The following is a 140,412-nucleotide window of genomic DNA, read 5'->3' as shown; positions in this document are numbered from 1 at the left end:
GCAGTGGCTCAGGTGGTTGTTGTCCTTGATGATCTTTTTGGCCTTCCAAAAAATGTATTGCTGTGCCAAAGTACTATATCTAGGGGTCTAGATATAGTACTTTGGCACAGCAATACATTTCACGTATAAAATGTATCAGTAAAACACATTTGGTCATAAATGACCATTACACTGTAGTGACCTTGTATCTTACAGTTCGCCATTGCAGATTGTGTCATCATCTGGGTGATAACTTGAGTCATCGCTGGAATAGTCCGCCTTTTCACTGGAATGCGAGTATGCACTGAGGCTTCAGGCATGCATACCAGTTTTGCTGTATCGCAAGACGCACACACATTTTCGCATATACTGGGTGGTTGTAAATGCAGAAAGACAACACAGATTGCGTAGTGTCTCAGTGGTACTACGACCACAGCCTGCGATCCACATGCAACTCTTTGGGATGATAAACAGGCAAATGACAGGTTTGATCATCTGGTGAACTGTAGGCTACAGAAATTAGGCAAGCCCATTCAAACTGTCTGCCCCCAAAGAGCTTCCCTACCCCGAGTGCAGCCCTTTCCCTAGGCTTTCACAGTATCCTGACCCAGCTACAGCTCCACTGAACCCTACCTCAGAAAGAAGAGCACATAATGTGTGTTGATATTGTTCCTCTGTCTTTCAAATGAGCTGCACATTTTCACAGTATAGGCCTGTATTCTATTCGAGATAATCAGAATGTCAAGCATGTCAGTGGCAACAGTAACATGAGGTAAACATTACATTGGAGTAGGTGGGGCAACGCAAAAGGAATAGCCAAGTCAACTAGTTAGTTAGCTAATTATTCTGGTTGTCGATCTGTTGTTATGAGCACCATTGTAGTTTCTGGCTATTTAGGCATCATAAACTCACCCTTGCTCCTCCATTGCATTACACTGGGGATGCTTGTGCTGAGAAATCGCAAACCTGCAGTGGGCCGATCTCTCATGCTAGAAACCTGTAAATAGATGTAACTATGACCTCTCACTTTATTCCGAAGTTCTGATACCATAACATTACACATTTTGTACTGCTAACGTTAGCTAGATAGCTACTTGCATAAGCATGTCAGGAAACACATTCCCTACTATGGCAGCTTAGAATTGACATTTGATCAGTTAACTAGGTAGCTAGCCGAGAGGCTCTTTTTACTTACAGTCTCGCAGTCCGGATAGATGGTCGGAACGGCATCTTCATTGAGCCTCGTCTGAAAGCCCATCTCCATTGGCAAATAGACTCCCGGGTGAAATGCTCATTACAGACTGACGTGCTTACAGTTTCATCAGACTCCTTCAATCCGAGGAAACTCATCCACTGTCGGTAAACCTGAGGACGGAGACATCAGCAGGGCCACTCATGCAATTCCCAGGCTTTGGTGTTGCAACTCTACATGCACCATAGCGGGGCATTGCACAAATGGAGGCAGACAAATGTATAAAGCTACAAGCAGGTAGGCTACAGACAAAGTGTGAGACAGATAAATGGACAAAGCATAAAACAATAACATTAGACAAATGGATGGATAGTGCAAAATACAGTTGAACTCGGAAGTTTACATACAGTGAGGGAAGAAAGTATTTGATCCCCTGCTGATTTTGTACGTTTGCACACTGACAAAGAAATGATCAGTCTATAATTTTAATGGTAGGTTTATTTGAACAGTGAGAGACAGAATAACAACAACAAAATCCAGAAAAACGCATGTCAAAAATGTTATAAATTGATTTACATTTTAATGAGGGAAATAAGTATTTGACCCCTCTGCAAAACATGACTTAGTACTTGGTGGCAAAACCCTTGTTGGCAATCACAGAGGTCAGACGTTTCTTGTAGTTGGCCACCAGGTTTGCACACATCTCAGGAGTGATTTTGTCCCACTCCTCTTTGCAGATCTTCTCCAAGTCAGGTTTCGAGGCTGACGTTTGGCAACTCGAACCTTCAGCTCCCTCCACAGATTTTCTATGGGAAATGTGGCTAGGTCACTCCAGAACCTTAATGTGCTTCTTCTTGAGCCACTCCTTTGTTGCCATGGCCGTGTGTTTTGGGTCATTGTCATGCTGGAATACCCCCAAAGCAGAAAAACACCCCCAAAGCATAATGTTTCCACCTCCATGTTTGATGGTGGGGATGGTGTTCTTGGGGTCATAGGCATTCCTCCTCCTCCAAACACAGCGAGTTGAGTTGATGCCAAAGAGCTCCATTTTGGTCTCATCTGACCACAACACTTTCACCCAGTTGTCCTCTGAATCATTCAGATGTTCATTGGCAAACTTCAGATGGACATGTATATGTGCTTTCTTGAGGAGGGGGACCTTGCGGGCGCTGCAGGATATCAGTCCTTCACGGCGTAGTGTGTTACCAATTGTTTTCTTGGTGACTATGGTCCCAGCTGCCTTGAGATCATTGACAAGATCCTCCTTTGTAGTTCGGGGCTGATTCCTCACCGTTTTCATGATCATTGCAACTCCACGAGGTGAGATCTTGCATGGAGCCCCAGGCCGAGTGAGATTGACAGTTCTTTTGTGTTTCTTCCATTTGCGAATAACCGCACCAACTGTTGTCACCTTCTCACCAAGCTGCTTGGCGATGGTCTTGTAGCCCATTCCAGCCTTGTGTAGGTCTACAATCTTGTCCCTGACATCCTTAGAGAGCTCTTTGGTCTTGGCCATGGTGGAAAGTTTGGAATCTGATTAATTGATTGCTTCTGTGGACAGGTGTCTTTTATATAGGTAACAAACTGAGATTAGGAGCACTCCCTTTAAGAGTGTGCTCCTAATCTCAGCTCGTTACCTGTATAAAAGACACCTGGGAGCCAGAAATCTTTCTGATTGAGAGGGGGTCAAATACTTACTCCCCTTATTAAAACGCAAATCAATTTATAACATTTTGACATGCGTTTTTCTGGATTTTTTTGTTGTTATTCTGTTTCTCACTGTTCAAATAAACCTACCATTAAAATTATAGGCTGATCATTTCTTTGTCAGTGGGCAAACGTACAAAATCAGCAGGGGATCAAATACTTTTTTCCCTCACTGTACACTTAGGTTGGAGTCATTAAAACTCGTTTTTCAACCACTCCAGAAATTTCTTGTTAACAAACTATAGTTTTGGCAAGGACATTTACTTTGTGCATGACACAAGTAATTTTCCAACAATTCTTTACAGACAGATTATTTCACTTATAATGCACTGATTTAGAAGCTTCTGATAGGCTAATTGACAAAATTTGAGTCAATTGGAGGTGTACCTGTGGATGTATTTCAAGGCCTACCTTCCAACTCAGTGCCTCTGCTTGACATCATGGGAAAATAAAAAGAAATCAGCAAAGACCTCAGAAAATAAATTGTAGACCTTCACAAGTCTGGTCCAACATCTGAAGGTACCATGTTCATCTGTACAAACAATAGTACGCAAGTATAAACACCATGGGACCACGCAGCCGTCATACCGCTCAGGAAGGAGATGCGTTCTGATGAACGTACTTTGGTGCGAAAAGTGCAAATCAATCCCAGAACAACAGCAAAGGACCTTGTGAAGATGCTGGAGGAAACAGGTACAAAAGTATCTATATCCACAGTAAAACGAGTCCTATATCGACATAACCTGAAAGGCCGCTCAGCAAGGAAGAAGCCACTGCTCCATAAAAAAGCCAGACTACGGTTTGCAACTGCACATGGGGACAAAGATCGTACTTTTTGGAGAAATGTCCTCTGGTCTGATGAAACAAAAATAGAACTGTTTGGCCATAATGTTATGTTTGGAGGAAAAAGGGGGAGGCTTGCAAGCCGAAGAACACCATCCCAAACGTGAAGCACGGGGGTGGCAGCATCATGTTGTGGGGGTGCTTTGCTGCAGGAGGGACTGGTGCACACAAAATAGATGGCCTCATGAAGAAAGGAAAATGATGTGGATATATTGAAGCAACTTCTCAAGACATCAGTCAGGAAGTTAAAGCTTGGTTGCAAATGGATCTTCCAAATAGACAATGACCCCAAGCCTCCTTCAAAGTTGTGGCAAAATTGCTTAATTAAGGACAACAAAGTCATGGTATTGGAGTGGCCATCACAAAGCCCTGACCTCAAGCCTGTAGAACATTTGTGGGCAGAACTGAAAAAGCGTGTGCAAGCAAGGAGGCCTACAAACCTGACTCAGTTACACCAGCTCTGTCAGGAGGAATGAGCCAAAATTCACCCAACTTATTGTGGGAAGCTTGTGGAAGGCTACCCGAAACGTTTGACCCAAGTTAAACATTTTAAAGGCAGTGCTACCAAATACTAATTGAGTGTATGTAAACGTCTGACCCACTGAATGTGATGAAAGAAATTAAAGCTGAAATAAATCATTCTCTCTGCTATTATTCTGACAATTCACCTTCTTAAAATAAAGTGGTGATCCTAACTGACCTAAGACAGGGAATTTTTATTAGGATTAAATGTCAGGAATTGTGAAAAACTGAGTTTAAATGCATTTGGCTAAGGTGTATGTAAACTTCCGACTTCAACTGTAGCTATATATAGCAATAGGAAGTGGACATCAAAAGACTGTTTGTCTCAGTAGGCTGCTTTGCAGGTGTTGCTGATATACTGTACAGACAGTGCCTTTCAAAAGTATTCATGCCCCTTGGATGATTTCTTCACATTTTATTGTGCTACAAAGTGTCAATCTACACAAAATGATCTAATGTCAAAGTGGAAGAAAGATGATTCTTATTATTTTTTGATTAAGCTAGAGAGATCTGTTTTTTTTGCATGGGCTGCGTCTCATTCTACCGCATCCGCCAATGGCGACCTTACTCATTGACTGTTTTTCCATGTATGAACCTGTTATTCAATGTGTTTCTATGGGAAAATCGCAGTCAGGCCAAATTCAATGTTTCATAAAAATAAATGTTTAATACTTAATGGGGTCCTAAAATTCTAAATGAAATAACTAAATGATCCTTGGTATGACCATCTTAAAACAATTGAATATGTTAGCTTAGTGGAATAGAATAGATTTTAGAGCAGATTTAAGTCAAAACTGTAACTTGGCCATTCAGGAACATTCAATGTCTTCTTGGTAAGCAACACAAGTTTAGATTTGACCCTGTGTTGTAGGTTATTGCCCTACTGAAAGGGGAATTTCTCTCCCAGTGTCTGGTTTAAAGCAGACTGAACCAGGTTTTCCTCTAGGATTTTGCCTGTGCTTAGCTTCATCGCATTTATTTATCCTGAAAAACTCCCCCAGTTATTGCTGATGTCAAGCCTACCCATACCATGATGCAGCCACCACCATGCTTCTCAGTGATGTGTTGTGTTGGCTTCGCCCCAAATATAAGGCTTTGCATTTAGGCCAAAAAGTTCATTTCTTTTCCATGTTTTTTTCTTCAGTATTACTTTAGTGCCTTGTTGCATGTTTTGTAATATTTTTATTCTGTATATTTGTATTCTTCTTTTCCCTCTATCATTTAAGTCATTATTATGGAGTCACTACTATGTTGTTGACCCATCCTGTAACGGCTGTCGTGAGAGAGAGTAGACCAAGGTGCAGCGGAGTTAGTGTTCATCTTGACATGGGGCTAGGTGGGACGCTAGCGTGCCACCTGTGGTGCACTCCATCAACAGCAGGTGCATTTCAAGAGCGGCAAATTTGAATCCAAATAAATGTCAAAATTCAAATTTTTCAAAAATACAACTATGTTACACCATTTGAAAGATAAACATCTCCTTAATCTAACCACGTTTTACGATTTCAAAAAGGTTTTACGGCGAAAGCATAAATTTAGAGTATGTTAGGACAGTACATTTACAAGAGTTGTGTGTAATGTTTTGTCAAGTCAAAGACAGGGTCACCAAAACCATAAAACCAGCTAAAATGATACACTAACCTTTTACAATCTCCATCAGATGACACTCCTAGGACATTATGTTAGACAATGCATGCATTTTTAGTTCTATCAAGTTCATATTTATATACAAAAACAGCGTTTTACTATGGCATTGATGTTGAGGAAATCGTTTCCCTCCAATAACCGGCAGTCAAGTCAGCGTCACAAATTAAATAATTAAAATTAGAAAACATTGGTAAAATATTATATTGTCATTTAAAGAATTATAGATTTACATCTTTTGAACGCAATCAACTTGCCAGATTTAAAAATAACCTTACTGGGAAATCACACTTTGCAATAATCTGAGCACTGTGCCCAGAAAAATACGCGTTGCGATACAGACTAGACGTCATGTTGGGGAGATCTAAAATCGAAAATACTATGTAAATAATCCATTACCTTTGATTCTCTTCATCAGATGTCACTTCCAGGTATCACAGGTCCATAACGAATGTAGTTTTGTTCAAAAAAGCTCATCATTTATGTCCAAAAATCTCCGTCTCGTTAGCACATGATGTAAGCCAGCCGGACTTCTCGTCATGAACGAGGGGAAAAAATATATTTCCGTTCGTTCAAACATGTCAAACGTTGTATAGCATAAATCATTAGGGCCTTTTTAACCAGAACATGAATAATATTCAAGGTGGACGAATGCATAGCCTTTTATAACGTATTGGAACGAGGGTACCCAACATGAAGTAGCGCGCCAGGTGTCTAATGGGACATCACCGTTCCATGGCTCTTGTTCGGTCAGATCTCCCTCCAGAAGACTCAAAACACTTTGTAAAGGCTGGTGACATCTAGTGGAAGCAATAGGAAGTGCCAAAATATTCCTAAACCCCTGTGTTTTTCAATGGGATAGGTTTAAAATCAATACAACACATCAGGTATCCACTTCCTGTCAGAAAATGTCTCAGGGTTTTGCCTGCCAAATGAGTTCTGTTATACTCACAGACACCATTCAAACAGTTTTGGAAACTTTAGAGTGTTTTCTATCCATATATAATAAGTATATGCATATTCTAGTTACTGGGTAGGATTAGTAACCAGATTAAATCGGGTACATTTTTTTTATCCAGACGTGCAAATGCTGCCCCCTAGACCCAACAGGTTAATTCAAACAAAGAGAACACTATACAAAAAAACAGGAAAACCGACAGCCAAACAGTACTGACAGGAAACACACTGAACAGAAACAATTACCCACAAAACCCAAAGGAAAAACATGCTCCTTATGTGTGACTCCCAATCAGCAACAACGAGCTTCAGCTGTGCCTGATTGGGAGCCACACACGGCCCAAAACAAAGAAATACAAAAACATAGAAAAAGGAACATAGAACGCCCACCCAATGTAACACCCTGGCCTAACCAAAATAAAGAACAAAAACCCCTCTCTATGGCCAAGGCGTTACACATCCTCAGTTTCCTCCCATCACAGCCATTTTAAAATCACCCCTGAGCAGTTTTATTCCTGTCCTGCAGCTTAGTTCAGAAGGACGACTATATCTTTAATGTGTCTGGGTGGTTTAATACATAATCCACAGCATAATTATTAACTATTAACAGTGAATGTCTGATTTGTTATTGTTACCCATCTACCAATCACTACCCTTCTTTGTGAGGCTTTTGAAAAGCTCCCTGGTCTTTTTTAGTTGTGTCTGTGCTTGAAATTCAATACTTGTCTGAGGGACCTTACAGATGTTGAATGTAAGTGGGACAGAGGAAGGGTTAGTCATTCAAAAATCCTGTCAACCGCTTCTTTTTCACACAGAGTGAGTCAATGTAACTTATGTGATTTGTTAAGCCATTTTATTTATCCTGAACTAATTTAGGCTTGCCTGAACAAAGGGGCTAAACACTTATGTAATGACTACATTTTGAGTAGATTGTTGAAAAACGTAATAACAATGTAATCCCATTTTGTAACACAATAAAATATGAAGAAATCCAAGGGGTATCTGTAATTGACAAATACAATTAAATTAAAATGAAGATAACACAGTGGAGATGAAAAAGAGATTAAAGATTGTCGTGGGTGGGGGTTGTACAGGGGATGTGGGTAGACAGACCTCGGTGTATAAAGGGGCTTGTCTGAATCATAAGTCACTTTACCAAACCACACCACAACTTTACTCTTCACATCTCTACCACCACAAATCATGAAGACATCTCTGGTCCTCCTTACCCTCAGTCTACTGGCTTGTTCAGGTGAGCTTTCATTTGTTAACTCAAGTAGTAACTGCTGTAAATGTAGCAGATACATTTGATTGGGTCAGGGTGTATGAGAATCTGCAAAGGGGGACCTAAATCCACTCCAAGTTCACCTTTCGTTTCAGTACAATATAATGGAATGTTGTACCATTTTTACTTCACAGTTTGGGAAGTCTGTGGACAATGCCAAGAGGTTAACCTTGATGACCAGGAAGACCCGAAAGTAGTGGAAGCACAGCCAGAAAAGCACATGGTAACAGTATACTATATGGTCAAAATTGTATGAACTAGCAGTAGACATTTCTGCAACTTTCTATTTGAATACTCAACTAACCTGCTACTGTGTAACAGCACTTAACCAAAGACATGAATGCAACCAAAATATTGATGAAACTCTTGTCCAACCTGACTTTCACTCTTACATTACGTATTCAAATGTACTTAAACCATAATACTGAATACATCACACCATGTACATTCTTGTCTGTTTATGCTTTCCAAAGGTGCAACAGTTAAAGGGAACATGCTGGGCGTGTATGTGGGCACTGAAGAAAGTGAAGGAACACATCTCCTCTTCCTCTAGTGTGGTAACTACCCAATTGCATTACAATTCATGAGAGTGTCCCTTCAAGAAATGTCACTATTTACTATTTACTGAAATATTTCTCAGAAAATGTCAACTGGTGTTGATGATTTCTCTTCAATAGGTGGAGATAAAGCAGAAGCTATTGTCTGTTTGCGATAAAATGGGCCTCCTTAAATCTCTGTGTAAAGGCATGGTGAAAAAGCACTTGTGGGTGTTGGTTGAGGAGCTTAGCACCAGCGATGACGTGAGGACCATCTGCATTAACATTAAGGCCTGCAAGTGAGTAGAAGAAACTGCTCTGGATACTCTTTAGTGACTGTTCAGACGACTAAATAGTATAGAGATTATCACCTGAGCTTGTTAATTGAAACACTATTGAATAGAATGTATTCATTAATACATAATATGGAGTTATGTCTTTTGATCTTCCACTCATGTCATCTTTTTGTGTATCTTTTAGACCAAAATACATTTTGGATCTGAGCTACTGATCAAGCAGCCAGTATCCAGATTCCAAAGTGAGAAGATGGATGTTCAGGTGTCAAGACAACGCTATGCTGCCAGCCTCTTGCCTTTTCTCAAATTAGTCACGACACAAGAATGATATGTTATTGGAATGATTATATGTTCTGAAATAATGTTTTTGGAACATTATTATAATAGTGTATAGTCATTCTTAAATTGCAGTACATTTTTTATCATGTCATTTTTGTTCACTTTTTGCTATTTTAGTATAAAATAGTCTATTATTCTCCGAATGTTTTATGTTTGTGTGAATTTTTTGGCCAGCAAAAAATAAACTTAATTTAATATAGAGTACAACTGCAACCCTTCTTTGACACCAACTTCTTTATACACTTATCCAAAAGAAAAACTTTAGCATCTGAACCCATTTTTACTCATCCGAAGTTGAAAATGCAATGATAACGCGATGATAAAGCATTTAATTACAATGTAATTAATGTAATCATGTTGACATTTCTATTTAGAATCTCAACTTTCTGTAAATAATCTTGATTGCTTAGTAGGAAATGACATCCAGCAAGGGCTGTCATCTGAAAAATGTATAGAAATATGAATTATTAAGATTATGTGATTAAAAGCTATTTTCACACCTTTCAACTTTTTCACAAAGATTTGAGGAAGCAATTGAGGGAATTGACCGCCAGCTTCTGTTTGATCCCTTCATGTAGAGTAGAAACACATGACATACAGTGCATTCGGAAAGTATTCAGACCCCTTCACTTTTTCCACATTTTGTTACGTTACATCCTTATTCTAAAATGGATTCAATAGTTTTTTTCCCTCATGAATCTACACACAATACCCGATATTGAAAAAGCAAAAACAGTTTATTTACATTTTTTGCAAATGCATTGAAAATAAAAAATGGAAATATTACATTTCCATAAGTATTCAGACCCTTTACTCAGTACCTTGTTGAAGCACCTTTGGCAGCAATTACAGCCTAGAGTCTTCTGGGATATGATGCTACAAGCTTGGCACACCTGTCTTTGAGGAGTTTCTCCCTTTCTTCTCTGCAGATCCTCTCAAGCTCTGTCAGGTTGGATGGGGAGAGTCGCTGCACAGCAATTTTCGGTCCCTCCAGAGACTTGTCCCGAAGCCGCGTTGTCTTGTCTGTGTGCTTAGGGTCGTTGTCCTGTTGGAAGGTGAACCTTTGCCCCAGTCTGAGGTCCTGAGCGATGTGGAGCAGGTTTTCATCAACGATCTCTCTGTACTTTGCTCAGTTCATCTTTCCCTCAGCCTGACTAGTCTTCCAGTCCCTGCCGCTGAAAGACATCCCCACAGCATGATGCTGCTACCACAATGATTCACCGTAGGGATGGTGCTAGGTTTCCTCCAGACGTGACGCTTATGGCATTCAGGCCAAGGAGTTCAATCTTGGTTTCATCAGACCAGAAAATCTTGTTTCTCATGGTCTGAGAGTCCTTTAGGTGCCTTTTGGCAAACTCCAAGTGGCCTGTCATGTGCCTTTTACTGAGGAGTGGCTTCCGTCTGGCCACTCTACCGTAGAGGCCTGATTGGTGGAGTGATGTAGAGATGGTTGTCCTTCTGGAAGGTTCTCCCATCTCCACAGAGGAACTCTGGAGCTCTGTCAGAGTGACCATCGGGTTCTTGGTTACCTCCCTGACCTTCCCTCCCTTCTTCCCCAATTGCTCAGTTTGGCCGGGCGGCCAGCTCAAGGAAGAGTCTTGGTGGTTCCAAACTTCAATGCTGTAGAAAAAATGTTGTACCCTTCCCCATATCTGTGCCTCGACACAATCCTATTTCGGCGCTCTACGGACAATTCCTTCGACATCATTGCTTGGTTTTTGCTCTGACATGCACTATCAACTGTGGGACCTTATATAGACAGGTGTGTGCCTTTCCAAATCATGTCCAATCAATTGAATTTACCACAGGTGGACTCCAATCAAGTTGTAGAAACATCTCAAGGATGATCAATGGAAACAGGATGCACCTGAGCTCAATTTCGAGTCTCATAGCAAAGGGTCTGAATACTTACGTAAATAAGGTATTTCTGTTTTTTATTTGCAAAAATGTCTAAAACCCTGTTTTCGCTTTGGCATTATGGGGCATTGTGTGTAGATTGATTATGAACATTTAAATCATTTCAGAATAAGGCTGTAACGTAACAAAATGTGGAAAATGTGAAGGGGTCTGAATACTTTCAGAATGCACAGTATTATAAGCCAAATAAGACATTATGAAGGCTCACACATTGTTATAACAAGCGTTAAAGGGAAACTGCACTTCCAGATTTAGCCTTGTTTTTCATCAATGCTCATTAAGAAATGCTAGCCGCCATCGCTGAAGACAAATGAGAGTAATTTTGGGTGTGTGGTTTGATGTAGGTGTTTCTTGGGTGTATCTTTGCCATTCAATCACAAACAAGGCCAGTAGCGAGTACAGTGAGGTAAGCTAAGCTAGCTTTGCTATGGAGAGAACAACGTTTTAAAGTTAAAGTTAAACGTTTTAAAATTAAAGTTAAAGTTAAAGTTCTCCCCTCCTGGGGAGAACTTTAAAGTTCTCCCCAGGTTAAAGTTAAAGTTAAAGTTCTCCCCTCCTGGCTGACTGGCCTTCTCAAAATGGTGAGCTAAATCAAATCAAATTTTATTGGTCACATACACGTGATTAGCAGATGTTATTGCGGGTGTAGCGAAATTCAGTGCAGTAATATCTAACAAGTAATATCTAACAAATTACACAACATATACCCAATACACACAAATCTAAGTAGGAATGAATTAAGACCAGATACATATGGACGAGCGACGTCAGAGAGGAGCGGACTAAGATACAGTAGAATAGTATAGAAAAACACGTTCATCATAATAATGATCGGACCAAGGCGCAGCGTGAGTAGCGTTCCACATAATTTATTACAAAGTGAAACTTTAGAAAAATACAAAACAAATAAAGAATAAACGAACCGTGACTAACAATGCAACTACACATAAACAATATCCCATAACCCCCAAGTGAAAAACAAGCTACTTAAGTATGATCCCCAATTAGAGACAACGATTACCAGCTGCCTCTAATTGGGAATCATACAAATCACCAACATAGAAAATAAAACCTAGAACCCCACATAGAAATAAATAAACTAGATCAACCCCCCAGTCACGCCCTGACCTACTCTATCATAGAAAATAAGCGCTTTCTATGGTCAGGACGTGACAACATGTGAGATGAGTAATGCAAGATATGTAAACATTATTAAGTGACTAAGATTCCGTAGAATTGTAATGAATACAGTATATAAATATGAGATGAGTAATGCCAGATATGTAAACATTATTAAAGTGACTAGTGTTCCATTCCTTAAAGTGGCCAGTGATTCCTAGTCTATGCCTATAGACAGCAGCCTCTAATGGCTGTTTAACAGCAGCTAGTGATGTCTGTTTAACAGTCTGATGGCCTTGAGATAGAAGCTGTTTTTCAGTCTCTTGGTCCCAGCTTTGATGCACCTGTACTGACCTCGCCTTCTGGATGATAGCGGGGTGAACAGGCAGTGGCTCAGGTGGTTGATGTCCTTGATGATATTTTGGGCTTCCTGTGACATCGGGTGCTGTAGGTGTCCTGGAGGGTGGGTAGCCTCTGGAGGGCCTTGCGGTTGCGGGCGGTGCAGTTGCCGTACCAGACGGTGATACAGCCCGACAGGATGCTATCAATTGTGCATCTGTAAAAGTTTGAGAGGGTTTTAGGTGACAAGCCAAATTTCTTTAGCCTCCTGAGGTTGAAGAGGCTCTGTTGCACCTTCTTCACCACACTGTCTTTGTGGGTGGTCCATTTCAGTTTGTCAGTGATGTGTATGACAAGGAACTTGAAGCTTTCCACTGCGGTCCCATCGATGTAGATAGGGGGGTGCACCCTCTGCTGTTTCCTGAAGTCCATGATCATCTCCTTTGTTTTGTTGACGTTGAGTGTTTTCCAGGCACCACACTCCCAGAGCCCTCACCTCCTCCCTGTAGGCTGTCTCGTCATTGTTGGTAATCAAGCCAACTACTGTTGTGTTGTCTGCAAACTTGATGATTGAGTTGGAGGCATACTTGGCCACGCTGTCATGGGTGAACAGGGAGTACAGTAGGGGCTGAGCACGCACCCTTGTGGGGCCCCAGTGTTGAGGATCAGCAGAGTGAAGGTGATGTTTCCTACCTTCACCACCTGGGGGCGGCCCGTCAGGAAGTCCAGGACCCATTTGCACAGGGCAGGGTTCAGACCCAGGGCCTCGAGCTTAATGATGAGCTTGGTGTTGAATGCTGAGCTATAGCCAATAAACAGCATTCTTACATAGGTTTTCCACTTGTCCAGATGGGATAGCGTGCAGAGTCATGGCGATTTCATCGTCTGTGGATCTTTTGCGGCAGTAAGCAAATTGAACTGGGTCTAGGGTGGCAGGTAAGGTAGAGGTGATATGATCCTTGACTAGTCTCTCAAAGCACTTCATGATGACAGAGGTGAGTGTTACGGGGCGATATTCATTAAGTTCAGTTACTTTTGCCTTCTTGGATACAGGAACAATGGTGGCCATCTTGAAGCATGTTGGGACAGCAGACTGGGATAGGGAGAAATTGAATATGCCCGTAAGCACACCAGCCAGTTGGTCTGCGCATGCTCTGAGGACGTGGCTAGGGATGCCATCTGGACCGGCAACCTTGCGAGGGTTAAATGTTTTACACACTTCGGAGAAGGAGAGCCCACAGTCCTTGTTAGCGGGCTGCGTCGATGGCACTGTGTTATCCTCAAAGCGTGCCAAGAATGTGTTTAGCCTGTCTGGAAGCAAGAAGTCGGTCTCGACGTGGCTGGTTTTCCTATTGTAGTCCGTGATGGTCTGTAGCCCCTGCCACATATGTCACGTGGCTGAGCCGTTGAATTGCGACTCCACTTTATCTCTATACTGACGTTTAGGTTATTTGATTGCCTTGTGGACTGAATAACTACACTGTTTATATTCTGCCATATTACCAGTCGCCTTGCCATTGTTAAATGTGGTGGTTCGTGCTTTCAGTTTTACGGGACCATACCATTCTGTAGACTACTGACCAATGCAAAGTTTCCTCCGGGAGGAAGCTTTGCATCGGTCAGTAGCCTACAGATTAATATGAGAAGAGTGCAATTGCTGATTTTGTGTAAATATTCTGAACAAAGTGTTGAAAACCATCGTATTACAATAAAAAAATACCATGTTTCTTTGGTCACTACCAAGGCAGGAAAATACCATGGTACTGGTGCAAATACCATGGTATTTTCTTGCCGTGGTAGTGACCAAAAAAACATGGTGTTTTTTTCATTGTACTACCATGGTACATTTTTGTTAGGGGAACTCCTACATGTCAGGGAATATCCCTGCTACGGGATTACATTTTTTTTAATCCGTTTTAAAATGCTCATTTCTAGTGACTTTTACGCTGGATCCCTTCTTGAAATGCAGGTTTTAACTGTGTACTAATTAAACAACAAATAATATGATCTACATGATCAGTCTCTGTGTGTAAAATAAAAGTGGTTAATGTGAACCTAACTCATAGCTAAACATTTTAAGGAAAACAATCCAATGTTATTTGTTGCCTAGACTTTACTGCAAATGACACTGAAGTCCACAGAATAAACAATGCATTAATATTGCAGTTAGCCATGACAGCATTTATAATAAAACGCTTGTGACCACACACATCTAAATCAAATCAAATCAAATTGTATTTGTCACATGCTCCGAATACAACAATACCGTGAAATGTTTGTTTATAAGCCCTTAACCAACAATGCAGTTTAAGAAATAGAGTTAAGAAAATATTTACTAAATAAACTAAAGAAAAAAAGAAATAAAAATGTTATTATATAACAATAACAAGGCCGTATACAGGGGGTACCGGTACCGAGTCAATGAGCTGAGTCAGGTTATTCGAGGTATTTTGTAAAGTAAGTGGCAGCAGTGTAAACACAAAGGGGGAGGGGGCGTTAATGTATATAAACCGGGTGCCCATTTGATTCATTGTTCAGAATGGCTTGGGGGTAGAAGCTGGAAACTTTTTTTCCTAGACTTGGTGCTCCAGCACCGCTTGCCAGTCTTGGGTGACTGGAGTCTTTGACAATTTTCTGGGCCTTCCTCTGACGTGCCTAGTATATACTGTAGGTCCTGGATGTCAGGAAGCTTGGCCCCAGTGATGTACTAGGCTGTACACACTACCCTCTGTAGCGCCTTGCGGTCAGATGCCGAGCAGTTGCCATACCAGGCAGTGATGCAACCGGTCAGGTGCACCTGGTGCACCTGTATAACTCTTTGAGGATCAGGGGACCCATGCCAAAACGTTTCAGTCTCCTGAGGGGGAAACGGTGTTGTCGTGCCCCCTTCACAACTGTCCACGATCATCTCCTTTGTCTTAATCACATTGAGGGAGAGGTTATTGTCCTGGCATCACACTGCCAGGTCTCTGACCTCCTCCCTATAGGCTGTCTCATCGATGTCGGTGATCCGGACTACCACTGTTGTGTCATCAGCAAATGTAATGATGGTGTTGGAGTCGTGCTTGGCCACGCAGTCGTGGGTGAACAGGGAGTACAGGAGGGGACTAAGCACTCACCCTTGAGGGGCCCCAGTGTTGAGGATCAGCGTGGCAGATGTGTTGTTGCCTACCCTTACCACCTGGGGGCGGCCCGTCAGGAAGTCCAGGATCTAGTTGCAGAGGGAGGTGGTTAGTCCCAGGGTCCTTATCTTAGGGATGAGCTTTGTGCTCACTATGGTGTTGAACGCTGAGCTGTAGTCAATGAACAGAATTCTCACATAGTTGTTCCTTTTGTCCAGGTGGGAAAGGGCAGTGTGGAGTGCGATTAAGATTGTGTTATCTGTGGATCTGTTGGGGCGGTATGCGAATTGGAGTGGGTCTAGGGTTTCCCGGCATGATGTTGTTTATGTGAGCCATGACCAGCCTTTCGAAGCACTTCATGGCTACCGACGTGAGTGCTGTTTGAAACATGTAGGTGTCACGTTCGTCGTAGGAAGGAGACCAAGGCGCAGCGTGGGTATCGTTCCACATCTTTATTTATAATGTGAAACTTTGCAAGACACACAAACAAACTAATAAACAAAGCAACAAACCGTGACGACAGAGGTGCAACATGCACTAACTCAAAATTATCTCCCACAAAGACAGGTGGGAAAAACAACTACTTAAATATGATCCCCAATTAGAGACAACGATGACCAGCTGCCTCTAATTGGGAATAATACCAAAACCCCAACATAGAAAAAAGAAACTAGAACACAACATAGAAAAATAAACTAGATAAACCCTAGTCACGTTCTGACCTACTCAATCATAGAAAATAAGAGCACTCATTGGTCAGGACGTGACAGTAGGTATTACAGACTCGGTCAGGGAGAGATTGAAAATGTCAGACAATCCGCCTGGCCCCGCGGCTTTGTGAATGTTGACCTGTTTAAAGGTCTTGCTCACATCGGCTATGGAAAGTGTGATCACACAGCTGTTCGGAACAGCTGGTGCTCTCATGCATGCTTCAGTGTTACTTGCCTCGAAGCGAGCATAAAAGGAATTTAGCTCATCTGGTAGGCTCGTGTCACTGGGCAGCTCATGGCTGAGTTTCCCTTTGTAGTCCGTAATATTTTTCAAGCCCTGCCATATCGACGAGTGTCAGAGCCGGTGTAGCAGAATTCAATCTTAGTCCTGTATTGACACGTTGCCTGTTTGATGGTTCGTCTGAGGGCATAGCGGGATTTCTTTTAAGCGTCCGGATTAGTGTCCCGCTCCTTGAAAGCGGCAGCTCTATCGTTTAGAGTATAAGGCAAGACTGCCTTCTCTTCTTGTGCACCAGAGGCATGGAATGGTCTACAACCCATACTTTATCTAGATATGTTAGTGCCAGTGAATTAATTAAAAATGTTACAGAGGAGTGTAGATGCTTTTTTTAGGCTGGACCATGTTGTTATTTTTGTATGTTTTAATTCTGTAATGTATTGATTGTTGCTGTCTTCTTGGCCAGGTCTACATTGAAAAAAAGACTCTGGGTCACAATGGGCTTTTCCTGGTTAAATAAAGGTGAAATTTGAAAAAACATTATCCACCTTGCTGAAAAAGTGAGAAAGTGTGGTGTTCCTCATTTTCACCTAATTCTCTGATTCTGAAAATTAACCACATAGAGGGAAAACATTAGTTCATAGATAGTAGTTAGTTCGTTAGCTAACTAATAAGTTAATATTTCACACAGATTGCCAGGGTCCCGTGAACAACTAACATTATAACTTGAAGAACAGCCAGTTAATATACCAGTTCATACCAGTGGTGACCCGTCATTCAGGGCACTGTTTTGAGCCCCACCTGTTAAAATGCCTGTTTTGCATGTTATTTTGGCATAAATACGTGTCACATATCAGTTTGCAAACAATGTAAAATAAATTAATAAAGAATTGAGTTAATAAAGCCGCATACAAACATGGTCTCTTTTCTGCTTTCTTGACAGATCCATAATGCAGGTGTTTCAGTCTAGCTCAGTACTTTCTGGAAAATATTGACCGTAGGGATTGGTAATATTCTCTAGTTGCACTGTGACTGGCTCAGTGTTCTGTCACTCATGGGGACATTACATCACGGCAAAATCTATGGAGAGAGCTCGAAAATCCAAGCCCCTTGGGTGCTGCCATAGAGTTACGTTAGAAATGCCCATCCAATAAGGCTCAAGGCCACAGATAAAATGACGTCAAATGATGTTATATCTACAGTAGCTTTGAGTGGACTGATCATGTCAACATCATAGTTTCAAAATATTAGCTAGAAAGCTAGCAGTCATTATCATGAATCAAGTCAACAATCTACTGGCAAATCCTTTTCAATCCTTGTCATATGAAGAGAAATTATAGATAAAATGTATCGGAGCTCATCGGCCATTGGAAATCGCAAATTCAACAATGAGTGGTTTGAAAGGAATAAGTGGCTAACTGCATGCATTGCAAAGCAATCCCTAGCCTGCTATTCGGTGGAGTGGATGTGTTGTCCAACTCTGTGTGTATCCCTCTTGAGGATACCCTAGAATAGGGGACGCCACAGCGCATTTTGAAAAAAAATCGTTCCCATTTTCAACGGCCTACTAATCAAACTCAGAAGCTAGGGCATGCATATACTTATTATATATGGATAGAAAACACTCTAAAGTTTCTAAAACTGTTTGAATGGTGTCTGTGAGTATAACAGAACTCAAATGGCAGTCAAAACCCCGAGACCGATTGAAACAGGAAGTGGAATTCTGAATTGTGGACTCGACTTCTCATCTTTCCCTATTAATCACACCGTTAACAATGGTTCAGTGAGCACTTCCTATTGCTTCCACTAGATGTCGCCAGTCTTTTCACAGTGGTTTGAGCCTTATACAGTCGAAACTCAGTGAATGACACGCATTGGAAATTGGTCACAGGGGATGGGCCATCACCATTATGACGCCGGCGGCCATGTCTACCCCCACCTTTGGAAACGGTTTTAAAGGCAACGAAATCATCCCCCTCGAATCTTATTGGCTCTCTTGGTGTTACAGGCCCTGAAGATGAATGTTTTACAACGTTTGACATGTTTGAACGAACCTACAGGCGGGAGAATCTCATTTTATCCGGAACTTCAGCCCTGCGCTTGGAGAGAGCCATAGGACGCGCTACCAACAGCAGGCTAATGGAACGTGAAGTATGGACTTTTTGACCGAAAATACATCTGTTGTGGACCTGGGATGCTTTCTGATGAAGACAACTAAAGGTAGGCGATTATTGACAATATTATACAAGATGAGATGTGACATGCGATTGTTTCCAAGATGGCGCCGAGCTCTGTATATTAGCTCATTTTCTGAGTATCGCATCTCCTTTTATCGCAAAGTGTGATTACCCAGTAAAGTTAATTTAAAATCTGGTATGACAGGTGTTCTCAAGAGATATTCATCTATAAATGTTAGATTGACAATATCAATTTAAAAAATCGTTATCGGATAGTAATTTAGGGAAATGTAGCATTGTTTACAGGGACGCATTTGAGGGGAAATTATTTAGTCAACGTTACGCGCCGATGTAAAATGCTGTTTTTATATATAAATATGACCTTTATTGAACAAAAGAATGCATTCATTGTATAACATGATGTCCTAGGGGTGCCATCTGATGAAGTTTGTAAAAGGTTAGTGCTGCATTTAGCTGTTTTTTGATTATATGTGATGCAAGTGGTTGGTCAGAAAATGGCTATGAAGCTGCTTTTTACGATGGACTCATCTAACATAATCTAATGATTTGCTTTTCCTGTAAAACCTTTTTGAAATCGGACGACGTGGGTCGATTCAGGAGAGGTGTATCTATAAAAAAAAATATATATATATATTATTATTTATTTTTTTTAATTATGATTTTTTTTTTATGCTAATTGGCGATATGATTTTTCGCTGGATTTTGATCCCGCTGACGGGATGAGACGCTGAAGAGGTTTTAAGGGTCTCTTTTCCAAGCTTAAAAGGATAAACATTCAACATTGGCCATGCTGTCAATGCAATGCTCCGACTGGGAAAATATGTTTTGAATGGTCATCCAACTCAGAATTCCAAGTCGGGAACTCAGGCATATTTCTAGAGCTCCGACCTGAAGATGTCATGATTCAACCTTGCTTTTTTCAGAGTTCCCAGTTGTCTTGAAAGACAATATTCCAGAGAATGGTAGACTTTGATGACAAAGTTAGAAGATTTGCCCACGAAGGACCGCTGCGCCACCTTCCTGTTCAAGTGAACACAGCACAACAACGTGAGTTAAAAAATGTATTGCATGCTGCTGCATGAATGATGTAATATGCCACAGAAATATGTATACTGTAGCTAAGAAAGTAATACTAAGTGTATGTTGTGTAGTAAGCTGTTAGTAGCCCATGTGCCTCACCCTCCTAATAATTTGGTCCCTTTTCCCCTCATAACTTAGCCTACTGTTGACTTGGTGGTGTACATGTAGCCTATAGCCTGTTTTAGTGAAATGTCATCATCGAATATTGTAAGAGCTTTCATTGTCTGCTGATAAGCCCCCTAAATGTATCCTACGGTTCTGACTCGGTGTACAGGGAGAATAATGTAAGAATGGCCTGAGTTCTGATTTCATTAAATACAAAGAATGAGCACTACCCATGCTGCGCCTTGGTCTCCATTCAACGACCCCTATAACAATATCTGTATTCTCAGTCATGTGAAATCCATAGACTAGGGCCTAATTTATTCATTTCAATTGACGGATTTCCTCATATGAACTGTAACTCAGTAAAATCAATGAAATTGTTGCATGTTGCGTTTATATTTTTGTTCAGTATAGTTAGCTGGAACCAGCAATTTCTGATGCATATACTTTGCCAAAGGAGAAGGAGAGCGATGAGCTGCAGCAGTATCAAACCACCGAGGCCGCCGCCAAGCCCTCAGCGTTGATTCTGCCGAGCTCTAGGTACAGTAGCTTTGTGTGCAGAGCTTACCCGCCAGGATAATGGCTCCATAGCCGCCTCCAACTGTTCCATGAATGAAACTTTGACCTACCAGCACCATCACCCACTGTCACAGTACACCATTACCCACTTACCCCAAGGCGGCTCAACTTACCCCATGTCAAGAGACCACTTTCTTTGGACAATATGTTTTCAAAACTTATGTTTACATGAATTCTGATTATTACCAGGGATACACAACATCCAGAAATATATGTAGATATCTTTGTTAGAAATAATACTATATTTCCCTTGACGTAGTGATGCTGAATGTAAAATAATTGCTGAACATACCCCACTCACCCCTACCCGGTTTGTTCTGGGGATTTCCCCAAGAACGTTTATAGGACGCACTCTGTCATGGTCACCTGGAGGTTTTTGTCTCGTTCCCGGCTTGTTCCGGAGATGTCACTTGAACAAAACAAAAACTCTACCCACGGCACATGAACCCTAGTTTTATTACACATGTGGTTAAATTATCTGCCCAGATACTAGAAGGTTGAGTCATACCATAGACTCTTATAATATTGGACAACTGAGGGAAATGGACCAAGTGGATAGAATGGAAGAGGGCATTGTAAGAGAAACAGGCATCATGTTGAGCTACAGGAGAGTTATGATTGTTTGAGGGCCCAGCTGTTGAAGCTACCAGCCAGGAGGCCAATGCCAGTTTTCACAACGGGCACTGTCACACAGCTCATTGGCATGACAACTGGGAGAGTGTGAGTCATTAACGTCAGCCTCATGTTCATTCAACCACTTAAATGACTCTATGGGGAACCTCAATTAAGCTACAACCTGCAACTCTTAATATAATCCTCAACACACTTTTGAGGCAACTTCTTCTACTTATTTCATAGGTGTAACGGGTCCTATGTGTGGCTGGTGTAGAGAGTCAGGCGCAGGACAGCAGATATGAGTAATCAACGTACTTTTACTCAAAATGTCAAATATACAAAGTAACAAATACACGCACACCATGACAGACCGTAAATACAATAAACAATCACTCACAAAAACCCATGGGGGAACAGGGTTAAATAATGAAACAGTAATTGTGGGATTGAAATCAGGTGTGTAAAACAAAGGGAAAACAAATGGAAAATTAAAAGTGGATCGGCGATGGCTAGAAGGCCGGTGACGTCGACGGCCGAACGCCGCCCGAACAAGGAGAGGGACCGACTTCGACGGAAGTCGTGACAATCGGTCAGTGATTTATTAATAGTTGCTATAAATCCTGGGGAAGAATCAAATGATTGTTTTGACAAATTGTGGCACCTGGCATGCTATATACCTGTGAGGAGTCTTTTGTTTATTCAAGTATTTCTGTAACTTCGGTAGAAGGTTGTGTTGAGGTGGGATACCTCAAGCATACCTGAAGCAGCCTCTTTTCTTCTTACTTTCCTAGGCAATCTCACTGAGTATCTGGAGATAGTCCAGGCATTCCTAGCTGAGGCGAAGCAATGAAGCGGCCAAGTGGGTTTTGCTGTGTCATCAGTCACAGCTCATTTTTGCTAGTTTCCCTTTTGTTTTTCTGTCAATGGCTTCCTTTTTTCGTTTTAATTTTGCCTTCCAAAATGAGCCAAGTGACAAACTACTACCATAGCCTATCTATTATGGCTTAGAGCTAGACAATTCTTTTAGCACCTCTTTCTTTCCCACGACACGCACGCACTTGCGCAAGCACACACACACCCACCGACTCACACACACCCACACCATAGCACAATAAAGTGTACATTGTGTGATATATGTCAAATAAACACCAGTTGGATTCACCAAGCTGGGTAGCACTTTTGTTCATGCTGCAACACTCTAAATGCTAAATGTTGCCAGTACAATACAGGCTAATGTCAGGCCAACACCAATGTAGGATGTCATGACAAAGACAGAGAACAGGGGAGCAAGACAAGGGCACGTCTTTAGAACGGTCTCTGCCTCCTGCCAAAAGAATAATCTAGCAGCCACCACACTTCTGAACACTTGCCTCATGGGGCTACTGAACCTGAGAGTTGCAGTGAAACCATCTCCTAATAATGGACCTCATGGTTTATCCTCTGCTGCAGTCAAGGTCGAGGGGACTGAACATGAACAGAGTGGTTTCCTAACATGTGCACCGGATTGGAAAGTGGACTGATCACGATAAGGTTCAGTCAGAAAAGAGTTAATACCACTTCACCCTGAAGTAACATTCTTCAGATTGACTGTCAGAGTTATTTTTTTGAACTACTGGCACACAGCTCGGACACCTATGCATACCCCACAAGACATGCCATCAGAGGTCTCTTCACAGTCCCCAAGTCCAGAACAGACTATGTGAGGCGCACAGTACTACATAGAGCCATGACTACAGTACATGGAACTCTATTTCACATCAAGTAAATAATACCAGGAGTAAAATTAGATTTAAAAAACAGATATAAATACACCTTATGGAACAGCGGGAACTGTGAAGCAACATAAACGTAAACACATGCATTCAAATACACGGTAACATACGCACTATACACACATGTACACATGGATTTTGTGTTATAGATATGTGGTAGTAGAGTAGAGTCCTGAGGGCACACACTTAATATGTTTTGAAATTTGTTATGAATGTATTGTAATGTTTTTAAAACGTATAACTGCCTTAATTTTGCTGTACCCCAGAAAGTGTCACGGATTCCCCTGCTGCTCATTCTGTTCACCAGCTCCGGAGGTCTACCTCACCGGCCTTCTAGGCGTCACTGAACTGGATTCATTACCACCAACCCCGGACTGTCTTGTCTCATTACGCACATGGTTCCCATTCCCCTGATTATTATGTCTATATATGTGCCCTCTGTTCCCCATTGTCCTTGTTGATTATTGTTCCATGTCCGTTGGTCTTGTGAGGACCTGTGCTGTTGTATCGGCTTGCGTGTTACCATGTTTGTGTGCACTTGTTATTACGGGCCTCGTCCCTTGTATTTATTAGAGGTACACCTTGCTCTTTTTTTGGGTTACAGCCCTGTGTTATATATATATATATATATATATATAGACGTGTTTGGTTTGGGCTTCGTCCCCGTATGACGTACGCTATTTTGGGTAGAGAGAAGAAAAAAAAAAAACTATTTTTGTATTCCTGCGCCTGACTCCTATTCATTATACAACGTGACAGGAAGAGTAGCTGCTGCCTTGGCATCAGCTAATGGGATCCATAATAAATACCAATAGCATTTTTTTGTATTTATTTAACTAGGTTAGTCAGTTAAGAACAAATCCTTATTTACCATGACGGCCAAACCCGGACGATGCTGGGCCAATTGTGTGCCGCCCTATGGGACTCCCAATCACAGCTGGATGTGATACAGCCTGGATTTGAACCAGGGTGTCTGTAGTGATGCCTCAAGCACTGCTCAGACCACTGCACCACTCAGGAGCCCTCCAAATACAGTCCCTGGGATGCTGTGATAGACATTCTGTTGCAAAACATTATGAAAATACTTAGACTCCTGCTGCATTATGTGTGGGAGCCACAATACAGCGGTTTTCATTAGCATACAAATCATAATAACAGCTTGATGGGGCGAACATAATTTAAGTGGTCCAGTTGAGCAAATGATGAGCCAATTAGCATAAGCTAATTCACGTGTGGGTGCAAAAATCGGAGGCACGGCTATCGGTGTGGGACTTTTATGAATAATTTGTGACAGATGTATAAAGAGAAATGAAAACCGTATGAGTCAGTGACTTGGTGACTATATTGCTTATTGATGCTATGTTGCAGTATAATCATGAGAGCACAATGTTCACTATGCTGTCTGTAGATGGTGCTCTTCTGCATAAAATGTGTGATCAATCAAGATTGCCACATTGCATGTCGTTGTTAACAGTTCCATTGTGTGAGCTAATGAAAATGTCAATTATTGCATTACCAGAGATTTCAAAGGGAAATATATTTCAAAGGGAAATAAAGGGATTCCAATTCCCTCATAAGAAACAGGAAGAATATGGGCATCGCGTTGATCTTTTCTGGTAATATTCATGCTCTACCTTTACATACCATTGGATATACTGTCTTGTTTCTCATGTGGAAAATCTGTATGGAGCTCGAGAAGAAAAGGAGATGAGGACGAGGGGGATAGCAGCCTCTTCGTCACAGTGGATTTTCACCTCACTGAGTATACCAAATATTAAGAACACCTTTCTAATATTGCGTTGAGTGCCATGTGTTCGAAGAGAAAGCTATCAAGACCGAGTTAAGGTCAATGTGCTTTATATATTCTGTAAAGACTTTCACAAAATGCGGATAATAGATTGATCAGAATTAGATGTTTGATTCTGTGCATACAATACAGTGGCCTTTGACATCCAATAAAGCCATGTTCCAGTACAGGTTAGATTAGTTTAGCGAGAGACAGATTGACTAAAATACCTTTCCTTTAACAGTTCATTGATAACAATATTTTAAAACAAAACAAATATGCATGTGGATGAACAAGAAATCTTAAAAGAACATCTCAGTGAAGAGAAAGGAATAGCCCCGGACTGTGATAACATTGACATTAAAAGGGATAAATAGATTTAAGTTACATCTCAACAAGCATGTCTTGATCTGACATAAAATGTTCTTCAGCATTTGCTAGAAAGTTTACATTGGAATAAGGCTATAGCCATATCTGAGTGACCATTTAGTGCAATTGGAGTAAGCATATATGAATGTAAATCAAAGCCAAATGTCATGTAGCTCATGCTCTGAAGATACTGTATCATTTCTATACTCTAGATGTCCTATACTCCCATTAACTTGAGTTTCACTGAAAGGATTGTGACCAAATACCCTGAAATAACAGGTATGCAGATTTGATGACATACATTCAAATACAATGTATCTGACCACTTATGAAAGGTTGTCCACTTACTATAGTAAATTCAAATCCTCTCTTATCAAATACATTACCCTTTACAAATAAAAACAAGAAACTATATATCATGACAAGCTACCTGAAGAGAACATTATCACCAGACTTCAACTAGCAAATTAGCTATTTGTTGTTTTCAAATATTCAAAGAATCTCTTTGACAGGTTTTAGAAAGGTGTTTTCATGAGTCCGAATTTTTGATGCAAAGCTCTGTTTGTCTTACGATGGGTAAGCAGCTAGACTAGATACATCACTAGCTAGATTTGTGCAAAAGTCGACAGTATTTCTTTGAAAGAAAAAGGAATTCCTCATATTTGATTCCGACTGACTCCTTTGAATAATACTCCCTCAAAATGGACACATTTCTGCTTCGTCTGATTCTTTTTGTTGTTCCTCTCCAGTGACAAAACCATTGAATTCTTTGTGTCAGAGGGTCTGATAAAATGACTCTGTCTCAGGAGAATGGGCTTTTAATTGTGAGCTAGAGCCTATCAAGGTTCAGTGGAGCCATTGTACGAGCATAGAAGAAAAGGGATTTATGCTGTTTGTAACCTCAACCGCTACCATCAAAGTAATGTGAATTATTATCTAGGCCTATAGGCAACTATTTGATATAGAGAACAGTGTTTGAACATTTGGGCATAGGATAAACAGGTAATTGAAACATACTGCAGCTGACACTAAATAAGCAAGCATGAATTCAGTAAATTCATGCATGATGTGTCACCTGTATTCTCCAATGGTAAGTCACACAAAGAACAAACAATGTACAGCAGTTCTTTAAATCAAACAAAATCAAACCAAAAAACCAAAATCAAACCAAATTCAGTGATACAAGGAGGGAGAGTAGGGTCATTGTGACCAGAAATTTAGGTTATTTGATCCGTCTCAACATTTTCCCATTCAGACTTAAAGGAAATGGGGAAGGTTGGCTTTGACTTCTGACAAAGCCATTCCCTTAATGCCAACAGCAACATTTTGGAGTCCTAGCTCAACAGAGGTCTCCGGTGGCCATTTTGTAACTACAATCGTCCTCCTCGTGCCTGAGAGGTTGGCAGCTGATCAGAACTACTGTCAGAGCCATCCCTGTACACCAATGGAGTGTGCCACTGTGCCTCTCCTCCCTCCACTCTCTCCTTCTCGTCCTCTCTCTCCGGCTCTTTCTATTTCTCTCTCTCTCTCTCTCTCTCTCTATCTCTCTCTCTCAGATGTTCTCCAGGACATCACAGGGCACGTAGCCTCTCTTCTTTCCACTGGCCACTCGGATGAAGCCGCTGTGTTCATCCTCACCGCTTACACAAATCTGGTGAAACAGAGATGGATACTCTCGTGATTTGGTTGCTTTTTTTTACAAGCAAAATACATTTTAATACATTCAATTAACAATGCACATTGGCCCTAAGGGGCAAAGTAGCTTTAGGGCCACTAATAAATATATAATTTCCCCACCATATAACAATGACACCTGACTGTAATTGGCCTGATAGTCTTCAATACAGATGCAGATGGGTAGTGTGAATGGCTGTGTGACTGGAGAGAGCAGATGTTGCAACTCATTGGGGATCGAGGCAGAGCTAGGAGGTCACTGACTCATCTTCAAAGTGTTTGGAATGAATGCATCTCCATTTGGCGTTACTAGCCTGAACTCTCCTCTGAATCCCAAAATGCCCCTGCAAAGCATTGTGGGAAAAGGATTTGAGACAGCAAAGCCATTTGCCATGCCAAAATGGTAATGCCATGGAAACTGCTGAGAGACGGGTGACTCCCAATTGGCCAGCTCAGGTCAATCCTTTGAAGTGAATGTTCTGGGAGTGAATCTGTGGACTGAGTGCTCAGGATTCCCATTTCCCTATGAGAATTGGTGAGAGGAGGAACTATGTCTGATGCCCACTTTTAGCTGGGGCTTGATCATGAACTGCTCCAAATAAAGTAGTACATGGAAACAATTAAGGGACTAACAATAAACATTCTTTAACAATGTTTAATAACAATCATGTTTGCTTGTGTATCATTTCAATTGGGCATAAGTGGGTCCTTTTTTGTTGCAAAGTTGTTTGCCATATTGTATTTTTATATAACAGTGGGATCACGTACCTGTCCCTCCTTTAGGGTGATCTGGCCTTGCTCCTTGCAACCGATGAACGTCCGGTGACACCTGAACACTCTGTCCCCGGCCTTCACCTGGTGAGCAAAGGCTGCTGGGAAGAAACCAATCCTGTCCTCGATCACGCCCTGGAACCATCATCCAGAGGAAATGTTATACACCATGACAGCTACTACTTATACTATCATGGCAGCAGACTTGTGTGGTGTAGTGGTTTAAGTGTAAGTACTAAGTGCCCTGTAAAAATAGGACTCAAAACACCATGATTGTGTAATGAAACCTTGAAAAGTAGTGCACCTAACCTGAGATCTGGTGTTTGGAGGGGGTAAACCCAATGTAAGTGCTTTGATACACAGAAAGTGTTTTAAAACATAAACACTACCATTCAAAAGTTTGGGGTCAGATAGAAATATCTAATATCAAGAAATATCTAATATTTTTGCCCATTAAAATAACATAAAATTGATCAGAAATACTGTGTAGACATTGTTATTGTTGTAAATTACTGTTGTAGCTGGAAACAGCAGATTTTTTATGGAATATGTACATAGGCGTACAGAGGCCCATTATCAGCAATCATCATTCCTGTGTTCCAATGGCACGTTGTGTTAGGAATCCAAGTTTATCATTTTAAAAGGCTAATTGATCATTAGAAAACCCTTTTGCAATTATGCTAGCACAGCTGAAAACTGTTGTACTGATTAAAGAAGCAATAAAATTGGCCTTCTTTAGACTAGTTGAGTATCTGGAGCATCAGCATTTGTGGGTTCGATTACAGGCTCAAAAGGGCCAGAAACAAAGAACTTTCTTCTGAAACTCGTCAGTCTATTCCTGTTCTGAGAAATGAAGGCTATTCCATGTTAGAAATTGCCAAGAAACTGAAGATCTTGTACAACGCTGTGCACTACTCCCTTCACAGAACAGCGCAAACTGGCTCTAACCAGAATAGAAAGAGGAGTGGGAGGCCCTGGTGCACAACTGAGCAAGAGGACATGTACATTAGAGTGTCTAGTTTGAGAAACAGATGCCTCACAAGTCCTCAACTGGCAACTTCATTAAATAGTACCCGCAAAACACCAGTCTCAGTGTCAACAGTGAAGAGGCGACTCCAGGATGCTGGCCTTCTAGGCAGAGTTCCTCTGTCCAGTGTTTGTGTTATTTTGCCCATCTTAAACTTTTATTTTTATTGGCCAGTCTGAGATATGACTTTTTCTTTGCAACTCTGCCTAGAAGGCCAGCACTCCACCTGCCGTCCCAAATAGAAGTACTCAAAGTGGTTCTTCAATCTGAATACTGTTTTTTTAACAAAGTGTAGTGAAAACCCTTTTTGGAGTTTCAGTGCATTTAAAAGGCAGCATCAAAACACACACACACACTTCTTTTGCAGACTGTGTCTATCAAATGGTTAAGAAATTAAATTGGTTTATAGCCTAAATATTGTATTGATGATGAGGGCCTATGGATATCATTTGTTGTGGAATTCCACCTTTTTCAATGCTTTATTTAGACAGATTAGAGTGAAAGTGGGACAGGCAGAAACAGGATGTCACGACAGTGACGGATGGTGGCGCCCCTCCTCGGCCGGGCGGAGCTCGGCGGTCGTCGTCGCCGGCCTACTAGCTGCCATCGATCCCTTTTTGTTTCACTTTCGTTTGGTTAGGTCTAGGTAGGCACACACCTGTTTTGGGTTAGTCATTAGTAAGGGGGGGTTATTTAGGTTAGCGTAGGATGTATGTGGTTGTACGTGATTGTGTTGCTTGTCCGGGTTTTGTGTGTTCGTAAGAACGTGTATTTAGTTTTTCCTTCTGCCAGTGGTTTCTTTTATTTTGTGTACACCACCGCAGAATCGTTCTGGGCTGCGCCCCTATACCTTGTCGACCACGTACAGTGCTTCAAATAAAGAAGGGTGGTCACGAACTCTCTCTGTCTCCTGCGCCTGACTCTACCTCTCCTGTTGTTCCTCGAGCCAGCCCGTGACAGAAATCACGTACCGTAACTAAATGGAGTCAGCAGGAGCTTCAGCGCCAGCCATGTCCATGGAGGAAACCGTCGACCAACACTCCACCCTGCTCCACCGGCTGGGGGACGCCATGGATCAGGTGTTGGCGCGCCTGGAGAGCTGGGACCGACGCGCTCTCGGCCCCCTGAACTCGGCAGGCCAACAGCCTGCGCCCCCACCAGCACCCACAGCACCCAGTACCAGTGGGGTGAAACTCGCTCCCCCCGGGGAGTACGATGGAACGGCCGCTGGGTGTAAGGGCTTCTTGCTCCAGTTGGAGTTATACCTGGCGACCGTTCGTCCCTCTCCCTCGGGGGAGGAGAGCGTCAGCGTCCTCGTCTCCTGCCTCACGGGTAAGGCCCTGGAATGGGCAAACGCCGTGTGGGACAGTCCGGACTCAGCCAGGGACAACTACCCAGAGTTCACCCGCCGCTTTCGGGCAGTATTCGATCATCCCCCGGAGGGGAGAGCGGCGGGTGAGCGGCTGTTTCACCTGAGGCAGGAGACGAGGAGCGCGCAGGACTTCGCTCTCGAGTTCCGGACCCTGGCCGCGGGAGCAGGGGTGGAATGAGAGGGCCCTTATAGATCACTACCGTTGTAGTTTGAGGGAGGACGTCCGCCGGGAATTAGCCTGTCGGGACACGACCCACACACTGGACCAACTGGTGGATCTGTCCATCCGACTGGACAATCTGCTGGCCGCCCGCGGACGTCCGACCCGGGCCCTGCTCATTCCACCCTCCAGTCCTCCTGCTCCCACGCCTATGGAGATAGGGGGGCAGCAGCCAGGAAGACTGGAGGGGGAGGTCGCTCCTGCACCTCATGTGGTCGCAGAGGGCACACTGTGGACCGGTGCTGGGGAGACTCCCCTAGGAGTCCAGAGGGCAGGCAGAGCGCTCCTTTGACACCTCAGGTGAGTCAGCACCAGCCTCACCCAGAGCCCCCTGTCCGTCACATGTATGTGTCAGTGTCCTTTCCTTGTTTCTCCCCTCACTCCCGGTTTAAGGCGCTAGTCGATTCAGGCGCAGCAGGGAGTTTTATGGACCGTGGGGTCGCGGCTAAGTTAGGGATTCCCCTGGTCCAGTTGGACCAACCCTTCCCCGTGCACGCCCTAGACAGTCGACCACTAGGGTCAGGGCTGGTCAGGGAGGTCACTGTGCCTCTGGTCATGGTAATGCGGGGGGGTCATGAGGAATGGATTAGTCTTTTCCTCATCGATTCCCCAGCATTTCCAGTGGTTCTAGGGATTCCCTGGCTAGCCACTCACAACCCTAAGATTTCGTGGGGACAGAGGGCTCTTAAGGGGTGGTCAAATGAGTGCTCGGGCAGGTGCATAGGAGTTTCCATCGGTGCGACTACGGTGGAGAGTCCAGACCAAGTCTCCACCGTGCACATTCCCTCAGAGTATGCCGATTTGGCTATCGCCTTCAGTAAAACGAAGGCGACCCAATTACCACCTCATCGACGAGGAGACTGTGCGATAAACCTCCAGGTGGGCGCTGCCCTTCCTCGTAGTCACGTTTATCCCCTGTCTCAGGAGGAAACAGCGGCTATGGAGACATACGTCACTGAGTCCTTGAGGCAGGGATACATTCGGCCATCTCACTCACCCGTCTCCTCGAGCTTCTTTTTCGTGAAGAAGAAGGAGGGAGGTCTGCGCCCGTGCATTGACTATAGAGGTCTAAATGCCATCACAGTGGGTTTCAGTTACCCACTACCTCTCATCGCCTCGGCGATGGAGTCATTTCACGGGCGCGCTTCTTCACGAAATTGGATCTCAGGAGCGCATATAATCTGGTGCGTATCCGAGGAGGGGACGAGTGGAAAACGGCATTTAGTACCACATCTGGCCATTATGAGTACCTCGTCATGCCGTATGGGTTAAAGAATGCTCCCGCAGTCTTTCAATCCTTTGTGGATGAGATTCTACGGGACCTGCTCGGTCAGGGTGTAGTGGTGTACATCGATGACATTCTGGTCTACTCCACTACACGCGCCGAGCATGTGTCTCTGGTGCGTAAAGTGCTTGGGCGACTGGTGGAGCATGACCTATACGTCAAGGCTGAGAAATGTGAGTTTTCCAAACCAGCCGTCTCTTTCTTGGGGTATCGCATTTCCTCATCAGGGGTAGTGATGGAATGTGACCGCGTTTCAGCCGTGCGTAATTGGCCGACTCCCACCACGGTGAAGGAGGTGCAGCGGTTTTTGGGATTTGCCAATTACTACCGGAGGTTTATCCGGGGCTTTGGTCAGGTGGCGGCTCCCATTACCTCACTGTTGAAGGGGGGCCCGGTGCGGTTGCAGTGGTCCGCGGAGGCGGACAGGGCCTTTAGTCGTCTGAAGGTTTTGTTCACCGACGCTCCGGTGCTGGCGCACCCGGACCCCTCTTTGCCCTTCATAGTGGAGGTGGACGCGTCCGAGGCTGGGGTAGGAGCCGTGCTGTCCCAGCGCTCGGGCGCCCCCCCAAAGCTCCGCCCCTGCGCCTTCTTCTCTAGGAAGTTGAGTCCGGCGGAGCGTAACTATGATGTGGGGGACAGGGAGCTGTTGGCTGTGGTCAGAGCCCTGAAGGTGTGGAGACATTGGCTTGAGGGGGCACGTCACCCTTTTCTCATCTGGACTGACCACCGCAATCTGGAGTACATCCGGGCGGCGAGGAGACTGAACCCGCGTCAAGCCAGGTGGGCGATGTTCTTTACGAGATTTCGGTTTAACATCTCGTATATCCCAGGTTCCCGGAACACTAAGGCCGACGCACTGTCTCGTCTCCATGACGCCGAGGAACGGTCCACCGAACCCACTCCCATACTTCCAGCCTCCTGCCTGGTGGCACCGGTGGTCTGGGAGGTGGACACGGACATCGAGCGGGCGTTACGGACGGAGCCTACTCCTCCGCAGTGTCCAGTGGGTCGTAATGCGTTCCGCTCGATGTTCGCGATCGGCTGATTCGGTGGGCTCACACGCTTCCCTCCTCGGGTCACCCAGGGGTTGAGCGGACAGTGCGTGGTCTTAGTGGGAGATACTGGTGGCCCACCTTGGTGAGGGACGTGAGGCACTATGTCTCCTCCTGTTCGGTGTGCGCTCAGAGTAAGGCTCCCAGGCACCTGCCTAGAGGGAAATTACAACCCCTCCCGGTTCCACAACGACCATGGTCCCACCTGGCGGTGGATTTCTTGACCGATCTCCCGCCGTCTCAGGGCAACACTACGATCCTGGTCGTTGTGGACCGGTTTTCTAAGTCCTGCCGTCTGCTTCCGTTACCCGGTCTTCCCTACGGCCCTGCAGACCGCAGAAGCCTTATTCACCCACGTCTTCCGGCACTACGGGGTGCCCGAGGATATCGTCTCAGATCGAGGCCCCCAGTTCACGTCCAGAGTGTGGCGGGCGTTTATGGAGCGACTGGGGGTTTCGGTCAGTCTGACCTCGGGGTTTCACCCCGAAAGTAATGGGCAGGTGGAAAGGGTAAACCAGGAGGTGGGCAGGTTCCTGCGGTCCTACTGCCAGGACCGGCCAGGGGAGTGGGCAAGGTTCGTGCCATGGGCCGAAATGGCTCAGAACTCTTTGCGCCACTCCTCCACCAACATATCACCATTCCAATGTGTGTTGGGTTATCAGCCGGTCCTGGGGCCATGGCATCAGAGCCAGACGGAGGCCCCTGCGGTGGAGGAATGGGTTCAGCGCTCAAGGGAGACCTGGAACGCTGTGCAGGAATCCCTGGAACGAACCAGGGTACGACAAAAAGCGAGCGCTGACCGGCACCGCAGCGAGGCCCCGGTGTTCACCCCAGGGGAGAGAGTCTGGCTCTCGACCCGGAACCTGCCCCTCCGCCTGCCCTGCCGGAAGCTGGGTCCGCGGTTTGTGGGGCCATTTAAAGTCCTGAGGAGAATAAACGAGGTGTGTTACAGATTACAACTTCCTTCTTATTATCGCATTAACCCCTCGTTTCATGTGTCTCTCCTCAGGCCGGTGGTAGCTGGTCCGCTGCAGGAAAATGAGGTACGGGAGGTCCCTCCACCCCCCTGGACATCGGGGGCCCCCGGCGTACACAGTCCGGTCCATCTTGGACTCCAGACGCCGGGCGAGGGGCCTGCAGTACCTCGTGGACTGGGAGGGGTACGGCCCGGAGGAGAGGTGCTGGGTACCGGTGGAGGACATACTGGACCCAGCGCTCATCCGGGAGTTCCACAGCCTCCATCCGGATCGCCCTGCGCCTCGCCCTCCGGGGCGTCCTCGAGGCCGGCGTCGGCGCGCTGCGGGAGCCGCGCGTCAGGGGGAAGTACTGTCACGACAGTGACGGATGGTGGCGCCCCTCCTCGGCCGGGCGGAGCTCGGCGGTCGTCGTCGCCGGCCTACTAGCTGCCATCGATCCCTTTTTGTTTCACTTTCGTTTGGTTAGGTCTAGGTAGGCACACACCTGTTTTGGGTTAGTCATTAGTAAGGGGGGGTTATTTAGGTTAGCGTAGGATGTATGTGGTTGTACGTGATTGTGTTGCTTGTCCGGGTTTTGTGTGTTCGTAAGAACGTGTATTTAGTTTTTCCTTCTGCCAGTGGTTTCTTTTATTTTGTGTACACCACCGCAGAATCGTTCTGGGCTGCGCCCCTATACCTTGTCGACCACGTACAGTGCTTCAAATAAAGAAGGGTGGTCACGAACTCTCTCTGTCTCCTGCGCCTGACTCTACCTCTCCTGTTGTTCCTCGAGCCAGCCCGTGACACAGGAATTGAACCCAGACTTCTGGGGCCGCAAGATGGTACATTTCATTGGAATTTCAATGGAATTAACACACTCAACCACACAGCAAAAAAATATTCGGTGGTGAATTGCAATTTACCCCAAAAATGTAATAAACAAATCCACTTTAGCCAACATATCCACATAGCGATCCACATAGCGGTTGGTTTGGTGTGTCGGAGGTGGAACTGCGTTAGAACTGTCAAATCCACAAGTGGCTCCCGGCATTATACTTAAAGTGGACATTGCTATAGGCTGCACGGAGTTGCATTAACAGAAGGCCTTGTTTATATGTTTGAACACTGGAATGTGAGATGTAATCTACACTTCGATTAGGATGATAGATATCTATTTTTCAATTTGAGCATAATTACATCTATGTAGCCTACACTTTCTCGTTCGGAACACTTAACACGAGTGGGGGGGGGTGCGTCTTCATGACAATGATCACAAGAGCAGCTGCTCACCGATTTGACGGGTCCAACGCAGCTCCACCTTCGACACCAAAACATCCGCTATGGGGGTGTCTGCCATCGCCGGTTAACGCTTGATCTGATTGATCTGATTGAATCTAAACCTTAATAAAAATGAAAGCAAGTAATTTCTATGATTTGTTAATTTCATTTTACCAAAACATTTCTGAATATATCCCACTTAACATGTTGCTCAAAATGTAAGTATATTTTATGAGGATAACCAAAGATATACAAAATTGCGTGATTGAACTAATTGTAAATCTGGATTTAATCTCCTTGCACTTCCTATCTTGCCACATGGCTCTGTTTTTAGAGGATTGTGAGTAATTACATTTTTTTGGACTTTATGATTCTTATACACAAATGTTGTATGCATGTTTGAAGAAAGAAGAGTATACTTCTATATTAGTATCAATCAGCTTGTTGTGCTATGAGGTGTAATTGGTCATAATGAACAGATATTAAAACAGTCAGGCAAAATTACATTCAAAGATGAGATGACCCATTCCCACATTTCCAACTTTTAATTGTAGAGACAAATACAGCATCCTGCAATGTCTGCTGTAAAACCTGTAGTTATTGCTGGTGGATTGAGTACTGTGCTCAACAATGCCTACCATAATGGGTTAAACTGGCAAATGATCTGCTCTACCAACTCTACCAAATGCTCTACCAACTGTGGCTCAGTTGGTAGAGCATGGTGTTTGCAACGTCAGCATGGTGTGTGCAACGCCAGGGTTGTGAGTTTGGTTCCCACGGGGGGCCAGTACAAAAAAATAAATAAAAAAATGCATGAAATGAAAATGAAATGTATGTATTCACTACTGTAAGTCGCTCTGGATAAGAGCGTCTGCTAAATGACTGAAATGTAAAATGTGATCAGATTCATAAATTAATGTTAAACATAAAAATACTCCAGAGGAAGAGATGTAATTCTGCATTAGGCAGGATTTGAAACACTATTATAGTGTTTAGAAGCTATAGAGAGAGGGAACGACACCAAAGGAGAAGGCATCTAATTCTGCACTAAATACAACTTGAAACAACAAAAAGTGTTTTTAACCTCTCTAGGGGAGGTGGGACGAAATCGTCCCACACTATTCAACAGCCAGTGACAAATCAGAGCGCCAAATTTAAAACCACAAAATGTCATAATTCAAAGTTCTCAAACATAGGACTATTTTACACCATTTTATAGATACACTTCTCCTGAATCGAACCACGTTGTCCGATTTCCAAAAGGCTTTACAGCGAAAGCAAAACATTAGATTATGTTAGGAGAGTACATAGACACAAAAAACCACACAGCCATTTCCAAGCAACTAGCATGCATCACAAATACACAAAACACAGCTAAATGCAGCACTAACCTTTGATGATCTTCATCAGATGACACTCCTAGGACATTATGTTATACAATACATGCATGTTTTGTTCAATCAAGTTCATATTTATATCAAAAACCAGCTTTTTACATTAGCATGTGATGTTCAGAACTAGCATACCCACCGAAAACTTCCGGTGAATTTACTAAATTACTCACGATAAACGTTGACAAAATACATAACAATTATTTTAAGAATTATAGATACAGAACTCCTTTATGCAATCGCAGTGTCCGATTTTAAAATAGCTTTTCGGCGAAAGCACATTTTGCAATATTCTGAGTACATAGCTCGGCCATCACGGCTAGCTAATTTGACACCCACCAAGTTTGGGACAACCTAAACTCAGAATTACTATTAGAAAAATTGGATTACCTTTGCTGTTCTTCGTCAGAATGCACTCCCAGGACTTCTACTTCAACAACAAATGTTGTTTTGGTTCCAAATAATCCAAGGTTATATCCAAATCCCTCTGTTTTGTTCGTGCGTTCAGGTCACTATCCGAAGGGTGACACGCGAGCGCATTTCGTGACAAAAAAATTCAAAATATTCCATTACCCTACTTAGAAGCATGTCAAACGCTGTTTAAAATCAATTTTTATGCGATTTTTCTCGTAAAATAGCGATAATATTCCAACCGGGCAACGTTGTATTCATACAAAGGCTGAAAGAAAAAAATGGAGTAGTCTCGTGAACACGCATCTCAGTCTCACTGTCCCCAGGCTGACCACTAACAAATTCTGCTGCTGTTCTTTGCCCAGAGACAGCAGACACCCCATTCCACTTTCTGGCGGCTTTAGAGAGCCAATGGAAGCCTTAGAAAATGTCACGTTACAGCACAGATGCTGTATTTTCGATAGAGATGCAACAGAAGGACAACAAATTGTCAGACAGGGCACTTCCTGTATGGAATCTTCTCAGGTTTCGGCCTGCCATATGAGTTCTGTTATACTCACAGACACCATTCAAACAGTTTTAGAAACTTTAGAGTGTTTTCTATCCACATCTACTAATTATATGCATATTCTAGTTTCTGGGCAGGAGTAGTAACCAGATTAAATCGGGTACGTTTTTTATCTGGCCGTGAAAATACTGCCCCCTATCCCAAAGAAGTTAACCATTTCCGTCAAGGTGTTGCACAACACTTGTTTAAGGGGTGTTACAACACACCATCTAATGTTTCGAAACATCTCAGGAAGATGTTTCAATACTCCAGCAAAGTTAAGGTTTCGTCTCCTTCATGTTGGTGGCAGCTCAGTTGCCACTAGTGTTCTGGTGTTACAAAGCACTTAATTTAAACAGTGTGTCTTCCAAAAGTGACACACTTTCATACATACCTTCCACCAATCATCATTGGAGTCGTCCGCCAGTATGATTCTGTCTCCGGGTCTAAATTGGAAATAAATTGAGCGAAATAAATGTCACAGGAACAGCCAAATACATACATTGAATGTACAAAACATTAAGGACACCTGATCTTTCCATGACATAGACTGACCAGGTGAAAGCTATGATCCCTTATTTATGTCACTTCTTAAATCCAATTCAATCAGTGTTGATGAAGGGGAGTAGACAGGTTAAAGAAAGATTTTTAAGCCTTGAGACAATTGAGACATGGATTGTGTATGTGTGCCATTCAGAGGGTGTAAGTGCCTTTGAACAGGGTATGGTAGTAGGTGCCAGGAGCACCGGTTTGTGCCAAGAACTGCAACGCTGCTGGGTTTTTCATGCTCAACAGTTTCCCGTGTGTATGAAGAATGGTCCAGCACCCAAAGGATATCCAGCCAACTTGATACAACTGTGGGAAGCATTGGAGTCAACATGGGCCAGCATCCCTGTGGAACACTTTTGACACCTTGTAGAGTCCATGCCCTGATGAACTGAGACAGTTCTGAGGGCAAAATGTGTGTGTGGGGGGAGGGGGTGCAACTCAATATTAGGAAGCTGTTCCTAATGTTTGGTATACTCAGTGTATAATCTAAAACATATTGCTGGTATGTCAGTATAAATATTGGAGGACAAAGGACTGTTGGATATTCTGGAGGACAGAATATGGTGATTCAGACACATGCTACTGCTGTTCCCTACAGGGTAGCTGAAGTCAGTGAAAACAGCCTCTGCTGCCTCACACTGTTCAATGGCACTCCATTATTGTCAGTTGTCAATGGCCATACAAACGATGCCTCAGTTTTCACCTATTGTTTTTCCTTCCTTATGTGTCCTCATTGTTATCCATTCAAAGCCTATGCGAAGCCTTGATAAATATTTTTCAACCAATGAGAAACAACAGTCGTAGTTGTTTCCTGCTTGTCATTCATCTCTTGTGGTCTAATTAGAGGATTGGTACTGAAAATGCTCTCTCAGAGAGAATAGAGCTCTGGTGCTCTAAATGAGATCATCATCATCTGACAATAAGAAAGACAAACCTGAAATAATGTTGTTTCAATTACCACTTGTTGCTTCCTGAAGTCATACGCCTCTTTTAAACATGCTGTCTATTGAATTATGACTAGGGCTGCTTTTCATATACATTTTCCATATATCCTGGTTAAAAGATTCCTGGCATTAAGAGGGAATAAGCAGGTAATCCGTGAATCCTCCTACCAGGATTTTGGGAAAACATCAGAATTTTTTGTGTTGAATAATTTATTTTCTAGCATGGAATGTGAAGGTCATTCTGTTTCTTTTATTTGTTGATAATCAGTGAAGCTAATACCGGTAGAGGGGAGGGAGGGGGGTGTTCCTGTGTTGGGGAGGGAAGGGTTTTGTGTAGGTCGAAGGAATAACGGGGCATTATCTATGTCATATTTTGATGATTGATTGTTAATTAAATTGTAAAAAAATAAGAAAAAATAAATGCCAATAAATATATTGTAAAAAAAAAAAAAAAAAAAAGCTTTTAAAAAGATGGTTGATTTTGAACAATTAAGTATATAGCCAATCCGAATATGTTTAGAAACATGCTTTTAGTATTCATAATCACCATCATATTCAAGTAGCAATAGGCTAATCAAAAAATGCCAAAGAAAGTTATCACAAGCCAGGTGTAAAAAGTTCACAACATGTAATGTAAAAGAGATTGAAATGTTCCAGCTTTTGATGAGGGTGCCTACATTGTGATTTTTTTTGTGTCCGTCTGAAGTATTGATTAAGATCTGTATTGGGATCCTGAGACCTTGAACATGTCTAGCTTGGCTTTCATTGGAAAAAATTTAAAACAACACTTGACGCAGCGGGCAACTGTACAGCAGCTAATTGTGGGCTAGGAGTCATGCTGTGCTGTGGGTGTCAATACATTTCAAATTAAGTGTGGGATGATTGAAATCTGTCTGGGGATCTCATATTGGAGCGTCCGAGAGAAGACTATCAGGATTACTGAGGGAATTATGTAGTAAAATGGATACTTAGGGCCAAGGGCTGTTGAGAGAGAAACCCTTATTTCGTAACGGTGAATCGAAAAGTACATTAAAAAAAGGTTTACGTTATGGTAGTCCAGACAATTGTTAGCTTACAAAAGGTTTTAGAAAATCTCAGAGACACAGAGACATTGTCTCATAACCATCATATTGTCATCGGGTCAAATTATATCTTTATCATCTTTTTTCAGTTAATGTTTGGCTTACACTCCGTGAAAAAAGGGTACAGTTAGGGAACAGTATTGTTCCCTGGGGTACAAAAATGTAAATACACAATGTACCTTCAGAGTGATCTCATATCAAAAGTGCCTTTTCCCAAGAACACTAAGGTAACCTGCCTAAATGACTACCGACCCGTAGCACTCACGTCTGCTTTGAAAGGCTGGTCATGGCTCACATCAACACCATCATCCCGGAAACCCTAGACCCACTCCAATTTGCATACCGCCCCAATAGATCCACCGACGACGCAATCTGAATCACACTCCACACTGCCCTTTCCTGCCTGGACAAAAGGAACACCTATGTGAGAATGCTGTTCATTGACTACAGCTCAGCGTTCAACATCATAGTGCCCACAAAGCTCATCACTAAGCTAGGGGCCCTGGGACTAAACACCTCCCTCTGCAACTGGATCCTGGACTTCCTGACGGGTCACCCCCAGGTGGTAAGGGTAGGCAACAACCCATCTGCCACGCTGATCCTCAACACTGGGGCCCCTCAAGGGTGAGTGCTTAGTCCCCTCCTGTACTCCCGGTTCACCCACGACTGCGTGGCCAAACACGATTCCAACACCATCATTCAAGTTTGCTGACGACACAACAGTGGTAGGTCTGATCACCGACAACAATGAGACAGCCTATAGGGAGGAGGTCAGAGACCTGGCAGTGTGGTGCCAGGACAACAACCTCTCCCTCAATGTCAGAAAGACAAAGGATCTGATCGTGGACTACAGGAAAAGGCGGGCCGTACAGGCCCTTACTAATATCGACGGGGCTTTAGTGGAGCGGGTCGAGAGTTTCATGTTCCTTGGTGTCCACATTACCAACGAACTATCATGGTCCAAACACACCAAGACAGTAGTGAAGAGGGCACAACAACACCTTTTCCCCCTCAAGAGACTGAAAACATTTGGCTGGGGTCCCCAGATCCTCAAAAAGTTATACAGCTGCACCATCGAGAGCATCCTGACCGGTTGCATCACCGCCTGGTATGGCAGCTGCTTGGTATCTGACCATAAGGAGCTACATAGGGTAGTGCGTACAGCCCAGTACATCATTAGGACCAAGCTTCCTGACATCCAGGACCTGCAGTTGAAGTCAGAAGTTTACATACATTTAGGTTGAAGTCATTCAAACTCGTTTTTCAACCACTCCACAAATTTCTTGTTAACAAACTGTAGTTTTGGCAAGTCGGTTTGGACATCTACTTTGTGCATGCACAAGTAATTATTCCAACAATTGTTTACAGACAGATTATTTCACTTATAATTCACTGTATCACAATTCCAGTGGGTCAGAAGTTTACATACACTAAGTTGACTGTGCCTTTAAACAGCTTGGAATATTCAAAAAAATGGTGTCATGGCTTTAGAAGCTTCTGAAAGGCTAATTGACATAATTTGAGTCAATTGGAGGTGTACCTGTGGATGTATTTCAAGGTCTACCTTCAAACTCAGTGCCTCTTTGCTTGACATTATGAGAAAATCAAAAGAAATCAGCCAGGACCTCAGAAATTTTCCTGGTATAAGTCTGGTTCATCCTTGGGAGCAATTTCCAAATGCCTGAAGGTACCACGTTCATCTGTACAAACAATAGGGCGTAAGTATAAACACCAGCCGTCATACCGCTCAGGAAGGAGACGCGTTCTGTCTCCTAGAGATGAACGTACTTTGGTGCGAATAGTGCAAAGCAATCCCAGAACAACAGCAAAGGACCTTGTGAAGATGCTGGAGGAAACAGATACAAAAGTATCTATATCCACAGTAAAACGAGTCCTATATCGACATAACCTGAAAGGCCGCTCAGCAAGGAAGAAGCCACTGCTTCAAAACCGCCATAAAAAAGCCAGACTACGTTTTGCAACTTCTCATGCGGACAATGATCGTACTTTTTGGAGAAATGTCCTCTGGTCTGATGAAACAAAAATATAACTGTTTGGCCATAATGACCATCGTAATGTTTGGAGGAAAACGGGGGAGGCTTGCAAGCCGAAGAACACCATCCCAACCGTGAAGCATGGGAGTGGCAGCATCATGTTGTGGAGGTGCTTTGCTGCAGGAGGGACTGGTGCACTTCACAAAATAGATGGCATCATTAGCAAGGAAAATTATGTGAATATATCGAAGCAACATCTCAAGACATCAGTCAGGAAGTTAAAGTTTGGTCGCAAATGGGTCTTCAAAATGGACAATGACCTCAAGCATACTTCCAAAGTTGTGGCAAAATGGCTTAAGGACAACAAAGTCAAGGTATTGGAGTGGCCATCACAAAGCCCTGACCTCAATCCTATAGAAAATGTGTGGGCAGAACTGAAAAAGCGTGTGCGAGCAAGGAGGCCTACAAACCTGACTCAGTTACACCAGCTCTGTCAGGAGGAATGGGCCAAAATTCACCCAACTTATTGTGGGAAGCTTGTGGAAGGCTACCCGAAACGTTTGACCCAAGTTAAACAATTTAAAGGCAATGCTACCAAATACTAATTGAGTGTATGTAAACTTCTGACCCACTGGGAATGTGATGAAAGAAATTAAAGCTGAAATAAATCATTCTCTGTACTATTATTCTGACATTTCACATTCTTAAAATAAAGTGGTGATCCTAACTGACCTAAGACAGGGAATTTTTACTAGGATTAAATGTCAGGAATTGTGAAAAATTTAGTTAAAATGTACTTGGCTAAGGTGTATGTAAACTTCCAACTTCAACTGTATATACTACGCAGTGTCAGAGGAAGCCCCAAAAGACTGTCAAAGACTCCTTCCACCATAGTCATAGACAGTTCGCTCTGCTACTGCACAGCAAGCGGTACCGGAGCGCCAAGTCTAGGACCAAAAGGCTCCTTAACAGCTTCTACCCCCAAGACATAAGACTTTACATTGTAGCAAAGTGTCATTTCTTCAGTGTTGTCACATGAAAAGATGTACTCAAATATTTACAAAAATGTGAGGGGTGTACTCACTTTTGTGAGATACTGTATATTTTGTTGTTGTTATAAAAAGATGCTACTGCATAACGTTTATTGAACACTAGAAAAAAAATGTGTTATTAGTTTTCTTTTGTTTTAGCATTTAGCCTACAGTAACATAAACTAATGCAATTGCAATTGTGTTATTTTAAATATTTTTTCGTATCTAAGACCTTCATAAACACAACCAAATTATAATTTTTGTGATAGCATATATGCATTAAATACACCTTTAGAATGTTGCATTCAGAGTAACTGTTCATTAGCTCGAAGGGGGGTCCCTCAAGGCCCAGCGTTGTGTTAATGCTGAAACTGCCATGTCTGTTTGGGATATTACAACAACAAAGAAGTTACTGCAAACAACAAACACTGTTTTTTGCACGCGTGATAGAACAGAAGAATATGTACTGCAATTTCTTTACCACACTGCTCACCTCCGTTTGGACGCATCCTCACCTCCATTTAGTCAACAAAAACAATAACAAATGTGCCTGGGGAGACCAGTGGCGCTGTTTCAACTTTCGCAGATCTCAGCTTTACAGTTTTTCTTATTTGCATACAAGCAACTTTTGGGTCTGTGTTAAAACGAATCTATAGCAGAATAGCAATGATCAAATGCTTAAATACATTTACAGAACTTCTGATACTTTTCTTGGCTTTGTACCTGACTTGCATATCTTAGACCACCTTTTGCTAAACTTTAAATTCAAATGTCATCAGTGAATACAAAATGCACTGTTAAAGGGGTAATCTTCACTTGCTACATCCATTTTTTTTACTTATAAATTAATAATATGTACCCACTGATTCTTGCAGAATATAACTTATAAATGCCTCATGAGCTTAGTTCAACTGTCTAAGCCATCAGAACCCCAAATATAAGCTTGTTTTACTCCAATGTTTGTAAACAAAGTAAATGTAAACACACAGTTTTAACCATGTTTTTAGGCATTTAGGCATCATTTTGATATCATAGATGGTCAGCTTTTTACTGAAATAGGGGTGGGGAGATTGCTTTGTTTCAACAGCTGATTGCTGCTTTAAGTGTTTTGTTCACCGCATAATAACATTGTTTTCAACAGAGAGAAGAAATGTGTGCAATTGTGTTTATTGTTTCCAACAATCCGTAAACACTACTGCACAAAATTCTAAATCACCCAATCAGTGTCATACCATACAATATAGGGAAATACTGTATCTAGTCAATGGACTGTCTAATTTGTATACATTTTTACAATATTGCGGACATGCAGAGATGCAGAGAATGAAGTTGGGTTACTTCTAAGTAACTTTGGGTTACTCCTAAGTCATTGTCTTTAACATTGTGACATTTCATTTTTAGAGCTTTGCTTTGGTGTGGATTGAGGACTATACATTCATACCAGTTGTGTTCCTCCATTGTATTCACCCTTCCTTATTTCTATTGTGGATTGTGTTTCTGTGTGACAATGGAAAGTCTACAAAACTATGAGCAAACCAGTCTATCTATTGAATACATGGATTTGGATTGTGATGATACCGAAGAATGAATCCTTTACAAATTGTGCTTTTTGCTTCTTCTTTTTTTTAAATCAGTAATAATTTTTGATGTGTATGAAATTGTTTGGTTAAATATGCATAAAAGGAGTGTAATAATTCTGCCCATAATTCTGCACCTTTGGATAGTTGTACTTCCAATTTTGATCATCATGATTTAGTGACCGCAAAGAAAATGTATCTACTTGTATTTTTAACAAACTTTTTGTTTTGTCTGCTTGGACTCAAGAGATAAGTACGGTTGCGTTAATCTTTTTGGTTGATCTTTTTGCAATCTTGACGGTATAATATTGTTTTGATGGATGTATTTATGTTTTGAGAAGGCAACTACATTTTGAAAACATATGTACTGTTTCGCAAAAGGCCACAGAGTTCTGTGTCAACAACATTGTTCCAGAAAATGCTTGTACGCGATTGAGAAAAAGTATAAGTACAATTCTATACCTTTTTTTCTGAAAGTGTATGATTAGGAGACGGTTTTATGGTCGTTTAACTGAGCAGGTATAAACAGAAGATCACACACAAATCACAGACAATTAAAAGATCATGCGTAATAAAAAATACAATGTTTGTTCATGTTGTATTAGAGAAGAACACTGACAAATATCTATTGAGCAGTGATTAGAGCATGCATTCAGTGACGCCTGCCTGCTTATCTAGGTAAACACAGTATATGTTAGACATTCAAAAGGAGCATAGGTAATTGTTAACACAATGGGATTACAAAGAGAATGCAGGAAAAGTTCAGGCAAAGCCAAGGCCCTTTAGAAACCAATCAAACATCCATCCAGTTCGGACAGTGAGCTGCTAGGAGCTTTTGGCCTCTGCAGATAAAGAGACTTTTAACTAAGCAATCCCACAAATTAGTCTGACCATTGATTAGTCTGTTTTTTGTTAGTGTGTGTGTGTGTATGTGTATGTGTGTGGATCCCACTGACCTCATCTCCAGGTCTTCACTTTCCTGGGGTGTGAATGTGAACAAAGCCACATAGGTGTTGAGCTGCAGTATGTCCTTCTGCAGCAGTCTCCTCTCCTACAAAGCACACACACACACACACACACACACACACACACACACACACACACACACACACACACACACACACACACACACACACACACACACACACACACACACACACACACACACACACACACACACACACACACACACACACAACACAGAAGGTGTCAGCACAATCCACCAAACAGGTTGTCTGAGTATAGACTGTTATTGTTATTCACTAATCGAATCAAAGGGGAAATGCATAATTTATTCACTAGGGGTTCACAGCGACATGGTCAAATAACTCAAGCATACATTGGTAACTTTTTTTCTAATTTGGCACACAGAAACTTTGGACACATGGTGTAAAAAACAAAACAATCACTATCTATCACTGGTATTTTAGATACTAATGCTCTGTCATTCAAGGGTTTTTCTTTATTTTTACTATTTTCTAAATTGTAGAATAATAGTGAAGACATCAACACTATGAAATAACACACATGGAATCATGTAGTAACCAAAAAAGTGTTCAACAAATCTAAATATATTTGAGATTCTTTAAAGTAGCCACCCTTTCCCTTGATGACAGCTTTGCACACTCTTGGCATTCTCTCAACCAGCTTCACCTGGAATGCGTTTCCAACAGTCTTGAATGAGTTCCCATATATGCTGAGCACTTGTTGACTGCTTTTCCTTCCTTCTGCGGTCCAACTCACCCCTTCTGATCTGAGGGCCTGGCTACACCAGACCAGTAGGCCGCACTATAGATGTCATTGGCACCAGTGGCACCATAGGATAGTGGACTTTGTCTCATGCAAATTAATGTTAGATTTCAATTATGCAGATGAACAGTGTGAAATATTGTGATTAGTATATCATGATTAGTATAATCAAATATTGTTGCCATATTATGTGGTCTGAACGTAGTGAAAAGTGGATATTTTATTCTGTAAAATGAGAATGAGTCCTGCCGCTAGCGCAGTCAGTGTATTACTGCTATGAAAGTCCATTGAACTATTTGGGAATGCTAATGTTGCGTGTACCAACTGTGATTTAAATCAACATAGTAATGTTTTCAATGATTGCACATAAAGTAAGATAGTTCCTACATGATAGAGTGCTTGCTTTGTTATCTAACTAATCTTGTGTCCTTTCTGCCATCCTGTGAACCCCAATCATTGCTGTTCGGAGCTATGTTTCCTTTTGATTATTCCAAGATTATAATGAGCTGTTGTTCCAATCGATGGAAGGAGAATTGCTCAAGTCGTTCTGCCACCTGCTACTGTAAAGTTTCCACAACATTATATCATCAACATGAGTGGGAGGAAGCATCCCCTTGTGTAGTTGTTCTGTTTTCATAAGCGCCCAGGAAATTAAAAGACAATAAAAGCGGGGGCGGAGAGGATGTTGTTAGAGAAGAGCTAACCCAATTATCGCAGACACATTTTGTTAATGTAATTGCACACACCCACACCGAAAGGCATTTTTCTACTTTTGTCACAATTAGTCGCGAGTTCACAATTACCTAAAATATTGTTGCAACCAGTCAACAAATGTGTCATGAATTGAGGAAGAATCATAGCAAAGTAGAGACCACAATGTACTGTACATGTTCTAAATGGTCTTCCATTCCAACAGAAATAACAACATCTCAAAGTCCCTCTCCTCCCAGACTGCAGTTATGGTACTGCATAGCTATGATGTGTCGTGTCTTGGGATGACTGTTCCAAAATGGTCAGCATGCATCACCCAGGTGGGCACCTGATATTAGTGATGGATGAGCTGAGTTACTCTCTAGCAATGCTCTGCTGGCTCTGGGTTAAAATGCTGTAAGGCACAGAAACTTTAGGCGATCCATTATGGCAAACCAGCAGCTCTCTGGGGGCCTTTCGACTCTGATGGCTAGCGCTAGTTGATAATATATGTACTGTATGTGTCTGTATGGTGGCCATTACATTGGGAAAGCAGAGATCACTGAAGAAAGACCAATAAGAAATAGTGAAGCATTAGAGGTTATATGAGGAGCAGCAAATAAAGTCTACAAGTTCACATTAGTGTGAGAGTACAAGTCATTTGATTAGTTCTCAATCGTTCAATACATGGGGACATTAAATGTCCAGGGAACAGGTGTGTTCGGAATATGGGAAAATAAATAGGCTGCAAATTTGAACAGGCCAGCCGGTTGTTTGTGGCTCTTATTTCAGATAGGACAGGAGGCACCATGGGGCAATCTGCTCCTGCAGTGTGTGGTTAATTCAAAGTCAGAGCCTGTGTCTCTGTGCCAGGCTTTTATAGACCTGCCTTCAGACAGACAAATGACCTCCACCCGGCTGTGCTAAGCTCAGCCAGATAAGAGTGGAAAATACCACTTTACATGTTTCAGCGAGCTGGCCAGGAGAGATTGCATAATGTATGTGTGTGCAGCGTGTGTGTTTCAAGTTTTATTTCAAGATTCAAGTTTTATTAGTCATTTCTAGAGGATACACATGGTATACACCGTCCAATAAAATGCTTACTTGCAGGTTCCTTCTCAACAATGCAACAACAATAAGAAATAATAAAAGATAAGAATACGAACATAAAGTTATAGGAGTATTGTTAGAGGGTAAAGACAAATATTTTTATTCGCGTTCCAAGCAGGTATTAACCCTGCCTAAAGGAAAAGAGTAGGATAGATAGAGACCCACTACCAGATGCACACATATCAGAAGAGACTGCCTAGAGGGTAGCCTGTTTGCCAGATAGCCAGTGGAGAGAAAAGATAAGACACACCATATGAAGCACATGTCACAGCACGGGGGTAACCCAAACCAATAATACCTCATAAAAGAATAATGCCAACTTCATAGAAACAATTGACAAGAATGAACACAGTCATAACCCTTAGAGAATTTGCAATATTCTGTATTACCTCCCAGTGAAGGAGTAAGGGGGAATTAATGGGTGTGTAGGGGTGTGTTCATAGACAAAAAAGGCCTTAAAATGTCCAAAATCTTCTCCGGCAAATGTCAATAGCACCACACCAAATCAATACATTTCAAAGAACAATAAACAAACTTGCACGCAACCTCCATTTAACTAAAATGTCAACCCAAATGTCAAATAAAATAAAATTGTATTTGTCACATGCACCGAATACAACAGTTGTAGACCTTACCGTGAAATGCATACTTACAAGCCCTTAACCAACAATGCAGTTTTAAGAAAATAAAGTTAAGAAAATATTTACTAAATAAACTAAATTAAAAAAACTAACACAATGAAATAACAATAATGAGGCTATTTACTGCATCCGCCATTGCTCTAATTCTGCGAAGGGAGGTCTTTACCAGATACAGGATTCCAGACCAAATTCTCTCTGACCAAGGTCCGCAGTTCATCTCAGGAATTTACAAAGAGCTCTGTACCTACTTAGGTGTAGTTGCCAAGCTGACCACGGCCTACCTGACCGAGAGGGTAAACCTGAAGGGGATGATTGCTTCATTTGTGGGGGATCAGCATACAAGGTGGGATCAGCATCTTCCTGAATTTCGCTTTGCACTGAACTCTGCGGTTCAGGAGTCTTCTGGGGTCACTCCCGCCGAACTACATCTGGGAAGACCAATAAAAGGTCTGATGGACAGAGTCTTGCAAAGTTCCAACGTTTCACCTGACTGCTCAGCGTTTGATGCAGTCCAACACCACCACACCTTGCTAGCCAGAGCGGAGGCCAGCAGAATCAAAGCCAAACAACGGCAGCTCAGAAACTATGACAAACATGGACGAGACATGTGTTTCCCACACCAGTCTTATGTCTGGATCCGTTCTAATCATCTGTCAAAGGCGTCAAAGCAGTTCACTGCCAAGCTAGATTCGAGATTGAAAAGGTCCCTACTGTGTGGTGCAGCAGTTGGGGTCGGTGAACTACCTGGTCTGTTTGGAAGACACTGAGAAGATGTCAGGACGGTGCATGTTGTTGACCTAAAGCCCTGCTACCCTACGGCAGAAGAGCTGGATCGCAGGCAAAAGCAACATCTGCAGGAACTCTTCTTGGAGGACTCCGATGATGAGGACTTCCCTGATTTTGTGTAGTAGGAACATGAACCTGCCAAAGCCTGAATCCGCTCTGTTTCTGGGGGGAGGAGTGTGGCGAAATCCTGCACCGCGCCTTCACTCTGCGCTGACACTTTAAGAGCACATCAGCAGTCAGGAAGGAGAAAATAAAGATAGCTCTTCCGGCTCTGTGTGGGAGCTCTCGGTTGGCGTGGCAGTTTGATACTGTGTGCAACTCTGCAGAAGTCTATTTTCAGCGTGCTTAGTTTGTAAAGTGTTTAAGTCGATTGGCGGTGTTACCGCTCTAGGTCGTAGTTGTAATCTTTCGGAACCGCTCCTGTTATTGATCGCATGGATTAGTAGCAAAAATGTTGCGAAACTTTAACATACAAACCAACAAACCATCAGACGGATAGACAGTGCAACAGCTAAGTCTAATTTTCTCCCTATCATTCCAGTGCTTTATGCTGCAGCAGACTTTCTTTTTTTCAATGTGCTCCCTTTGATGTTCAGTGTCGCTGGAGTATTATTGCCATTCCAGATGTATTTGGGTTGACATTTTAGTTAAAGGGAGCTTGTGTGCGAGTTGATTGTTTATTGTTGTTTGAACTGTATTGATTTGGTGTGTTACTACTGACATTTTCCTGAGAAGATTTTGGACATTTTAAGGCCTTTGTTATGTCTGTGAACACACCCCCACACACCCATTCATTCCCCCCTCCTCCACTGGGAGGTAATACAGAATATTGCAAATACCGGTACCGAGTCAATGTCAATGTACGGGGGTACAGGTTAGTCAAGGTCATTTGTACATGTAGGTAGGGGTAAAGTGACTATGCATAGATAATAAACAGTAAGTAGGAGCAGTGTAAAAACAAACGGGGGGGTGTCAATGCAAATAGACCAGGTGGCCATTTGATTAATTGTGGCTTGGGGTCAGAAGCTACTAAGGAGCCTTTTCAACCTAGACGTGGCGCTCCGGTCCGCTTGCCTTGTGGTAGCATAGAGAAGAGTCTATGACTTGGGTGACTGGAGTCTTTGACAATTTTTTGGGCCTGCCTCTGACACCGCCTAGTATATGGTTCCTGGATGGCAGGAAGCTTGGTCCCAGTGATGTACTGGGCCGTACGCACTACTCCCTGTAGTGCCTTACGGTCGGATGCCGAGCAGTTGCCATACCAGGCGGTGATGCAACCGGTCAGGATGCTCTTGATGGTGCAGCTGTATAACTTTTTGAGGATCTGGGGACCCATAACAAATCTTTTCAGTCTCCTGAGGGGGGAAAGGTATTGTCGTGCCCTCTTCACGACTTTCTTGGTGTGTTTGGACCATGATAGTTCGTTGGTGATGTGGACGCAAAGGAACCTGCAACTCTCGACGCGCTCCACTACAGCCCCGTCGATGCGAATGGGGGTGTTTTCGGCCCTACTTTTCCTGTAGTCCACGATCATCATCTCCTTTGTCTTGCTCACGTCGAGGGAGAGGTTGTTGTCCTGGTACCACACTGCAAGGTCTCTGACCTCCCTATAGGCTGTCTCATCGTTGCCGGTAATCAGGCCTACTACAATTGAGTCGTCAGCAAACTTAATGATGGTGTTGGAATCGTGCTTGGCCACACAGTCGTGGGGGAACCAGGAGTACAGGAGGGGACTCAGCACACACCCCTGAGGAACCCCCGTGTTGAGTATCAGCGTGGCAGATAAGTTGTTGCCTACCCTTACCACCTTGGGGGGCCCGTCAGGAAGTCCAGGATCCAGTTGCAGGGGAGGTTTTTAGTCCCAGGGTCCTTAACTTAGTGATGAGCATTGTGGACACTATGGTGTTGAACGCTGAACTTTAGTCAATAAACAGCATTCTCACACAGGTGTTCCTTTTGTCCAGGTGGGAAACGGCAGTGTGAAGTGCGATTGAGATTGCGTCACCTGTGGATCTGTTGGGGCAGTATGCAAATTGTAGTGGGATGTTGGTGTTGTTGTGCGCCATGACCAGCATTTCAAAGCACTTCATGGCTACCGACGTGAGTGCTACGGAGCGGTAGTCATTTAGGCAGGTTAACTTTGCTATCTTGAGCACTTTTTTTTTCTTGAAACATGTAGGTATTACAGACTCGGTTAGGGAGAGGTTGAAAATGTCAGTGAACTTGCCCATTGGTCCATGCATGCTCTGAGTACACGTCCTGGTAATCCAACTGGTCCCACGGCCTTGTGAATTTTGACCTGTTTAACCTCTTGACGGTCGCCTAGGATAGCGGGCGCCACAGCGCATTTTGAAAAAAATTTGTGCCCATTTTAAACGGCCTACTACTCAAACTCAGAAGCTAGGATATGCATATAATTAATAATTGTGGATAGAAAACACCCTAAAGTTTCTAAAACTGTTTGAATGGTGTCTGTGAGTATAACAGAACTCATATGGCAGTCAAAACCCCGAGACAGATCGAAACAGGAAGTGGAATTCTGAATTGCGAACTCAACTTCATCACGTTGCTTATTAATCACACCATGAGCTATGGTTCATTGAGCACTTCCTATTGCTTCCACTAGATGTCCCCAGTCTTTACAAAGTGGTTTGAGTCTCCTACTGTTAAAACTGAATGAATGAGACGCTGTTGAAATTGGTCACATGTGGAGGGCCATCACCATTATGATGCCCTGGCTTCCCTCCCCTTTCGAAACGTTTTGAAAGACAATGCAATCATCCTCCTTGAATCTTATTGGCTCTCTTGTTGAAAAAGGCCCTGAAGATTTATGTTATACAACGTTTGACATGTTTGAACGAACCTAAATGGGAAAAAATGCATTTTCTCGAAATAGCTGTCCCGCGGCCGACGGAGCATTTGGATCAGCCTTCAGACGCGCTAACAAGAACAAGCTCTTGGAACATAAAGGAGTAATTTTTTCGAACAAAAATACATTTGTTGTGGACCTGGGATTCCTGGAAGTGCTTTCTGATGAAGACAACCAAAGGTAAGGGATTACTGACAATAGTATACAAGACTAGATGTGATATGCGATTGTTCCAAGATGGCGCTGACCTGTAACGTTAGCCTATTTTTCAGAGTATCGCATCCCCTTTCATCGCAAAGTATGATTACCCAGTAAAGTTATTTTTAAATCTGGCATTACAGGTGCTTTCAAGAGATATTCATCTATAAATCTTAGAATGACAATATTACATTCTAAAAATGTTTTCGAATAGTAATTTAGTAAATTGTAGCTCTGTTTCATCGGATGCATTTGAAGGAAAATAGTTAGTCAATGTTACGCACCGATGTAAAATGCTGTTTTTATATATAAATATGAACTTTATCGAACAAAAGAATGCATGTATTGTGTAACATGATGTCCTAGGTGTGTCATCTGATGAAGATTGTCAAAGGTTAGTGCTGCATTTAGCTGTTTTTTGGTTATTTGTGATGCATGTGGTTGGTCGGAAAATGGCTATGTGGCTACTTTTATGATATACTGCTCTAACATAATCTAATGTTTTGCTTTTGCTGTAAAGCCTTTTTGAAATCGGACAACGTGGTTCGATTCAGGAGAGGTGTATATATAAAACGATATAATTTGAAAAAAAAAATGAAAAAAAGAAAACTATTAAATTTTGTTATGCTAATGGCGATATGATTTTTCGCTGGATGTCCGTCCCGTAGGTCGCACAGGGGTTAAAGGTCTTGCTCACATCGGTTATGGAGAGCGTGATCACACAGTCATCCGGAACAGCTGGTGCTCTTATACGTACATGCTTCAGTGTTACTTGCCTCGAAGCAAGCATAAAGGGCATTTAGCCGTCTGGTAGGCTCGCGTCACTGGGCAGCTCGCGGCTGGGCTTCCCTTTGTAGTCCGTAATAGTTTGCAAGCCCTGCCACATCCGACAAGCATCAGAGTCGGTGTAGTAGGATGCAATCTTAGTCTTGTATTGATGCTTTGCCTGTTTGATGGTTCATCTGAGGGCATAGCGAGATTTCTTATAAGCATCCGGATTTGTGTCCCGCTCCTTGAAAGCTGCAGTTCTAGCCTTTAGCTCCCGGGCTCCTGAGTGGCACAGTGGTCTAAGACACTGCATCTTAGTGCAGGAGGTGTCACTGCAGTACCTGGTTTGTATCCAGGCTGAATCACATCCGGCCTGGATTTGGAGTCCCATAGGGCGGTGCACAATTGGCCCAGCGTCGTCCGGGTTTGGCCGGGGTAGGCCATCATTGTAAATGTTTTTTCCCTGTGGCTCAGTTGGTAGAGCATGGTGTGTGCAACACCAGGGTTGTGGGTTCAATTCCCACAGGGGGCCAGTACAACAACAAAAAAATGTATGAAATGTATGTATTCACTACTGTAAGTCGCTCTGGATAAGAGCGTCTGCTAAATGACGTAAATGTAAATAAGAATTTGTTCTTAACCTTTATTTAACTAGGCAAGTCAGTTAAGTTAAAATAAATTAAAAGCTCAGTGTGGATGTTGTCTGTAATCGGTGGCTTCTGGTTGGGATATGTACGTACGGTCACTGTGGGGATGATGTTGTCGATGCACTTATTGATGAAGTCGGTGACTGAGGTGGAATACCCCTCAATGCCATTGGAAGAATCCCGGAACATATTCCAGTCTGTGCTAGCAAAACAGTCCTGTAGCGTAACATCCACATCATCTGACCACCTCCGTATTGAGCGAGTCACTGGTACTTCCTGCTTTAGTTTTTGCTTATAAGCAGGAATCAGGAGGATAGAATTATGGTCCGATTTTTCAAATAGAGGGCGAGGGAGAGCTTTGTACGCATCTCAGTGTGTGGAGCAAAGGTGGTCTAGAGTTGTTTTTCCTCTGGTTGCACATGTGACATGCTGGTAGAAATTAGGTGAAACGGATTTAAGTTTGCCTGCAATAAAGTCCCCGGCCACCAGGAGCGCCGCTTTTGAATGAGCACTTTCTTGTTTGCTTATGGCCTTATACAGCTCGCTGAGTGTGGTCTTAGTACCAGCGTCGGTTTGTGGTGGTAAATAGACGGCTACGAAAATATAGATGAAAAATCTCTTGGTAGATAGTGTGGTCTACAGCTTATCATGAGGTACTCTACCTCAGGCGAGCAATACCTCGAGACTACCTTAATATTAGACACCGTGCACCAGCTGTTATTGACAAATAGATACACACCCCCACTCCTCGTCTTACCGGACATAGCTGTTCTGTCATGCCGAATCACGGAAAACCCAGCCAACTGTATATTATCCATGTCGTCGTTCAGCCACGACTCGGTGAAACATAAGATATTACAGGTTTTAATGTCCCATTGGTAGGATAGTCTCAAACGGAGCTCATCCAGTTTATTCTCCAGTGATTGCACATTGGCTAATAGAACGGATGGTACAGGCGGGTTACCCGACAAATTCTCACAAGGCACCCTGATATCTGCCCCTTGTATTTCCTTCTTTTCTTCATGCGAATGACAGGGATTTGGGCCTTGCCTGGGAGCAACATTATATAGCCGTTGTGTCTGACTCATTAAAGAAAAAATCTTCATCAAGTTTGAGGTGAGTATTCGCTCTTCTGATATCCAGAAGCTCTTTTCAGTCATAAAAGACGGTAGCATCAACATTATGTATAAAATAAGTCACAAACGATGTGGAAAAAACACACAAAATAGCACAATTGGTTAGGTGCCAGTAAAACGGCAGCCATCCCCTCTGGCACCAATCTTCATTCAAATGCATCTGGCAGGGCAATAATAGTCCAGCGACACTGAACATCAAAGAGAGCACATTGAAAAAAGAAAGTCTGCTGCAGTGTAAAGCACTGGAACGATAGAGGGAAAATGAGAGTAAGAGAGAGAGGGGGTCTTAGCCATCTGATGGTTTGTTGGTTTGTATGTCAAAGCTTCGCAATAATGTTGCTACTAATTCATGCGATCAATAACAGGAGCAGTCCCGAAATATTACAACCACGACCTAGAGCAGTAACACTTAAACACTTTACAAACTAAGCACGCTGAAAATAGACTTCTGCAGAGGTGCACACAGTATAAAACTGCCGCGACAACTGAGAGCTCCCACACAGAGCCGGAAGAGCTATCTTTATTTTCTCCTTCCTGACTGCTGATGCGCTCTTAAAGTGTCAGCGCACGGTGAAGGCTTCGTGCAGGATTTCGCCACAAAGTAAATGGGTCAGTAGAATAGAATAAACACTGTGTTGCAGTGTGTGTGTGTGTGTGTGTGTGTGTGTGTGTGTGTGTGTGAGAGAAAAAGCTGTGTGTTTGTAGTGCATGTTTGATTGTATATCTTTGTGTTTATCTGATCTTTTCCAAAGTTGACATTAAGGATAAACATGTAAAATATATTATCAATAGAGACTGGATAGAAATATTACAAATATGAACGTTCTGATACTAGAACTTTGTCATTCTACCATCGTGGAAGCCAGAGAGGGTAAAATAAATATGTCTAAGATTTGCCCATAAAATGTTCAATATTATAGTGGGCAATATGGAGTTTGCACTGGTTTGCCAACTTTCACTGAGACAAAACAATAAATTCTGTAACATGTCAGCTGCACGCAGAAAATAAATATTGCACAGACCAGAGCTGGAGATATAAACATTAGGGTCAGAGCCTATTCACATCTGTGTGTGCCAGTGGCCAAGGCAGGAATATCATTTGTCTGTAAGGGAGATAGGTTTTTCTCCCAACTCCTGGGAAATTCAGAAGTAATGGGAGTCTGGCCAAGAGTAGCACACTGATGGACACACACACAGCAAGAACTGGCTCAGGATCAGTTCTCAGGCTAATGGGGCAGAGTAGAGTACAGCCCGCCAGCAAGCACAGTACAGACACATTTCTCAGAGGCTTTCAATAGCATACTGTTATTAGCTCCAGAGCAGTTGGTGCTATACTTAGAATTCTATGATGTCAATGTGTTAGTCCGTAGGAGAAATGGGCACTGGACTAAGGATAGCTGTGGGCAAAAAATCCTGCAGCATGCACAAACAATAGGTACTGAGAAAAAAATCTGTCACAGGGCTCCACAATGGAACATTGTATTTCCAGACCAGAAATTATTATGATTTGTCATGAACAGCTCTCGCCGAATTTATTTATACCTGTGTTCAATGTGCCAGCAATCTTTTCAATGCGTTTGTGCTTGGCCATAAAATAGCGCAGCACCCAAGACAAAAGGGCTGTCGATGAGGCAGGCGTCTCGCGAGAGACGTTATTTGTGACCTCATAAAACAGTATGAAAATCAAAAGAATCCTTATTTCTGTTTGTGTGTTCTACTCTGTTCCACTAGAGTAAGACAGACAGGCCGCTTCACACACCCACATGTGCCACACCGTACCATTTCCTCAACCATTTTCTAGTGTTACATCCATTTTCTCTTTCTACTGGCCCTGATTAAAGTATCTGGGTGTTAAGGTGCCTCCTGGATGAGTAAAAAGCACAATCAAACAATAAAAAATTCCAATGATATACAGTGGATTCGGAAAGTATTCAGAAAATGGATTAAAAAAATATATATCCTCATCAATGTACAAACAATACCCCATTAAGACTAAACAAAAACAGGTTTTTAGACATTTGCAAATTTATTAAAAGTAAAAAACAGAAATACCTTATTTACATAAGCATTCAGACCCTTTGCTATGAGACTCGAAATTGAGCTCCTGTTTCCATTGATCATCCTTGAGATGTTTCTACAACTTGATTGGACTCCACCTGTGGTAAATGCAATTGATAGGACAGGATTTGGAAAGGCACACACCTGTCTATATTAGATCCCACAGTTGACAGTGCATGTCAGAGCAAAAACCAACCATGAGGTCAAAGGAATTGTCCGTAGAGCTCCGAGACTGGATTGTGTCGAGGCACAGATCTGGGGAAGGGGTTGGCCTCCATCATTCTTAAACAGAGAAGTTTGGAACATCCAAGACTCTTCCTAGAGCTGGCCGTCCGGCCAAACTGAGCAATCGGGGGAGAAGGGCCTTGGTCAGGGAGGTGACCAAGAACCCGATGGTCACTCTGACAGAGCTCCAGAGATCCTCTGTGGAGATGGGAGAACCTTCCAGAAAGACAACCATCTCTGCAGCATTCCACCAAGAGTGGCAAGACGGAAGCCACTTCTCAGTAAAAGGCCCATGACAGCCCGCTTGGAGTTTGCCAAAAGGCACCTAAAGGACTCTCAGACTGTTAAAAAACAAGATTCTCTGGTCTGATGAAACCAAGATTGAACTCTTTGGCCTGAATAACAAGCGTCACGTCTGCAGGAAACCTGGCACCTTCCCTACGGTGAAGCATGGTCGTGGCAACATCATTCTGTGGGGATGTTTTTCAGCGGCAGGGACTGGGAGACTAGTCAGGATTGAGGGAAAGATGAACGGAGCAAAGTACAGAGAGATCCTTGAGCTCCAGAACGCTCAGGACCTCAGACTGGGGCGAAAGTTCACCTTCCAACAGGACAACAACCCTAAGCACACTACCAAGTCAATGCAGGAGTGGCTTAGGGACAAGTCTCTGAATGTCCTTGAGTGGGCCAACCAGAGCTCAGACTTGAACCTGATCAAATATCTCTGGAGAGACCTGAAAATAGCTGTGCAGCAACATTCCCCATCCAACCTGATAGAGCTTTAGAAGATCTGCAGAGAAGAATGGGAAAAACTCCCCAAATACAGGTGTGCCAAGCTTGTAGCGTCATACCCAAAAAGACTCGAGGCTGTAATTGCTGCCAAAGGTGCTTCAACAAAGTACTGAGTAAACGGTCTGAATACTTATGTAAATGTGATATTTCATTTCAAATTTTTTATACATTCGCAAAAAAATCTAAAAACCTGTTTTTGCTTTGTCATTAATGGGGATAGGCGTCCCACTAGCGGGACACCTGTCGACAACATCCGGTGAAATTGGAGGGCGCACAATTCAAATAAATAATCGTAATATTAAACATTCATGAACATACAAGTATCTTATATCATTTAAAAGCTGACATTTTTGTTAATCTAACTGCATTGTCCGATTTACAATAGGCTTTACAGCGAAAGCATACCATGCGATCGTCTGAGGCGCCCCACATCAACATATTTTTCAACCAGCACAGGCTTCACAAAATCACAAATAGCGATTAAATAAATCACTTACTTTTGAAAATCTTCCTCTGTTTGCAATCCCAAGGGTCCCAGCTACACCATGAATGGTCGTTTGTTAGATAAAATCCTTCTTTATATCCCAAAAAGTCTGTTTAGTTGGCGCCATCGATTTCAGTAATCCACTCGTTCAACAAGCAGACAAAGGAATCAAAAAAGCTACCGCTAAACTTCGTCCAAACAAGTCAAAGACGTTTCTATTTAATCCTCGGGTACCCTAAAATGTAAATAAACTATAATATTTCATATGGATGTAAAATTAGTAAGCAAGTGCCCTCTTTCTCGCGCGCTGAAAGACTGATATTGTTCCGGTGGTCTCTTCACAAAAACTCAAAGTTCTTGCTCGTTTTTGAAGAAACAAGCCTGAAACCTTGAATAAAGACTGTTGACATCTAGTGGAAGCCATAGGAATTGCAATCTGGGAGCTGGAATTACATAGGAACAATAGCTTTCCATTATAAGAGCCTGGGACCTTAACAAAAAATAATTCTGGTTGGTCTTTCTTCGGACTTTCGCCTGCCATATCAATTCTGTTATAGTCCAAGACATTATTTTAGTGTTTTCTATCCAATGCTACCAATTATATGCATATCCTGGCTTCTGGGCCTGAGTAACAGGCAGTTTACTTTGGGCACATCAGTCAAGCAGAAATTCAGGAAAATAGACCCTAGCTCTAACTAATGGGTATTGTGTCCAGACTGATGAGGGGAAAGCATTTTTAATCAATTTTTAGAACAAGTCTGTAAAGTAACAACATGTGGAAAAAGTCAAGGGGTCTGAATACTTTCCGAATGCATTGTACTTTGGCAGGAATTAAAGGCCAATTCCACCAATTTTCAACATCATATTCATCATCTCCAGCATCCTACATACAGTGCTTTGAAAAAGTATTTGCCCCCTTTCCAATTCTCTCTACTTTTGCATATTTATGATACTGAATGTTATCAGATCTTCAACCAAAACGTAATATTAGATAAAGGGAACCTGAGTGAACAAGTAACACAACAATTACATACTTATTTCATTTATTTCATAAACAAAGTTATGCAACATCCAATGCCCCTGTGTGAAAAAGTAATTGCCCCCTTACACTCAATAACTGGTTGTGCCAACTTTAGCTGAAATGACTCCAACCAAACGCTTCCTGTAGTTGTTGATCAGTCTCTCACGTCGCTGTGGAGGAATTTTGGACCACTCTTCCATGCAGTACTGCTTTAACTCAGTGACATTTGTGGGTTTTCAAGCATGAACTGCTCATTTCAAGTCCTGCCATCTCAATTGGGATTAGATCTGGACTTTGACTAGGCCATTCCAAAACGTCAAATTTGTAGCTTTTTAGCCATTTCCATGTAGACTTGACAGATGGCCTGACATTCTCCAGTAAAATTCTCTGATACAGAGCAGAATTCATGGTTCATTCTATTAAGGTAAGTCGTCCAGGTCCTCAGGCAGCAAAGCATCCCCAAACCATCAGACTACCAGCACCATGCTTGACCGGTTGTATAATGTTCTAACTGTGGAATGCAGTGTTTGGGTTTTCACCAGGCATTGGACCCACACTGTACAAAAAGTTGTACTTTTGACTCATCTGTCCATAGAACATTCTTTCAAAAGTCTTGATGATCATCCAGGTTCTTTTTGGCAAACTTGAGTCAACTTTTTGGACAAGATGGGTCCTATTGGGTGTTGCATAACTTTGTTAATTAAATAAATGAAATAAGTATCTATTGTTTTTGTTGTTATTTGTAAACTCAGATTCCCTTTATCTAATATTAGGTTTTGGTTGAAGATCTGATAACATTCAGTATCAAAAATGGCCCAAAATAGAGAAAATCAGAAAGGGGGCAAATACTTTTTCACGGCACTGTATGTGAAAATGGCAAGTTTATATCTTTATTCTTATTAATTATTTGTTATTTTTCTATTTATTTATTTTTTACTTCAGTTTATTTTAGTAAATACTTTCTTAACACTTATTTTTCTTTAAACTGCATTGTTGTTAAGGGCTTGTAAGTAAGCATTTCACTGTAAGGCCTGTTGTTTTCGGCGCATGTGACGAATATAATTTCATTTGATCTGATGTTAGGCCCTGTTCTGGCTATGCCATATGGCTATGGGCTACACTAGTTTATTTAGCAAACAAAATTTGCTGAATAAAATAGAAAGGATATTTTCTCCAAACGATTTGAGGGAGTGCATACATGCGGCTATTCTGTGTTGAGCGGTTAACAAAGAAACAAGTACTCCTATATGCTTAATTTAGAGTTATTTATGTAACTTTGGTTGTGACACAAATGTTGGGCTATATATTTAGATTTTTTTATACATTCTAAGGCTGCATGATGCGACTCTAATGATGATTTGAAAAAAGCTGCATGAAAGGCAAGGCTCTGCTTTGTTTTTGCACAGGCTGTACACACTTCATCAGTATCTCATTCACAATTTGACATGCACTCAATAATGCCTCGAATTTCCCGGCTGCATCCCCTATGTGTGGCTGTAATGCCCCCTAAACAAATCCATGCCTTTTGCGGCCAGTGGCCGTTGTGCCCTTGGGCTGTGTGCCTCTCAATCACACGGCTCTCAGTCACGTGATCGGGCCTATCTCAAAGGCTTCACACGTCCTTATCCAATTCCGAGGCGCATATTGAATATATTGGAAGAACTGTCCACATTTACTTTCATCAGCCAACAAGATGAGTAGGCCTAACGAACAGCAAAAGCACTAGCCTATGTCAATCTACTATCCCCCATAGTACAAAAGTTGACCTATTCTGTGTGAGAAATAAATAAATATTCAAAGCATAGTCCGGGACAGTTGTGGGATGCGATAGATCCCAAATGAATACAACCACTAGCATCAAAAAACATGTTTTAAGCAATGAGCCTAATGCAACAGATGAGAATGTTTAGCTTAAAATGTTGATTAACTATTAGGCTATTTCTTCACATTATAAGCGCAGCAATGCGCACACGGCAGCAGGCTATAAGCGTGAATGTTCCATTAGCCGGAAAACATGGTGAATGGTGAAAATGATATTTTCCAAACTTGAAACTCACGAGCAGCCAGTTAGGCTCTGTACCCCTTGTAAAGCGGATGAATGCTTACTTTTAAGAAGTTATTTGCCAACTTTAGTTGTTATCAAAAGATATAGGTCTATGGGCTAGGCTACAGGAGGTGTGTGACTATGATTTGAAAAAGTCGCAAAAAAAACATGCACTGTTTGCCTTAAGCTGGGCATCATTCACAAGTGATAGCCTTCCCTGTAGCTCAGTTGGTAGAGCATGGTGTTTGCAACACCAGGGTTGTGGGTTCGATTCCCACGGGGGGCCAGCACAGAAAAAAAATGTATGAAATTGTATGAAATGTATGCATTCACTACTGTAAGTCGCTCTGGATAAGAGCGTCTGCTAAATGACTAAAATGTAAAATGTAAAAAAATAATATATCATTCACAAGTGGTAGGCTAATATTGTCACCCATCACACTATTATTGATTCAATCTTGTCTTTACATATACAAAATAAAATATGGGTGAAATTTGTTTTGATTTAGAATGGACCATTATCACGCACCTGTCTCGAAACAGGGGCAGTGGAAAAAATACATGTCATCTATGCACTTAAATAGTGAATGGAGAGCGCTTTCCTGTGGTTCATTTTCATACAAGCGAGGTAGGCTATACTCCTGTTTTAAAGAGAAGGAATGTGCTTAATATTAGGAAAGTTGAGAAATAAATATAGTAGGCCTAGCCTATAGAAAGGTAATGGGATCCTCCTCTTTTTAAAAGAGGCCATCACTCTGTTTTCTCACGCAATTGCATAGCCTATAGAAATGTTGCATAACATGAGCTCATGGTTCTGCTATGAAGTGTTTGATTTACATTTGCATTGACGTCAGAGTGATTAAAGGGATGGAGTACGGAGTACCAGGCAGTTAGCAAGTTTGGTAGGCCACTAATGACCAACAGCAGCATCAGAACTTGGAGAATCCTAATTACCGTGACTAAACGGTCACCTGGAATTTGAATGCCGTCATGACTCGTGACCGCCGGTGTGGCAGTAATACGGTCACCGTAACAGCCCTACCCCACACTCTTGTCATTGTAATGTTGAAAATTGGTTCGGAATTACAGAAAGAGCCCAGGGCAGATGAGTTGAAGTCAAAGCCGGAATTTAGGTAATTAACTGCCAATCTGATGTTCAAAAGTTCTTGTCGGTTGTAAGAAATGATAGTGGATACATTTCATGAAAATAAACTAAAAATAAACTACAACAGAATCACAAAAGAGCAAAGTTGGGTCGAAAGCTTGCAAAACGGCGGCCATCCAGTACGGCGCCATCGCCATCTTCATACTATACTGTATGTTAAGTGCCCTGGGCTCCTTACCGGTGAATCATCAGGTTTCCTCTCGGCCACATGGCAATAGGGAATGGGCTCCGTCCCGTTCTCAAGTGATGTGAACACTGGAACACAAAACATTCAATAAATCACCACATATCAATGACAATTACTTAAATTATCAAAGACATTAAAGCTATAGAACACAGAGAAACTTGGTTGAATCTCAACAGCAGTGGGATTTTATCTACTGAATGTCCTGGAATAAACCTAAGCATTCATTTTACAAGCTTTGGTAGAGAAGCTATTTCATGAATAAATACATATTTCAGAAAGCCACAGGGTATTCGGATGGGATTACGAACGGGGAAGATTCTCATACTTTAATTTTGGGTCATTTTTTCCCTACTGAGCCCTGTCCAGATATTCAAGTATGGTTGAGTAGAAATTCCAGTCTCTACATGTGGCAAGCAGAGAGGAACACAGCACAATGTTTCTATTTCTCTATCCTTATGGGACAGATGATATTCTTTGTGTGGAGCTTCAAATGACATTTTGAATAGTGTGCTTTCTTTGACTTCATTGTTCTTGGTAAATGCTGCTGCAAGCAAAAAGTCAGGCTCATTGGCTTATTTCTCCTATAATTAAATGTGTCTTTGAGATCTTACTCTGAGTACTGTACAGTACATAGAACTGAGAAGCAAGTAGGGGAGAGTGGGGTAAGTTGAGCAGTTATTTAATTCCACATCACTCTGTCAAGGGAAATATAGTATTATTTCTAACAAATATATTTACATATACTGTATTTAATGATGTTTTGTATCCCTGGAAAGAATCAGAATTCATGTCAACATTACAGTTTTGAAAACATAGCTTGTCCAGATAAAGAGGTCTTTTGGCTCAACTTACCCTGGGTATCGGGTACTGCAGGACAGGGTGAGGGAAGCTGCATACACATTTCTGTACTGAATATATTTTTACCACTACCTTTTAAAGACCATGTCTATCTTTATTTCCCAAACACAATTCAACACAATCGCAATTGCTCTTTTATCTTTTAATAATTTAAAGCATATTTTAACTCAGGCTTAACACCTAACAAACACTTCGTACTTAAAAAATAATTTTATTAATTAATAAGGATCGAACCCTTTTTTCAATTTATAGGCCCTGTTGTTACCTCATATCCCAACGATAATGCCTTGCAATTTGCTCGACTTGCCATTGGCTCAACCACTGGCTCAACTTACCCCAAGGCGAACATTTTGACTATATTAGTCGACACAGCTACAAGGATGCACTTTCATGCTAGGTTTAGGACCTCATACTTAAGCTTATAGAGAATCCAACTGATATAGAGAATCCAACTGATATATAGAACAATCTTAAAATGATCTACTTTGGTTTAGATACAAGCATCCCGAAACCTCTAATAAGGAAGAAACCATGTGGTTTTATTTTTTTTTGCATTGTAATTTCAGAAAATGTCAGTAATACACTGAGTATACCAAACATTAGGAACACCTTTCTGATATGTAGTTGCCTTCAGAACAGCCTCAATTCGTCAGGGCATGGACTCTACAATGTGTCGAAAGCGTACCAAAGGGATGCTGGCCCATGTTGACTCCAATGCTTCCCACAGTTGTGTCAAGTTGGATGGATGTCCTTTGGGTGTTAGACCATTCTTGATACACACGGGAAACTGTTGAGCGTGAAAAACTCAGCAGCGTTGCACCGGTTTGTCTCAAGAACTGCACCTGGCACCTACTACCACACCTCGTTCAAAGGCACTGAAATATTTTCTCTTGCCCTTTCACCCTCTGAATGGCACACATACACAATCCATGTCTCAATTGTCTCATGGCTTAAAAATCCTTCTTTAACTCCCGTTCGTCTACACTGATTGAGGTGGATTTAACAAGTGACATCAATAAGGGGTCATAGCTTTCACCTGAATTCAGCTGGTCAGTCTATGTAATGGAAAGAGCAGATGTTCCTAATGTTTTGTACACTCAATGTATATAATATACATGTTTGGTGTATTGGTCAATTGTTTTGCAGGGCCTTCTACGGATTCTACAGAAAAGCTCAGTCAATGTCACCTCCCGGGTTCCGTAAGATTCATTAATACACTGATATAATTGATTTTCTGAAATACTGTATGTTATACAGTGAGGGAAAAAAGTATTTCATCCCCTGTTGATTTTGTACGTTTGCCCAATGACACAGAAATGATCAGTCTATAATTTTAATGGTAGGTTTATTTGAACAGTGAGAGACAGAATAACAACAAAAAAATCCAGAAAAACGCATGTCGAAAATTTTATAAAAAGATTTGCATTTTAATGAGGGAAATAAGTATTTGACCCCTCTGCAAAACATGACTTAGTACTTGGTGGCAAAACCCTTGTTGGCAATCACAGAGGTCAGACGTTTCTTGTAGTTGGCCACCAGGTTTGCACACATCTCAGGAGGGATTTTGTCCCACACCTCTTTGCAGATCTTCTCCAAGTCATTAAGGTTTCGAGGCTGACGTTTGGCAACTCGAACCTTCAGCTCCCTCCACAGATTTTCTATGGGATTAAGGTCTGGAGACTGGCTAGGACACTCCAGGACCTTAATGTGCTTCTTCTTGAGCCACTCCTTTGTTGCCTTGGCCGTGTGTTTTAGGTCATTGTCATGCTGGAATACCCATCCACGACCCATTTTCAATGCCCTGGCTGAGGGAAGGAGGTTCTCACCCAAGATTTGACGGTACATGGCCCCGTCCATCATCCCTTTGATGCGGTGAAGTTGTCCTGTCCCCTTAGCAGAAAAACACCCCCAAAGCATAATGTTTCCACCTCCATGTTTGACGGTGGGGATGGTGCTCTTGGGGTCACAGGCAGCATTCCTCCTCCTCCAAACACGGCGAGTTGAGTTGATGCCAAAGAGCTCCATTTTGGTCTCATCTGACCACAACACTTTCACCCAGTTGTCCTCTGAGTCATTCAGATGTTCATTGGCAAACTTCAGACGGGCATGTATATGTGCTTTCTTGAGCAGGGGGACCTTGCGGGCGCGGCAGGATTTCAGTCCTTCACGGCGTAGTGTGTTACCAATTGTTTTCTTGGTGACTATGGTCCCAGCTGCCTTGAGATCATTGACAAGATCCTCCCGTGTAGTTCTGGGCTGATTCCTCACCGTTCTCATGATCATTGCAACTCCACGAGGTGAGATCTTGCATGGAGCCCCAGGCCGAGGGAGATTGACAGTTATTTTGTGTTTCTTCCATTTGCGAATAATCGCACCAACTGTTGTCACCTTCTCACCAAGCTGCTTGGCGATGGTCTTGTAGCCCATTCCAGCCTTGGGTCGGTCTACAATCTTGTCCCTGACATCCTTAGAGAGCTCTTTGGTCTTGGCCATGGTGGAGAGTTTGGAATCTAATTGATTGATTGCTTCCGTGGACAGGTGTCTTTTATATAGGTAACAAACTGAGATTAGGAGCACTCCCTTTAAGAGTGTGCTCCTAATCTCAGCTCGTTGCCTGTACAAAAGACACCTGGGAGCCAGAAATCTTTCTGATTGAGAGGGGGTCAAATACTTATTTCCCTCATTAAAATGCAAATCAATTTATAACATTTTTGACATGTGTTTTTCTGGATTTTTTTGTTGTTATTCTGTCTCTCACTGTTCAAATAAACCTACCATTAAAATTATAGACTGATAATTTCTTTGTCAGTGGGCAAATGTACAAAATCAGCAGGGGATCAAATACTTTTTTCCCTCACTGTACAATCATGATCAACTTTTCACTACAGTCTAATTCCTATTCTGGCAATACTTTCACCTTGAAGTTCTATAATTGTCTTAATGTTTTGTATACTCAGTGTATATCTGCAGTAATAGCAGAATGATAGCATTTCACAGTATTACTTACTCGCCAGTGTTGTAATTGGCTGTGATATTCGGCTATTGATTTCTCCCGCCGGAGCGGCATCTGTTGTTAAAATGGGAAAGCTGTTTTGACTTTGTGGCTATGTTATCTAGTGAAAATCGGGTCAAGTGGCCAATGTAGAAATCACTCTGTTATTTCCTGGATGCTAAAATCGCTCAATTTCAGTTTATGTGAAAAAACAAGCACCGAAAAGTGTAGAGAATCATTATACCATCTAAATCGCTATGAAATATATTTTCAATAACAAAAAATATTATTTTTACAGCCCTTTGAAGCTGGTGGACTAAAGCCTAAAGTAAAAGGCTCATGTGCGACCCTCCGCCATGTTAGAAGAAATGGGATGCGTGGGAGGGGGAGATTTGTTTTGAATGCAGCCTAGTACTGTTGCAATTCACCTAGCTTCCACTTTAGGGGAGACATTCTGAGAAATTCTAGGTATAGCATTTTTAAGGTTATAGACATATCCTTAAGTAGTCAGTAATGTTTCATTCATAATGTCTATGCATAACAGAAGTGCATTTCCCAGTGTCACTAATGGCTGCCTCTTGGTACACCCAGTGGTGGAAAAAGTAAAAGTGAAAGTCACCCAGTAAAATACTACTTGAGTAAAAGTCTAAAAGTATTTGGTTTTAAATATACTTAAGTATCAAAAGAAAATGTTATTGCTAAAATATACTTAAGTATCAAAAGTAACAGTATAAATAATTTCAAATTCCTTATATTAAGCAAACCAGATGGCACCATTTTCTCTTTTTTTACAGATAGCCAGGAGCACACTCCAACACTCAGACATAATTTACAAACGAAACATTTGTGTTTAGTGAGTCCACCATCAGCGGCAATAGGGATGAGCAGGGATGTTCTCTTGATAAGTGTGTGAATTGGACAATTTTCCTGTCAAATCAAATCAAATTTTATTGGTCACATACACATGGTTAGCAGATGTTAATGCGAGTGTAGCGAAATGCTTGTGCTTCTAGTTCCGAGCCTGGTAAGCATTCAAAATGTAACGAGTATTATTTTTGGATGCCAGGGAAAATGAATGGAGTAAAATGTACAATATTTTCTTTAGGAATGTAGTGAAGTAAAAGTAAAAAATTATATATAAATAGTAAAGTAAAGTACAGATACCCCAAAAACCTACATAAGTAGTAATTTACAGTATTTTTACTTAAGTACTTTACTCCACTGAGTACACTGTGTACAGTACTCACCATTATCACTGTGCTTCCTGGTGAGTTCATGTTGACTGCTGTGAGCGACGACCTCTTCTGGAACCTGGGCCAAATCACTGGTCTGTGGGAGCAGATAGAAGCTATAACATCAACTGACAGATTGATACCAGTCATTCAGATCACCCGCCATAGTAGATAGGTACCCAGAACATGCACACACTGAGAAACAGTGATTTCTACAACATCCTAATGTTGCCACACTTCTGAGAATCGTAGAGGGTGGTCTAGATGTAGGACCACTTTCAGGACCACCAAAAAAGCTTTGATGTTATCTTGAATTTACAAAAGCTGCTCAATGGAGCTCTAAAACATTGACTAATATTATGACTGGGCTACAGTTGAAGTAATCATAACAACACTGATGATCCAATCAACTGAATGTGGAAGTAAAGTAATATGGGATCAAAATTTGCAGTTGGTCATTATTATCGTATGTAGTGGTAAACAAAAGGGGTGGGTGAGCTGAGTTTACTTGAGTTTGCCCTCTGCTATCATTGATGGTGACCCTTGCTGTGATCACATTGTCCCAGTGTCTAAACACGTAGTATTTTAGACCCACTCCATAGCAGTTGCCGTTGACAGGACTGCCCCGGTTGCTTTGAGACATCCTTGTAGAAAGGGCTGATTCAAGTCGCAGTACAGTTAATGTGAGATTTACACAGATAAACTGCAGAGAAGCGAGGAGATGAAAGGTGTAATTTTTATGCTTTGAGTCTTCGACTCCTCCTCTCTGTCTAAAAGCTCTGTAATCTGAGCGTTTTTCATGAGCAGATATCTCTCCTGGAGTCGTCATTCCAATCCCCCCTAGACTTCCTTTATTGGTCATATTTACTCCACATTGGCTGTATCCGAGTACACGATCAACAGTGGTGTTGAGTATTAAGTAAAAATACTTTAAAGTACTACTGTACTTAAGTCGATTTTTGGTATCTGTACTTTACTATTTCTATTTTTGATAACTTTTACTCCACTACATTCCTAAAGAAAATAATGTACTTTTTATTCCATACATTTTCTCTGACACCCAAAAGTACTCATTACATTTTGAATGCTTAACAGGACAGGAAAATGGTCCAATTCACACACTTATCAAGAGAACATCACTGCTCATCCCTACTGCCTCTGATTTGGTGGACTCACTAAACACAAATGCTTCATTTGTAAATTATGTCTGATTGTTGGAGTGTGCCCCTGACTATCCGTAAATTTAAAAAACAGGAAAATCGTGCCGTCTGGTTTGCCATATTTAAGGAATTTGAAATGATTTATACTTTTACTTTTGATACATAAGTATATTTTTGAAATTACATTTACTTTTCATACTTAAGTATATTTAAAATAAAATACTTTTAGACTTTTACTCAAGTAGTATTTTACTAGGTGACTTTCACTTTTACTTGAGCCATTTTCTGTTAAGGTATCTTTACTTTTACTCAAGTATGACAATTAGGTACTTTTTCAACTACTGACGATCAGATATTAAAGAGCTGGAGTAAAGATACAACAAGAACACCTGTATTGAAGCTGTTGTACTATAGCTTTTCATACTGTTCTTTGTTTCAATTGTACAATCATTGCATTCCAATCATTGCTGTAAGAAACAGAGCACGCTAGTTTTGGCACGTACTTCAATGTGTGTCTCTCGTCTATACTATTAGTCCAGCTGAAGATGGCAGAATATATAAAGTACATAATGTATTCACTTGACCCGTCAACCATGCTCCCAGGCTAAAATGCGTGATCGAACTCTAATCAATTAAGCCAGCGTAACAGCCGCCACGCAACTGCGCCGGAGCACAGATACACCACCGTGTTTCCTAGGTGCCAGTATTTGTACTAATGTACTGAGTCCCTACACTTATTCTCCGACTCAGAGGAGTTAAATGCGGAAGACACATTTCGGTTGAACGCATTCAGTTGTGCAAATGACTAGGTATCCCCTCTCCCTTTCCCTTCCCTTATTCACTCACAGCAGGTAAAGATTAATGCTGAGCGATTATTCCAAAATGTCCAGTTATTTTTCGTTTTTTAAACAACTACTTGGTTAAATTATTTGAATACCATTTCGTTATGTTTTTCTTCTTCTGCTGTGAGCTGTTTCTGTAGAGATAAATCAGATCAAGCCTGAACTGTGCCATGTAGTAGGGAGTTGTAGTTTCAAACCACCCAATATTCTACATAGTTTAGCGCAGAAATGTGGTCATTAACTACAATGACCATAATCCATTGCGCGCCCGCTTAACACTGGAACCGCCTGGCCTTTCAGCATGTAAGTATCCGCTAGGGAAAGTTAGGAGGCGTCCTCTTTAGCATATGCATCAGATGCATATCAACCCGCAAGGCGCGCAAACATGCTTGATAAATAGTGCATAAACTATTGTAAAGGATTAATTAAATAAAGAAATATGCGTGGAAATATATTAAATGTATAAATGTTTAGTTAGAGTCAAGGAAGTGTTTTGTATAATTCTACAAAGTCCTAGAAAAAACTTAGGCCTATAGCCTATTTTCATTTCTCTTGCAATAAAAACATTAAAGCTTAATCCATTTCATCAACTTTATTTGTATATTTCATTAGTAATAGAGTTATAGTAATTAATCAAGTCCAGTTACAGCTTGTTTAGACAAAGTAGAAATGAAAATTATAATAATTGTCCAGGTGTCGCCTATCTTCCCCATTATCCCCAGTGTATTTATACCTGTGTTTTGTTTGTCTGTTGCCAGTTCGTTTTGTTCGTCAAGCCTACCAGCTGTTTCCCCTTGCAGCTGTCTTTTTTCTAGTTCCTGTTTTCTAGTTTTCCTGGTTTTTACCATTTCTGCCTGCCCTGAGCCTGCCTGCTGTTCTGTGCCTTGTTACAACAACCTCTATTATTGACCTCTGCCTGCTCTGACCCTGAGACTGCCTGCTGTTCTGTACCTTATGGACTCGGATCTGGATTACTGACCTCTGCCTGCCCTTGACCTGTCGTTTTGCCTGCCCCCTGTCCTAGTAATTAACTTTTGTCACTGTCTGCATCAGGGTCTTCTCCTGAAACGTGATAAATAATAATAATAATACAAAAACAGCCAGCTGCGCAGGTTAAATAATTTGCTGTATTCCTAAACAAAAGCATCAGTGCATGAACAATTGCAAAGAATTAATTGCATGAAGAAATATTTGTGGAAATATATTCATGACAAGATATAAAAACAGTAATTTGTTGATTGTATCAGACACTGTATTATGCCCTTATACCCGTGCCTTTACACATGAATCAATCACGTCTTCTCTTTATGCTTCGGGTCCACAGTCAGCACACAGCTTCGGGGCTTTGTGTGAGCAAATGTGGCTTATTCCGCGTGCACCTGCCGACTTGACATTGTCTTCTTTTTCCCGAGTGGGAGCTGTGGTGCTTGGGGAAGAGGGAGAGCAGGACCTGCTGCCTTGGCAGCCTGCTTGACTGCTGTAGCTTCTTTCTTGGCGTTCATGTGGTTCTCACAATGCTCACATGCCAGATCCATGATGAAATCTCTCCTGCTGACTGTCTTATCAAGGCATTGCTTGTACAACACGTACGCGTTGATAGCACCCATGTCGAGCACGTTGTAGAACACCGCAACAGGACAGCTGCGAGTACCTCCTTTTACAGAGTACAGTCTTGCCATCTGGTCGAGTGCGTCCACACTAACCTATTACATAAAATAGAATAGAATAGGTTAGAATTATATAGAATAATAATACTAATAGTTATAATATTAATGTAATATAATAAAAGGGGACTATATTTGGTGTTTGGCAGATGGAAAGGCTATCTGTATATGGCAGAGATATATACCATTGTGCGATTGTAGTCTGTCACCGTCTCCGGTTTCTTCTTATGGTCACTGCCGATGGCAACAGTGGGACGCATGGTGCTGAGGATGCAAACACTTATTTATTTTACATCTGTACACCATGAGTGTTGCTTTACCACAGCTCCACTGGTATGTTGTTTTGCGCAGAGAGGGGCAGCTCTCGCCTTTGTTTGTTCACTGTTCCAAGCAGGCTAGTCTTATTTGCAATCAACTTGTCTGCCAGGGAAATTGATGTGAATAAGTTGTCCATGGTCACATTTCTGTCTTTGCCCATGTAAGGCTCCACGAGTCACAAAACCACAGTCTCGGAAAATCGCTCACCCGCTGGCCTGGTTTCATCTGTCTCCAGATATGGAGAGCCATTGAGCAAGTACTTGGCTTTGACATCTAACCAAAACTGAACTAAAGTGACATGCACCATTATCAGTTTCTATCTGGTTTCTATCGCCCATTCATCCACTGACTTCAGGAAACAGTAGAGGGAGCACCCCCTATCCCCTATCCACATCGACATCTGCAGCTAACCAAAACTTAACAAAAGTGACATGCACCATTATCAATTTCTATCTGGTTTCTATCGCCCATTCATCCATTGACTTCAGGAAACAGCAGAGGGAGCATCCCCCTATCCCCTATCCCCCTCGACGGGACAGCAGTGGAGAAGGTGGAACGCTTTAAGTTCCTCGGCGTGCGCCTCTTCAATCTCAGGAGGCTAAAGAAATTTGGCTTGGCACCTAAAACCCTCACAAACATTTACAGATGTACAATTGAGAGCATCCTGTCGGGCTGTATCACCGTCTGGTATGCCAATTGCACCGCCCACAACAGCAGGGCTCTCCAGAGGGTTGTGCCATCTGCCCAACGCATCACCGGGGGCAACCTACCTGCCCTCCAGGACACCTACAGCACTCGATGACACAGGAATGCTAAAAAGATCATCAAGGACAACAACCACCCGAGCCACTGCCTGTTCACCCTGTTATCATCCAGAAGGCGAGGTCAGTACAGGTGCATCAAAGCTGGGACAAAGAGACTGAAAAACAGCTTCTATCACAAGGCCATCAGATTGTTAAATTGCCATCACTAGCACATTCGAGGCTGCTGCCCTATACACATATACTTTAAATCACTGGCCACTTTAATAATGGAACACTAGTCACTTTAATAGTGTTTATATATTTTGTACATATGTACATTACCGTTCAAAAGTTTAGGGTCACTTAGAAATCTCCTTGTTTTTGAAAGAAAAACACATTTCTTGTCCATTAAAATAACATCAAATTGATCTGAAATACAGTGTAGACATTGTTAATGTTGGAAATGGCTATTGTAGCTGGAAACGGCAGTTTAAAAAAAAAAAGGAATATCTACAAACAGTAGGCGTACAGAGGCCCATTATCAGCAACCATCACTCCTGTGTTCCAATGGCACGTTGTGTTAGCTAATCCAAGTTTATCATTTTAAAAGGCTAATTGATAATTAGAAAACCCTTTTGCAATTATGTTAGCACAGCTGAAAACTGTTAAGAAAAGCCAAGAAACTGAAGATCTCGTACAATGCTGTGTACTACTCCCTTCACAGAACAGCGCAAACTGGCCCTAACCAGAATAGAAAGAGGAGTGGGAGGCCCCTGTGCACAACTAAGCAAGAGGACAAGTACATTAGAGTGTCTAGTTTGTGAAACAGATGCCTCACAAGTCCTCCACTGGCAGCTTCATTAAATAGTACCCGCAAAATACCAGTCTCAATGTCAACAGTGAAGAGGCGCCTCCGGGATGCTGGCCTTCTAGGCAGAGTTTGAGAAACAGACGCCTCACAAGTCCTCAACTGGCAGCTTCATTAAATAGTACCAGCAAAACTTTAACAGTGAAGAGGTGACTCCAAGGTGCTGGGCTTCTAGGCAGAGTTCCTCTGTCCAGTGTCTGTGTTCTTTTGCCCATCTTAATCTTTTCTTTTTATTGGCCAGTCTGAGATATGGCTTTTTCTTTGCAACTCTGCCTAGAAGGCCAGCATCCCGGAGTCGCCTCTACACTGTTGACATTGAGACTGGTGTTTTGCGGGTACTATTTAATGAAGCTGCCAGTTGAGGACTTGTTAGGTGTTGTGTGAAGGAAGTAGTACACAGCATTGTACGAGATCTGCCTTAATCGACAGCCACATCTTTGGCGCCCCAGGAACAGTGGGTTAACTGCCTTGCTCAGGGGCAGAACGACAGATTTTTACCTTGTCAGCTCAGGGATTTGATCCAGCAACCTTTCATTTACTGGCCCAACACTCTAACCACTAGGCTACCTGCCGCACAGCCAGAGCAATGCTGCCACGCGAGTTGCCATGTGCTGAATGTATGGACGGCACGGACATTCTTGGAAAAAGTTAGTCCTTCATTTTGAGAGTAATTTCAAAAAGGTAAGTGTCATAGAAACTTCAGTGTCACGGTTGTCGAAAGGAGGAGCGGACCAAAGTGCAGCGTGTGTGTCGTTCAAAATTTTATTTACACTGTGAAACTATGGAATACATATAAATAAACTGAATAACAAAAACAACAAACCGTGACGCAGAGGTGACACATACACAGACTCAAAGATAATCTCCCACAAACCCAGGTGGAAAAAAAACCTACTTAAGTATGATCTCCAATTAGAGACAACGAGGACCAGCTGCCTCTAACTGGAGATCATCCCAAACAAAACCCCAACATAGAAATACAAAACTAGAACCTGACAAAATAGAAATAGAAAACATAGAGAAAAAACCCTGTCATGCCCTGACCTACTCTACCATAGAAAATAACATATTTTTATGGTCAGGACGTGACAGTACCCCCCCCCCAAAGGTGCGGACTCTGACCGCACCTAATCAAAACAACAAACCCCCCCCAAAAAAGGAGGGTAGGGTGGGTAACTACTGTCTATGGTGCAGTACACATAACCTTCTCATCCCGCGGATCCTCCAACAGAGGAGGCGGCTCCGGTTCGGGGCGTAACCCCCGCTCCGCCTGCTGATCCCTCTGCTTCTGTGCCACCGGACCGTGGATCGTCGTCGGAGGAACCCGACTGTAGATCATCGCCTGAGGCTCTGTACTGCAGACCGCCGCCAGAGACTCTGGGCTGCAGGCCGCCGCCGGAGACTCCGGGCTGCAGGCCGTCGCCGGAGACTCCGGGCTGCAGGCCGTCGCCGTAGACTCCGGGCTGCAGGCCGTCGCCGAGACTCCGGGCTGCAGGCCGTCGCCGGAGACTCCGGACCGCCGCCGGAGGGTCCGGACTGGGGAACGTTTCAGGAGGTTCCGGACTGTAGGCCGTCTCACGAGGTTCCGGACTGTAGGCCGTCTCAGGAGGTTCCGGACTGTAGGCCGTCTCAGGAGGTTCCGGACTGGGAACTGTCGCCGGAAGCTCTGGACTGGGAACTGTCGCCGGAAGCTCTGGACTGGGAACTGTCGCCGGAAGCTCTGGACTGGGAACTGTCGCCGGAGGCTCTGGACTGGGAACTGTCACCGGAAGCTCTTGACTGGGAATGCGCACTGGAGGCCTGATGCGTGGGGCTGGCACAGGTGGCGCTAAACTAGTAACACGCACCTCAGGGCGAGTGCGGTGAGCAGGAACAGGATACCCCGGACTCGGCAGGCACACTGGAGGCCTGATGCGTGGGGCTGGCACAGGTGGCGCCAGACTAGTAACACACACCTCAGGAGCGAGTGCGGGGAGCAGGAACAGGACACCCCGGACTGGGCAGGTGCACTGGAGGCCTGATGCATTTGGCTGGCACAGGTGGCGCCAGACTGGTAACACGCACCTCAGGGCAAGTGCGAGGAGCAGGCACAGGGCGTACCAGGCTGAATAGACTCACTGGAGGCCGGGTATGTGGGGTAGGCACAGGATAAACTGGGCCGTGGAGGCGCACTGGAGATCTCGAGCGTAGAGCTGGCACAACCCGTTCTGGCTGGATGCTCAACCTAGCTCGACAAATGCGGGGCGCGGGCACAAATCGCACCGGCCTGTGAATGCGCACTGGCGACACGGTGCGCATCACCGCATAACACGGTGCTTGCTTCGTCACTCGCTCCCCACGGTAAGCACGGGGAGTTGGCTCAGGTCTCCAACCTGACTCTGCCAATCTCCCCGTGTGCCCCCCCACTGACTCAAAGATAATCTCCCACAAACCCAGGTGGAAAAAAACCCTACTTAAGTATGATCTCCAATTAGAGACAACGAGGACCAGCTGCCTCTAATTGGAGATCATCCCAAACAAAACCCAACACAGAAATACTAAACTAGAACATGACAACATAGAAATAGAAAACATAGAGAAAAAACCATGTCACGCCCTGACCTACTCTACCATAGAAAATAACTTCTTTCTATGGTCAGGACGTGATATTCAGAATATGCTCTTTCAGATACTATGTAGAAATGAAAATATTTTACCTGCATGTGACTCTAAAGGATAAAGCAATGCTCCTTTTCCTGCATCTGTCAATTACAAAATGCGCCCATCTCTTCATGTACAATTTGACAATTTATAGGCTTAATATTGTCACTCATCAGATTATTGTCAATTTAATCTTGTCTATTGGCTAACTCTTATTATGTGTGAAATTAGTTTTGGTATAGTTTAGGTGTAGTTTCGACTGGCATCGTTTGTTTCCCGCTCATCAACTTGGATAGAGTCAAGGATATGTTTTGCATTATTCTAAAGGCCTACTGCAACATATAGCATGTTTTCATTTCCCTTACAATACATTTTATTAGGAATAGAGTTACAGTAAATAAAACAGTCCTTCAACAGCTTATTTTTACAAAGTAAAACATAAAAGAGAATGCTATCAATCTGTAAGGCACGCAGTCAAATTATGCTGATAAATAGGCATAACACAAACTCATCATATCACTATTGTTGTTCAAAATTAAATCAACCTCTTCACCCTCATCATTCAGTTTGACCTAATTTAAATTTGATTGTAAAGTAACTTGCACAATTATTGCTCATTCCATCCATTTGTCATTCATTCAGTGGGCTGGCATCGTTTGCTTCACTGCATTATTCTTAAGGCCTACTGCCACATGTAGCATGTGTTCATTTCTCTTACAATAAATCTGATTAGTAATAGAGTTATAGTAAATAAAATAGTCCCATAACAGTTTATTTTTACAAAGTAAAACGTAAAAGAGAATGGTATCAACCTGCAAGGTGCGCGGTCAAATTATTAACTGAGCGCCAACGCTGATAAATAGGCATAACCCAAACTCATCATTACACTATTGTCTTTCTAAATTAAATCAACTTCTTCACCTTCCTAATGATTCGCCCTCCTTATCATTCAGTTAGGCCTAATTTAAATTCAATTGTGAAGGTGCATAATTATTGACCATTCATCCATTTGTCATTCATTCAGTGAGGAAAGAGAGACGCATTAGCACCTGGCTGGGTACCAACGACCTACAGCACATTGTCTTGGCGGATTAAGTTGAGAATAGGTGTGACAAAAATGGGTAAAAATGCTCTAAATACTTTTCTCTTTTGTGATAACAAAATTCTGACAAACGAGCAGTGTAAAATAAAAACATTTTGGAAAATTCAGGAAAGGAGCAACGTCAGTGGCCGTTCGGCTATGGCGGTTCTAGTGTTAAACTTTTCCGGTCTGTGAGGAGCAGATATGGAGACTGAGAGAAGAGAGAACCCACGATCTAGAGGGATGGAAAGCAGTTGCTTCGCAAGCCTGAAAATACATGATCTAAGTGATTGATAGTTGGCATTCAGCAGTCATAAAAGTATGCCTTAATTACTTTGAAAAACTACTAAAAAAGTGATTTTGACAAGTAGTCATAAAATAAAACAAATATTTGATTTAAAGTAAAGGAAATCTAATAAATGATGGTTAATAAGTGATAAGCAGTAATGGGCAGTCACTAACATCATTGGACTTGTATTCATTATTTTATTCAGTGTTGTTACAGCATTCAACCCACATAATGCATTGAAATCCGTGATATTTTTGTAAATAATCAAACCGAACCGACCTCAAAAAGCACTAATCACTCGGCACTAAAGATGAAAGAGAAGCACCAAAGCACAGAACTTCATGACATAAACACATTAAAATCACCTGCTTAATGATTGTTATGTTAGTAGCCTAACCACTGGTTTGACATACTGTAGCTATTAGTTAATTAGTTATTAATCACTATGCGTTGCTGATGGGCAGTGGCATGTATTCATGGATTCCAAGGGAAGCCAGGCTTCCCCAAATATTTAACCAATAAAAATGATAAAATAATTTATCTTTAGTCTCTCTGTGTTTTCATACATTTCCATGAATTAGCAAGTGGCCGAATCTCAGTATGTGTAGCCCATATATCTGATGCTGTCTGGACCAAAAGAGTATAACATGTTGCCGCCATAGCATTTGATTGATTGATACCTGCAAGCATTTGGCCATTTGGTATTCTGCCTAAAATAATTTGCCAATCATCGTTGAGCTGAGCTAAACTGTGGGTTGTCTTGGTGCAGCAAAACGCCCTCCAAGGGAGGCCAGTTTGGATTTGGCTTCAGACCAATCAAAACACTTCCTAAGCAAAACATCATTTTCAAACTTGTCTGTTTCTGATCTGCTGTGTTGATGTCCTGCAGTAGCTAGCTTGCGAAATCGGCCCTTTCCTAAGCCCTGGAGATGGGGATTTGGTCTTGTGTTTTTGACTTAATTTTCTGTACAGGCCAATGATTATGATGGCGATTCTGATCTAACAATAAATGAATATGTTGTGCCACTGGCCTGAGATGATTGAAGTTCAATATGTAGCCTAGATGTATCCTAGTAGGCTCACATTAACTAGCTAGCTAGCTAACTAAGCTGGTTCATTGTTGCCCATGTGAGGAACTGAGGCTAGCAACATTTTTTGCTATGTAGCCTATGACAACAAAAATAAAAGTGTACTGTATGACTGAGCCATAAACCATTTTGCCAACATGAAAGAGAGGAGGATGGCATTGGCGGTCTACTAGTCTACAAGTAGGGTGAGTCAACATTTTTTGTTTTACCTGCATGAGCACGGACGCACACACGCACGCACACGCACACACACACACAGATAAATCAGTACCATGGACAGCCACATGATATTTAGCCACATTGATTGGACTAAATTGTTTTTGGTATCTTTAAATTTGTTTTCACTGTATTAGACTAAGCATATATAGCCTTGTTGATTTGATGATGATTAAACGTTTACGTTGAAATAGTACTGGAATAGCGGAGGCAGTGCTCCTTTTGTCTTTGTGGTGACTTGCGGAAAACTCTGTGGTTCTAAATCAGTAGTTGTTTAGTAAACTGTCAAAAAGATGAACTTGCTTGACCATGCTACAGGTGATATAACGTGTTACTTGCAATATTTGCTTTGTGAACTTCACCGGTTTTGTGATTAAACAAACGTATGTGTAGTTGAATATATTCCGCCACTGTGTGACTGTTGTCTTTTTATGGTCACGGCCTTATTCTATATCTCGGTTGCGTATGAACGAATGGGTTATTGAACAAACAACGCAATTATCACAACAGGTTGTAATATGGCTTTTTTACTGGCTTGGCTTGGCTTCCTCAGTGATTTTACCCACGCACTGCTACTGTTGATGGGGTAGTTTCCTAAATGACTGTCAGCTGTTGAGTTGCTGATGAGGTTGTTTCATTAATACATTGTGTTGTTGTTGTTGTTCTTACAGAGTTTCTGTGGGGGGACTCAAAGCCACTGGCCCTCTTGTTCTTCTGTGCCAGAGACGTCCCGAACCGGAGAGCTTCATACACAGGGTCCACTTTACTGCCACAAGCTGGGAGGAGACATTGAGAAAACCTATTTTCAGTCAAAGCAATCACACAACAAGAACCCCTACATGACAGTCTAGCTGTGTATCAATGTATCCTACTGTTCATCTTGTCCTTTTGAAAGGAATATAAAGTCCTTTGTCTTGTCTCAATAAATGATGAAGGCATTTGCCGAAACGTGTTGGTTTCAACAACAAAATATACTTTTTTTAAGGAAACTTACCAATAATAGCTGAGTATCTTCTGTTCATGCACATTGGTTTGTAGTGACATCTCTAGAGTATTGTCAAGGCAAAGGGAAAGACAGTGTGCTTACCAATGGGCATGACTTCTTTGATGTAGCCAAACTGCTCCGTTATCAGCAGTGGGGAGCTGTAGTACCGTCGAAAGCCCTTTGGCTGTGGAGGGGGGAGGGAGAGGTTAACAGAGGGCAGGAACATCATAGTGAGTGACAGATCGATACGTCAACAGACAGCACAGCACACCACCAGCAAAATACATTAGAGCCACTGCATAACCTAATTTCTTTGTTAAGTTTCCACAGGCACTATATTAATCAAATCAAATTGTATTTGTCTATACTGTATTTTAGTCTGGGTTTCAGAGTGTTTCTGCATTCAACCACGCAACATCATTGTTTGTCTCGACAATGAGTTGGCCAAAGCAGAGGAGCCATTTTAGACATATCCCAAGCGAGAAAAACTGGTTAAAACCCATTCACCACTTTAGACCACTCTGTGACATGTCCTTCCTATTTTCCCCCTGAACCACCTGCTGATCACTCTCCCTACATCAGCCATGCTAAACAATATTACCTAATGCTTAGTTTAAATTTCTTAATGAGGGTTGATTGAAGAAGTGCATCTGGACCAGGAGCAGATTAGTCCAGCATCAATTCTGTTACTTTAAGTAGTTTGTGTACAGCTTGTACAACTCAGCTGGCAGAGTGCCAGAGAGCAGATTTCATAGCCGTATTCACATAGTTTCAGAGTAGGAATGCTGATCACGGATCAGTTTAGCCTTTTAGAGCATAATAAATAAGATTCTATGGACAGGAGGGGGATCTGATCCTAAATCAGCACTCCTACTCTGAAACCCTTTTTGAATACAGCCCCAAAGTCATTAAGAAGATGTATACCAGTCTCTTTGCTGTTAAGTCTCGTCCCATTCCCCACATACCAAGTTCTTACAAGGACACTCCTCCCGACATCTATCATTTATCTAACCATGACATTTATGTGTTTACTGCTTCACATACAATCAATATTTCCCATCAGAGATGTGTCACTCATATATCCAGAAAAATGACAGTGGACAGCCTCAATTTTCTGAATCAGTATCTCACCCAAGGAAGAGTAATCTGAGGTAAGGATGGTAATGTCAGTGAAATACATGCTTGTATAAGACAAGTAGGTGGAATAACTAACCTTTTACTGCAGTTGGCTAAATCAGGCTCACACAGTGTTTCTTGTTTAGTCTTTTTTGAAATATATATATATTTTTTACCCCATTTTCTCCCCAATTTTGTGGTATCCAATTTGCAGTTTCAGTCTTGTCCCATTGCTGCAACTCCCGTACAGACTCGGGAGAGGCGAAGGTTGAGAGCCGTGCGTCCTCCAAAACACGACCCCGCCAAGCCGCACTGCTTCTTGACACAATGCCCGCTTAACCCGGAAGACAGGCGCACCAATGTGTTGGAGGAAACACCGTACACCTTGTCAGCATGCATGTGCCCAGCCCGCCACAGGAGTCGCCAGAGCACAATGGGACAAGGATATCCCGACCGGCCAAACCCTTCCCTAACACAGATGACGCTGGGCCAATTGAGCACCGCCTCAAGGGTCTCCCGGTTGCAGCCGGCTGCAACACAGCCTGGAATCAAACCAGGATCTGTAGTGACACAGCTAGCGATGCGGTGCCTTAGACCGCTGTGCCACTCGAGAGGCCTTGTTTCTTGGTAGTCTTAAACAAATCTACTTTGAAACAAAAGTATACTCCTCACACATGGTTATGGGCTTAAAATAAGAAGACACCTGTACCATGTCAGATATAGAGTTGAAATGTATTACGTTTTGAGTTTGCATCCCAATATTACACTTTATATACATTACAGACGACTGAAATATAACAAAACGCTTTACATAGAAACACAGGATTTTCAGCGGGTTTTTTAAATAATGTTCATCATGGAATTATGAAAATATTAATATCATTCCATCCATGAGGCCACTAGGTCATTTGACTGCAGGAAAGGCTACACCAGGTGTTTATCAATAACTACGTTTATCAAAACAAGGAGAGATTCAACTCAGCATAATATACAGTGAAAGGTAATTTCCTTACTGGGATAATGATCTGACAATGAAATCTACTTGTATTGTGTTTCGGGTTTTTGGCAGCTACACAGACAATGCATTAGTCCTACAATTAGCACAATCATTCTGCCTCCACTGCACAAAGGAGGAGAGGCCTCCTTTTGTTTGTTTACATTTTGTATGATCAACTGTGTGTTCAAGCAATCTGCATAAGTAATCTGCCTTGATTGATTCTCAATGTGCCTTGGCTGATAATGAGAAGTTGAAATAAGCAACTCTCAAACTCTATAAGCACCTCTCAAGTGCAGCCCAATAGTCACAGTTTCACTGTTATATTCTTATCTTCAACTCAAACATCGCATCATGATATTTATTTGGTTTCAAGATAGCCCCAAGCAGCAACGTACTCTTTTTACTCCGACCAAATTATGTTGCCAAGAGAAACAAGCAGGGTTGTAGAAATACAACCTGCCAAGTTTAGAGAAACCTTAATTTAGAGGCGAGCCCCACTGGGAGTATATTCTCTTTTTATGCTTGACCCTTCAACCTCATTTTCCACTCCTGAAAGCTGATCCCTATCTCCACAAGGCTCATCCTCAAGGCATTGGCGCAGCTCATGGAAGAAGAAAAAAAGGGGGCAAAAGGAACACGTGTCTCCCTGTATCCAATATAGTCTCATGGTTCACAAGGTTCACTGAACCCCAGGTCAATCCTGATCATTTTCATTTAATCCTACCCATTACTGATCAGTTCTCCATTTAAACTCAGTAATGTCCAGTTATTCAATCAATCCCAGTAAACTCCCTCCCATGCAGGCCAGGGACAACCTGGACTCTGGAGGAGTTAGTCACTGGAGAGCCAAGGCAATCACACATGACAGAACCGCACAAGCTGTATATTTTCTGTGTGGGACGTGTGATTCGATATGAATGACTTAAAAGCCCCTGTGTTGTCGTGACTGCCAGTTCCCTTGAGTACAGTGGATGACGGCGAAATGACGGATGGGTGTTCGTATTCTCTGCAACTACCCCCCCCCCCCCTTTTTCACAAACTGTATCCTTGATCATCCTGTTGCTGAATTCTTTTTACGAGCTGCCTATTGACTCATATGGCAGCTGCAGTGGACTTTGAGATCCACCACGATTATTCAAAACTGTATTTGCAGTGCCGCATTACTAATCTATCTTTCCTGTCTTTGTGATGAGTACATTAACCTCTGTGGAGTTGTGCCTCGCTGCACAATATGTTCCACACCACATCTTTAATCTGGTATTCTGTTGGGACTTTTGAGACGAATATATGAACATGTGAATAATACTAAGCAACAGGCTTCAATCCCGATGGTGTACTTCTAACAGAATGGCATGTACTGTAACGCGTCAATAAATTACATGTAATGAAAAGATGCCTCGAGTCCAGACCTATTGACTTTGGATAAATGCTTTATGCATGGAGACATACTGTACTGTAGGCATGAAGAGAGGTTGATGGTGCTGATGATGACGTTAATACAATATTTTCAATATGTTCTTTGGCTAGCTGGAGAGAATGCTGATGATTACACTGATGATGTGTGATAGAACATAGTGTATGTATCTCTAATTGATGATGACATTGATGACGACAATAATGAAGACACTGGTGATGATGTCCATAGAGATACAGTACATACAGTATTATACTAGTATAGTACTACATTTAGTTCTATACTGAACAAAAATATAAATGCAACATGCAACAATTTAAAACGTGGAAAAAGTAAAGGGTTTTGAATACTTTCTGAATACACTTAATAGAAACAACTACACTGAACAAAAATATAAACGTAACTTGCAACAATTTCGAAAATTGACTGAGTTACAGTTCATATAAGGAAATCAGTCAATTTAAATGAATTCATTAGGCCCTAATCTATGGATTTCACATGACTGGGAATACAGATATGCATCTGTTAGTCACAGACACCTTAAAAAAAAGGTAGGTGCGTGGATCAGAAAACCAGTCAGTATCTGGTATTTGCCTCATGCAAACGCGACACATCTCCTTCGCATTGAGCTGATCAAGCTGTTGATTGTGGCTTGTGGAATGTTGTACCACTCCTCTTCAATGGCTGTGCGAAGTTGCTGGATATTGTTGGGAACTGGAACACGCTGTCGTACACGTCAATCCAGATCTTTCCCAACATGCTCAATGGGTGACATCTCTGGTGAGTATGCAGGCCATGGAAGAACTGGGACATTTTCAGCTTCCAGGAATTGTGTACAGATACTTGCGACATGGGGCCGTACATTATCATGCTGAAACACAAGGTGATGCGGGTGGCGGATGAATGGCACGACAATGGGCCTCAGGATCTCGTCATGGTATGTATGTGCATTAAAATTGCCATCGATAAAATGCAATTGTGTTCATTGTCCGTAGCTTATGCCTGCCCATACCATAACCCCACCGCCACCATGGGGTACTCTGTTCACAACGTTGATATCAGCAAACCGCTCGCCCACACTGTGCCATGCAGGTGGTTTGTGGTTGTCAGGCGGTTTGTGGTTGTCAGGCTGATTGGACGTACTGACAAATTCTCTAAAACGACCATCGAGGCAGCTTATGGTAGCGAAACTCACATTAAATTGTCTGGCAACAGTTCTGGTGGACATTGCTGCAGTCAGCATGGCAATTGCACGCTCCCTCAAAACTTGAGACATCTGTGGCATTGTGTTGTGCGACAACTGCACATTTTAGAGTGGCCTTATTGTCCCCAGCACAAGATGCACCTGTGGTTTAATCAGCTTCTTGATATGCCACACCTGTCGGGTAAATGGGTTTTTTTGACAAAGGAGAAATGCTCACTAAAAGGGATGTAAAAAAATGTGTGCACAAAATTTGAGAGAAATAAGCTTGGGATATGTTATATCAGCTCATGAAACATGGGACCAACATTTATTTACATGTTGCGTTTATATTTTTGTTCAGTGTATATTTAATTTTGTGACGATGTTGAGGCTCTTACCAGCTTGCCTTGGCAGCGTTGCGATCCCACTCCTTTCTCACACTTGTGGTGGATGCTCATCTTGCAGGCTTTGCAGCGAAGGCCATGCTTGGCTGTGTTGCCTGCCAGCATCACCACATGCTTGGAGGTGGTGCCTGTTGAAAACGTTAATCTTTAATCTTTATGTGATGTGTTCAGAAATTATTTGGCTGAATTATCTACATTTTCCATTACACAGTTCATTCGGCAATTCCCATGGCAGAATAAAATTCCTCATTTTCCATGACACAGTACAATTTCATGACTCAATTCACTCAGCATTTTTCATGACAGAAGTAAGGGGATTCAATCACAAATACAGTACCATGCCATGTCAAATCAAATCAAACTTTATTTATCACATGCGCTGAATATAACAAATGTAGACCTTACCGTGAAATGCTTACTTACAAGCTCTTAACCAACAGTGCAGTTCAAGAAGAGTTAAGAAAATATTTACCAAATAAACTAAAGTAAAACATTTAAAATAATATAAAGTAACACAATAACATAACAATAACGAGGCTATATACAGGGGGTACCGGTTCCGAGTCAGTGTGCGGGGGTACAGGTTAATTTGTACATGTAGGAAGGGGTGAAGTGACTATGCATAGATAATAAACAGCAAGTAGCAGCAGTGCACAAAACAAATGGAGGGGGGTGGGGGGTCAATTTAAATAGTCCGGTGGCCATTTGATTAATTGTTCAGCAGTCTTATGGCTTGGGGGTAGAAGCTGTTAAGGAACCTTTTGGTCCTAGACTTAGCGCTCCGGTACCGCTTGCTGTGCAGTAGCAGAGAAAACAGTCTATGACTTGGGTCACTGGAGTCTCTGACAATTTTATGGTCATGATTGCTTTTACCAGCCTACATGCAGAGGGATTCAGGACAGGTTAGTTAACTATCATTCTGTTCTAATCACAGTCATTGCTACTAAGTACTACTAAGACATTGCCCATTTGCAGTGCAGTCAATCTTAGCCACAGCAGCGTTCACCTTGAGAGTGCAGTGGACCAGACTTATCTAGACTTGTCCGTCTAGCTAAGGTAAATACATCAAGTCTTCAATAAACAAAGGGAACAAATATGACCTCCCTCAACCCCAAACCATTTACCCCAAACTTATTTTCTTAAACTTTGATTAAATTGGACCCAACTTAATCTAATACTCTTCTCCTCAGTGTCTAGATGCGCTTCCATTCACATTCAAAATCTTTCCCCTAGTCTGGCTACAAAAAAATTATATCCCCATGTGGAATTATACCTCCTGTCTCTGTGTCTAAACTGCCGCGTTTCATTGATGTATGAGTCACAGACGTTGGCATAAATGAAGATCAATTAGGCTTAATTGCGTTCGGAAGTTATGAAACAGACAGTGTGACTTTCTGTAAGCGAGAGAGAGAGAGAGAGAGAATTGTTTGGGTGAAGGAGCCCTGGTGATGATAGCAGATGCTTAGCACCATCTTTCTGACTGGCTTCCATATTTTTATGAATGGTATTTTGGGGTCGGGAATCAGCAGCACGCTTTGGCTGTTTGTAAATAAAGTTTTTTCCTAAAGACATTTGCCACTGAGAACCTTATCACAGGGCTCTCATTTTCAACCTTTGACCCTTGGAATGTCAGAGCAGAGGGTTGTTTCAGCCTCACTGAGGTCAATTAAACGTTCACGCTTTATCTTTAGATTTAACATAGAAGGTTAGTACTTTTGAATGAAGATATAGATTAAATCCTTGCCACATATACCATTCTAATGACATGTAGCATGTGGCTGGCCTGAAAAACTGCAGTTAACTACCACTGATTAAACTAAATGTCCTTAATACTGGATTTTATTATCTGTTATCTGTGTCTATATTTCCGTATCAACCCCTTTTCCTCTCTTTTATGCCCATGTTATTGATTGGCTTTGTAGTGTAGACTTCACAATAGCGTGTTCCTATAAAACCTAACTGATATTTAATTCCATCGACAATGGTGATCACGTAATAATATGTAACATATGAGTCTGTGATAGAAAAATTACGTATTTACCTGGGTTATTTGATATTAATGGTTAACAATTAATATTGAACTAATAGTAAGACATTTCTGTCCTGTTAGTGTCTGTATTTTTATGGTCTCCACTCTAGTTCCCTGGAGCTTATCTGGGCGTATGGTCACCAGAGATGGCTTGAGCTGACAAATTAGTTAAAGACTGCATTACATAAACAAGATGTGGTGGGTGTAACTGAGATAGAGATAGCCAGGAGGAGTTTAGAACAATTCCTAATTTTCTCTAAATCATCCTTGCATCTGGGAAACTAAGCCAGGGTGGGGTTAAGACAACAACCGACGTGCAGATAACGACAGGATGAACCCAGAGTAGCTTATGATCCTCCTTGGTCTGCATGAGGGGGGTTGAACCAACTATGAATGAGCATTGTTAGTGTCAGCTATATATAGTACTCTGCATTTGTGTAAATGTTCGGTTACTCGGTCCAACACTCAAGGGTGGGGGGGTCGACCAGCTTCATTATTGCAATAAAGAATCGATATTAAATAAAGATGATTGTTTGAAGAAATGACCAAATCTCTTTCAGTACTGAATTTCCACGACAAGCCCCACTGTCATTTGCCATTTGTCTGGCAAAACGATTTGCTTCCAGTAATTGATTAATCAATGAGCACGTGCCCATGCAGCGCAGACACTGTGTGTGTGTGAATATGTGAACACACAAAAGCCTGATCGATTCCTTCACATCGCACCGAGGCAGAGTGAGCCCTGGTTTGTTTGAGTTCTGTTAGTGTCCATGTTGACTTACTGCACAGCCATCATTCATAATTTACAGTGGAATCTGAATTAGCGGTGAGATGTGATACAGGCCCAAACTACAGCAGTAAAACCTGATCCATACGATGAGATCTGAATATACAGCTGACGTTTGGAGAGGCCCTGTCCAGGCTAGACTGATGAGACTGTCTGTGTCTCTGCCCCCCGTCAAACTGAAATGATCCTTAATTAATGAATTGTTGACGTGACTCTCAACGCATCAGTGCTTGAATTGAGCTGGTGCACACCGGTATGGACTACATTGGCGTACCAGCACCTAAAATGTAGAACTCCAAGAGCAGGAATGAACAAAACTGCAAAGAGCAACAGCCATAGTTCCCATTAAAAAACAGTCATATAGGTACACAATAAAAGTAAAAACAGTACTCAATGCCTTCCAAGCCATACTAGTATGAGTTCACATAGTTGTAACACTTATTGAATATCTGCATACAAAACAATTTGTGTATTGTCATTTCATACAAAGTTGTAAAGTACTGTCTATGAGCACCGACCTATAAAAAAGGTTCATGATGACGCAATTATCATCATAAATTACTTTTTTTCTTAACAGGTCATGAATGACTGAGCACACCTTCACATCCCTCATCCGTCCAAAACAACTTTAACCAGAGGGAAAAGATAGGTTCTTATCCTGCAGTCTGTCCTGTGTTGTTTGACTAAGCCTCATTAATAGACAACAACAGGAGATGTTAGTGATACTGAGATGGAAACCAGAGGAATAGGATCCTTGTCAGATCACAATCAACAACAAGGCAACAAACAAACCAACAGCAACTGTAAACCAGAGGGGAACATGAGCCCTATAAACCTACACCTGTAGAGATTTTGGTCAAGCAAAGTCAGGTATTGATAGTCTCGTGCACTACAGTAGACTTCATAGGCCTGGGGACAAGGTTAGGTTACTGCTAATGTCAAATGTCAAGGTTACAACAAAGTGAACTCATACTAGTATGACTTGGAAGGCATGGATTAATGTTTTTACCGCATTTACTGTGCACCCTTTATGACTGTTTTTAATAGGAACTATGACTGGCCTTGATCACAATATATTGTGATCACTGCAATGTCTATCCGGATAGCTTAGAGTGCCTGATTAACAGCATAGCAAACCTGTGTAGCCACTTGGAGACAATGAAACAGTGATCATTCACGTCTCTTCCTGTTGAACGCGGAACGAGGGAGAGCTTGGTTTGTTGTTTTTTAAAGTTTGTTGTTTTAAAAGTGTATTGAAAAGTTTCTTAGTAGCTAGCTATCTTTTGAGTTTGGATCCCGCAACCCGGTTGGCATTAGTTGCTGGGACTGCTACTCTCTGTCCAGCACAGGAGGTTAGTGGCACCTTAATTGGGGAGAACGGGCTCCATTCATTCCGTTCCAGCCATTATTATGAGCTGACCTCCCCTCAGCAGCCTCCACTGCTGTCCAGTGATCTTGCCGACCAAGGCTGAGGAGCTATTTGGTGTAGCTGCTAGCTAGCTGTAAGCTAGCTGCCTATAAAGCTAGTAGGGTTTTCTTGAGGGCTTGAACGCAGCCCATGACGCAGTTAGCCATTGTGGCTGGGACCACGGATTGTCCCGAGCTTGTGGCTATCTAGATCCCTGCTGTTTGTTGTTTTCAATCTTCCCTGCGACCTGACCTGTCTGGAACTGCGAGGAGTAACAGCGCAACCTACTTTGCTACCATGACAAAGACCAAAGCCGGCAGGAGTACCGTTGAGGACAGTGGTGTCTCTCTATCACAGGTGAAGGATCTTTTAAACAATCAAAAATAGTTCTACAAGAAGTTGTTACAACAACAAGAAAATAGCTTCAAGTGTTTTGTCCAAATACTGGTGGAGTCAACTAATAAAAGAATGCACGACCTGACCAGAGAGGTCCAGGACCTGAAGAAATGTTTGCAGTTCTCCCAAGATGACAGCAATCTGTAAGTCATTGAGAGAGGACATCAGTTTTGTATGTGAATCCATTATAACAATGACAGAGAAATCAGATTATCTCAAGGTACAATCAAGGCGACACAACATGGTTGTGGACGGAATTGCAGAATCTCCACATGAGACCTGGACGGAGTCTGAGGACAAAGTGAGGGAAATTATCTCGGAGAAACTGAAGATGGACCACAGGAAGATTGAGGTAGAGCGCACCCACAGAACTGGAAAACCCACCACCGGCCCAGGTGACAGGCCCAGGCCGATAAGTGGTCAAGTTCCTGAGGTTCAAGTACAAGGTAGCTGTTCTGGAAAGAGCCAAGAACATGAGAGGAACATACATCTTCCTCAATGAGGACTATCCTAAATCTGTGCGCCAGAAGAGGAAATAACTTATCCCAGCCATGAAAGCTGCCATAGTGTATGGGGTCATTGCTTGAATCCGCTATGACAGGCTCATTGCACACCCTCCCTCCCAAATGACTGGAAGGGATGATAGAGTCAAGCTTATGGGTTCGTAGCTTCAACCCGCAGCACACACACACACTTACACACACCAACTGATTAATGGAATGTATATTTTTTTCTCTTGCTTTGTGTGCTCTTTGCCATGTTATGTCTTTCTCTGATAAGCTACCCAGGAAAAGGCTGAAAATAGCCCATATTAATATATGTAGCCTTAGAAATAAGGCTACATATATAACATTCATATAATAGCCATTTCTGAGACTCATATAATACTTATATAATTCATTTGATGATACAGCAGTAGCAATACAAGGATATAACATCTATAGAAGAGACAGACATGCTTATGGGGGAGGTGTTGCTGTATATATTCACAGCCATATCCCTGCAATGATTAGAGAAGATCTTATGTCAAGGGTTATTGAAGTGTTGTGGTTGCAGGTTCACTTCGCACATCTAAAGCCTTTTCTTTTGGGATATTGCTATAGGCCACCAAGTGCTTACAGTCAGTATCCAAATAATGTGTGAGAAATGCTTGATAGTGTGTATGTGATGTAAACAGAGAGGTCTACTTTCTTGGGGACCTGAATATTGACTGGTTTTCATCAAGCTGTCTGCTCAAGAGGAAGCTTCTCAATGTAACCAGTGCCTATAATCTGGTTAATCAACTACCAAGGTGTTTACAAACACTACAGGAACAAGATCATTCACATGTATCAACAACAGTTTTCCTAATACTGTAGAACTTTGTACTAAAGCTGTATCCATACTCATTGGATGCAGTGGCTATATCCAGGAAAGCCAAAGTTCTAATAGCTGGGCCTAAAATAGTGCTGTGACTCTTATGTGGATGATGTTAAAGATATTTGTTGGTCTGATGTGATTAATAAGGAGCATCCAAGCGCTGCACATGATACATTTATGAAATTGCTTCTTCCAATTATTGATAAACATGCACCTGCTAAGAAACTGACTGTTAGGACTGTTAAGGCTCCATGGATTGATGAGGAATTGAAAAACTGTATGGTTGAAAGAGATGGGGCAAAAGGAGTGGCTAATAAGTCGAGCTACACAAATAACTGGCTGATTTACTGCAAATTGAAAAATTATATGAGTAAACTCAACAAAAAGAAGAAGAAACTGTCTTATGAAGCCAAGATAAATTATATAAAGAATGATGGAAAAAACATTGGAGTACTTTAAATGAAATGATGGGCAGAAAGACAGCTAATGAAGCCACTGAAACCCTTAACAAAGAGCTGCAGTCTGTTTTGGAATGGGTGGCCAGTAAAAAAATGGTCCTGAACATCTGTAAAACTAAGAGCATTGTATTTGGTACAAATCATTCCCTAAATTCTAGACCTCAGCTCAATCAGGTAATGAATGGTGTCGCTGTTGAACAAGTTGATTATCTTGATTATTGTCCAGTTGTGTGGTCGAGTGCTGCAAGGAAAGAACTAAGTTGCAGCTGGCCCAGAACAGAGAAGCATGTCTTGCTCTTCATTGTAATCAGAGGGCTAATATAAATACTATGCATGCCAGTCTCTCTTGGCTAAGAGTTGAGGAGAGACTGACCGCATCACTTCTTCTTTTTATAAGAAACATTAACGTGTTGAAAATACCAAATTGTTTGCATAGTCAACTTACCCACAGCTCTGACACACACACTTATCCCATCAGACATGCCACCATGGGGTCTTTTCACAGTCCCCAAATCCAGAGCAAATGGAAGAAAGCGTACAGTATTATATAGAGCCATTATTGCATGGAACTCCGTTCCATCTCATATTGCACAAATGAACAGCAAACCTGGTTTCAAAAGACAGATAAAGCGACACCTCACGGCACAACGCCTATCCCCTATTTAACCTAGATAGTTTATGTGTATGTACTGATATGTAGGCTACGTGTCTTTTTTAAATTGATGTAGTTCTGTCTTTGAGCTGTTCTTGTCTATTAATGTTCTGTATTATGTAATGTTTCATGTTTTGTGTGGACCCCAGCAAGAGAAGCTGCTGCTTTTGCAACAGCTAATGGGGATCCTTAAAAAATACCAAATAATACCAAAGGTCAAATTAAACCCTTGTCACACAGTTGTTGAATGGGGGTGCTTTCACTGACTCATTGTGATAACATGGAGGAATGATGAGAACCCCTCATGCTGAATGAGATGAGTGCAGCTATAGAATGAGCCATGGTGCCCAAGTGCCTAGACACTTCCATCTGACAAAAGCCATCCCCACTGCCCTTTCAGCTGGGTAATGACATACAGTGGTGAATGGTGGCTGGTGGGGTGAGTTGGCTAGAAGCTTCAGATTATAACAGGAGAAGTGATGGCACAATGGCAACCGCAGTAATAGTTTGGACAAGTGCCAGACCTGAACCCTTTATTGTCACTTTTGGAACTTTTTTTTTCGCATTTTGTTGAGTTACAAAGTGGAATTGAAATAGATTTGAGCCCTAGGACCATTCCTCAGGACTACCTGGCATGATGACTCCCTGCTGTCCCCAGTCCACCTGGCCGTGCTGCTGCTCCAGTTTCAACTGTTCTGCCTGTGGCTATGGAACCCTGACCTGTTCACCGGACGTGCTACCTGTCCCAGACCTGCTGTTTTCAACTCTCTAGAGACAGCAGGAGCGGTAGAGATACTCTCAATGATCGGCTATGAAAAGCCAACTGACATTTACTCCTGAGGTGCTGACCTGTTGCACCCGCGACAACTACTGTGATTATTATTATTTGACCATGCAGGTCATTTATGAACATTTGAACATCTTGGCCATATTCTGTTATAATCTCCACCCGGCACAGCCAGAAGAGGACTGGCCACCCCTCATAGCCTGGTTCCTAGCCACCGTGCTTCTACACCTGCATTGCTTGCTGTTTGGGGTTTTAAGCTGGGTTTCTGTACAGCACTTTGAGGTATCAGCTGATGTAAGAAGGGCTATATAAATAAATTGGATTTGATTAAATTGAATTGTACTTTCTTGTCATTGATCTACACAAAATAATATATAATGTCAAAGTGAAAAGAACATTCTATTAAAAAAAAAATACATAAAGTACCAGTCAAAAGTTTGGACACACCTACTCATTCAAGGGGTTTTCTTTATTTACTATTTTCTACATTGTAGAATAATAGTGAAGACATCAAAACTATGAAATAACACATATGGAATCATGTAGTAACCAAATCTAAATATATTTGATATTCTTCAAAGTAGCCACCCTTTGCTTTTATGACAGCTTTGCACACTCCTGGCGTAGAACATTCGGGAGCAGCTTAGTAATGTCATTTACTCGAGCTCCGGGATAGGACAGTGTTTTTGCACCAGGAACAGTGACATTTCAGCTGGCCAAAATCACGGCTGGCGAGAAGGACGAGGAAATCTGCCCACTTCCATGCTTCACAGGATTCGGAGAACCCTTTAAGGATGGGCGAGAGGCAGGATAACTTGAGCCCGTAGCTCCTAACGCCTGGTGCAGGCCTCTGACAGATGGAGAAGCCCCGCTCGATCCAGAGCAAGGACGAAAGGTTGCACAGTAGGCACAGAGTTCGCAGACACAGGTACCCCCAGCGATGAAGGAGTAGGAAGATCAGGCTCCAGGGCAGCGAAACTATTCATTGTTTGTATCCGCTTCGGGCTTCTCGTTGGGAGTGTAGCCTACTTTGCGTGAGGACGCTGTCTTCGGATTCCACAGCTCGTGACATGCAACCATAGTTAATTGGCATGCTCCTCTTGCTGTGCTCCTTCAACTCCACTATCACATGGGGGAGAAGAGGCAGGAGATGGCTCCCCTGGCGATTGAACTCCGGGCAACACCGGCCAGTCAGACAATGACAAACGGCAAGGCAGAGATGCAGCCAACAAGCGTGAACTCCGTCCAGCTACTGGTGTAGAAAAGGTAAACATTCCACTCTGCGTTTTCCCCAGTTTCTTACGCAGACTGGCGACCTGCTTGATCAAGGAAGCCACTTCAATCCTCGGCAAGCAAACAATTGCTGCATTGGAACTCCGAGTGATCCAGCTTGCCCCAAAACAAAGCGTAGTAGATACAGCTCCTACAGCGCTGGAACCGTTAATTTACTTCTCCAGACAAAGAGGGCTCCATTGCACAACTCATCTGGGACTAACTTCTTTAGCTTGATGGCTAGCTAAGGCTGGTGGCTCTGTCAAGCAGGCTTCAACCTGTCTGTTAAGTGGGATTCCGGGATAAAAAAATAGCGTTTCTAGCTGTTAAAAGCTAACCGCATCGCAGAATCCATGCAAAAACATGTTCAGTATTTATATCTAACGAAGATTGGTTACCTTTAGTCAAAAACAACAAAAACAACAAACCGAGTGTTTCCAGCATACAGTGTTCAGCTGCGCACTGGGGTGTTTTTCAGGATAAAAATAAACGGGACGGAGCTAAGCACAGGCACAATCCTATATGAAAACTTGCTTCAGTCTGCTTTACACGAGACACTGGGAGAGGAATTCACCTTTCAGCAGGGCAATAACCTACAACACAAAGCCAAATCTACACTGGAGTTGCTAACCAAGAAGACTTAAATCTGCTTCAAAATCTATGGCAAGATTTGAAAATGATCTTCTAGCCATGATCCTCAACACCATGACAGAGCTTGAAGAATTTTGAAAAGAATAATAGGCAAATATTGCACAATACAGGTGTGCAAAGCTCTTATGAGACATACCCAAGAAAACTCACACCTGTAATCGCTGCCAAAGGTGTTTCTACCATGTATTGAATCAGGGGGGTGAATACTTATCTAATCAAGGTATATTAGTGTTTTATTTTTCATTAACCTTTAAAAACATTTTTCTTACAATTTGACATTACAGAGTAATTTATGTAGATCGTTGACCAAAAAAATGACAATTCAATCCATTTTAATCCCACTTTGTAACACAATAAAATATGAAGAAATCCAAGGAGTGTAGACTCCAATAGCCCAATGACCACTCTGTCAGAACTACAGTGTTCCTTGGCAGAGATGGGAGAACCTGCCAGAGAGTCCAGACGGAAGCCCCTCTTGAGAAAAAAGCACATGACAGCAGGCCTGGAGTTTGCAAAAAGGCATGAGAAGGACTGAGCGCCAAAGGCAAAAGATTCTGTGTTCTGTTGAGACAAACATTTTTACTCTTTGGCCTGAATTCAAAGCGCTATGTCTGGAAAAAAAAAGTTAAGACTCATCACTCGTCTAACACTATCTCTACCATGAAGCATGGTGGTGGAAGCATCAGGGACTGGCAGACTGGTAAGGATAGAGGGAACAATGAATGGAGCCAAATACAGGCAAATCCTTGATGAGATCCTAGACTGGAGCGAAGATTTATGTTCCAGACGGGACAATGACCCCAAGCATACAGCCAAAGCAATGCTGGAATAGCTTCAGAACAAGAATGTAAAAGTCCTTGAATAAACCAGCCAAAGCCCAGACTTGAAAATCTGTGGAAAGATTTGAAGATTACTGTTCACCGCCGCTGCCCATCTAACTTAACAGAGCTTGAGAAAGTCTCCAAGGACGAATGGTAGAAAATCCCCAAATCCATATGTGCAAATCCATATGTGCAAAACAACCTACCCAAGATGACTCTAAGCTGTAATCGCTGCCAAAGGTGCTTCTAGAAAGAATTGACTCAGGGGTGTGAAACTTATGTAAATTCTGTATTTCTTTTTCAATACATTTGCTAAAATATCAAAAAATATTTTGTCATTTTGTCATTATGGGGAATTGTGTGTAGACCTATTTAATCCATTTTGAAATCAGGCTGTAACACAACAAAATGTGACTCACCACCTGGATTTTGGTTTTATGTAGCAAAATTTGAAATTGTGTTTCTTACATTGGATAAAATTAGACTCAGAGCTACAAAATGGCATATCATACACTGCATTTGAGGAACAATGGGAAACTAATTCTGCTCTGAAAATTGATACATTTGCAAACTCACTTTTGAGAAAATGGCCTTTGAATGTTTTGGTATCTAGTGAAGAGCTCTAATTTGTCAACACCCATTCAGCATCGTTCACCCCCTCTTAAGCTTTAGCCCCACCCATCTCGTTTCGCTCTCGCAACGTTTAGAGTGCAAACTTGACGCTCTGGACGATGATTTGTTTACCTCTGGATAACATGAAAACAGCCTAACCAGCTCTGCTGTCAACAATTTCATTACGCTTTTTTGCTGACGTTTACTGACACCAACCATATTCAACGGGTGTTGTACACTTTAGCTTAAGACATGTAGCTAGCTAGCGAGGTAAACAATGAACCTAGCTAGGTAAACAACGTGTAAGATCACACACGTCACATAACGTCGACGTTAGCTAACGAGCCAGCCATTTAACGTTAGCTAGTTAAACAACAATGAACATAGTGCCAATCATGTTGTTACTACCTTGCATGACTATGCTGGAGGCTAACCAACCAGGTTCAATGTTAGCTAGCTAACAGTAGGCTCAAACTAGCAAAGAAAACGGCTCTGGGATACGAATAATAATGTCATACACGTAACGTTAGCTAGGGAGCCAGCCAGCTAATGTTAGCTAGCTAACAGTAGACTTTAGCTTAAAATATGTAGCTATTTAGCTAGGTTAGCAATGAACCTAGCTAGGTAAACAACGTGTAAGATCACACACGTCATGTAACGTTAGCTAACGAGCCAGCCAGCTAACATTAGCTTGTTAAACAACAATGAACATAGTGCCAAATCACGTCGTTACTACCCTGCATGAATCTGCGGGCCCTAACCTACCAGGTTCAATGTTAGCTAGCTAACATTAGGCTCTAACTAGCAAAGCAAATGGTTCTGGGATACGAATAATAACATCATACACGTAACATTAGCTAGAGAGCCAGCCAGCTAACGTTAGCTAGCTAGCTAACAGTACACTTTAGCTTGAAATGAAACCACTTACTGTCAAAATTAGAAACATGTAACATCTGAAAATATAGCTAGCTAGACTATCTTACCCGTATACATCATCATGCATGATGGATGCGTCTCCCTGTCACGGATGCCATGCCACGGTTGCCCTTAGTTTGAAGATGTAAGATGTAAGACAGGTGTTTTCTCCATCTCTTTAGCTATCAAACTCTAATTCCACTGATTTCAAAACTCGATCCTCCAGAAAGTGGAGAGCAACACTTATGCAGCTCCACTACACAATATATTTTATAAAATGCAGCATTCGACAGGATTACCAACACAGACAGACCAGCTCAAATAGACAGAAGACAGACCAATCCGAACTCCGAAATGCCAATCCGAATATGGCAGACCAATCCGAACTCCTCTCTCGGCATGTCCAGCCCACTCATTATCTCAGCCAATCATGGCTAGCGGGAAGGTTGCTCACTTTTTCTGTGGCTAAACCGCTAAACCGTCCACGCTCGTAATTTAACAATTTTATTCGTATTTACAGATGGCATACAAGTTTGTTATTAAGGCACATGAAAGTTCACATGTTCCAGAAGGCAATTTTGCCAAAAAACACATTTTGATACAAAAAATACAAAACATTTTCAAATGGCTCTCCTGTGAAGTTGTGACTTGCGACATACGCCTAGTTTCCTGAAACGGGTCACAAAAGTGTTCAACAAATCTAAATATATTTTAGATTTTAGATTCTTCAAAGTAGCCACCCTTTGCCTTGATGACAGCTTTGCACACACTTGGCATTCTCTCAACCAGCTTCACCTGGAATGCTTTTCCAACAGTCTTGAAGGAGTTCCCACATATGCTGAGCACTTGTTGGCTGCTTTTCCTTCACTCTGCGGTCCAACTCATCCCAAACCATCTCAATTGGGTTGAGGTCAGGTGATTGTGGAGGCCAGGTCGTCTGATGCAGCACTCCATCACTCTCCTTCTTGGTCAAATAGCCCTTACACAGCCTGAAGGTGTGTTGGGTCATCGTCCTGTTGAAAAACAAATTATAGTCCCACCAGCAAAGTACCACTCACACCATCACACCTCCTCCTCCATGCTTCACAGTGGGAACTACACATGGGGAGATCATCCGTTCATATACTCTGTGTCTCACAAAGACAAGACGGTTGGAACCAAAAATCTCAAATTTCGACTCCAGACCAAAGGACAGATTTCCACCGGTCTAATGTCCATTGCTCGTGTTTCTGGGCCCAAGCAAGTCTCTTCTTATTATTGGTGTCCTTTAGTAGTGGTTTCTTTGTAGCAATTAGACCATGGAGGCCTGATTCACACAGTCTCCTCTGAACAGTTGATGTTGAGATGTGTGTGTTACTTGAACTCTGTGAAGAATTTATTTGGGCTGCAATTTCTGAGGCTGGTAACTCTAATGAACTTATCCTCTGCAGTAGAGGTAACTCTAAGTCTTAATTTCCTGTGGTGGTCCTCATTAGAGCCAGTTTGATCATAGCGCTTGATGGTTTTTGCGACTGCACTTGAAGAAACTTTCAAAGTTCTTGAAATTTTCCAGATTGACTGACATAATTTTTTAAAAGTAATGATGGACTGTTGTTTCTCTTTGCTTATTTGAGCTGTTCTTGCCATAATATGGACTTGGTTTTTACCAAATAGGGCTATCTTCTGTATACCATCCTTACCTGAACTGATTGGCTCAAACGCATTAAGAAGGAAAGAAATTCCACAAATTAACTTTTAACAAAGCACGCCTGTTAATTGAAATGCATTCCAGGTGACTACCTCATTTAGCTGGTTGAGAGAATGCCAAGAGTGTGCAAAGCTGTCATCAAGGCAAAGGGTGGCTACTTTGAAGAATATCACATATAAAATATATTTAGATTTGTTGAACACTTTTTTTTGTGTTATTTCATAGTTTTGATGTCTTCACTATTATTCTATAATGTAGAAAATAGTAAAAATAAAGAAAAACCTTTGAATGAGTAGGTGTGTCCAAACTTTTGACTGGTACTGTATTTATCACCCCAGAATGGCCGTTATTCCAGAGGAGCAATATTTTGTTATGATGCATTTAATTCGCACAAAACGTATAAACAAAAGCATTCACTGTGAAAGTCGATACATGTAGGCCCTTCATATATATGCTATGCGAAGCACATTAAATGTATTGAATTCAATAAAACAAGACTTGTGACTGTCGAATTTGTGTAGAGCCTCACAATCATCACACATAACATAACACTGCTATCATCCTCTTTTACCACTACACCAAATATTTTCAAAATGTTTATTTTATAGCTCTCCTTTCTCTTTATTTTAACTCTCCTTTTGCAGCTTTTGTTTTATTGAATTAAACTTCGACAATGTCCCTTTTGCATCCAACTTTTTCTGCCCTTCCCAAAAGCATTATTTGGCGATTGGCTGTATAGGCTATTTGGTGCACATACAGTTAATGTCACGAGTTCTACCGAAGGTGGCTCCTCTCCCTGTTCGGGCGGTGCTCGGCGGTCGTCATCGCCGGTCTACTAGCTGCTTCCGATCCCTTTTTCCCTTTTAGTTTGGTTTTGTCTGTCCTGTGTTTCACCTGTTTTGAGTTAGGTTCATTAGGGGGTTATTTAGTCTCGCCCTACCAGGTTGGGTTCGTGCGGGATTGTTTTGTGTTACCTGTCGTGGTTTTGGGGTTGCGTTATATTTTCGTTTGTCTTATGTGGACTGGCGTTTCTTTCTGGACTGTGTTCCGGCCCTTTTGGGTGGATTATTTTGTCAGCTATTTTATGCCTGTTCATGATGTTTTGGACTCAGGAATAAACGCTCTGCTAGTGCATATTTGGTCTCCTGCGCCTGACTTCACCCCCCCCACACCACCACTCCTAGAGAGTATTGACAGTTTAAACCCCTATGTAAATTGCACAATAATTATACTTTTTTATGTTTTTAAGGTATTGTTTCTCTTTATTCAACCCGTCCGCTACCCACCCGCCCTTTAGCCCCACAATATTTATTGACCCTAAACCCGTCTGCCCAGCGACTGCAGGTTATGAGTCTACCCGCGCATAACTGGCCTCCATACATGCCTTATAAGCTGTATTAAGTCTGTTTGTTCAATAATCATACACACACGCATATAGCTTACAGCTAGAATATTATTCATATCGAGGCATTCAGTAAAAGCTGGACGATTATTTATCACCTCTTTTCAACTGTAAATTACTTTCCACCCTCTGTCACCCCCCTATAACTCTCCTATTCACTCCCCAGTAACAAGGTAGACGTTTATTTAATAGGTAATTTGCAGCAAGGCCCTTTAATCAATAACCGAGTAACGTGCGGTGCTCAATCAGAGGCAACTAATCTGCTGTGGAGTTCCCATCACGTTCAATAAGAGAGACTTTAATGGCCAAGGCCTACATCCACGGAATGCAAGGAGCCTTCTAGTCAATTAAATGGCTTTTTGAAAAGCCGACTGAAGTTTATTTCCACCAACATTTGAGGGAGCAACGCACAAGACATCTTTCAAGTGCTTGGGGCCAGTCAGAAAAATAATATCACCTTTAGAGAGAGAGAGAGAGAGAGAGAGGTGGAGAGAGAGGGCTAGATAGTATAGCATGGACTTTTCTGAAATATTTTATGCGACAAAAGCAAAAAGTGCAAACAGGGTGTTGTAGACTCCTGGCAGAGAATTCTTAACAGGTGTTCTAATACGGCTTACTTCCAGCTATCTACAGTCTAGACAGGCATTAGAGATGCATTGATCGCTGAGGAATGTTCATCAGGCCCCTTAATTGATGCATAGCATCAATAGTGAAGAGGTGACTCCGGGATGCTGGCCTTCTAGGCAGAATTCCTTTGTCCAGTGTCTGTGTTCTTTTGCCCATCTTAATATTTTATTTTTATTGGCCAGTCTGAGATATGGCTTTTTCTTTGCAGCTCTGCCTAGAAGTCCAGCATCCCGGAGTCGCCTCTTCACTGTTGATGTTGAGACTGGTATTTTGCGGGTACTATTTAATGAAGCTGCCAGTTGAGGACTTGTGAGGCGTCTGTTTCTCAAACTAGACACTCTAATTTGTCCTCTTGCTCAGTTGTGCACCGGGGCCTCCCACTCCTCTTTCTATTCTGGTTAGAGCCAGTTTGCGCTGTTCTGTGAAGGGAGTAGTGCACAGCGTTGTACGAGCTCTTCAGTTTCTTGGCAATTTCTCACATGGAATAGCCTTCATTTCTCAGAACAAGAATAGACTGACAAGTTCCAGAAGAAAGTTCTTTGTTTCTGGCCATTTTGAGCCTGTAATCGAACCGACAAATGCTGATGCTCCAGATACTCAACTAGTCTAAAGAAGGCCAATTGTATTGCTTCTTTAATCAGTACAACAGTTTCAGCTGTGCTAACATAATTGCAAAAGGGTTTTCTAATGATCAATTAGCCTTTAAAAATGATCAACTTGGATTAGTTAACACAACGTGCCATTGGAACACAGGAGTGATGGTTGCTGATAATGGGCCTCTGTATGCCTATGTAGATATTCTATTAAAAATGTGCCGTTTCCAGCTACAATAGTCATTTACAACATTAACAATGTCTACACTGTCACGTCCTGACCAGTAAAAGGGGTTATTTGTTATTGTAGTTTGGTCAGGGCGTGGCAGGGGGTGTTTGTTTTGTGTGTTTCGGGGTTTTGATGTATGTTCTATATTTTTTATTTCTATGTTTATTCTAGGTTTTTTCAATGACCTCCAATTAGAGGCAGCTAGCTGGTGGTTGTTGTCTCTAATTGGAGGCCATATTTAGTGTGTTCGTTTTCACTTGTGTTTGTGGGTGGTTGTTCCTAGTATAGTCTGTGCACCTTACTGGACTGTTTTCGTCGTTTGTTTTGTTTAAGTGTTTTTTCTTTAATAAAAATAAGAAGATGAGCACTTTACCCGCTGCATTTTGGTCCACTCCTTACGACGCCTATGACATACACTGTATTTCTGATACATTTTATGTTATTTAATGGACAAAAAATTTGCTTTTCTTTCAAAAACAAGGACATTTCTAAGTGACCCCAAACTGTTGAACGGTAGTGTACGTAATAACAAAGCACTTTTTACATAATAATAAAGCACTATTGTTCCTCAAAAACTCAGAGAGGAAACAAATGATCCATTCCCCTGGTACTCCCATCTCCCCAACACATCAAACAACACCAAAAGCACGTGGTCCCTACATACCGTCTGTTTTGTTTTATTGGCTAGCAGAGAGGCTGTCAAACACTGGCTTAGCAGATGGTCTGAAGCGGCCCTCATTACTACCTTGTTACATAAGCTCCCGGTGGTCCCTGCCTGCATGGTGCCTAACAAGGGGGCAAGGAAGGTGGAGCATCTGTTTGGGGACCGCCATATGGATCTGTGCTGCCTGTCAGACACTGAGAGAGACCGACTGACCTCTTTCACTAAGCACCCTGTTCATACTGCAGCTCCTGGACAGCTCTGACACATTTCCGCTGTCGGGCTGTTCCTACGGGAATGAAGCTAGTGGTTAAGTATGACTCTATGACACTTGTGACCGCCTTACACATTTTGATGGATAGAACTACAGCTCACCGAGAAAGGGGTGGTTTCATAACAATGCTTTCTCTTAATCACTGGAATACCATATGCAGTAATTACAGAGGAGCATTTCAAAACATCAACGAGAGTCACTGGATAAGTGACACCTTCCAGATAATCTGCATTGAGGTTTTTTCTGCAATACAATACGGTGCAAATGTTTATTTGGGTTGGAAGGGTGACCATTACCTACGATCATGTGGTTGCAGACGTCGCAGAAAGTGGGCTTCTTAAAGATGTGCTCCATGAAGCCGTGTCCAGTGGGGTCGATGGCGTGGGGGTGGCGTCCTGGGGAGTAGACCAAGGAAGGGGGGGCACATGGGATGGCCGGGGGCGCATTAGAGATCACCAGGTTGGAGGTTGAGCGAGGGGGGGCATGGTGGACAGGGTGGATGGGATTGGCCACCGTAACCCCGATGATGCTCATTTGGCCTGTGATGCTGCTGTTGTCCGAGAGCAGCTCTGTCGACAGCTTGGCGTCACTGTTGTTGCGCTGGAAGAAATTGTCTGCGCTCTTGCTGCGCATTCTCTTGGTTTTGAAGGAAAAGGAGCGCTTCAGCTTCTGCATCTGGAGAGAGAGAGCGAGAGAGAGAGAGAGAGAGAGAAAGCTTGAGAAGAAATTGACTATAGTCCCATCATAATATATTAAACCATGTTTATTACATACCGTACAGTATGTATCAAATTCAGTCAATCTTGCTCATGACTGTAGTATGTATGGGTATCTTTGCTCCTGAAATTGCCATCACTATACGCATTACATCTGTACAAGGTTCCGTAAAGTCCTGTTCTGCACTATTACTCCTTATGACTTCTCATTGGGCTGTTCCAAGAAAACTCACATTTAGTCTTGCCTCAACTGAAAGAGAAAACCATTCATGAATTTTCAGTCATTTGTAGCTTTCTGATGCTCAAAATTGCCCACTTACATTGCCAGGGCAACCTGATTTTGTTGTTGTTGTGAAAACTCTGTATACAGTAGGTCCGGTCCCCCACCACGAAAGGAAATGCAATTTCCTGGGTTAGGCTATGCATCATAGAGGTAGCTTATCATTTCTACCATGCTGGGCGGCAATTCCGTGCCACAATTTCATTACTGCTTCTCTTTTTTAAACTATAATTTATAGAGCAACCCTGGAGACAGGAAACAGCTCCTCTACAACCTCTAGAAAATGTATTTCCTCATCTTGAAGGACTTATCGTTTACTACGCTCCCACTTGGGTCGTGACAAAGTCTCAACCGAATGATTCTCCAACAAACGATCATTTCATTGCTTCCGTATCTGTCCAGTCAGTGGCTGCAGCGTCACATTGTAAATAAGAATTTGTTCTTAACCGACTTGCCTATTTAAATAAAGGTTAAATAAAATAAAAAAATAAACATTGAAGAACACTTCTTTATAAATGATGGTGAATGACGGTCATAGAATGGTCTCATAAAAACACGATGTTCAATTACACAGGACAGGCTTGGCTCTGTAATGGGGACCCAACACCAGGGTGAATTGAGTGTCTATTTTCTGTTTGCTATTTAGGTGCATTTGTCCCTGCTGTTCAATCGAGTACAGGCTTAACTGAACGAACAACAAAGACGGAATGCAATATGACATTTTATTAAATAGTTTGGGGAATGACCTCGTTTCCGAGGGAAAATCCTCAGAGCCAGATGATGTGATGGCAGGTAGCCCTATGCAGGGCTGCTGGCATCGAAGCCCTCCGCCCGCTGGGGTAAAGGAGTTCCAGTGACGGGCCTTAAGATTATTTTAGCTGCTGGTGGTGGGGAAGTGGATGGTTGTTGAAAATTGTTGCCAAAAAACAGCAAGTGAGAGAACATGGGTAAGTTGACATACAGTATAAATACATCCCAAGGATTACACCCATTGGTTGAGAAAGAGGAAGGTGATAATTGCAAACGTGAGCCCATAGGTTAAACAGCAAGTGTGAGGAATGTGCAATATTGTGCCGTGTTATAGGCTATAAGGTAAGTAGGTGAATGACATTCCGCACATGGCTAATAGGAAAGAGGAGAAGTAACAAGACGCTATGTTGATGATGATACATTTGTATTCATTCCCAATATGCCCATGGAATAGGAAACAAAAGTGAATTATGTTATGCTTCAGACCAGCCTTCATGATTGAACTTTCGTAAACTACATTTGATCTGGTTTTATTAGATTGGCCTCAACAATGATTTCTAGGTTACATGACTGGAAAGTGTTGAGGTTAACACACATAAGCCTATACAGTCAGAGGATCATTAATGTTTTGTTAAGTTGAAATCACCTGTGGTGATCAATGATTGTATAACAGTTGAAATCAACTGAGTGGAGTTGTGGCAGCAAGTGTATGATCATGACCTATTGATTACTCAGGTCAATCTGGAAACAATCGATCCAGCCCTCTACCACCCACACATCACGGTACTCTGGGAATTCACTGCAGCTTTGATGTAGCCTAGCCTTCACTCTAGGAGATGGTGATTAGGAAAGAAAACACCTATCGATAATGTTCAGAAACACACAACGTCCTCACTGAGAAACGCTACCTATTCTGTTTGTTTACCTTCTTAGTAATGAGATGGAAATGAAACTACGGTCCAGATAAAAATGTTGGCATACATTGTGGCATCTTGAAAGTCAAATTGTAACGTTATCTCTCTTTCCACTTCGATTCAAGTCTAATTGAATTAAACAGATAAGGTGGGGTAAGACATGAGCTGATAACTTATCTAAGGAATCCTGTATGCCTATGTAGATATTCCATAAAAAATGTACTGTTTCCAGCGACAATAGTCATTTACAACATTAACAATGTCTACACTGTATATCTGATCCATTTGTAGTTATTTTAATGGACAAAAATGTGCTTTTCTTTCAAAAACAAGGACATTTGTAAGTGACCTCAAACTTTTGAACGGTAGTGTATAAAATATATATTGTCCACTCTCTCCCTCTCTCCCTCCCTCAGTAAGGGGATGATCTGTCTGTGTTATGATTAAGTCACAGAGCTACTACGGAATTAAACAGAAAATGTACTGTACCTCAATTCTAAAACGATTTGACATGCATTATATTGTATAGAAAACATTTGTACCTATATATTGCTTCCCAACTATGAAAAATAAAACTAACTACTTTCTGGACGAAGAGCTTTCAGCTATTTCTATTTCTAAACAATGAAGGCTCAAGGATGCAATGTTCTCTTTCTCAAGACTGGAAATTAACATAAAGGTTGTCAGCATAATAAGAAAATAAATGCATCAAGCAACACCAGACTGTGGGTGCACGATTGGGAAATAGCTGGGTGTTGATACGGGATCTATCACAAGAGCAATAGCCACATGGACAAGCTTAAAAGGACCCATGAGAAGGGGGGGGGGGGGATTTCAAGCTAAAACCTAATTTACCAAAAACACCTTAGGGAATATGATGAATTACGATTTTCCCAAGGAAGCTTAAATAGTGTTTGTCATTAAGACTATACAAAATGAGTTTTAGCAAAGAGACTAATGCAAGTTTTGATAGGGCACTTAACTTTTCTTACTTTATGAACCCCAACTTTTCCTTAAAAGGAAAAACCATAAAAGTCACATTCAAATGAATGAAAGAGTCCTTATATGGTGTCTTCAAAGAAGTAGCCTAGCTTCTTTCTCTGCGACTTCATGAACATGGATTACAAATGGTTTATTATGCATTTTGAGCGTAATCAACAGTCTGTGCCATGTTACATTGTTGAATCACACATGTGAGGTATGGTTCCATGTACTACTCTGACCTTCTAGAATGCCCTAGAACCCTCAAACTCAACTCTGGACCTCGAAGCCAGTTCCACTGCGTTTTTTTTATTGTTCCCCTCTAATCAGGGAGTGATTTAGACCTGGGACACCAGGTGGGTACAATTAATTATCAGGTAGAAAAGAAAACCAGCAGGCTCCAGACCTCATAGGGTAAGAGTTGAATACCCCTGCCCTAGAGTATCAAGGGAATTCTGGGAGCAGGCCAGTAACCGAAAGGTTGCTGGATCGAATCCCAGAGCTGACAAGGTAAAAATCTGTTGTTCTGAGCAAGGCAGTTAATCCACTGTTCCCAGGGCGCCAATGTCGATTAAGGCAGCCCTCTCTGGTTCAGAGGGGTTGGGTTAAATGCTTTTCCCTTTCTACGATATTATTTCTGATTATTAAAGAGTATAATGACACCTGGCTAAATAGCTCATTATCCATTTAGAAATCAATCAACATACTCAAAGTCATGCACCTCTCTCAAAGGAACCCAACCATAGCATCCCAACTGAGACACCTGGAAGCAAGTAGTACAGTTGCTTACCCACAGCTGCTAACTATGCCAGGATACCTACCACGAATCCCTTCAAATCGCACAGTCTAGTGACCACATTTACTGATGTGTAGGGATAGGGAGTGCTACAGTAATGTAACAATGAAAGGGAAAGAGTTCTCATTTTGCCATCGCCGGAGCAACTGGCTGCCATGGAGAGGAAATGGAAAAACTGAAATGAAAACAGGTCAGTGATGAAAGAAAAACTCAGAAGCGTGTCTAAAGTGTCCTGCTTAAGCCCGAGAGCTTTGGGACAGGAAGGGAGCGTAACTGGTTTAAAATCTACAACTGTAGTGATAGTGATTGGTCCAGTATTTTACATCTAATTGAAGTACTTACACAGGGTTACAGGTGACCCAGAAAAATGTGGGTGTGGACTACAAAACTACAGATATGGGATATTAATTTGATCACTATTGTTGCTGAGAATATTCCTGCAGAGCAGGAAATGCAAACGTATAGTTATGAGTATAGTGTAAAAGGCTTCTAAAGTTTGTAAATTCCACTTTGAAATTTCAGACTTGATTTGCCCTAATGAAAAATGTATCAACCCCTATAAAAATGTCCTGCAACCGCAGTTTCGTGTTTTTGTTGAAAGAAGTGTAACTATGTAAGGTCGTCGGCTGCCATACCTCCTATCAAGGTATTGATGAGCTGTGCATTCTTTTATGGGTAATTTCCTGTTGCTGCAGAGTTATTTCCTTTCTGTTCATGATTATTTTTCTGCTGTAGCAAACTGGCTCAAATTAAGAGCTTACATCTGTAGACAAAATGCCAATGGCAGAGCTGGAACAATCCTATAGTTCCCACATTGCAACCCCCATAACTTGTAGGGTCCATCTGTCTGTCCTATTCATACATATTAAGCTGTTTATGATACTGTACTTTCATTGGCAAGGTTGAATGTCATAAATTAATATTATTGGCTGAAAACAATAAGTGCAAAAACTAAATTCAGACTAAAGGAACTCAGGGACAAACAATGTTGTTATGAAAGGATATTAAGCTATAATGCAAACTAGTTGCCTAGAATAGCATTTCAGAGTACAGGCTTAATTTTTCAATCATATAACTCTACTTCAATAATGCCTATTATGGGACAGATAGGTTTTAATTAACATTTTTGGAATACATAACTGAATACATTAGATATGTATGAATGGGTGGAATATACAGTGTGAATATCTTTTTGTTTCCACCATAGTGCATAAGTGAAGTATGACGATGTCCAATATATGAGCCATTAAAAATATACAACATAGCAAATTCATAGAATAAGCTACATTTGTCAAATACATGTCAAAGCTTTGGCTGTTCCAGACTGAGAGGCTGCATATTTAAAATATACAAAATATATAATTCATTGAACAGGCTAAATTTGTAAAACACATGTCTAAGCTTTGGCTGTTCCAGATTGAGAGGCAGTCATGCAGCCTCTTTATCTATTTAATACCCTTTCACGATCTATTGACTAATGGAATGGTCGCATCACCTAAAAACGACCTTCTTGGGTACACTACCTTTGTCTCCTGTTGACTAGCACTGGGCGCTGGTGACTGAGGGGTCTCGTGCTGATCGCGCTCGTTCTTGCCCAAACTCTCGTCCTGCATGATGTTAGCCGGTGGAATCATTTTCTCTCCTCTTGGACAAAAAATTAAATAAAACTGAAAGAGCAGCTTCGTGTTGCGTTGAGGAAGTTTTCACACTCTTAAATATCCCAGTTGGCTACATATTTCAGTGTTTTCCTGTCTTCGTCGTTTGACTTCTTCAACTGTCCTTGTGAAGAGAAGTCTGTCTGATGCCGGCGGTTCTGGAATACGGTAGATGATGTCTTGAATTCCGTCGAAAGGGAAAGGTAGGCTACAGAATCGACTCTGATGAAAATAAAACAATTAGGTGTGTAGAATAAGGTTTTAAAATTACCTTTAGGTATGTGGACACACACTTGTAAGCCACAAGTGTTAGAATTCACCCACTATCGACTCTGTTCAGTACTTTCCACCACTCTTGTGCTGCGTAATGTTGGCAACAACACATCCGTGTCCATGCGCGCGCTGCCTCTGGTCTCGAGCTGTTCTTGCCCTTGCTGTCCTGTCAGTGATCAGCTGGATTCTGCTGTCAGCTTGTTTATCCGTGGATAGCTGAGCTAGAGATCTGTATATAATGACGAGATGATAATGCCTCCGCCCTAACAATGGGAGTCCTTGTCCCAAGGACGGGAAGGCAGGCAACAAGTTGAGGTGCAAAATAAATGGAAACTCATTGGGCTTATTTTGGACAGATTTTGGCTAGACTAAAACCTCTCGCTTACTCTCTGTTTGAGCGCTTGCCTCATGGTGGATGTGGAGGGATGGGGTCTTTCTTGTCAATGTAGTTTGGTAAGGCAGTCCCAGACATCCTTCTATTTTTGTCATCATAAATTTCAGAAAGAATACTACATGAATTTGGTTATTATTCTTTGGTCAGATTGAAGCAGGCAGCAGGCAGGCTATCATATTTAATATACAATGAGTTTGCAAAACATTAAGAACACCTTGCTAAGTTTGAGTTGCACCCCCTTTTGCCATCAGAACAGCCTCAATTTGGTGTTGAAAGTTTTCCACGGAGATGCTGGCCCATGTTGACTTCAATGCTTCCCACAGTTGTCAAGTTGTCTGGATGTCCTTTGGATGGTGGACCATTCTTGATGTTTTTCCAAATCTCTAGTGTTCAGTGTTTTCATTCCTTAGCCCACTGCAACCGCAGTTTTGTGTTTTTGTTGATAGAAGTGTAACTCTGTAAGGTCGTCGGCTGCCATACCCCCTTCGTGTCAAGGTATGATGAGTTGTGCATTCTTTTATGGGTCTTTGGGCAACAATGCTGTACTCGACTGTCAGTTGACTAACTGTAGCACGTCTGTTGCTCTGTACAATTCGTGTCAGCCTCCTTTGTCCTCTAACATCAATGCCTGTCGTTGGCTGGATGTCCTTTGGGTGATGGACCATTCTTGATACACACAGGAAACTGCTGAGAATAAATAAAAAACAGCAGCATTACAGTTGTTGACACACTCAAACCTGGTGCACCTGGCACCTACTGTACTACCATACCCCGTTCAAAGGCACTGAAATATTATGTCTTCCCCATTCACCCTCTGAATGGTACACATACACAATCCATGTCTCAATTGTCTCAAGGCTTAAAGATCCTTCTTTACCCTGTCTCCTTCCCTTCATCTACACAGATTGAAGTGGATTTAACAGGTGACATCAATAAGGGATCATAGCTTTCACCTGGATTCACCTGGTCACTCTATGTCATGGAAAGAGCAGGTGTTCCTAATGTTTTGTACACTCAATGTATACTGTATATTATAAACTGGGTGGTTCAAGCCCTGAATGCTGATTGGCTGAAAAAACATGTATTTTTACCCTTCTAATTACATTGGTAACCAGTGTATAATAGCAATAAGACACCTCGAGGGTTTGTGGTACATTGGCCATATACCACACCCCCTCTGGCCTTATTGCTTAAATATACGTGTTTGGTATGTTGGGCAAGTTGTTTGCAGGGCCTTTTGATTTTATGGGAAATCTCAGTCAATGTCACCTCCCGGGTTCTGTAAGATTCATTCATACAGTTATATCATTTATTTTCTGAAATACTGTATGTTATACAATCATGATAAACTTTTCACTACAGTCTAATTCATATTCTGGCAATACTTTCACCTTGAAGTTCTATAACGCCATGACGTTTGGTATAATTCATTTGTCTTTCTCCATACCTTCAACCTTACTTCTACAGTAGAGCAGAAACAGAATTCTGCGCGAGACAGTCAATACAATTAGACAGACATGCGTCTTTATTGCCAATCAGTTTGGTATTATTCCCCAATATGTTGTAGCCACAAACAAATTATGCATATATTTTAGATTTTTTTCTCATGTGTTGTCATTATGTTTTAATTGACTTGGTTTGTAGTGCAGGACTATAATGAAAAGCAAATTTACAAATGAATCCCTGTCTTGTGATCCTAGTAGTGACAGATCACTCTGCCTCCCCCAAGGCTCCCCTGTGAGGTGATGTCCTTGAAATAATAGCAGAGCGAGCTAGACTGCAGCCTCTCTGTGACTTGAATACAAACACCACAACAGAGCAGGTTATGAAATACAGATATTATGCTACTGATCTTATATCAGGATGCATTAATCCAAAAATAGTAAGGGTCAGAAATAACAATAATCTTAACATCATAGCATTGTCTATATTTTTTATTTTTTTATTTAACTAGGCAAGTCAGTCAAGAACAAATTCTTATTTACAATGTCTGCCTACCCAGGCCAAACCGGATGACACTAGGCCAATTGTGCGCCGCCCTATGAGATTCCCAATCACGGCCGGATGTGATACAGCCTGGATCCAAACCAGGGACTGTAGTGACGCCTCTTGCGCAGAGATGCAGTGCGTTAGACCGCTGCGCCACTCGGGAGCCCATATGTCTGAAATCAATTCTGATATGTAGTTCACTCTACGATTTTTGGTATTATCCTGCAGGCCTAGTGCTGCTTGAAATGAATGAAGACAGCAAGCCCTAAATAACATGGCAGTTGTGTGTATTCAAGGATGCCAAGGGAAGCCAGGCATCCCAAAAACATTTATCAACCAAAAAAATGTAAAGCATAAAATAATGTATCTTTCGTCTCTCTGTGTTTCATCATTTTCCTTGAATTCGCAAGAGGCTGAATGTATCTCACAGGAGAATGCATCCGAGAGAGCAAAACAGCGCCCCTCTGTCTCTCCATGTGTAGGCCATCTATCTGATGCTGTCTGGTCCAAACGAGTATAACATTGTTGCCGCCCGTTGCATTGAAGGGAAGCCAGCGAGCATCTGTCCTCCCTTGACAAAAAAACATATCAACAATTTGCCAATCAGCATTGAGCTAAACTGAGCAAGCTCAACTGTGAATGGTCCTGGCGCAGCAAAAACTGTGTTAAGGGAAGCCAGCTTGGATTTGCCGTGACTTCTATCAAATCCAATTGAAAGCATAAGTAATTTACAGAAAAACTTGAATTATTGCATCTCGTTATGTTGTTGTCCTCCAGTGCCTAGCTAGCCAGCTAGCTAAAATTGGCCCTTTCCTAAATTAGCCATGGATGGAGATAGGGATTTGGACTTGTTGTTTTACTTAATTCTCCGTATTGGCCAATGATAATGACGGTGATTCTGATCCAACCATAAATTCATACATTGTTGTGCCCCTGGCCTGAGAGGATGGAAGTTCATTTTGGCCACAAAGTCTTTCTTTCATCAGCATAAAGACTCAACAGTGTCAGATCAACAGGTTCATGATACTTCATTATCTCTAATGAAATCAGTCACAAGTGAGTGAGAAGAACTCACACAAGTGAGTGAGGGTGACTCAACCAAGATGGTGGGTTACCGAGAACCAACTCATCTGCGATTAAGACGAAAATGCATCACCACTTGCAGACAGGAAGTGGGAAAGTGAAGGAGAAGAAACACTATAATCTCTACTCTCAGCTGCTGGTCATGACTAAGAGCCAAAGGGCTAGGAGAGATGCAGGGTTAATTATATCAAATTAAGGGTCTAGGCTGAGGCACTGTGATGAGCTGACTTGTGTAATTTCATGGCTGACAGACTGATTATCACAGATTATTTCTTTTCTATCAGTTCTTTCTTTTTTTTTCTTTCCTTAAACACCAAGACTCTGCTTAAAGAAAACAAAGGCTACAGCTTCACCTCTGCCATTGGGAAAATTTTAGTCCAATTTACCCCATTGTTCTCTCAGGCAAGAGTTCAGATATGACAGTTTGAAGACTTCCAGGGTTGGAAACTAGATTTATTTCGCATTATAACTCCAACATGCAGTTGCGGTTCTATGCCAGTCTCTGGAAGAAATCCAGTGAGATTGTTTGCGTGTTATGGAACTCCACAGTATAATGTACATCCTATCAGGACAGGATCTGCAAAGACATTTTGTAAGACTTCTCCATGATTTAGCAAACAACACTATTGAAGTGCTAATCTTCATTGACCTTGTCAGTGAATGTTCACACTCTGTTCTTGGTACCAGAATCATAGTGCCAGGCAGCCACTTTATGGAATTATATTTGCTAGGTGGAATGAGGGATGATAAATACATGAATTAACTTGAAATTACCTTTTAAGCACTGCATGACTGAAAGTCTTGAATAATGAGCGGTCGTCATCATTAACTTCTCAACTGGATATAAATGGGTGCCAGCTTTATTTTTCACATTGGGGGAATTCCAAAGCACAGAAGAAACACTTAAAAATGACAAATATCCACTTGAAATAGTGTTGACATTCACAAGTTGACTGTTTGAGAGCCCAGTGCATGTGGTTCCCTTGGCAACATTTCAGCAACTTGCAATTTCCCCCAAATTCAATCGCATTCCACACTGCCCTTTCCCACCTGGACAAAAGGAACAGCTATGTGAGAATGCTGTTCATTGACTACAGCTCAGCGTTCAACACCATAGAGCCCACAAAGCTCATTACTAAGATAAGGACCCTGGGACTAAACACCTCCCTCTACAACTAGATCCTGGACTTCCTGACGGGCCGCCCCCAGGTGGTAAGGGTAGGCAACAACACATCTGCCACGCTAATACTCAACACGGGGGCCCCTCAGGGGTGCGTGCTTAGTCCCCTCTTGTACTGCCTGTTCACCCACGACTGTGTGGCCAAGCACGACTCCAACACCATTATTAAGTTTGCTGACGACACAACATTGTTAGGCCTGATCACCGACAACGATGAGACGACCTATAGGGAGGAGGTCAGAGACCTGGCAGTGTGGGTCCAGGACAACAACATTTCCCTCAATGTGAGCAAGACAAAGGAATGAATCGTGGACTACAGGAAAAGGAAGGCTGAACACGCCCCCATTCACATCGATGGTGCTGTAGTGGAGCGGGTCGAGAGTTTCAATTTCCTTGGTGTCCACATCACCAACAAACTATCATGGTCCAAACACACCAAGACAATTGTGAAGAGGGCACGACAACACCTTTTCCCCCTCAGGAGACTAAAAAGATTTGGAATGGGTCCCCAGATCCTCAAAAAGTTATACAGCTGCACCCTCGAGAACATCCTGACTGGTTGCATCACTGCCTGGTATGGAAACTGCTCGGCATCCGACTGTAAGGCGCTACAGAGGGAAGTGCATATGGCCCGGTACATCACTGGCTTCCTGCCATCCCGGACCTATATACTAGGCGGTGTCAATGGAAGGTCCAAAAAATGGACAAAAATTCCAGTCACCCAAGTCATAGACTGTTCTCTCTAATACCGCATGGCAAGTGGTACCGGAGCGTCAAGTCTAAGTCAAAAAGGCTGCTGAACAATTAATAAAATGGTCACCCGGACTGTTTACATTGACCCCCCCCCCCCCCTTACACTGCTGCTACTCGCTGTTCATTATCTATGCATAGTCACTTTACCCCTACCTACATATACAAATTACCTTGACTAACCTGTACCCCCTCACATATATAGCCTCTATAGTTATTTTATTGTGTTACTTTTTAGCGTATTTTCTTAACTCGATTTCTTGAACTGCATTAAAGGCTTGTAAGTAAGCATTTCACGGTAAGGTCTACACATGTTATGTTCGGCGAATGTGGCAAATAACATTTGATTTGATTTGATTAGAAAATTCCATAATTCCATAGTCCATTAGCTTGTGTATCAAATTAAATAACATTTTATTTGGCACATGCTTCGTAAACAACAGGTCTAGACTAACGATGAAATGCTTACGGGTCCTTTTCCAACAATGCAGAGTTAAAGATAAAAAATAAAATAGAATTAGTGACACGAGGAATAAACACATATTGAATAACGAATAACAAGTAAAAATAACATAGCTATATACAGGTAGTACCAGTACGAAGTCGATGTGCATGGGTACGATGTAATTGAGGTAGCTTGTACATATAGGTACTGTATGGGTAAAGTGACTAGGCAACAGGGTAGCAGCAGCGTATGTGGTGAGTGTGAAAGTGTGTGTGTGTGAGTGTGTGGCGTCATTATGCATGTGTGCACATGTTATGTGTGTGTGTGTGTGTGTGTGTGTGTGTGTGTGTGTGTGTGTGTGTGTGTGTGTGTGTGTGTGTGTGTGTAGGTAAGAGTTCTTTGTGTAATCTATTCTGGGAGAGGACTGTATGGCACAAGCCCATCTATTAGCAATCAACTGAATTCTAAATTGGAGAAAATGGAAATCAAATAAAGAATACCCCAATCACAGCCCTTTAACAACCTAATGTACAGTAGCAACACCAATATCAACCATCCTTTGATTTCATTTCAGATGAAGAAATGAAGAAATATAGAAACTCAGGCTTTTGGTGGCCATTCAAAGGATTGTATTTACTATATGGATGTTGTGTGATACACAGAGAATAGAGAAACAATGGGTTTGGCTGTGATAGATGCGCCTTTTGCGATAACGGTCAATTCCTTGGGAGTACCTTTCATGATTTAGTCCTTGTACGTTGCAGTCATATCTACAGAATCAGTGCTGTGCTGTCAGACCCACTGCCTCCAGAGAACACACACACACCACACACACATAACATCCATTAGAGCCCACAGATGCTACTCATTAAGGGGAGGTCATTTCAAGTCTCTCCAAGCGGTCTCATCACATACTGTGTGTGGCTACAGTCTAGTATAAAAACACGCTCGATATTCTCGAATGCATTCAAAAGTCTGCTTTTTACCATTATGACATTACATTTATAGTCATCACAAAGGAACAAGAGAGCTGGTGTGTTAATAATAATAAGAATAATACAAGTAATAATCATATGTGTTCAATTGAGAGCGCTTCTGCGTTTTCTCAGCTCTCAATATACGAACATCTACACAGTCTGGTCCAAGACCACAGCCTTTCCACCCGTCCCTACGATCCCAGAACCATTCTGTGGCTCACACCATTCTGTAGGCCTATGAAAAGCCTGAGCACCTCCCATTAGATATGACTAATCTCTTAAAGGATGTGGTCCTGATGGGAGCCTCTTTCCTGGGTTAAGCCACCCAGTCCTGAATGCTGTCCTATACTGCGTCCATTATCCATGCATTAGCCTCTGGGAAAGGCTAGCTACCAAGAGACCTGTTTTTATTATTATTTGTTTGTTTTTTGTGAGTATTGTTCTGCCGCAAGCATTTGGCATTTAGCAGCTTATTGGTAATGTTGACTCTCCCAAACCACATGTTACACGTTACACATTGTAATGATGTCATTGTCCGGTGCCAAACCACACCCAATTCAAACACGGTATGATAATTATGGAGGCAAATGGAGATCTTGGCTACAGAATCAAGGTTTTGTCTATGAGCCATCTACATCTGTGATTACCATGCTAAACCTTACATAGCAGAACATGATATAGGCTACTAGGTTTCAGAAGCACTAAATATACAGAAGCCTCAACATTCTCAGTACCTTCACCAGGTTGTCAGATCTTCTGGGTTTATTTTGGGACCTGTCGAGTTAAGCATGTGTGAATAATGTACTGGGGTGCTCACTAGCTGTTTGCATGGTTGGCATCAAGGAGCTGAGAATACTACACTGAACAAAATTATAAAGGCAACATGTAAAGTGTTGGTCCCATGTTTCATGAGCTGAAATAAAAGATCCCAGAAATGTTCCATACGCAACATTTGGCCACAAATTTGTTTACATCCCTGTTAGTGCACATTTCTTCTTTGCCAAGATAATCCATCCACCTGACAGGTGTGATATATAAAGAATCTGGTTAAACAGCATGATCTTTACACAGGTGCACCTTGTGCTGGGGACAATAAAAAGCCACTCTAAAATGTGCAGTTTTGTCAAACAACACAATGCCACAGATGTCTCAAGTTTTGAGGGGGCGTGCAATTGGAATGCTGACTGCAGGAATGTCCACCAGAGCTGTTGCCAGAGAATTTAATGTTAATTTCTTTACCATAAGCTGCCTCCAACTTCGTTTTAGAGAATTTGGCAGTATGTCCAACCGGACCACGTGTATGGCGTTGTGTTGGCGAGCGATTTTCTGATGTCAACGTTGTGAACAGAGTGCCCCATGGTGGCGGTGGGGTTATGGTATGGGCAGGCATAAGCTAAGGACAACGAACATAATTGCATTTTATCGATGGCAATTTGAATGCACAAAAATACTGTGACGAGATCCTGAGGCCCATTGTGAGGCCCATTTTTTTTTTTAAAGGTATCTGTTACCAACAGAGGCATATCTGTATTCCCAGTCATGTGAAATCCATAGATTAGGGGTAATTCATGTATTTCAATAGACTGATTTCGTCGTATGAACAGTAACTCAGTAAAATCAATGAAATTGTTGCATGTTGCGTTTATATTTTTGTTCAGTATAGATATACACGGTTCCAATTCCACACTGAATATTTAATGATTTCACAAAATTGTGCTATATTGAAATAATATGATACAGCTGCTTGGTTCCCTCCCTATAATGCTCTACAATTAACCTAGAATTTGTCACTAGTACTGACATAACATATGCAGAAAGGCTTTTTATGGCTATTTGTTTTGACTTTTGTTCGAGATTGTGTTGCGTTACAGTAGAACACATTTCCCTATGCCGGCTGCTAAATTGTCATTCCACACCAAAAACAGTGCCAGAATGAGGTAAGATGATAAATATAACTGTAGATTGGAAAGGGACTCTCTATCTCTCTCTGCTTCATGAATTACATTTGCCTTGGTGCTGATCAGAATGTCAGGGTACCATTTCTTTCTTAATGCGTCAGAAGCTTTGTCACCCTTGTCTGCCAAAATCTCAACTTCCCTCTTTTTGGTTCTCAGCTCCCCTGAGAGACTAAACATGTCGGCCAGTTATTCTTAGAATGTAGTTTCCTTCATCCACACATGGTGTTAACTGCTTTGTCAACTGCCTTTACCATTTCCAACAAGAAATGGTAAAGGTAGCACTTTACATTACAGTGCTAATCATCACTGTTTATCAGGTGAGAATGTACTGTACTGTACTTACATATTTATGTGGTAATACATCTATTTTTAAATAACCGCTATATCAACAAATTCTTACATAAGATGTTCTTTGGATGTTACCCTGATGTGATACCACTGTAATGTAATGTGTCAGGCCATCGGCACATTACTCAAAATCATTGTTTTGAGTGAGGAGGAAAATAATTTAACAATGTCTAAATCATGCTGACACCACCCTGTAAAAAGCTTCCTCGTAAAAATCCAGAAAAATTGACCTTTAAAGGTGAAGCGCTGCGAATGTATCTGTATTTCAGTGAAATTTCAAAGTTATGGATGAAAGATTGCTAATTCTTTGGCATAATCGCCTTTCTTTGGCATGAATTCTCACTGATGGCCATATTAACTATTACAGGCTGTGGGAATGTCAGCACTGCGGTTATTCTAATTGGATTTTGATCAGGAAGCTAACAAGCTTTGAATCTCATACTGACAGAGAAGACCTCAACCTAAGGATGCTGAAAACAAAAATGTGACCTGAAATATACTGTGACCCCCCACCCCACATGACCTGACACACACCTCCCATACTGTCTGTACCGACTGGGGATGGCGGAAAGAGGCACAGCGTGTGTTTGGAGTAATGGGTAAATGGATTCCCTAAGAAGCTGTGCACTGGCACCGGGCTAATTAACCCAACTCATAATGAGGAATCCAAGGAATGGTCTCAGCAGGGAGGTAGACTGATAAGAGATAAAAGACTGAAACTATTATTATAAGTGAAATGTTGCTTTTAAGATAAAAATTATAATCGATGGCGGTGCACAGTATCACTTTTTTCAACAGAATAATATTGATACCATGGTCAGGGTGTAGTAGTGCCTGTGGAGCACCAAATTGCACTTCGATATCACCATTTGAGATCAATTATGATTATGTCTGATGTGAGAGCGGGTGTGTGTTATATCACAAAAACGCAATAGGTGTAACTCAATATCACAAAAACTCAATTTATTGAAAAGGTAAAATGCAGTGCCTAAATTCTTAGAATGGAGAAAATACAGTACTCCCTTTTCATTCTCTTTGCCAAGTGTCATGTTTTGAACTTTTCGTCCTGTGTATTTCATCCGGTGACGGTCTCCAGCTGGTCACTCTGTCTCTGTGTTCACCAGCCAGCGTTAATGAGGCTGCAGACTTGGGCTGAAAACAGCACGCCACAGTAACAGCAGCCCCCTGCCTCACTGAAAGCATCTCTCTCCTAGAGTGGCACTGTGGTAAAGGCTGCCTAACCCCAGGGACAGATGCAACACATGTTGAGGGCTCACACAGTGAAGATGGTCTGGTTGTCTATTTCCCCTTTATAAATGTTCTAGCGCGTATCCCTCTCATTCCCTCAATCCACACATAGCTCATTCTTAGCTGAGGTGATACCTCTATATAAGTAATCATTGTCAGAAGGTATTATGAGTGTAGCAAAATAACACCTGTCACCTGTCAGTAGGCACATGCAAGGATGATGCAGTTTCGTCAACATATGCTGCTGTGCTGAACAACATTTCCACCTAAAAGCAACATGCTCACCTAACATCACCTAAGAGAAAATGCCACAACACATTAGAAATAGCACAATGTGTGGCCCCTGGTTTTTGGCGAACTCTGGGGCTGTGTGCTTTAAACTGAATTCCAGGGGGAGCGCGCTCATATCGCTCCCATAACCTCTACCTATCTAACGTGGTTATTAGTTAGCATGATGTTGGCACAAGGTCTTATAGCCAGCACTAAAGACGTATGTCATACATGCTGAATGTATATGAAAAGGCTGAAAAGCGTTGCTATATTATGCTACTATCTGTCATACCTTTCCTCAGTTGTTAACTGTGATGGTAAACCATTCTCTTTTTTGATATTCTCATAAATGTTAAGGTATTGCGTTATGGCAGCCAATAACTCAGTTTCAACTCAGTTTTGTTTGCTTCATATATCTTTCAAGATAACCATCACATGCAAAAGCATTGCTTTTATATTTGAACAATTTGAATTTCACTTTGATCTATATGGGGAGAGCTTAGAAAAGATGTTTCATATATAAACAGAGATGTATCATTTAACATGAAAAAGGGCAGTAACACTTTATAATAAAGTTGTTTATAAATATGTGAATAACTAGCTTACTAACATTTACAAATGTGGGACTAATGATTAATAAATGGTAAGCAAACTCTTTGCAAGTGACTTATAAATGGTTTATTACTGAACATTGTTATAAAGTGTAACCAAAAGGGCATTGGCATACAGCATCAGTATTAAGAGGATGTTTTATGAAACCATGCTATATCACATGTACATTTTCATTCATTTTTAACATTATTTACAGTACTGTATATTCTGATTATGTCATTTTGGTCATGGTCAATTTCAGTGTGAGACACCCCGTATTTATTTGTGGATAAGTAGGTTAGCCACCATTGCTAAATCAAGCACATTGTTTTTGTGAAGGCAGACAGAAACACTAATGGAGTGGGAAACATCACAAAAGCATGAATCATCTCTGACTGAAAATGAATTATTTGTGTTCTGATGCAAGAAATTTCCAATTGCTCACCAGTAGTTATTACACTATATATACAAAGTATGTGGACACCCCTTCAAATTAGTGGATTTGGCTATTTCAGCCACAGCCGTTGCTGACAGGTGTATAAAATCGAGCACACAGCCATGCAATCTCCATAGACAAACATTGTCAGTAGAATGGCATGTACAGAAGAGCTTTGTGACTTTCAATGTGGCACTGTCATAGGATGCCACCTTTCCAACAAGTCAGTTTGTCAAATTTCTGCCCTGCTAGAGCTGCCCCGGTCAACTGTAGGTGCAGTTATTGTGAAGTGGAAACGTCTAGGAGCAACAACGGCTCAGCCGTGAAGTGGTAGGCCGCACAAGCCCACAGAACGGGATCGACGAGTGCTGAAGCGCATAGCACTCACTACCGAGTTCCAAACTACCTCTGGAAGCAATGTCAGCACAAGAACTGTTCGTCTGGAGCTTCATGAAATAGCTTTCCATGGCCGAGCAGCCGCGCACAAGCCTTAGATCACTGTGCACAATGCCAAGCATCAGCTGGAGTGGTGTAAAGCTCGCCACTATTGGACTCTAGAGCATTGGAAACACATTCTCTGGAGTGATGAATCACGCTTCACCATCTGGCAGTCTGACGGACTAATCTGGGTTTGGCGGATGCCGGGAGAACACTACCTGCCCGAATGCATAGTGCCAACTGTAAAGTTTGGTGGAGGGGGAACAATGGTCTGTGGCTATTTTTCATGGTTCGGGCTAGGCCCCTTAGTTCCAGTGAAGGGAAATCTTAACGCTACAGCATACAATGACATTCTAGACGATTCTGTGCTTCCAACTTTGTGGCAACAGTTTGGGGAAGGCCATTTCCTGTTTCAGCATGACAATGCCCTCGTCCACAAAGCGAGGTCCATACAGAAAGGGTTTGTCGAGATCGGTGTGGAAGAACTTGACTGGCCAGCACAGAGCCCTGACCTCAACCTCATCAAACACCTTTGAGATGAATTGGAAGGTCGATTGTGAGCCAGGCCTAATCGCCCAACATCAGTGCCCGTCCTCACCAATGCTCCTGTGGCTGAATGGAAACAAGTCCCCGCAGCAATGTTCCAACATCTAGTGGAAAGCCTTCCCAGGAGAGTGGAGGCTGTTATAGAGGCAAATAGGGGACCAACTCCATATTAATGCCCATGATTTTGGAATGAGATGTTCGACGAGCAGGTGTCCACATACTTTTGGTCATTTAGTGCATTTATATTAGACTAAATGGGTTTATTTGTGCGTATGACTCCAGAAGCTATGACGGAATCAACAGGCACTCTGCTACATGAACTGAATAATCAACATTTGTTGGGTTGCTGAAGAAAGCAGCACAAATAATTCAATTTTTCTCCTGTAATTGTTACTTCATTAGCTCACTTTACTCTCATTTCTTGTTTCTAGGCAGCATCAATTCTCCTCCCAAGTCATCTTCTTACCATATGAATCTCATTATTGTTTTGAAAGAACGGGTTAATCCTATCTAGCAAAAAAGAAACTCAGTGGCATGAAACACATTATTTTGGTAATGAACCCCAATAACACTTCAATTATACCCTATAAAGTAAATCTTTAATAGAGACAGAGAGATACTTCAAGAATATATGATAATTCTCATATTCCCCCCCATAAATGTGATTGCAACATAACATGTCTCCGCAAATACAGAAGCCTTGTTACCAGAGTGCCATCTGTGGAAGACAACTGCCTCGCCTCAGTTTCTAATCAAAACGTGACCCTGAGCTGAGGATGAGGGGAAAAAGACGGCACAATTACTCTCATTCTCCCTCCCTCCCCTTCTCTCTCCCCCTCTCTCTCTCTTTCGCTCTGTTTCTCTCTCTTTCTCCATCTCTTCTCCCTTTTATCAGCTGTTGGAGGCAGCTGGCGGCCGAGGCAGGCTGGGAGTAGGCCAGCCAGGAGGAAAGAACTGTGCCCCAAATCATACCCTTTGTTACAAAGGTGTCATATTAACTCCAAACCCCCCACACAAGAAGACGGCTGCCTCGAACAGAACCATGGTGATGGAATTCTCCAATTAACAGTAAACTGATGATTTTGAACATCCCAAAAATATCTGGGTTTGTATTGTTTTCAAACAGGACTGATCCTCAGCTCCTCTCACTCTGTTCGACAATCCCTAATCCATACAAAACCAAATTAAGCGTCATGAACACATTTGTGAATCTAACTTTATGCCGTTGGGGTCAATTTCATCTCAATCTCATTCATTTTAGGAATTTAATCACACTCCAATATGATGGGATGCCATGTCCAGAATAACATGGAATGATTTCTCACCTGTACAGAAAAGACAATAAATATGAAATACATGTTCAAAATACTTTCAAATGAGCAAAGCCATAAATCTATGTAGTGAAGAAAACACTGTTAATTTCTGATAATTCAGCACAATTAATATGTCATGAGATTAGTGGAGCTCTTAAGAAAAAACAGTCGGTGAGTTAGCGAGGCAGCTTTCAGCCAAGACTGATTCACAATAGGTAGTTTGAAGGTCAACAACATTAGTGTTGAACTACAAAGCCATATTGCGTGATAGTTCCCTAGTGTGAGTCCTCCTTCATTTCCCGAGTGCTATCTGAGTACCATTAAGGACACACTTTATTTTCCATTACAAAGCATCAAGAGGAGAGGCCAAACATATTTTCAAAAGCAGGAGAAATCAGAATGCTGAAAATAGATCCAAATGAATATACAGTACATCCGATAAGGAGTCCCTCTTTGTTGTTGAGACTTTCTTGTCTTGGCTGTGAATCATAAGCATTTGGTGTATTTGATTCGACTGAGGTGGGTGGTGAGGGTGGTGGGGGTGTTCCCCAAGACTCTTGTCCTCCATTTAGTTTAACAACACCTAATTGGCTGTTGCTACGATACCTCCCGATGCGTGATGTCAGGAGGCAAGAAATGACTCCCCAAGTTGACGCAAAAAAGGATTTCCAACTTTTTATACTCATCCTGGGAACCATTTATTGCACTGCAACAGACCTCATCACGCCCAGCTTTGACTAAGTCATACACTCTTAGAAAAAAGGTTTCCAAATGGGTTCTTCGGCTGTCCCCGTAGGTGAACCCTTTGAAGAACCATTTCGGATTCCAGGCAGAACCCTCTGTGGAAAGGATTCTACATTGAACCCAAAAGGGTTCTACATGGAACCAAAAAAGGTTCTGCAAAGGGTTCTCCTATGGGGACAGCCGAAGAACCCTTTTTTCTAAGAGTGTATTCGTTTGAAGAAAATACGAGGGTGATCAAGATTCAACCCAGTGTCCATAGTGTATATTCTTGTCATTATAACAATCTAAAAGTTGTCAGAATCCCTTTGAAAGATTGCACAGTTTTAGTTGTAGTTCTGGTAGTTTAGATATTGTTAAGTGATTGATTACTTCATAAAACCTATGAATGATAGCACTGTATATTCCTGCGCCTCCATCTAACCATTTAGTAGACAGTTGGGCCTCATAAAGCAATCATAATAAGACAGAGGGCAGGAGCAAGGTGCTGTCAGAGAATTTAATTAATATGAAATACTGGCGTGGGGTGTGTTCCTAAAAGTAATGTTCTCCTGCTAACATGTTGCTATGGGTATGGTTGAGACAGAGTTCAGGCACTGTAATGCTCATTAAGCTGTCAGCTGTGTGCTCTCGGCTTCTGCTATTTTCAAATTGGCAAGTCATTCATACTCATCTTTACAATGGCATCATTACATGAGCTTTGGATCCTATGGCAACAGATACACTACATGACCAAAAGTATGTGGACACGTGCTCGTTGAACATCTCAATCCAAAATCACGGGCATTAATATGGACTTGTTCCCTCCTTTTCTGTTATAACAGCCTCCACTCTTCTGGGAAAGCTTTCCACTAGATGCTGTGGGGACTTGCTGTGGGGACTTGCTTCCATTCAGCCACAAGAGCGTTAGTGAGGACGAGCACTGATGTTGGGCAATTAGGCCTGGCTCGTAGTCAGCGTTCCAATTCATCCCAAAGGTGTTCGATGGGGTTGAGGTCAGGCCTTTGTGCAAGTCAAGTTCTTCCACACCAATCTCGACAAACCATTTCTATCTGGACCTCGCTTTGTACACGGGGGCATTGTCATGCTGAAACAGGAAAGGGCCTTCCCCAGACTTTTGCCACAAAGTTGGAAGCACAGAATCGTCTAGAATGTCATTGTATGCTGTAGCTTTAAGATTTCCCTTCACTGGAACTGAGGGGCCTAGCCTGAACCATGAAAAATAGCCCCAGACCATTATTTCTCCTCCACCAAACTTTACAGTTGGCACTATGCATTTTGGCAGGTAGCATTCTCCTGTCATCTGCCAAACCCAGATTCGTCCGTCAGACTGCCAGATGGTGAAGCGTGATTCATGTCTCCAGAGAACGCGTTTCCATTGCTCCAGAGTCCAATGGCGGCGAGCTTTACACCACTCTAGCCGACGCTCGTCATTGCGCATGGTGATCTTAGGCTAGTGTGCAGCTGCTCAGCCATGGAAACCCATTTCATGAAGCTCTCAATGAACAGTTATTGTGCTGACGATGCTTCCAGAGGCAGTTTGGAACTCAGTAGTGAGTGTGTGAGTGTTGCAGCTGAGGACAGATGGTTTTTACGGGCTTCAAGACTCGGCGGTCCCGTTGTGTGAGCTTGTGCAGCCTACCACTTTGCGGCTGAGCCGTTGTTGCTCCTAGACTGTAAGTACAATAACAGTACTTACAGTTGTCCTGGGCAGCTGTAGCAGGGCGGAAATTTGACGAACTGACTTGTTGGAAAGGTGGCATCCTATGACAGTGCCATGTTGAAAGTCACTGAGGTCTTCAGTAAGGCATTCTACAGCCAATGTTTGTCTATGTATATTTCATGGCCGAATCCACTAATTTGAAGGGGTGTCAACATACTTTTGTATATATAGTGTCTTGAGATTATGTGGGATTTTTCAAAGGAGAATTCTGTCATACGCAAGTGAATCTTAGCCAATTTAAGTATAAGTCACACTTTTTAGTTTGATATGACATTGTGATAAAATACAATACAATGTTCTTTTTTAAATTTTGTATAATAATATTTCATTTTTTTCAGCAAAAATTATTCTCCACTCCATATAGAAACGTATAGATGCACATAAACAATGACTACATCTTATACAATACAACTTTCATTTACACAAATACAGAGATAGTGTACATTAATACAAACATTGTGCACAGTTATTTTACGCTTATTTCCATCGAATGGGTATGAACCATGGATGAGGATATTCCACTGTACTGAAGTGACATCCCCGACAGTCAAAAGAGGGTGTAAATCTGCCTAAATGACACCCACTTTTACACATTCCCTGCGACACCTGCCCTGCAGCTTTCAGTTTTATGAGACTGATGTCTGTTAGGTCATCAATCTCTCTTCCCCTGGTTGGAGCTGTGACGTTGGGCAAATCACTCTTCACCTCAACCAAGCCTAGCCAGGCCTCAGAATTACCTCTCTGCTCAGTCTCATACACACTCTTAGAAAAAAGGTGAGATCTAGAACCTAAAAGGATTCTTCAGCTGTCCCCATAGGAGAAGCATGTGAAGAATCCTATTTGATTCCAGGTAGAACCCTCTGGTTCCAGGTAGAACCCTTTTGAGTGCCATATAGAACCCTATACACAGAGGGTTCTACATGGAACCCAAAAGAGTTCTACATGGAACCCAAAAGAGTTCTACCTGGAACCAAAAAGGGTACTACCTTAACCAAAAAGGGTTCTCTTATGGGGAAAGCTGAAGAACCCTTTTGGATCTTGTTTTTCTAAGAGTGCAGTGCCATGCCTCAACTCGCGACACATTTGTCGGAAATATTAATTGTGGCTAGTTGCCACATTTCGCCCAAAGCAAAACTTAATCACTTTGCTGACGAAGTGTCTTGTTCCTGGGTCACTTTGAAGACTGACAACTAAACAGCAACACTAACAATCCTAGTCTGTGACTGGAACAAATGGAAAAGTTATAAATGGTGATGGCTATGTCTGGGAAGTGAAGAGAACTTTAAGAGTATTTGGGAAAGTTTCTGTGCTTAATGGCTTGTCTGTTTATAAAGAGTTTCCGGCAAACAAAAGAGGAATTGATGAAAAGTTGAAAAACCCTGTTGGTCAAGCCCATATGACAGATAGGAGCACTCTATTCATGAAACCACTACCCTTTGCGGTAGCTAGCAGCCTAGTTGAAATGGCAAAGGGAGTGTAGGAACTCTAATTATCTATCAAAGCCTGCGGTTGCCTAAACATTTTTGCCAAAATGACTTTGGATCCCATATATAACATGGTGTCAGAAGTGGGATCTACAGTCATTTTGACAAAATTGTTATATATGGATGAGGCTGAGAGACATGAGTCAAATTAAGATGTTTAGGACCTGAACACGGATTATCTGAGAGGATAATATGGCAACAATACAGATTATGCATCCAAGTATTTGATCTTGAGCAATATCGAATTAACCCTTTAGTTGTGGCAAGCATTTGTAAGGGAGAATTCAAAAGGGCCAAAACTCCATGTCACATTATTGCATCCACTTACTGTGGAAATGTTACTTAGACCAAGGGAAAGAAAATAAGTTTACTATTGCAGACACAATCTCTCATGGGGCTTCTCATGTCATGGTCCGTTTATTTGCTCTTAGAAGCACAGTAACCTGTTTTGAGGAGCTTTAGGTCTATCTTGGATTACAAAACAGTCTCAATGTCACCCTAAGGTCTATATTAACAGTTAACAATGCCACGTCGTTACACTGAGCTCTATTTGATGAACTCTCCACAGACATCTCCCAGCATCTAAAATAGGCAGGAAGCTCTTGGTGGAAGTGAGAGACAAAGTATGCCAAGGGCTCACATTGAAAAACAGACTGGCCTGGATCATCTTGGGCCTTCGAGAAAGAGAGTAGACAGAAAGAAAATGAGGTTAACTAGAATCTTCAAAATTATTAGCCTCCCAAGAGAATGAAGGAGAGAGAAGAGCTTTTAAAGATTTTGAAATAACTGAAGGTATCATGGTGGATAGGGCCAGGGCAGGTGACCCCATCTTAACAAAAGGGCAACAAGATCTGAGCAAATGACACTAGCTTATTATGATTTACATATATTTGTTGTGCTTCTCTAGTGTGCCACTGTAGCGTGAACAGAAACCACAGGATACATTTTTGCTTGGGGCCCTGTCATTTCAGAATAAGTCTTGAGGATGTTTTTATAGAATGGTAGTACTGTCACTATTTTGAAATGAAGCATTATGTATAACAATATGCCTACACACCCAAGAGGAGAAAGGGGTTGTACATTATAATACAAAGAATGTGCTCTACCACTTGGTTACATATGCAAAAAATGTAAATCAATTTAATGATTTAATTCTTGATACAGTATAACAATTCAGTCAATAGTGAATCTACACTGCAACCCAGTGGTGATCTAGTGTCACTATATGGTAATGCACAACTACCTAATGGTGGTAATTTTGGCCTGTTCTGAGTTTACAATCAAAATATAGCCAATCATACCATCAACTGTTAACACTATTTACAGTGATGACAACTTGTAAGGATTTATATTACAACATTGTGAAAGTCAGTAAGACTTTTTAAAGAATGGTCTATTATCAAGCAGGAATTATAAAGAATGAGTCGAGTTTAAAAACGTCAGCCCATCTTTATTTAAGTTTAAACACAAAACAAACAAACACAGACCTTTCTTCCATTTGGCAGAATACAGACAAGGTAGAATACAAACACAAAGCTGGTGACTGAAATGTCAATAAAGATCCCTTTTTATCAATGAGAATGTGGTGCACCAAGAATAGTGATAACTGCACTGATTCCGTTGCCATAAACTCAGATAAAAAAAAAAAAAAACATTCTTAAACATACTTCTTTGTGAAATGCTCTGCTCAAAGCTTTGCTTTGTTGTCTCGATTTTGCACACAAAAAATGCCTATTTGGTGAGCCAGACACTGAAAATAACTCCGACAGTAACAGAGCTGGGCAAATCCTTATTCACCTGATATATACAATATATACAAAAGTATGTGGACACCCCTTCAAATTAGTGGATTCGGCTATTTCAGCCACACCCGTTGCAGACAGGTGTATAAAATCGAGCACACAGCCATGCAAACTCCATAGACAAACATTGGCTTACTGAAGAGCCCAGTGACATTCAACGTGCCACCGTCATAGGATGCCACCTTTTGAGAAAGACAGTTCATAAAATTCTGGCCCTGCTAGAGCTGCCCCAGTCAACTGTAAGTCCTGTTATTGTGAAGTGGAAACGTCTAGGAGCAACAACGGCTCTGCCTCGAAGTGGTAGGCCACACAAGTTCACAGAACGTGACCGCCAAGTACTGAAGCGCGTAGCGTCTAAAAATCATCTGTCCTCAGTTGCAACACTCACTACCAAGTTCCAAACTTCCTCTGGAAGCAACTTCAGCACAATAACGTTGAGCTTCATTAAAATGGGTTTCCATGGCCAAGCAGCCAAGCACAAGCCTAAGATCACCATGCGCAATGCCAAGCGTCAGCTAGAGTGGTGGACTCTGGAGCAGTGGAAACACGTTCTCTGGAGTGATGAATCACGTTTCACCATCTGGCAGTTCGACGAACGAATCTGGGTTTGGCGGATGCCAGGAGAACGCTAGCTGCCCGAATGCATAGTGCCAACTGTAAAGTTTGGTGAAGAAGGAATATGATTTTCATGGTTCGGACTAGTACCCTTAGCATGACATTGCCCTGTGCACAAAGCGAGGTCCATACAGAAATGGTTTGTCGAGATCAGTGTGGAAGAACTTGACTGTCCTGCACAGAGCCCTGACTCAACCCCATCAAACACCTTTGGGATGAATTGGAATGCCGACTGCGAGCCAGGCCTAATCGCCCACATCAGTGCCCGACCTCACTAATGCTCGTGGCTGAATGGAAGCAAGTCCCCGCAGCAATATTCCAACATCTAGTGGAAAGCCTTCCCAGAAGAGTGGAGGCTGTTATAGCAGCAAAGGGGGGACAAACTCCATGTTAATGCCCAGGATTTTGGAATGAGATGTTCAATGAGCAGGTGTCCACAAACTTTTGAAAAGTGTACCTTTGTGGGACTTCCCTTTCACTGCAAACTAAACTAGAGTTCCCCTTCCTAGACACAAGTTGCTATTCAAACATCTCAAAGAGTACAGTAATATAATTATCAAACATCCTATCCTGATATAAGAGCTTAAAATAAGTGGAGCAGGATTTCTTCTGTGAAGGGGTAGGGGTTTCGTGACAAAGATGAAGAAATTACACCTGATTGGCTCCTGAAGCAGTCAGTCACTTGATTTATGCAAACGTCATCAAAAGTGTGGTGGATGCATACAAGTTTATGGGGCTACAGAGGATGTAAATGGAGGAAAAAGCCAAAACAGTGGAAAGACAAATGGGGATGGGCTGATAAAAATTTTAAAAAGCGCACTAACCAATGAATAAAAGGAAAAACTGTAATATTGATAGAGGCAATAGGTTTCGTAGGATAATATATTTTCAAAAGCCACACAAGTGACACTCATACTCATATCTTTAGTATATTGTGACAGCATGCACATTGTCTCCTACACCTAAGAGCCACAGATTCTGTAATTTAAAAAAAGCTGCAGTTTATCGCTGGTGTCTTAATAGGCAGATATAGCACAACAGCACACAAGGAAGGAGAACACTTAAATTCTAATTTTACAGTAGATTTACAAGTCTTCCAAGCTGTCCTTGTATCAGACAAGTTCAAAGACCACACACATCATAATCATTTAGTCATGCCCGTCGACCAATTTCAAATTGGGATTTATTTCTCTGTATCATGTTGCCCAGCGTCCATCAATCAAGCTAAATTCGGAGAGTTATTACCCTAAGGACAGCGATAACATTTTCTCGTACTGGTACTAATAAACAAACTTATGCTGTACACATTGACCATGACTAACAAACTTGAACAGATGTTTTGCTGTAAATGAACAAAGAATTGTGTAGGTATTGCAGTACTCTGTTACTTTCTGTAGTCTTATTTGTATATACAACTTCAAGGACTATACAGAAATGAAAAGATAAAAAAAGAACTATCCCACAACAAATGTGTTCATCCACAACTCTTCTGTTGAAGCTTGTCGGGAAAAAAAGGGGGAATGGTTCCTCTCATGGTACCAGGACCGGCACTATACAGAAGAGAAAAAGGTTACTAGGCAGCACTGGAGTCAGTCTGATGGTGAGCAAGAGACATCAAAGTAGGTGAAATCTGAAGGGGAAGTTGTACAGCACCCACAAAATGAAGTTGCTATGACATTGCTTTTGAACCAATGGGATAATGAATCCACCTTTTGGGGAGGTGTGTGGGCCCAGATAGTGAGCATACGGGGAGTGTTGATTGAATAACAGGAGATGTCGTGCCTGGACATTGGGGTAGGTTTTCAATTTGTTTTGGTTCAGACCGACTTGGCCTGCTGGGAGGTGGTTGCTTGTTTTTCCAGACGTGTTGTTTAGCCATTGCCATGGTTGATGAGGTGCATCCGGGTATCCATGGGGACTGGGTCCTTAGGCACAGGCCTGGCAACAGAAGAGAGAGACACGGAAACAATGAAATACAATCCTCTGTAGACCAAGAGTAAAATCCTGGCATGCAACACACATAGGAGTGTCCACTGGCAATTTACATTTTAAAAGTAAAGCTTGATAGATAAATGTTTATTTATGTTTCCGTCTAATCTTGCGAGCCATATTGTGTATGAATGTCTGTCGACATGGACTACTTTCTATGTGGCCTGACTTACGTGGGGAGGTGGAGTTGGGTGGAGGTCGAGGACTACGGAGCCTCTACTTGAGTTTCTTCATCCCCACAATGTCTTTATCCTTCAGGGTGAAGTTCTTCCTCAGGGCCTCTGAGATCAGCGAGGCAGTGTCTGACTCCCCCCATTAGGGAGGTGCAGCCTCTGTTATACCTGCATGGACACACACGTTAAAAGCATGGTCTGGTACAAAGACATAATCTGAAACTTATTACCTAATAATTGTTTCCTCTCGCAGATTTTTTACCTGTGGAAAACAGGATGACAGTCAGCTGCCAATGCATTATCACACACCTTCTGCTAACATGATATTTAGACAGTGTGTGTGTACTAATGGAGAGGGAGGCATTTTCCTCAGTGTCCTGACTCGCCCTTTAAACCTACCTGTCCTTGCTCATCTTCATGCGGTTCATGTCCTTCAGGATGTCCATGACGTCGGCGAAGCTGGTGGATTTGGACAGCAACACCATGTCCTCCTCCGCCTCCCGGAAGTCCATGCTGGGACGTCCAGGTCAAAGGTCGTCATGAAGGCCGACATGTTCGCAAGTGGCAGGGGGTCCGGCATCAGCTCTGATACAATGGACACCACGTCCTCCTCATCCTCCTCACCACGGCGCTGATGATGAAGGAGGCAGAGGCGGCGGGCTGGTAGGGTGCCATCTTGAAGGGCGCCATTGAAAAACTCATGCTGGTGTTGTCGGGAGAGAGGGGGTCAGGTGCCAAGGGGTTTGAGCTTGAGAGGTGCAAACAGTGCAGAGCAGTGACAGGCAAGTTATTGAACTTGTCAGAGTTAATTTAGATACCATCATTTTCCCATTAATAAACCTTAGAATTGGGACAGACAGAGCCTTAAAAAGGGACACAGATTGGCAATCAACTCGTCTCCTGCACTGTTGTCACATGCAATGTTCCCTCTAAGCTGCTCGCAGGCACGCAGTAGCCCCGAGACTGCCACGCAGTTCCCCCAGGACTGCCAAGCAGAAGAAATATCAGCCCACTGAGAGAAGCACGAGATTGAACTTCACTTTCTAGAGTTTTCCCTGCGAGTTATTAGCCCAGTTATAGTTAATTTGTAGTCTGATTGCTTCCTACAAGAGCATAAAACGTGCACTTTTCTACACATCTTTGAAAAGTGAATCAGGTAAAAAGCTTTTTGTTGTCTTAAAATAGGCAGTGTTGTATTTTGATGCAGGTTTGAATAAGCCAAGTAGCCAATAAGCAGAGGTATAGGCTCATTTGTCTGATTCTCTGTAATAATGGTTTGGAAATAATAATGCATTTTATTTTGTAAAGTAGTTTCTTGCATCAAACGAAAACATTTGCAGTCACCTCCTTGTCTGAAGGACAAGTGGATAAACAGGTTAATTTCAAACCCTGCATTTGTATTTATTTTGTGTCATGGAATGTAGGCCTACATTGAACACCACACATTGGCTGCCACTGTAGGGTGAATGATAGAACATGTTAAAATGTTAATGGATACATTTTCTTTTTTTTGATGGTAGGCCACTCTGGTAGGCCTACATTATTATTATTTAGATTTTTTTTATTTAACCTTTATTTAACTAGGCAAGTCAGTTAAGAACACATTTTTATTTACAATGATGGCCTACCCTGGACGACGCTGGGCCAATTGTGTGCCGCCCTATGGACTCCCAATCACGGCCGGATGTGATACAGCCTGGATTCGAACCAGTGAATGTAGTGATGCCTCTTGCACTGAGATGAAGTGCCTCAATCAGCTGCGCCACTTGGGAGCCCAAATTATGATCAAATACCCACACGAGCCTAATTAGCCACTTAAAACTGTAACTTAAAGTGGGTACAGCCTCAGTGTTCAGAGTAAACACACACTGGAAGTTGCACAGAATTTTCACAGCATTCAAGTTTGCGCTCAGCAGACCAGAAATTTGTTCAGTGGCAAATTATTTTTTAGGGAACATTGGTCACATAGTCAGGCTATTTTTAATACAATGTCCTTGATGAGTTTTTGAGGCGTGGGTGGGCCAGTGTTTTTTCAGTTTCAATGCCAAAGCCCATCACTTTAAGAAGACAAGCCCTATGCTTGTCTAGGAAAAGCGCATTGGCTAGAGCATGTGAAACAGGTTATCATAATCCCTGCAACAATGACATGACTTTAGGCCACAGAGTTCCTGTGCATATCCATGCAGAAAGACATACAATCTTAATGACCAATAGACAAGCCTACAAAAATATACACTGCTCAAAAAAATAAAGGGAACACTTAAACAACACAATGTAACTCCAAGTCAATCACACTTCTGTGAAATCAAACTGTCCAGTTAGGAAGCAACACTGATTGACAATAAATTTCACATGCTGTTGTGCAAATGGAATAGACAACAGGTGGAAATTATAGGCAATTAGCAAGACACCCCCAATAAAGGAGTGGTTCTGCAGGTGGGGACCACAGACCACTTCTCAGTTCCTATGCTTCCTGGCTGATGTTTTGGTCACTTTTGAATGCTGGCGGTGCTTTCACTCTAGTGGTAGCATGAGACGGAGTCTACAACTCACACAAGTGGCTCAGGTAGTGCAGCTCATCCAGGATGGCACATCAATGCGAGCTGTGGCAAAAAGGTTTGCTGTGTCTGTCAGAGTAGTGTCCAGAGCATGGAGGCGCACCCAGGAGACAGGCCAGTACATCAGGAGACGTGGAGGAGGCCGTAGGAGGGCAACAACCCAGCAGCAGGACCGCTACCTCCGCCTTTGTGCAAGGAGGAGCAGGAGAAGCACTGCCAGAGCCCTGCAAAATGACCTCCAGCAGGCCACAAATGTGCATGTGTCTGCTCAAACGGTCAGAAACAGACTCCATGAGGGTGGTATGAGGGCCCGACATCCACAGGTGGGGGTTGTGCTTACAGCCCAACACCGTGCAGGACGTTTGGCATTTGCCAGAGAACACCAAGATTGGAAAATTCGCCACTGGCGCCCTGTGCTCTTCACAGATGAAAGCAGGTTCACACTGAGCACGTGACAGACGTGACAGAGTCTGGAGACGCCGTGGAGAATGTTCTGCTGCCTGCAACATCCTCCAGCATGACCGGTTTGGCGGTGGGTCAGTCATGGTGTGGGGTGGCATTTCTTTGAGGGGCCGCACAGCCCTCCATGTGCTCGCCAGAGGTAGCCTGACTGCCATTAGGTACCGAGATGAGATCCTCAGACCCCTTGTGAGACCATATGCTGGTGCGGTTGGCCCTGGGTTCCTCCTAATGCAAGACAATGCTAGACCTCATGTGGCTGGAGTGTGTCAGCAGTTCCTGCAAGAGGAAGGCATTGATGCTATGGACTGGCCCGCCCGTTCCCCAGACCTGAATCCAATTGAGGACATCTGGGACATCATGTCTCGCTCCATCCACCAATGCCAAGTTGCACCACAGACTGTCCAGGAGTTGGCCACCTCATCAGAAGCATGCCCAGGCGTTGTAGGGAGGTCATACAGGCACGTGGAGGCCACACACACTACTGAGCCTCATTTTGACTTGTTTTAAGGACATTACATCAAAGTTGGATCAGCCTGTAGTGTGGTTTTCCACTTTAATTTTGAGTGTGACTCCAAATCCAGACCTCCATGGGTTGATAAATTGGATTTCCATTGATTATTTTTGTGTGATTTTGTTGTCAGCACATTCAACTATGTAAAGAAAAAAGTATTTAATAAGATTATTTATTTCATTCAGATCTAGGATGTGTTGTTTAAGTGTTCCCTTTATTTTTTTTGAGCAGTATATATACACACAGTAACAAATAAAACAACGTTTTATTGATCACATGCGCCAGATACAATAGATGTAGACTTTACCGTGAAATGCTTACTTACAAGCCCTTAACTCTATTTCTTGAACTGCATTGTTGGTTAAGAAAACATTTACAAAATAAATAAAAAATTAACACAATAAAATAACAATAACGATGCTATATACAGGAGGTACCGGTACTGAGTCAATGTGTGGCGGTACAGGTTAGTCGAGGTCATTTGTATATGTAGGTAGGGGTAAAGTGACTATGCATAGATAATAAACAGCAAGTGTAAAAACAAAGGGGGGGGTCAATGTAAATAGTATGGGTGGCCCTTTGATTCATTGTTCAGTCTTATGGCTTGGGGGTAGAAGCTGTTAGGGATACTTTTGGACCTAGACTTGGTACTCCGGGACCGCTTGCCGTGTGGTAGCAGAGAGAACAGTCTATGACTTAGGTGACTGGAGTCTTTTCAATTTTTTTGGGGCCTTCCTCTGATACCGCCTAGTATATAGGTCCTGGATGGCAGGAAGGTTGGTCCCAGTGATGTACTGGGCTGTACGCACAATTGTCTGTAGCGCCTTACAGTCGGATGCCGAATAGTTGCTATACCAGGCGGTCAGGATGCTCTCGATGGTGCAGCTGTAGAACTTTGAGGATCTGGGTACCCATGTGAAATCTTTTCAGTCTCCTGAGGGGGAAAAGGTGTTGTTGTGCCCTCTTCACAACTGTCTTGGTGTGTTTGGACCATGATAGTTTGTTGTTGATGTGGACACCAAGGAACTTGAAACTCTCGACCCGCTCCACTACAGCTCCATCGATATGAATGGGGGTGTGTACGTCCCTACTTTTCCTGTAGTCCACGATTAGCTCCTTTGTCTTGCTCATGTTGAGGGAGAGGTTGTTGACCTGGCACCACACTGCCAGGTCTCTGACCTCCTCCCTAAAGGCTGTCTCATCGTTGTCGGTGATCAGGCCTACCACTGTTGTGTCACCAGCAGACTTAATGATGGTGTTGGAGTTGTGCTTGGCCACGCAGTCATGGGTGAACAGGGAGTACAAGAGGGGACTAAGCACGCACCCCTGAGGGGCCCCCGTTTTGAGGATCAGCATGGCAGATGTGTTGTTGCCAACCCTTACCACCCGGGGGCAGCCCATCAGAAAGTCCAGGATCCAGTTGCAGAGGGAGGTGTTTAGTCCCAGGGTACGTAGCTTAGTGATGAGCTTTGTGAGCACTATGGTGTTGAACGCTGAGCTGTAGTCAATGAGCAGCATTCTCACATAGGTGTTCCTTTTGTCCAGGTGAGAAAGGGCAGTGTGGAGTGCGGTTGATTATTACAGGAGGCTGTTATAACACATCAGCATTCCACTAAAGCCATACTGAAGGTGATGACACACCTTAAAGCAGGAATCTGCAGGTCTTGGACCTATGCCGCCCCACTTCTTGTGTAGTGTTTTCACTGAACGAAAACAAGGGATTGAGCCCTGATCTGCCTTGGGCTGGCCTTCTGGGCAAGGTGTATCTTTGCGTTAAATCCCATCTACTTGAGAATGACCCTGCTGCCATGGCCCCGCAGCGGAAATGAAAGCCACTTTACAAGCTAACAGCCCCCAGAAACAAACAGAGCCAACGAAGCCAACAAGCTAGCTAACTTGTTTGCAGATAAACAGTCATTGTAGCAGGGACAAAAGAAACATTCATCATTCTCAGTTCTTGAATTTGAATCAACTTCACCCCAAAAGAGAAGAAGTGAGAAAAATATTCCTCATGACCAATCCAGAAACTGAATAAACGTTGGAATTAATTTTTAACGGCAGAGTGACACTGAAATGGCCCAAGTTCTCATGGACTGACCCCAGCTAGCAATGAGGAATCGGCCCAGAAGTAACCCTCTTACGGGGGGTCGAAACTGATTGAATCGACCCAGAATCGGGTGTCGGACTCGGCACGGAATCTTCCAAATTTGGATGAGTCCCTTGCCACCACTAATGCTGGCATAACCAATAACCAGTATTGTTGTAGCTGCTTCACATGATGTATTGTTGTCTCTACCTTCTTGCCCTTTGTGCTGTTGTCTGTGCCCAATAATGTTTGTATCATGTTTTGTGCTGCTACCATGTTGTTCTGCTGCCATGTTGTGTTGCTACCGTGTTGTTGTCATGTGATGCTACCATGCTGTGTTGTCATGTTTTGCTGCCATGATATGTTGTCGTCTTAGGTCTCTCTTTATGTAGTGTTGTGGTGTCTCTTGTCGTGATGTGTGTTTTGTCCTATATTTTTAATCCCAGCCCCCGTCCCCACAGGAGGCCTTTTGCCTTTTGGTAGGCCGTCATTGTAAATAAGAATTTGTTCTTAACTGACTTGCCTAGTTAAATAAAGGTTTTAAAAAAAACATTTACAAGCCAATCATTTCGACCCCACGATAGCTGCCGACAATTTTTCTGCACTGTGGGTGAGAGAAGCACATTCTTACCACACTCTGGCATAGGTCTCAGACTCCTCATCTGCTGCGATCCAGGCAATGTCTGCCGGTGTGGGCACCATGGGGCCATCCATGGGCCGCAGCGGAGAGAGGCCTGGGAGTTCCTGGTAAACAGATGCAAGTGCTCTTGGTTAGCACCTTTAATGGAATTTGGCCACAAGGTCTGCCTTCTGACAAAGTCAATGTCTGTACTATGTGTACTATTATGGCATGTGTTGAATTTGGAAAATACCATATTTACCTGGAAACATGCCCTGGGATGGGGTTTCATGGGCACAAGGGAGCCTATTCTCCTCACCACACTGTGAGTTGATCCATGAGGCTTGCTCTGCCAAATAGGAATAACCTCCTGAATAGTGGTAAGAAACGTGATGTTACTTTTTCAAACATCCACAAACTTAGCATGGTCCCAGATCTGTTTGTGTTCTTGCCAGCTTTGCTGTTATTGTCAAGCCACACGTGACAATTCCGTCAGGAGTTGGCAGGAGAGTAGAAAACAACTGGCACCCAGGGCCCAGGCCACCACAAACTCTTGTTAGTAACCTTACTCTGCAGAATGCATGCTTTTAATCTTTAGAAATAGCTAACTAACAGCTACAATGTATATACAAAAGTATGTGGATTCGGCTATTTCAGCCACACCTGTTGCTGACAGGTGTATAAAATTGAGCACACATCCATGCAATCTCCATAGTCAAACATTGGCAGTAGAATGGCCTTACTGAAGAGCTCAGTGACTCAACATGGCACCGTCATAGGATGCCACCTTTCCAACAAGTCAGTTTGACAAATTTCTGCTGGAGCTGCACTGGTCAACTGTAAGCGCTGTTATTGTGAAGTGGAAACATCTAGGAGCAACAACGGCTCAGCCACGAAGTGGTAGGCCACACAAGCTCACACAACGTGACCGTCGAGTGCTGAAATGAGTAAAAATAGTCTTTCCTGTTTCAACACTCACTACCGAGTGACAAACTGCCTCTGGAAGAAACGTCAGCACAAGAACTGTTTGTCGGGAGCTTCATTAAATGGGTTTCCATGGCCGAGCAGCCGCACGCACACAAGCAAGCCTAAGATCACCATGCGCAATGACAAGTGTCGGCTGGAGTGGTGTAAAGCTCGCCGCCATTGGACTCTAGAGCAGTGGAAAAGCGTTCTCTGGAGTGATGAATCACGCTTCACCATCTGGCAGTCTGATGGAAGAATCTGGGTTTGGCGGATGCCAGGAAAACGCTACCTGCCCCAATGCATAGTGCCAACTGTAAAGTTTGGTGGAGGAGGAATAATGGTCTGGGGCTGTTTTTCATGGTTCGGGCTAGGCCCCTTAGTGCCAGTGAAGGGAAATCTTAACACTATAGTATACAATGACATTCTAGACAATTCTGTACTTCCAACTTTGTGGCAACAGTTTGTGGAAGGCCCTTTCCTGTTTCAGCATGGCAATGCCCCCGTGCTAAAGGCGAGGTCCATACAGAAATGGTTTGTCGAGATTGGTGTGGAAGAACTTAACTGGCCTGCATAGAGCCCTGACCTCAACCCCATCAAACACCTTTGGGATGAAATGGAACGCCAACTGCGAGCCATGCCTAATCGCGCAACATCAGTGCTCGACCTTACTAATGCTCTTGTGGCTGAATGGAAGCAAGTCCCTACAGCAATGATCCAACATCTACGGAAAGCCTTCCCAGAAGAGTGGAGGCTGCTATAGCAGCAAAGGGGGGAACAACTCCATTATTAATGCCTGTGATTTTGGAATGACATGTTTGACGAGCAGGTGTCCACATACTTTTGGTCATGTAGTGTATCTAGCTATCTAACTTACTGCTTCGGTTTCCATGGTGATTGATCTTGCTTATACACTGTGCAGAGGACACCTAATCGGTGCTGGGCTCAGTTGGCTACTTGTGTGTTTAGTAAGCAGTCTTCAGACGCTGATAGTTAGGTCTTCCAACATCTGTAAAGGAGACAAACACACATGTTGACAATGAGCATTGAGGAGCTATAGATTATCAACAGAATGCGTGGTGGTATTTACTAGCAACTAAACGGAAACAAACGGGGAGGGATATACCTGAATTTGTCCGATGCGAAACGTTTTGCAACTGTATGCTACAGTGTGCACTAATGATTACACCCCAGGCCACACACAAACATCTGGAAGTTATAAAATGATTTTTTTGCTTCATAGCTATTGGTAGTAGTTTGGGGGTGTTGGTGCTGCAATTATTTCGCACTACAGAAGGCTATATATGAACGCTAATACAGGACTATTAAAGGCCCAGTGCACTACTTCTGTGACAAAAACATTTCCCCCAAAAAAAACATTTTTTATTGATGTAATAGCGCAGTGAAGCTGTCTTCGTTTCACAAGTCAGCAGGTGTGTAGTGCTTTCAATGTGAGAATACACAGAAAATGCATTTTTATCAATTATAAATAAATGATAATTAAATGATATTTAATTAACACACAAAATCCATGAAAAACAATAGAATGACAACCAAATAATGGTGGTTTCTTCCCTGTCTTCTCTCTGGCAAATTATGAAGAACTTTAGGCTACATGTGTGCACCGTAGAGGCCTGTTGGAGGCTTGACAACTTCAGAATGTCT

At 42.3% G+C, this 140,412-nt stretch overlaps 2 protein-coding genes, 1 long non-coding RNA gene and 1 pseudogene across 4 annotated transcripts; 2 read left to right on the top strand and 2 right to left on the bottom strand.

Annotated features, from left to right (window-relative positions):
- Positions 1-7,956: 7,956 nt before the first annotated feature.
- LOC106610706 (antimicrobial peptide NK-lysin) lies at positions 7,957-9,504 on the top strand. The gene is made up of 5 exons (XM_014210204.2): positions 7,957-8,096; positions 8,264-8,352; positions 8,603-8,686; positions 8,807-8,964; positions 9,146-9,504. The coding sequence occupies exons 1-5, from the start codon at positions 8,048-8,050 to the stop codon at positions 9,174-9,176; spliced, it is 411 nt and encodes a 136-aa protein (XP_014065679.1). The 5' UTR covers positions 7,957-8,047; the 3' UTR covers positions 9,177-9,504.
- A 15,430-nt stretch (positions 9,505-24,934) lies between these two features.
- On the bottom strand, positions 24,935-109,256 carry LOC106610680 (SH3 and cysteine-rich domain-containing protein). Of its 2 annotated transcripts, none has more exons than XM_014210146.2 (11): positions 108,651-109,256; positions 102,987-103,365; positions 85,065-85,198; positions 80,059-80,140; positions 79,641-79,747; positions 68,078-68,159; positions 62,972-63,048; positions 45,367-45,461; positions 37,628-37,679; positions 27,692-27,829; positions 24,935-26,900 (listed from the first exon to the last, which is right to left on the bottom strand). In XM_014210146.2, exons 1-11 carry the CDS (start codon positions 108,759-108,761, stop codon positions 26,802-26,804), a joined length of 1,356 nt encoding a protein of 451 aa, XP_014065621.1. In that variant the 5' UTR covers positions 108,762-109,256; the 3' UTR covers positions 24,935-26,801. The 2 variants fall into 2 exon arrangements, with proteins under 2 accessions (XP_014065621.1, XP_045579321.1); XM_045723365.1 differs by lacking the exon at positions 108,651-109,256 and adding an exon at positions 103,727-103,992.
- LOC106610681 (uncharacterized) lies at positions 55,256-79,923 on the top strand. The gene is made up of 2 exons (XR_001329950.2): positions 55,256-55,613; positions 79,643-79,923. It is a non-coding gene; the product is annotated as an uncharacterized lncRNA (long non-coding RNA).
- Positions 109,257-131,553: 22,297 nt separating the features above from the next.
- LOC106610646 (mitochondrial fission regulator 1-like) lies at positions 131,554-139,933 on the bottom strand (annotated as a pseudogene).
- Between the last annotated feature and the right edge of the window lie 479 nt (positions 139,934-140,412).

The sequence above is a fragment of the Salmo salar genome, chromosome ssa09 (genome assembly GCF_905237065.1).
Source record: "Salmo salar chromosome ssa09, Ssal_v3.1, whole genome shotgun sequence".
NCBI lineage: Eukaryota > Metazoa > Chordata > Actinopteri > Salmoniformes > Salmonidae > Salmo > Salmo salar.
The sequence above is the reverse complement of the archived record's forward strand: the minus strand, read 5'-3'. Positions and strand labels throughout refer to the sequence as shown.

What these genes read in the sequence shown, in the direction of transcription:
- LOC106610706 (XM_014210204.2), top strand. Translation starts at nt 8,048, where the DNA reads ATGAAGACATCTCTGGTCCTCCTTACCCTCAGTCTACTGGCTTGTTCA. An exon ending in CAGTCTACTGGCTTGTTCAG is followed by an intron (nt 8,097 to 8,263) that starts GTGAGCTTTCAT and finishes TTTACTTCACAG; the next exon opens with TTTGGGAAGTCTGTGGACAA. An exon ending in ATTAACATTAAGGCCTGCAA is followed by an intron (nt 8,965 to 9,145) that starts GTGAGTAGAAGA and finishes TGTATCTTTTAG; the next exon opens with ACCAAAATACATTTTGGATC.
- LOC106610680 (XM_014210146.2), bottom strand. Translation starts at nt 108,761, where the DNA reads ATGATTCCACCGGCTAACATCATGCAGGACGAGAGTTTGGGCAAGAAC. An exon ending in GGAAACCTGATGATTCACCG is followed by an intron (nt 45,462 to 62,971) that starts GTAAGGAGCCCA and finishes TGTGCTTTGTAG; the next exon opens with GAGAGGAGACTGCTGCAGAA. An exon ending in CCAATGATGATTGGTGGAAG is followed by an intron (nt 27,830 to 37,627) that starts GTATGTATGAAA and finishes TGATGGTTCCAG; the next exon opens with GGCGTGATCGAGGACAGGAT.